The 144179-nt window shown below is 40.0% G+C and overlaps 1 protein-coding gene across 1 annotated transcript; it reads right to left on the bottom strand.

Moving 5' to 3' along the window:
* Positions 1-45253: 45253 nt before the first annotated feature.
* On the bottom strand, positions 45254-141034 carry SH3GL2 (SH3 domain containing GRB2 like 2, endophilin A1). Its single transcript, XM_026073570.1, has 9 exons — positions 140977-141034; positions 64117-64185; positions 61625-61697; positions 56187-56330; positions 54211-54344; positions 52689-52847; positions 51208-51311; positions 47841-47971; positions 45254-45496 (listed from the first exon to the last, which is right to left on the bottom strand). Exons 1-9 carry the CDS (start codon positions 141019-141021, stop codon positions 45297-45299), a joined length of 1059 nt encoding a protein of 352 aa, XP_025929355.1. The 5' UTR covers positions 141022-141034; the 3' UTR covers positions 45254-45296.
* Between the last annotated feature and the right edge of the window lie 3145 nt (positions 141035-144179).

The raw sequence follows: 144179 nt of genomic DNA, 5'->3' as shown, positions 1-144179 counted from the left end.
TTTGAGTGTCTGTTCCCCAGAGTTTTCCATTCCATAATATGAGTTGTGKTTTTTTGGAGTTACAGGTAGGAAATATGTTTGATTTAACAAAATATGCACAGTCTGTGTCTACCTGGCTGAGCAAGAAATCCAGATGATTCTCTATTACTCAGAATGATCACAGTCTGTTTTTAGAGAAATCAAATCAGTATAATATCTAGCATTTCTGAGTGATCTGTGAGTTTTTATTAAATCATCATGCTTCTTTCTGACATGTTGATTTTGTGTAAATAGAGAGGTAGTAGTTTTTGGAAGGGATGTTCTTCTTTTCATCATGTATTCTTCCCTTCTCTACAGAAGATGGACCAGTTTTCCAAAAATGCAGAACTATTTACCTTATTCCCTGTTGGCTCTTTACAGCTGCAATCTGGCTTCATTTGCTTACAGGACAGGAAGGCTTTTTAAGGAGATAACTTAATCTTTTCCCTTTTGCATCCTGCAGAGATCTCAGAGGTTATTTATAAACTGCAAGGTATTCTGCGAACCACTGTCTTTTGACAGAGTTAGTGAAAACCAAAATGTTTTGGTGAGATAAAACATCCAATTTCAGCAACATTTATTATTTTGTTCCAACTTTTCTCTCCCCTAGTATTGAATTCACTTTCATATGTTAGTGTGAGGTATAGGGGAGCAGACCACCCACAATTCCTGAAGTTAAAAGGCTACATAAACAATTCACATTTTTGAAAATTGAGCCTATCAGAGCTACTCATTAGCCCAAATATTCTTCCATGCCAGAACAACCTAACAGATTTTGTTGGAGTTACATCTGATCTGCAGCTGTCTAAAGCAAAGAATCAGGCCCATATCCCTAGCTAGTCTAGCCCATCTGTGTGGAAGGAAAGTTACTGTTCTACAAAAAAATAGCCAGCATAAGATGTCTTCTTTTTAACCTAACATAGTTAGAACCTGCATAGTAAAAACATTTAAATTCACCAGTGGCATTCACAGATAACCAGACTGCTCTTCTTCTTCCAGGTAATGATGGAAGAAYGGCCCATGTATTCATAAGGGCAAAGCAACCTGAAAAGTTTAGACAGTCTCAACTATCYTTTCCTTTGGCACCAAGAAATACTTCACATCTCAATGTTAAAGGGCAACTGCAAAATAAAACAGAAATCCTGTTATCACTCCATGTTCTGTACAAAACAGAAGCAGTAGCCAACAATAATGCACATTGAACCCTGACAGTTTGAAGCAGGACATTATGAAATTCTGCAGGTGCATGTTGGACTTGCTGGAACAATGCTCGGAAAAACCTGAGCTCTCCTTTTTAGAGTAGTCACAGCAACTTCACATTCGTGATCCTGAGATGATTCAGTGAAGAACAAAATGGAGACTGTATATTTGGTTAGGAGCTTTATCCATAAAGCAAATCCATTTCCCTTTCTATTCTATGCACTGATACTCTAGCTTTCTGTTAATTTATTTAATGAAAAAGTAATTGAAGTGTGAAGTATTTTAAAACATCAGATTTTAAAATTGCACCTTGCCTTGCTTGTAGGACAGCTGTTTATTTTGGCTTGCACTCTCCCTCCCTTTACAGCCCAAATGGAGTCTGCTCCACCCTCAAGAGAGTCAGAAAATGCCRGTCAGATGTCATTTGAACAGTGTATCACTGAAGTTGCACCAACTTCTGTACATCATTAACATAAAAGCGGATGGCAAAGCCAGGGACTGCTGGAACAGTGGTAAGACTCAAAAACTGAATAGAAATGTGTTTCAGATAGAAACCAAATAAAAAAATACAACGAATGTGAGAAGGTTAATCCAAAGGCCCTTGAAACCTATTGTCAAGCTGTGAATCAGATACAGATTTCTGAGATAACATTTCAGAAGTCAGAGAAGTTTGGTCCCACTGTTCTGGAGGCAATTGCAGCCTGACTAGAAAGCTAGCAATGCCTTCCTATCTGAGGAGTAAAAAGCCATGTCCAGACATTATGATCCCTAGCTTGTGTTCATTTTTTTGCATATATTTCTGTAAATTTCTTACGATAATTCGTGTCATTTTACCAAAGGCTAAAATTCATTACAAAACCCCAGATAATATTTTTATTTAAGAGTTTCCTTTTCATTTGTTGATAGTCAGGGAGTGAGTATACAGCTCCACGTCACCAGGAATCTTCCTATTTACCTTCTCTCACAAGGTTTTCAAATGGGAGCTCAAAGTGAAAAAAGGTACTTCTTTTAAAAATTAAAAAGTGAACATGTTGGTGCTACAAGATGTCACTGAGGCTAAAAAATCAATAAGAACCAAAGTGGTCTAGATATAAGGAAAAGAACTGTACTTCTAAAAAACTGGGTGCAAAAAGTGTAAGGGGCAGGATATCTGCTTCACCCTCCCACTATCCGATGAGGATGAGGCAGAAACGTGCACTATCTTGGCATGTAGTTGCTTAAAATTTGACGGAGGTCCTGTGTGCGCCCATGGTCTGCCCGACGCTGACCAAAGCAGCCTGAGCCACATGGGCTACCGATATCATCTGGTGTGGCAACTCCTGTATAAATAATTTAAAACCGGAAACCGGAAAGATGAGCTCAGCAGCAGCTTTTCCTTGGCCTCTGCAGATCTGTGATGCTGGGGACTCGCTCCGGGCCCAGAGGAAGCATGCAGCAGACCGGGCTTCCTCCTCCTGCGCTGCGGCAGTCCTGTCGATCACGATAAGATCGCACAGGACCAAGGAAAGGGATGACCCACTTTGGACCTACACACGTCTCTCCCAGAGCAGAGTGGAAGACGCCCATGCACAGCATGGCTGAACTGTGGCATTGACTGCAAGCCGCGCGGCAGCCTGCTGAGCTGCAGCGCTCCGCAGTTCACCGGGAGCTCCCCAGGGATCGATAGCTGCTCCGCGGCCCGAAAGCAGCCTGCTGCTCTCATGCACCCAACAGAGTGAGACTGCTAGACGCTTGTGTGAACGCTGCATGAACCCTTTTTTCTTTTCTTAAACAGCAACAAGAAAAGAAATATTTCTGAAATATATGGTTCCTTCTAAGATTTATGCTTTGCAGACTATATTCTGCGCTAACAATCCTTCCCAGGCACTTCAATTACATGTTATTTTCAATCTTGCCTTTTGCCTTAGAATTTCTTGAGATGTCTTTGATGTTATGCAAATAGCAGCATCAATAGCTGTTACAAAACTGCTCTGCGGGTCATTTTTATTCACCCATATGTAGCAAAGGGGAGAGGAAAAGGCAGAGGGCAGAACARTAGCAACCTGTACCCCAACATAGCTTCTGGCCACTACATGCTATCAGCTAGATTCTTTAATGAATATGAAGGGCTACTAAGGAGGCAGATTTGACTACTGATTTGCTTTCTTGTATTAATGCTTAACTAAATTGTACCTGGTTTTGACAAAATCCTTAAATTTGGGGGGAAACACTTTGTGTCAAAATTCAATGAGAAGTTAAACTTTTTGTTAAAAAAAAAAAATCCAGTATTTATGGTAAATAAACCATGGTTACCTTGGTAAAAATCACAGCTGAGTCTGGACTAAAACCATGCTTCGAAGATCTCTCAGATTTTCGTGGTTTGCCTTCAGGCATACTGGACCTGAACACAGGTGCTATCCCCTGCATCCCGTATATCAAAATATAAATCCAAATCTCCTCCTTCGCAGAAGGTGTGCCTTTAGATCCGCATTTTACAGGTCCTAACCTTCTTCCAGCTTGCAGTGACCAAATGAGAGAAAGACCCAAATATAAAAAGTCTTCACACATCACTAATAAAATAAAATTGCTGCTAGTTTTCTGAASTCTATTTTAAGCATACAAATATCCATCTTACAAAAGCTATTTCTGCCACTGGTTTCAACCAAACACTGTTTTATGAGTCTCAACAAAAATGCCAAGGAACCAGCATGCTAACCAGTAATCCTGTACTGCTCTTTCATTCCCTTCCAGGCCGATGTGCACATGCCTTGTGGGACATCATGGCACCACCAATTCTGTAACTACACATTGTGATATAGCACTTTCCACAAACACAGACATCTGAACACAGATTAAAATAGCTGTTCACAAGAGCGCTGGTCTGATTTCTGCCAACTATTTAGCCTACTGCAAAAAAAGGTATGAAGAGCAATATTTTAAAGAGCACTGAAATGAAGAAACATTCCAGCTTTTACTGAAGTACTTATTTAAGGTTCTGACACTGTAAAAAATTAGGTTCCAAAGTGACAAATCCTGTTTTTGTTACACAAAAATCTTTACCTAATGGTCTGTATGTACATTTTGAATATTGCTTTACAGAGTAATTTAAAACGATCTTAAAACTTGTTCATAAGTCCTCTGCTAATTGGGTCAGACTTTAAAGAAATCCAATAATTATCATTTATTCTCTTCTTCATGTGTAGTATCTGCACAGCTGTCTACTTCTTTATCTTGCCTATCTGGATGATAGAAGCACAGAGAGACTTAGCCCACATCATAGTGCCAATGTCAGTTTCTTAAAAGGTAGTATTAATCAGTTTCACTAGAAATTTGACAAGTATCATCATCCATGGATTCTAGGTGACATTATACTTTTATACTGTAACAGAAGCTGTTGTTAAACATTAAGGAGCATTTACATATAGAAGAAAAACTTTTCACCGAAGATTTTTTAATGGTGGTAAACTGCTTTCTAATTGAATCTATAAAGTAAACCATAGATCCTGTTAGTGTTCAGTTTTACATAATAAATAATAACTTCTGCTGGAGAGAGAAAGTTGTTCCTTCTTTACAGCCTGCACAGACTTTTGTCTCTTGGTTAAGACCAGTTGTTCATAGCACCAATTCCTTTATTGTAGACACTTGCACATTTGGAACAAGATTTGCACCAGGAATCCATGTCAAGAGCATTAGGGTTAACATGAATAATCTGAGATAGGTGATCATTTCAATCTCAGCCATAATTACAAATGAGCTTGTTTGCTTATGGAAAAAATATGTGGACTTCTGGGAAAATGGACAGTTCATGGGCCTTGCACAGAGAAAACRGTAACTCAGGGGGAARAAAGCAAAAAGAAAAAAAAAGAAAAGAAAAAGCCAGATATTCAATAAGTTCCTCCCCAAATCCAGTATCTTGGATGGCACAAACTCTTGGATAGCATGATTACCCTATAAAATTTGACTCATCAACACAAGCTACAAATCTCCACATTTGAATACAGTGATAGGAAATGAAACTAGACACTCATTTGCAAAATGCTATTAGCTTTGTGGATTGAAAATGTTTTATAGAAAATTTACTCAAGAGAAATTAGGCTTATTCACAAAAGCTAACATACACTTAAAGAAGGCTTCACCATAATGGACAATCATCCRGTTTAAGTGAAGTCGCTGTATTATTGGTGAGGGAATGAAAGCAGTTAGCTTGGAGGGTTAATATAAACAGATAAGGAGTCTTTGTGACTCTACTTGTTTGTGCAGCATTCCACACTTTCCTAAGAAAGCCTACAAATATTGCAAAAGGTGCATAACTTCTTCCTGAACAGATCCCTCCGGGGCTAAACCAAAATTAGTATTCAGACTGAGTAAATCAAGAAAGACATGTTTAATTATATTGCCAAGCAATATTAACTTCAAAATATATTAAAAGCCTGCAGCCCATCAGTGTAAATGAAGACAATTTTTAAAGTCTTGATTGTCTTTTTCTCTTTGGACTTCATCAGTTATGCCTAACATACTTGCCAGAAATGATTACATTTTTAGATGTAATGGAACAAAAGGAGTTTTAAATGTTTGGCCTATGTTGGGTATTACAGGTCATATTTACAGACACTCATTTGATTTTCCCAGGAATTTGATTTAGTCATGGAAAGATTTCCTAAGTTGTTTTATCCAACAGTAAAAAACAGCACAGTATAATAGTTATATTTTCAATTTTTTGTCTTTTACTATACAATAGTATCTCTCCAAAAAAGTATATGAMTATTTCAATATTGATATAATCCTAGGCTGTTAAACTACTCTGTGTTATGCACTATTCTGATTTCAGACTTTACTTCTGAAACATCCGGAGACCATATCTGAATCTGTCCAGGATGCTAATACATTAGGAATTTAAAGCTGTGCAAAAGATCTAAAAATTAAATATGGGACAGTTTTTAGAGAATAGTGCCTACTATTATGAAAAAATTTAACGTGAACAGTCTCTTATTGATGGCAGGGATACAGCAGGAACAGAGGGCAAGACGAGCTGGTCTCAGGACAGTGGCCTCTGCAGATCAGTTTTGGTGCACGTTGGCACGCAGCTGTATGGTTGCAGGTACTGCGTCTACCCATGCCTCTGAGGATATCATATCTTCCAGTGTTGTTGAGGTGACATCTGTGATAAATTGTGTTCTTGATTTAAGTCATGTCCTTTATGGTGTAATAAGAAAAATAACTTGACCCAGTATTATAACCCTGCTTTAATAATAACTAAAAAAAGAGCAAGCAATAAGATAAGCATTTGTTAATAGTGGTTTGGCAGTAATCAGACATTGTAAAAATGTATAAAATGTATTAAAATGCATAAAAATGCATGCATGTAGACCAAAACCAAAATAACATTTTAGGCAGTGTTCTTCCATAAGTAGTTTTCAATGCGCTTTGCAGAACAAGTCAGTGTAATGATCCCTGTTTCACAGACTGGGAGAGAAAGGCACATGGAGATGTGGTGGCTTTCTTAAGAGTCATAACCTGTCACAGTTACAGGGTTAGAGCAGATAAACACCACTCAGTGTAACATGGATCCCTGCTGCCTGCAAGGCCAGATCTTGTCTGTTGTAAAGCCTTCGTTCCAGCAAAGCAACAATAGTTTGTATCTGCTTGGATTCTACTTTTAGATCATTGTAACAGTGGTTTTAGAACATATTAAACTAGTTACACCTTTTTTCTGGTCGTTTGTTTTCACCAAGTCAGATCTAATTCCTTAAAAAAAAAAGTATATTTTTAAAAAGTGTGTTTACACATTTTTCCAAAGTTTAAGTACATTTTCTCAGAGAAAGAAATCTTTTAAAATATGTAGTCAACGGGGACTGAAACTACCTTCATCTGAGGCACACCTGAGATTTCAGTACACATGTAAAAGGGAAAGTCAGAACCTAGTCAAAGGGAGATCTGTGCTACGTAATGGTCATTCAGCTACAAATTTAACCTCTCTGTTGCACTGGGGATAAGTAATCCTTAGACATCAGAGTTAAGAGTTAGAATAGTTTTAGGTAGGTGTTAGACTAGATTATACTAGGTTAGACTTTAATGCCTAAATAGTTGACTCTGTTCTGCAGTCATACTGAAAGGTGCCACGCGTCATGGGCAAACTTACAGCCATTTTATGAACTTCACGACAAGAATGCTGTTCTTGTTATAAGAGGTTCTGTAAAGGATTTTATATTATACATTATTTACATATTATATATATGGGATTTACCCTAGCTTAGATGTGATTGTAAATTCATGTATACTAGATCACCTGAATGAAGTAAAATAGGTTTTGGTGTTTGGTTTTTAGTTAACAGCAAATATTTTCATGTCTAGCTTTTGGGCCAAAGAATGTAACTTTCGTAGATTGTAGGTAGCATTTACCTTAATGCCTTGGAACAGAATCAATGTAGAGTTTAAAAAAAAATTTTTTTCTCAGGAGTTTCTCAGGAGAATCTTTTAATAACCACCTCCTTCTCCTGGATTTTAAAGTCCTGGAGTAGTACTCTTTCCCTGCAGTCTATCTTATGAGTGAACATTAAAATATAGATAAGAGTTTCAGGCAAAATGGACTGGCCTTGAGGATCTGATTGAGCTGACAAAATTCTTACCAATTCCAAGAATTTGTTCTGAATTAAACAAGTTTTCAGCTTCAATGGAATCAAAACCTAGTCCAGAAGTATTTATGGACTACTGGCCTGAGGGCAGTCAAAGCCTGATAACCTCTGAATTGCCATTTCACATTCTCTGGCATCTAGTTTGGGAAAGGAGCAGGCTGTTTTCCAAAGAAGGAGAGACAAAAAGAGAGTACAAGTACAGAGCAAAACTAGAGCATGGCTTATATTTTTGAGCAAAACTAGAACAAATCACTGTCACATGTGGTTCATCTATGATAGTTACAGCAGAATGGACATGAAGGACAAACCATCCAGCCCAGGCCTAAGATAGGCTTGTGGCAAATCTTGCATTACTGATGTTTATGTCTGCCTGGTGTAAGATTAAGCAAGGTCTGAAGTTCCTCAGGTATAAATCACCAAATCTCATGGAATAAATGTCTTTCTCTTGTTCATGAAGCATCGATACTTTGATCTCTCAACCATAGCAATCATATTCATCTGAAGTGAAGATTAATTGCTCGCTTGCAAGCTAATTTAGAAAGGGACAAATGATGCTAAACTGAAGTAGCAGAGATCTTTACAGATATTRATCGCTTCGTATACCAAAATATTTGCTTGCTATAAAAAAGTTATATGTTATGAGCCCTAAGAATTCTTTCTATATGTTCAATCTCAGGTTTAACCTTAAATTCTGTGTTGTATATAACCTCTCTAACTAACGCATATCAAATAGGTTCCTAGTATTTATATTTGCATATGTGGTATAAGGAAGTATTGTCTTAATGTGCACTATACATTAATTCTATCAGAATAAATTTAGTTTTCACTTCTGCCTAGTGATTGAAGAACACTCAATAAATATGTCTAAACTGGAGATGAGGCTCCTAGATCCGCATGCGTACCCTGGCCACTTCCCAGCTGCTGCTAAGACCCGGCTTGCCCTGGTTGCCTCTGGGGGAAAAGCTGGCATGGGAGGCAGAGATGGGCCATTTCACTCTTCCATGGACCTGGGGTGCAAGTCTGTGGTGTGCACCAGCCACACAGCATAGGAACAGGGACTGCCAAACTCCTGCATGACCATGCCCTGTAAGTACATGCTTAACAGCGGCAGTGGAAACTGAAAGAACAAAACTGTGCAGAAAACTCTTTTTTAGTCAGGATTTCATATTGCTATTTTTTTTTTAATTTCTGCTTTACAGTTCGTCAAAAATAAGATGATATAACCTGATGTTTGAAAAAAGTAAGTTTGAATACTTCCTTCCTTGAATAAGAAGTGTGAATCTTAGACCCACAACTTTTAGCTTTGACCTGGGACTCATTGATTTCAGTAGGAGTTGAGAGTACATCTTACTAACTGAGGACATTTTCCTGGATCAGGGCCTCGGTGCTTTTAAATTTGTGTTGTACTGTCCCCTGATCCTGAGCCTTCCTGGACTACTCTAACTTACTCTGCCTGCCAAAGGTTTCAAAGAACCTCTTTGGCAATCAGATATTTTCAGGCTACAGAAGAGGTAGGCGCAAACATTTCCACTGAGGCATCCTATAGAGGAATGCATTGAAGAATGCTGGCTTTTCACAAAAGAAAAAAAAAAGGAAGAAAAGAAAGAAAGAAAGAAAGCAAAGAAGAGAAAAGAAAAGATCTCCTGCTGTCATCAGTGGCTTGGAGAGCAGCTTTACAACAGAGAGAGGAGGCAGAAGTGCCCTCCAAGATTATCCTGGCTGGTGTTGCATTCTGTTTCAAAAGCATGTGTTGTACAGCAAGGAGCATCTAAACCCCCCTAGTGAAAAAGCTCCCAACCCTCTATTTAAACATTTGAAGCATGTGGCGTATTTAGGAGCCCTGCAGAGGAGTTGAGGAATGACAAAGGAAAACTTTTAAACTGAAAGCAACTTGCTTTAAGAGCGTATCCTGAGCACTAACTGCAGAATGTACCCACATACCTTGCTTGTATATGCAATTTCAGAGAAATGTTGACAGTGAAAAGTGACCATCTGCCAATAAAAATGACCGTGAAGTGGTTGGCAACCTCAGTTGTAGCCATTTCCCATTTATTTAGCATTATAAACATATCAAAAGATTTCAACTATTTCCTGTGCTTCATGGTATGGCCTCCCACACCCGAACTACTTTACATCATCCTGCTAGAATGTCCTATGGGGAATATCCACTATTCAACAAGGAACAGTTTTATTTAAGCGCAACTGCACGGGCTTTTTTAGGAAGTGTCTTTCTGCATTCATTTTGCATTCAGATGTTCCTTAAAGCTGCTATGTTTCATTTCTTCCCCATTTATAGTCTGATTTTCAAATGTGCAGAAACACCTGCTGCTCTTCTTGCGAGCAGCTTGGCTAGCACAGCCTCTCTGAAAACCAGGTCATTAATTCACCACTGTTTCACTGCTGCTGCTTTGTGAACCTCTCCCATTACTTTGGTACGTAAAGCACAATATTGATTGCTTGGAAGATAGAGTTTACTACAGAGCTATCTTTGTGGTAGCACACAGGCTGAGCTTGGGGTTTGAAGTCAAGCCAGGCTGGGGTTTGAATGTGCCAGGTCCTATACCACATTTAGAGCTGTTTGGAGACTACTTTTAGACTAGCAGCATGCACAGTGTAGGACCTGCTGCATTTATTTAAAATTTACCTCCCCCCTCACAGACTGTCCCTAGTTCATGTGTAATAAATAGTCACAGTCCCCATAGTCCAGCTTGTCTGGGAAGACTAAAAATGAGAGAGTTGTGTAAAATGCCTGCACGTAGCACTTTCCTCTCCTGGAAAAAGAGAAGTGAAGACAAGGATCCAAGGCTGCTTTTCATCCTATAAGACTTATGGTTATTAATGATATTCAATATTTAATTTCTGACAATACTTAGTAAAACAGATTCTCCACACATTAAAAAGCAAATTGGAGCCTTAATCTGCTAGAATCAGAAAACATGGGCAACATGTGCCTTCAAAGTCAGTGTGAATGTTGGAAGCAAAAGCCATCACAAGCAAATAGATGTTAGATTAAACTACCAGGTTTAACAAAATCAGGCATAAGAAATCTAGCAGGGAATACTAAAGTTTAATAAATGAGAAAAATCAGATCAAATATAACCTGGCCATAGATCCAAAATTTCATTCGTGTTCACTCAGGTAGTAAAATAATAGGATCAGAAAGTCTGAGAGGAAATTCCAGCTGGGGCTATCAGGTTTTCACTGCTCGTGTTAATCTTGTATGAAATATTGGGGTTTTTAGCTCTTATTATCTCAGACTAATTCAGAACAGTGACTAATTAATATATCATTGCCCTCCCAATCTGTACTTCTGATAGTATCTCAAATGAAAAAATAGTGGATATGCATTTTGGAGTATTTATTTGGATGCCATTGCTTTGGAAAATGAATGTCCCTTTTCTCCTACTGTAGCTATATAGCATTTTTTTTAGCAGAAGTTTCCTCTCTCAAAATGTAACAGTAATTATGGTTTCTGTTTTCTCAGAATTTCAGAGAATTCTTGCTTTTTCCTGAGCTGCTCATACAGCGAGAACTACAGAAGTATTTAGAAAACAAACTGAAAGGTGATCAAAAGGAGGGCTGGGTATACATAGCCATTCACAACACATCATGGGGATTTTACCCCATTCCTCTGCCTTTTGGAGCCTGGGATGTAAGGAGAATAACAGGTTTTGAGCCCCGCTTCTAAGGTTTGACCCATACAGCTGCACCGGGCGGGCTGTGCTGTGTGTCCCTGCGTTCCCAGCTCGGAGCAGCTGTTCCCACGCGCGCTGCGGGCTGGTGCAGTGTAAAGCGCACAAGGGCCCAGCGATATTCCCTCCACCCTGCAAGGGATTTTAGCTGTTTGTACTGGAGCATTGCTAATCCTCGGGGACGGCAGCTATTGCTGATCTCCTACAGCGTGTGTAGGCATAGAGGGAATATCCTTGTACATTCCTGCTCTGGCACGATTGTGTGGGTTGCAACCCAGCCCAAAGTGATTTTATGTCTCTGCATTTCCCTATTCTTAATAGTACCATACTATCAGCAATATTTTTTTTTTGAGTTGGACAGAATCCACACCACCACCATAGTGGCCACAATAACTGCATTTGTTATTAGGAGGACAAGAGGGGGAGGGAAGGGCGAGAAAGAGAGAGAGGAGACCTGCATGCTTGATGTTGAAGAAAAGCCTGTTTGTGCTTAATACATTGGAGAAATTGTTCAAGAACAGTTCATCCATGTGAAAAATATAACCCCTATACAGCTGCCAAATTCAGTAAGGCCTAGTATGATCAGTTGTGTAAGTGCCAATCCTAAAACTTGAAGCTGCCTGGAGGCAGTTTCAACTTATACACCCAATTTTTTCCAAGGATATAGAACATTTCGGAGAATTGTTACTTGCTTGTTCAAGTCAGCCCCTTTTCATTTTTCTGCTTGTTCCAAACTTAAAAAAAAATAAAAAAGAAGAAAAAAAATAGGAAAGAAGAAAGAAGAAAAAGAGAAAAAGAAAAAATACACAGAGAAAAAAAGAAAAAAGAAAAAAGAAGAGAAAGAAAGAGAAAGAGAAAGAAAGAGAAAGAGAAAGAGAAAGAAAGAAAGAAAGAAGAGAAAGAGAAAGAAAGAGAAAGAGGAAAGGGGATAAGGAAAGGAAAAGAAAAAGGGACAGGAAAAGGAGAAAGGGAAAGAGAAAAGGGGAAGGGAAGGGAAATGGGAAAGGGAAAGGGAAAAGGAAAGGAAAAGGAAAGGGAAAGGAAAAGGAAAAGGAAAGGAAAAGGAAAGGGGAAAGGAAAAGGAAAAGGAAAAGGAAAAGGAAAAGGAAAAGGAAAAGGAAAAGGAAAAGGAAAAGGTGAGGACGTGTTCTTTCTGGCAAGTTCCACAAAATCAACATCTAATTCCAGGAGCTGGGATACTGATGTCACATAATGTAAGGGACACCACAGCACCTTAAAAGTTACAGAAAAACCATGTATTTTTATACATATCTAATCCTTGCTCGCAAGAACCTCAAAGAACAAAATTTCGTACAGACAGGCACCTTCATTTGCGCTGCAGTCTGCTAGCCAGCCCTCCCTTGCGGAGAACGGTCACTCAGGCAGGGGAAGAAACAAGGGAAATGGGTTTCCTTGCAATGTCCTAGATGCAGGAGCAGGTGACACCTCTCCACGTTGGCGGCACGCTGTGCTTTGCAGCTCTGTGCTTGTCTCGTGCTGAAGACCAGAGGTTTGAGGATGAGCAAGGTTATTTTAAAACCTGAGTGGAGCAAAATGAGGAGACAGAAACACACCTGAGCAGAAAAACAAAGCTCCTGTAGGTCTGTCTCCATCTAAGTTGACACATCGCGTCTGTGCCTACCACAACTGCAGAGGAGGCTGGTGATGGCATTGCCCTCCTCGCTCACGCCAGAGTAAAACCTGAAGCCTGTAAAACACTGGGCTGAAATCAGAGATGAAGCTCAGGTTTAGGAGGCTGGGAGGTTCCTGTGCAGCTTGAATGTATGCAATGTGCTTCGTAACAAAGTGTGCTTTTACTATGCTGCCATTTTGGAATGTATATTATAAGGTAAATGGAAAGCACTATGTGCTTACAATTTGTCTTTCTTCCACACGCTCCTGAAAAGCAAAGGTTTTTTCTTCATTCCTCCAGAACAGAAGTGCCAGCAGAACACTTTTTCCTAAAACAAGTAGTTATGTTGAAGTGGCACGGGCATGCAATTATTCGAAATAAGGCTTAAATTCAAGATAAGATGAGATCTCCTGGGATGCAATATCTGTAAGGCACTTATGCCTGTTCCCACTGGTGTCTGTGGCAAGATTTCTCTTAATTTCTGAAGTGCGATGATCCAACACAGACTGAAGGGGGAACAGCCAGAGGATTCAAGCCCATTCAGATCCCAAACCTAGTACTAAAGATACTCTAATTAGCTTACAAAATCGTGTGCTGCCTCTGCCTGCATAATGCACTGAATCACACTTGGCTCTTTCCCTCCAGGGTTTTAGGCAATGCTCCGCCAGGGCCTCCTCAACCAAATCCCTATGGGCATTGTGGTTAGACTTGGGTCACAGTCCAGCAGGTTTGTGCTGGCTCAGCTTTTTATTTCTGACTAAATCACATCAGATTTTACTTACCTGATGACAGCAACTTTCATTCCTGGCTAAAAAGTCCTCCACTGCAATTGGTAGTAAGTCCTGATAATTCCCTAAAGCCTTGCAAAGAAGCTAGCAAGAAGAACAAATAAATTGTGAATTGCTGCTAGGCATGTGAAACTTGGAGGTCTGAAAGTGTTAGGTTAGACGATCTCCCAGGATTCATCATCTTAAACCCACATTTGAGCATATTGCTTATTGGAATGAAGCTGGTGGAAGCAGAGGGAAGAAAGAGAGAGGGAAGAGATATTTAGCTATAGTAAGGGAGAAGGACCATGAAATAAACAAAGAGAGCTTAGTAACTCCTGTGCAGTAGGAATGCTGGTTCCTTGTCTTCACACCCTTAGCTGTGTCAAACTTTTCATTAGAAAATTAAAGATTTAGTTGAATTCAATTCTGTTTGGCAGTATCTGATTCAGAAAAATCACACAGCCTCAGAAGACAAGCTGGGATAAAGGCTGCTATTAGGGTCAGCAGACACCACACACTGGGGGTTAAAGAAAGCATACCACAGTTTGCTTTTTCTTATTCAGGCTTTCATCACATTCAAAAAGTTAAAAAAAAAAAAGAAAAAAACCTTCCTGGAAACCAAGTAGTCACACAGGCCTCTGCTTCATTGGGATTAATGATTCCCATTCAAAACTGCTGTATGCAGAGTAGCAGGGGAGACTATATTCTTTGTTGGCATGAAAGGGTGGGTCTCCTTTGACTTCAGCAGAGTTTTGCTTATTTATGCTAGCAGAGAATTTGGCCCTGAAATTATTAGTTACATTATAAGTATCTCCCTCTGCCAGAGCAGGATTATTCACTCACTCAGTGCATTTTACCATCTCACATTAAACATAGCGTGTTAAACATACCATATTGCAGGGCTTTCCCTGTGCCTCTTGGGATGCTAACTCATTAAGGACTTTTCCTGATTGCTCAGCCCATGCTGATTTCTCTTTATTACCATCTTCCCCAGCACTCCCAGCTCTACTCCATGGTATCACCCAAAGCAATTCTCCATCCTCTCTCTGTGCTTCACTATCATGTTTCAGGAAAAGGAAGGGTCCATTTTTCATAACACTAACGTATGCATATATGATTGTTTTGCAAAATGTTCAACATTTATTATTACAAGAGTTAAAAGTTAATGTAAAAAATAAGCAAAATGTCACCTTTGATCTTCCTCATGTGCTAAAGGGAGTACAAAAATTACTACTGAGCAGATTGCCAGGAAAAGGGATGAGAAGAAGTACAATGTGCTTTAGTCCCTACATGTAGGTGAGTGGAGACTGCCAGATGCACTAGAGGCACTCTTTAAAAGGCAACTGTAAAGAAGGCAAATGAGGAGCCTCTTACTTCTCCTCTGGAGCTGGAAGTGGCTCTGTACTCTCCTTGACACTTTTACTAAATGCCAGAGACTGGGCCTTGCGTGTTGAGACAGATTAGGCTAGCAGGACTCTAAGAAAGGCCAACAACTGTTCAGCCCCCTTGCTTGGCCTTCCCCAAGATTGTAAAGGCAGCCCTGGTTTCCAGCCTAATTTTGCTTTGCTTATGTATTTTGAACAGTAATTTCCCATTCAAGTATCCCCTCAGACTTCAGGAAAGCTACTTATGAAACAGGATTGTATTCTAGCGCCARTAAAGATGGCACACAGCATACCCTGAGCCTTCCTTTTTAAATTATTGATATTAGGAAGCTCAGTAGGATTTTAGTCTGTAGACGGACTTTCAGACCACCCTGCATTGCAGAAGCTTGAAGTCCTGCTCAGCTTTTCATACAGTAACCTGAGAAGCCCTTTTCAGACAAAAATACACGTCTCATGCCCTCTTTTAATAGATCCATGTAAGCAAATATTTATATCCCTTGCAGGGCACTGCAGGCAGTTCCTCGTAACACACTGTGAAGYAGGTTACACTGAGCACAGATCGATGTGTAGGATAAAACCGGGCTCCATAAAGCGAGTAGTCAGAGCACTGTAGTTTTGGCCGCGGAGCCTCCCTGGCCTTTGGCAGCTCAAACGCTGGAGCCCAGGAGCAGTGCTGGTGCCAGACGTTCGTCCGCGCGCTCCTCCTGCGCAACACGGGCCCAGCTGTGCCGACGTCCCTGGGAGCGGGAGGGCACCGCTCCTCCCAGGCGATGCCGGCAGCGGCTCTCCGCGGGGAGGAAGCTCGCTGGTGCCACAACTGCCAGTTCTCTGCCTAGAGGTGCTTCCTGCCGCCGTTCCTGATAGCGACCACCTGCGGCAGGTTTCTGCAGGATGTGAGCATGGTTAGGAAGCAGAGAACTCATTTCTGTCTAGATGCCACAGAACAAGTGTTTCTCAAATACAGCCCCCCCCCAGGCCTGCCCACTGCACAGCCTACAATACAGAGACAGCAGAATATTCACTGTTTTTAGTAAAAAATGCTTATTGTCACGGTGTACTTGTTGCTTAAATTAGGCAAGCCAACAAAGAAATCCAGCTGTGTCTTTGGCATCTCAGCTTACTTTCATCAGAAAACAAGACAAAGCTCCTGGAAGTGTAGTCTGCTATGGTTAAGGTATTCCACTGATCTCATTAGCTTAAACCATGAGGATTTACCCCTCCAGGCTCATTCCCATGAACAGTTCAAGGAAGGTATCATTCAAGTAAAATGACACTTTTCAACTCATTGGAATGATTATTATACGCAGAACAAGCAATAAATCATTCACAAATGGGGAGTGGAGCTGACCTGTTGGAGTTCAGCAATGCCAGAAGGAAGAAAAGAGAGACAATAACTTGATAACAGTGCATGTAAATGCTAAATCTGCCAGTGTATGACAAACTGGGTGGTCTTCACTATCTATATGGTTCTAGTTTTGATAACAACGTAACCTGAACTTTTTTTTTATCCAAATGGCGCCTTTGTGCCAGTAGAAATCTGATGCAATTGCTTTGCTGAGATAAACATTTAAATTGAAATCTCGTCTTTGAAAAATGTTTTTGCTCCATATTTTAAATTGACAATGTTTTGCCTAACTGATTTTGTAAGGCAGTGACAATGACTTGAAGGTTTCCAATCCCTGAGGTGATACACTGGATCACTCCAACCCAAGATAGCAGCTAGTAGTAGAGTGCCACAGTGAATTAGTGCAGAATAGTCTCTGTATAATATCATGCTCATCCTGCTTCTATTACACATACACACAAAAAAAACCCAGCATTAAAATAATGTTAGAGTTTCAGATTCAATCCCCCCATAGTTAGGAAATGATAAAATAAAACTATCTGAGCAACTCTAATTCCCTAGAATAGGTTTAACTTTCTAGTGTTAGAAGATTCTTTAGCCCTAATACAATGCTTTATAAGCCTGAAATAATGACCAAAATACAATTCAATAGCAGCATAATTCTCACTGTCTCAAAAGACATATTTCAGACATAAGATGAAAATAAAAGCATAAGAATATAAAGCCATGTAAGACAAAACCCAAACAGATAGAATGGCCCAAACAAGCAACATCCCCCCACTGAACATCTGGACACTGCAAACTCTGAGTAAGTTACTGCATCAGAATCCAGTTTTTGCAGCTTTCTTCTAATGAGCTGAACCAAAGCCTTGGATCTGACCGTATTTGAATTTTAAAGATGCTTGGATTTGGACCTGAATTTGGAGTTCTGGCCCAGTTATGATGAATGCATTTTAGATATGTCTGAGCCAATAAAATGATCAAGCTTTGTGAAAAACAGAACATTTAAAAATGTATTTTAAGAGATGCTTCACCACAGTAAGAAATTGGGGCAATTAGTTTTAAACTGTTCCTTATTCCACCTTTTAAGTTACAGAGAAGCAGTGTGGCTCATGCACATTAAAGAGTACTGGGCATTTATGAGGCAACTAAATGCTTTTTATCATACTTAGTTTGCATATTGTATTACTTAGCTGGGTAAGCACAAAGGAGAGCCTGTTGAACTGATTAATTATTTCTAGCATGGTTTCTCACATATCAGTCAAAATTCTTCACATTTTTTGTATGTCATTTYGAAATCTTAATGATCTTTGGTATTTACAAGAATATTTTCAGTTGTAAGCTAAAAAGCATTTCTGTTTGAATAGAAATGTAAGTAAAGAACATTTCCTTATTTTCTTGTTTGTTTGCATACAGATTCATTCATTTTGGATCACAGATGGGTGAACTGTGGTTTCTTCGAAGGCCAATGCTTTTAAAGCTAATATATTTAGTTAGAATGGTGACATAAAGTACTACACAAAAAGCACCTGACAGCAGTTGTTCAGAAAATAACTCTTGCAGGCCAGAGGTATACAAAGCACGAGCCCCACTACAATAACCATGAGACTTGTAGCTGCGTGATGTCAAGGGAGACAAACCAAACACCTGTCAAGGAAAACGAATGTTTGAAAGGGTTAAGTTTTTGTCACAAAACAGGACTCAGCATCTGTTGATGCCAGTTGTTGCTGTTTCTCTCCCTCTCCCCTTCCCAGCAGCGTGCAGAAACCTTTGCCTGAGATTCTCCATTCACTGCTTCCGTCTCTTTTTTCAGGGAACAAACCTGATTGATTGATAAAACCCTGGGACCCGCCAAGTATTTTTGGTATCTGGAAGACGCTTGGTGTTCATCTCTGCCTTCAGAGGGAAATTCAGTGTGGAGGATCCGCATAAGGACTAATGATGTTCAACATCTGCTGAAAACATAACCCCCTCTGCAGCACAAAGTTTCCTCCCCGAGAAACTTCTGAGGGGCCCCATCCCACCCCTGCAGGACCAAATCCCACCCACACTGCAGAGATTGACTGCAAAGACTGGTCAGTCGTGGCTAGAAAACCCCATGGACCTGTGTTTTTATAGGCTTCTTCACCAGAAGGCTAAACAGCAGCAAGGTAACAAGAACACCTTTGGCAAGCAAAGTTTTTCTCTTACTGGAGAGTTCAGGGAAGCAGAATTTTGTCTTCTTTAGGATTTATTTTTGTCTCTCCTGCTTATTCAGAGAGACATGCATCAAGCAGCACTGTTAACACTACGCAGTTTAAAGTCATGAACTGCCACTCAAAAATACAAGGCACTCAAAAATCTTTAGGCTTTTACTGTGGGAGATGTCCATCTTATTTGTCCCCAATTATCTGAGTCTTCAGGAAGCATCTGGAAGTCTTAGCTTCTATATGGCCAAGGAACATACTTAAAAGGTTTCTCATTTAACCACTCACATTTAGGCTTTAGAGCTTCTTGAATAAAAAATAAGGTATTTGAAGAAAGATTTACAGTAAACTTTGAAATTTGACAGGTCTGATCAAAAGAGCTGAAACAACACCATGTAATGAACCATGAATATAATCTAACTCTTGTTTTTTCACCTCTGTGGCTCATACTTAGGATTTAATGTCTACTGTCAGAGTAATTAGACAGAGGGCAAGTCTCAAACAGTGATTCAAAATAAGATCCTAAACACTCTGCATCTCCATATTCATACACCCTTCCTCACCCATTTGTGAATTAGATTTAAAAACAGCACTAAGAGGTGCAGTATTAACATAGACTTACGCTTATATTGTCTGAAGTTTTGGTGTGAGCCAAGGTGTGTAAGTGAATTCACAGTTTTGGGACTAAGGAAGAGCAATGAATCAGTAATTTAGTTTCAAAGGGTCCTTCTACATTGGCCCTAGTGTTTTCAGTCAGACAGCAGAAAGAGATTGGAAGATATCCACGCTGCAATGGAGATGGGACATCACTTTGCGCTTTTTGCTCTGAAGCTTTGGTTACATGAGTGAAATCCAGATCCTCAGTAATCATGATTAAAACTAAGAGGATAACAGGCATCTGCACTTGTGGGGACCACCTCTCATTTGCCCATTGAGATAATAAGTTAAACAGATATTACTCATCTATAACTAGCGGTTAAATTGCCCTACAGTTCTACCTAGTTATGGCTTGTGAGAGACACAGGAACAGGAGAGGGGAGGAGAAGGATGGTAAGGGAGACCGTATCTCTTTCACTTCTCATGTCTGCATTTGTTTAATTTACAAGAGGAATAAATGCTATTCAGATGAATCACAGATAACCTTTAAGAAAGCAGCAGGAATGAACGGTTTCAATCCCATCATATTAAAGACTGATATCTCACAAGCCTGGTAATAATATATAGTGCTTCTTATAGCTAAACCAAAGTCCTATGCCTAAGCTATTGTAGCAATCAAATTTAATTGAAACCCATACTGGCAATTTAAGTTGAATGACTGAGGATTTAATGATACTTTTAGATATAACCCTAGAGCCTAGGGTTGCAGCATGTCAGTAAGACAATAATAAGTTTGCTTTAGAAACATAGGATTGGAGAGGGCCAGAGGGGTTGTCAAGCCCAGTTCCTGGAATGAAAAGATGCTCTTTAAAAAAAGGCCCAGCTTAGAGGCCTGTCTACAGGATTTCTATTCTGTATGCCACCACAGAATCCAAAGCACTTCTCAACACTCTAATAAAAAGTTAAGGACAAATGAAAAAACATCCACAGCTGTAAAGCCACACAGGAAGAGAGCAGAAAAGACAGAAGGTCTCACTAATCTTATAGTGCCCTGATCTACCAGGAACCTGCTTATGAAGCTCCCAGTTGATCCTCACAAGCAAATCATGCCCTACACTATGTAAGAGAGGGGGAAAAAATTATAATTTTTCTTCCAATTTGATTTAAAGGAGAGATTACTTGCCTATTCCAAATCTGGTAGCTGGTTAAATCACAAGCATATCAGTTGATTACACCAGTCAGATACCTGATGAAACTTACCATCATTAGGCCATCATCACTCTTTAGTGATATCTGCTTTATTTTCAATGAAGTGATTCAGATTCAGACGCAGAGAAAGATGACAATGCCCAGCAGCCAATCTTTAAGTGCTCTTTGGGGGTGAGGGAGGGAGGAAGAGCAGAAGGGCGGAGGAGAGAGTCTTCTTTCCTTGGCAAGGAAATAAACCTCCATAGCAACCGTCCAGGAACTCAAAGTACAGATTAATATAGCAAAGACAGACTGCAAACAAACAGTAATCCAGCCTCCTTTCAAACTCCTTTTGGAATTCGATGAACTGACATATCCAAAACTTCATTTCTGATCTCCTAGGAATTCTCCTATTTTAAACATACAACCCTGCCCATAAGTTTCTCAAACTCCATATTAAAACAATTTGGTTTTCTTGCCCTTCTATCCTATTTCAAAGAGTATTACAGGATCTCACCTCCTTTGATGGTTACAAATACTGTTATAATAGTATTTCAGTTAGTGTGTTAGCATTCAGTTAGTACGAATTTAGCCATAACTAATATATAACCATTTGAATATGCACTCTTATTATCCTTTAATGTAAAAAGCCTTTCCTCTTCCTTGGATACTCTATTTTACAAATCCTCATAGTAGCCCTTCTGTGCACCTGTTCCTATTCCAACTCATCTTTTTTCAGTGTGGGTGATGACAGCTGTATGAAACATAATATTACTAGCACTTCCTTGACTTTATGAAAAATATCTTATGATAGAATTATAAGAGTTTTTTGCAGCTATATATTGGCTTCTCATAGGCAAACTGACTAGGATACCGAGGTCTCTTTCTTCGTTGACTATCTCCAGTTAGTGAGTTTCCCACTTATATCATATCATTATTACTAGTGTCTAATTCCATGATTATACATTCGCACTATTAAATCCTATTCTATTTCTCTCTCTTTCCAGTCAATAGAATCATTTAACATCTCCCAGTCTTATGTTAGGGGACAAACACCATGAGCACTCATAAAGTTGCTAGATATTTGCCTTAGAAAACATAAAGAATGAGAAAAAAGAACCAAACTGCAATTCCAGACTCAAACTCAAGGTCAGTTCTGATTCAGGCATTTCAGTCAGCTTGACACTAAGGCAGGACCAAGCATGACTCAGAGATGTGGCCCTGGTGTGCGTCCTTCCACCAGGCCGCTGAATGCTTCGGTTAATCAAATCCTCATACTGAACTTGCAGCCCCCCCAAAAGCACTGCTGGGGAACTGTAGGAGCTTGACTAATGGAGAGGCAATCACGTAAAGAACTTACAAAGGTCTCCTGGGCTTTCATGTTCACCCAGTGGTACTTGACAGTGACACTAGACACAGGGTATAAGTCTCACATTGTTCAAAGCTGATACCAAATACTACCAGGTGTTTAGCTCTCCCATGCAGCACTACCCAAGCTGTACATGAAAAACTAAAACCTGGCTTTACGCAGCCCATGAGCCCTCCAGAGCTAAGTGCTTCCAAGTGCTTTTGACCTGCTGAGTGGATAAGGCCAATTTTAAACTTGTTCTGAGATTGAAGGCTCCTTCAAGAGTCATCTTCAGCAACTGGCAACAGTCAGGAGTATAAAAATGTACCAGCCATAGGCTCATGCCAGCTGCTGTGAGAAGGGGAGACCTAAATCACAAGGGTGTTAGATATAGTGGGGCCTTGCAGAAGTTAGTGAGCATCTGCTACTGACCTAGAAGGAGCAAGATGGAGTCCATGATAGGGAAATTCCCAAGCAGACTAATTAACGTCACTTTTCTTCACCATTTCAGCTCATCAGAGTGGAAACATGGGTGACCTAAAGTTTGGTCTGAAACTTTGCAGTGTTTTAAAATGTTGATCTTTGTGTGTACACTTTATGTTGAAAGCACAGAAAGATGGTCAAACACAATTCTTAGAGAACTGCCTTTGAAATAAATATGCAAATCTGGCATCTTTCTGACTATAATCACACTAAGTAAACGGAAATTATTACTTCCTTAATTTCTCCAAAGAGGAAGAGGAGTTAAAGAAGGAGTAGGAATGCACTGATAAAGTTAGACAATACCCTCTGTGCTAATCAACCCCATTTTAGAGGGATCCATTTCAAAGACTTACCTATTTATAATTATACCAATCCACTATGCAACAATTTCTTTTAGGACTGTATTTTGAACATTCTATTAAGAGATAAATTGTTTGCAAGAGCAGTCAGAAAAAACAGCTCTGAAAATCTTTCTATTAAAGAGTTTTTTTCTTACCAGGACCTCTTAACAGAGTATTGTAAGGTTTGTACCAAGCGTCCCACTTGCAGTAGAAAACTTCCTGCCTTAAGTGATCACTTGAAAACATCCCTAAGTTTTCCAATACCATTTTACTTGACCTTTAATTAAAACAACCACTGCTAGGCAACCAGTCTTTGCTGGTCTCTTGGGTAGTCACTTAAGACAGATTTTTTTTTATATTTATATGCAGAATAACTTAGTTGGCCCATCATTTTCTGTATTTCCTTTGCTATTTATTATCTGGCATATTTGGGCTTGGATAAGAATATTTTTGCTGACAGCCATAATCCTGTATTTGTGACATAGCATTTTGTTGCCATAGAAATGAACGTAATGTCACAAATCCAGCATTACAGTAACTTAGACTGCTGGATCAAGTTGGAGAATGCTATAAACTGGAAAAGAGCAAAGTTTTTTAAGCGCAGTGATAGGTGAACAGGGCAAGTGCGCTTGCAGGAAGTGATTGGCAAGATTGTGAGTAGACTTGTTTTCAAAGTTTAAAAAGTTGTAAGTTAACTCTGGTTCTTCCTCCTTCTATAGCCTTGATCTTCTCATGGCAAAAACTCCTACTGATTTTGAAAAGGCAGAATCCAGACCTAACAGAAGACAAGTTCATAACCTAAAATGAAAAAGGATTTGGAAAGGATGCAGACAGTAGGATACCCACTGGCAGCTCTTTATACAAGACCTTTTCTTAGAAAATGATCTGTTTATTTCAGAAGCAGTTAGTTAGACAGTGTATATGTGTTGAAAATGACCCAAATATCTCTCATACATCCATAGTGAGTCAACCGACAAGCTAATATTTAAAGGGCAGAAGCTTGGCAAGAAGCCTTGAAAGCTTTTTAAGTCATTTCTAGATTGAACTGATAGTGAATCCTAAGAAATATTACTTCGCAGTAAATTTTCTATTCCTGGCCTACTAGGAGTTTAAATCAGATGAAGCTAGGCCACCTTTATCAAGACACGGTATAAAAAAGAGGATTGAGGCTGTGATGAATTCTGAAGCATTCTGAGCAGTTGGACACCCATGTTCGGCTCTTGGAGCACCGGATCCAGAAATCCTGCCCTGCTTGAGCAGATGCCCACCAGCAGGCGCGAGGGTGTGCACCTGCACAGACCGGGGACTCGGGGAGACAGCAGACAGCAGAAAGCACAGCGATGTCAGGCGAGGGGAGGAAGTCCAAAATGGGAGCAAGAGCATCTAAAACAACCAGACTAAAGGAGCACTAGAAGTGAAAACACTTACATTTCACTGGGCTTGAAGGAAGAATGCAGACACTAGAGGGACATTATTTGCAGAGGATTGGAGGGGATTTTTTTTTTTTTTTTTTTTTTTTTTTAGGAAGTGGCATTCCAGAGGACTGAGACTGTTAGTTTCTGTCTGGCTTGTCTTAACTTTCCTGCATTTGCATTGCCTCTTCTCACTCCAGAAAGCTTTGCAACTTAAGTTCCTTTCCCAGGGCAATATCTGAATCATAATTCCTGCCTGGCTTTTTTCAAACTGTCCTATACACCTTACAGCCTTCCACAAAGAAGCCATTTTCATGTGGTAACTTCATTCATATTTGTGGAGAAATGGGAAAACACAAAGGAGACAATATTAGTAAATGAGCCCATTCGTTAGGTATGTCACAAAGTGACTATTGCCTGAGAACAGGCATATTTGATGAGGTTTGCTATGGCACTTTGCACTATTAGGTCTCAAAGCACTTTATGTATGAATAAAGTTTCATCAGTGTTTTTATCCTAAAGCTGAAAAGCAGTGATGTGTCAATAGTTGCCTCACAGGCCAAAGGAAAAGGTAGAAAACAAAACCCCCAAAACATCTATTTATCTACTATACAATCTTGCTGAAAGGTAGTTTGAAATCATGAGAAAGGAAAAAAGGGGGGGAGGGAAGAAAAATCCTGACTCTTCGATAAGAAGAGGACTTCAAAAACCTAGGATTTCATTCTGCAATATTTCAAGATGTTTTCGCATAGCAAATGGTTGTCAGCCTAATCAGATACATTCCTAGCCTGCAGTCCTGACACTAAGTAGAACAGCCTGTGGCACTGGTTGTGCTCCTGCCTCTCCCCTTGGCCCCTGCGCTCCTGCAAACTCTTTAAACCCGATAGACGATAGGATGAAGTTGCCAAAAAAGCACCAGTGAAGAATAACTGCAAGCTGAACTATTCCTAGGGGGTTGCAAAACCTTGTGTTGAAGATGAGCAGCATAAAAAAATCTTTGAAGGGCTCCATAATCTGTCATCTACTGAAATACAACAGCCAGGAAGCATTTTCTATTAATTTGTTGAAACATGGAAGGTAAAAGTGTTTTCCACTCTATGCTGGCTGTAGCGAGAACCTAGCGGCATTTTACTTCATGTATTTGTACTTCTACCTAACCAGGAGGAACGATTATAAGCAAACTAAACAGGATTTTGACTAATAAATTCTGGGAGACTCTTTTTCAGATACTTGTAGGAGTGTTTGAAGTACGTAGCTGCATAAACAATTCTTGTTAAAGCTTCTGGAGGTGGAAGAGTTCGATTAGGTGATAGATTCAATCACTAGATACAGGATTTAGGTCCTGATGCAAACTGGAGCACTACTTCAGATTTCAGTTGGAATGATGCCAGTATAAACCGACATAAATACAGCATAAATATTTGACTTAAATAGGGCAAATTAGGTATTAAATTCATGCTTTTTATTATCCAAGGTGAATGAATAAGTGCACATTGTAGTAGATTTTGTGGCTATTACAGCCGGGCCACTGAAAACCATTTTACTCTCAGCACAGCAAACTGGTGCTTAGAATGATGTCAGTAAATGCTGTGGTAACTATCACATAGGCAGCTATGCTTAACGAAGTCGGCAATACTAATGATATTTGATTAACAAGTGCTCCTGAGGTACCCAGACAATACACATTTTGCTCAGGTGCACAGAATGCTTCAAACCAAGCTAGATACAAATCACAGATCTTATACCTCATGAATTTGAAATTAATTGAGACAAGTAGAAAGGTAATATTCAGTATTTTGCACTAGCAAATCCGGAGTCACCTAAGGATCTGTTAGAACCAATAAGAAAAAGAAGACATTGATTTTATTTTAAAAGAAAGTATTATTTGCATGAAGTTGAATTCTGGTTCTAATATGTTTAGAATACAGTGGAAAAATTTAAAAGTCATTTGAAGTGACAGACAATAAAGAAACTTCACATGACCACTGTAATATAGGCTCTAATAGACAGTTTGGTGTCCATTAAACCAGATAGATAAAATATTCTGGACATTATTTTCTTCCTCAGCTCTATCAGTGGCTCAGTACCTGAGATCGTGCTTCAGCCTTTCTGACTCAAATTTACCTTTTCATGAGCCACTTCTGAGACCCTTGGAAGAGAAACGCCGAGTTCAAAGTATTAATGATAAAGCAAACAAAACTCTGTAATAGGTGCTTTCTGAGAACAAACAAAAAATGAAGCAACCTATTGAACACTTTCAAATGCAAACAGCATTTCCCTCTTCATCACCAAGATTCTTCTAAGACAGTTTGACTGGATGGTATGTAAGCCTTTCTCACTGCTCTAAAGGTATTTGTAGGTATCCATTTCTTTCTGCCTTGGCCTGGTGCAGATTGCTCAAAGTTCTTGAAGATCTGGAAGTAAGACAAAGCCTTCCTAGTTTTGCATGAAAATGAGCCCACAGTTCATTTGTGAAAAGATTTCTCCTTGTCATCTATCAGTTTATTTTGTGTATCTCTAGCCCAAAGCCTGTACAAGCCTTATGTGATATACTTTACCCACTTATGCTATCTCAAGAAGCTGTTTGCCATATTTCAAAGGTCACTCAATTATTATTATATATATATATTTTTTTACTGTATAAAGAATTCATTTCTTTCCCTAGTTACATCAAAAAAGAACTAGGACAATGCAGCTTCTTTTGCAAGCTGAAAATATGCAGAGAATCCAGAGGTGTGCTAATAATGCTTGACATTTGGAATGTATTTTTTTAAATAGAAAATTGAAAAGAAAAAGCACTTGTACGCAAGTTAGGCAGAGATTTCAAATGTGATAACATTCCTATTTCACAGTGCAGATCTAACCTGCAGTTACATCCAAATACAGTAGGTGAACATACTGGAGGGCTACTTAGGGCTAAAGCATCCATTAAAAACTTTGAAATCACCTACCATGTATGTAAATTAACTTGCTTTCCATGTACTAAGGAAACCTACAACATTAAATTAATACCAAGTCAGGTAAATTTTCAGTGTAGGGATAATGGGGGTAAAATGCTGGAGGGTTTGATTATATAATGCAAAATGGAATGATTTACGTAGATATCCCTGCTAGAAACCTCATTTTATTCTCTTTTTTAAACATGCGAGTGTGAATCTCCAGCCTCTAAGAATACTAGAAAAGGGCAGGTATGTGAGAGGGGGAACTGGCTGTAAATTCCAGGAAAGGAAAGGACATGTTTAAACCTAAAAGCTTCGAGGAAATATTTAGTCTTTGGGTAAAACTTAATTTTTATTTTCATTATCAGTCAGAACAAAGTTCTTTCAGAATATGAATGTTACATAGTTACTGTTAACTATAGATATAAAAAAATAGAGCTTAAGCATTAACAACATCTCAGTCATTCTCCACAGTTCTCTGCTTGTTCCAAGCACTTGAATAAAGACTGCTGGTTGTAGTGAGTCGGGTCACACTAAACTATTCCAGGCAACTATGTAGTTAAAAACCCATTACATGCCTATTTTCTTGAAACTTATTATTTGAACTGGAATCGTAATTTACAATAATACTTTAAATATTGCCATATTTTCATAGTTCCAAAGTGCATTCTTTCAATATACCATATTTTCTCTGCACTTCAGCACCATTAAAGACTGTTTTTGAAGTGAACTACTATAATAAAAGACTAGGATATTTAGCAGCTTTTTGACAGCATACCAGAGATACAAAATGTGAGTTTTTCAAATCCATTTCAATATTTACCCTTCAGCTGAGACTGCCCTGTTGGTCTGACTTGTTGGCAGTCTGGGACGGTGACCTGTTCAGGATCCCTTTTTGAAGACAGAGGAATTTAGAGAGCAATCTTTGGAAAAGGTATCACTGAAAACATTATTCACACCATTACAGACATGACTCTGTATTAATAAATTATTGGTGTTCCTCATTTAATCAAGACAAAGTCACTACTATGATGCTGCTCTGCCTTCCCCTAAGTCCCCTCTTCTTTGAATGCTTGCAACTTTCTTCCTCTACCATCCATTTTCCTTAGTTTCTTCACTCTCATCTTCTTGCCTTTCAGATTTGCAGGGGCATTAGCCACATAGTTAAACCAGCCACAGAATTTCATCCAATTACTGTTCAGTAACTGACCCATAAGTTGTGCTCTTTTATACTATGCCTTTTGAAAGAGACACAGCTGCTGTGAATCCATCTCTTCCCTTAGTGTTTTGGCCAAAATCCTCTCTCCACTATACTTAAGAGCTCTTCAGTAGACCCTGTATGTTCAATATTCATACCAATTATACCAATACATATAATTTTATACCAAAACTAAGTCATTTCTATTTTCTCATTAAGCTAGAGGAGGAGTGGGTCTTGGCAGGACACTTCCCCAGCCTTCAAACCATTAGCAATTATTTTCCCACATTTCCATTTTTCAGATTCTTTTTAAGTATTGATATTAGATCTGTGTGTAATATTCTCACATCAGTTTCACAGATACTGCATATTAGACTAAAATCACTTCTCTGCATCTACTGATTACTGGTCTCTTTATATATCTTAGCAAGATAGTGGAAACATTATTCAGATGAAGGGTAGCATTTCTTTTGAACTGTTGGAAGCAACTGAAGAGGTGGCAAATTGATAGCAAATTAGTGAATTAAACAATACATCATCTTTTAGACACAAGCATTTACAACCAAGGCTTTATTTTAAACACTCCTCCTCAATGACACTTAATGATGACATTGCAGCTGACACCAAGTCAGCTTCTCACCATGTGTTTTTGTGTAAAAGTTTATGACCTTGCCTTTATGTCCATATTTTACTGTTTGTATCTGTGCTGTCACCTCAGATTATAGTTATTACACTGATTTTTGTGCTCTGTTTATCAGCCTGTAACAGCAGCCGAGGATGAAAACCACGTTTTGAATGGAGCAAAGTCCTCAGTTCTTTTCCTGGGCCAGCAGATCGTTGTCATAATACATAGAGGTGAAGAGTAGAAATATCATATGATGGGGGAAGAAACCTCACAAGTCTTCAGACATTTCTGATAGCCTATGTGGGTATGCAGGAATGGAGTTTTGATTACTTCTTAAAACACAGTCTTAAGCTGTCACTATTAATTCCTATAATTAATTGCCAGATAACTGCACAGAATTATTGGAAAAGGTTTATGGATTTATACAGCCATAACACAAGGGAAATTAATCAGAAAATGTAGCCATTCTCTTTTAATGAAGCAAATTTTACAAAAATAAAAGCACCCGTAGTATCATCTTATCAATATGGTTATCTATGCTGAAGTCTTTTTCAAGACTATCAGAGACGATATTAAATGTACAAAACACAGAAGCTTACACAAAATATTTGGACTGGTAAATCAACACTTTTTTGTTTTGTGAGAAGCTTTAGCTTTCTTGCTCTTAACTGCAAATGATAAAAGAAGAAACTATGAGATATTCACACAAGAAAATATCTTCAGACTTGATATGAAGAGAAGGAAACATCCTGGTGCTTTTCCTCTTCTTGCTCCAACAGGGGAGCATTTGGTCAGAAGTTTCTTGCCTCCCTTATTTCCTTTGCGTCAAGCCAAGCARGGGCCATGGGTGCCATCCCGCTTGATGCCCTCCGCCCATGAATTTCCAATTATCTCAGAGTTTCCCAGCAGATTCCAAGACTGCTGCATCCTGGTCCCTTTCCTGCTGTGCCAAGGTGGGCAGATGCCTCATCTAGTCCCACAAGCTGCTGCCTGTCCTCAGTATGCTACCCCACGGACATGAACTGCATGGGGTCCGCTGTTCCTAAACTTTGCTACTGAAAAACATTTAACTTGTTATTTGTTTTCTCTGTAAGTGCATGTGAGCAGCAGCATCTGAAGGCTGTCATTACAGTCTAGATTGTCATGACAGCCCTTAGTGCTGAAGATCTTTAAAAGCAAGTCTGAAGTGTGGTCTAATAAGTGTAGTTGAGGCTATCTTGAGAAAGGACTGATTCCTAGATGGAGTCTTGAAGTTCCTCCGTCTTTATGAGTCTGTAAATATTAGGATTATTGCTACCCCAGAAGTTCAGAAAATCTCAGCAGTTAAGGGCTAGAATATACCAGGTACAGCTTTCACAAAACAATGCTGAGAATGGTTTTCCCTTTCTGTACTAAGCGCTGTGCAAATAGAGTTAAATCAGGCAATCATTTGCCTAGGCATGGAACCAAAATAGGTGAAAACTGGGAGACACAGCTATCCCATGGCTGTGCACACCTAAGTGCACGTAGGAGTGTGCAAGGTTTACAGCAAGTTTAGGAGGGAGGTGTGATGATAGAAAAAGTGAAAGAAACAAGAAGAACCTTGATAGCAGAGAGTCTGAAATTGGTATTGTCTTTATCAAAATTACCTTCTTACACACAAACTTCTAAACAAGTAGGCAGGTATCCTCCATATAAACTAAAGGTATCCTCTGTAGAAACAAAACAAAACAAAAAAATAAACCTAAAGCAAAGGCTGCTGCTTCCATCTGTAGAACAAAAAACTGGTAGAGAGGCAAAGGCATGGTAGAAGCTGTGCAGTAATTTTGCATATTAAACTTCAATATCTATAGACACCATCCTACATAACACCCAGTACACCCTAATCCTGGCCTAGGCAGGATTTCTGTAGCTAGGTGATTTTTCTCAGTTACAGAGATATTCAAGAGCTGCTGATTTAGTATTGTTTGCCAGCACTTGTTTTTGTCAGAAAAAATGTTATGGAATTTTAATTAGAAATTGTTTCCAGTGACCTTTTTCCTAGAATGGCTGCTCTGAAGAGAATAGCTGGGAAGTATGTGTTTAAATGTTTTGTATATCTTTGTCAAAGCTAGAAATATTCCCACATTATTTCAGCTTTTTGTTTTATATGCTTTCTTTTCTACTAAAACCTGGATAAAATATGGCATACAAAAATGTAAAAGAGAGAGAAAATAGCTGTCTTTTTACTTGAAAGTGTAACACTTAGAAAGCAGAACATTAAACCTTTTCACTTTTCATGTTGGGTTAAAAGCAAGAACTTACCAAAAGAAGGAGTTAAAAATTCTTTTTTCTAATGCTGGTACTTTTATAGAAAATATTTTAACAGTTAGAGGTGGTTGTAGTCCCTCCCAAAAAAACAAGAAAATATTTTGAAGTCAGGTTACTTGTATCTTTTGGTGAAAAAATAGTGGTTATGAGGAGAAGAGGAGCACCAGATAACCAGACACGGTTATGTTCAGTTTATTAAGAAGACTAAAAGAGGGATAGGTTGTGTCGGGTAAAAGCTTTGCACTCACACACACACACACACACACACACACACACACAGAGTTAACATATACATGCTAACTGTACATATGTGTGGTATATATGTATATATATGTCACGTATAGGATATTGGCCCCAAATACCACTCCAGCGAGTCGAGCCTGGAGGAAACGCAATGCTCTCTCCAGCTGCTCTCCACATCGGGCTCTGGCCAGGCACTTGGCACCAATGTCTTGGTAGCTGCACCTTGGGTCCTCTGCATCTAGGTTGTGTCAGATATCCACACTTCAGTGTTTCCCCCCGCAAATCTCTATTGCTGAGGAGTTTTATAGATGGATATCGGCTCAAGTTGCCAGTCAGACCAGACCATGATGATTTCATGCTATGCCTTTCCAGCAGTCTCAGGCGTTGCTCTCCTGTCACTTGTTGATCTATGGCTGGTACCAAGGCTCATCACACTTTGTTCCTGTTTGCATTGTCCTGTTGGCCACAGCTCATTATGTCAATTACTCACTCTTGACCAGGGCAACARTTGTGATGCTCCCGTGAGAGACAAAAAAGATTTTGAGACAAAAAAAAAAAAAAAAAGAATGAAATAGTTGAAAAGTAGTGAAAGATAAAACATTTAATGAAAAGACTATCACAAGATTCAGCCATCACAAGAAAGTCTGTCATCTGTACAGTCTAGAAATTTTGGAAATTCATCACAACACAGAACATTCAAATAATTTAGAGTTGAGACTTCCTAGCTCTTAGAAACCCAGTGATTTGTAATCCTGATGTGCATAACCTCTAGGAAATCCCTGAGGTTTCCAAGAACAGAGCCCTGACTGAAGAAGTGCTGTCACTAATGATGCTTCAAAAGGACCAGGAATAAAGACAGCAAGACTGGTTGTTGGAAGGTGTTTTCCTGAACTTGTCAGCAAAGCCTTTGTACTTTCCACCTTTAAGATCCTTATGAGAAATGTGCTGACACTGTCATGCTTGCAGCATAACTTGTACACCCTTCTTATGCCACTGGTGTCCAGGTGGAAGCAGAAGTACGCATCTGCGGAGCTTTTTCCCCACACCCGTGTTCTTTGCCTACATGTCTATTCTAATTAGGCCTTTTTATTAGCCTCTTTTAATTTCCCTTCATCTCACTATACAGGGTCAAAATGACAGCTAGGTACTGAGAATATCTCAGACATTGATGTGTCTGTGATACTTACCAAAGTGCCCTGACATTCCTTGCCCATCACAGCAAAGCCATAGCAAGCGTGTGACATACAGCTGCCCCTGCCCCACCTCTCTTCCAGGTTTAGGCTCACTGTCTCACTCAGTCCTCAAAATATCTCCTGTCCTTTTTACCCTTCCCCAGTTCAGTAACTTAACACAGTAACAGTGAGCCTTCTCAGAGCCTGGCAATATATGCATTTTAGAAAGCACTGTCACTGTTTTTGGTGTCAGCCCAGATTTCTGGTGGTACCAAACAGGGCACCTATGACAGGGCTCTGCTGTCACTGCTCTTGTCCCCCGACACCATAATGCTTCAGGTTATCCCCTTGTCCCACACACGGTTTCCTCTTGTTTGTGTACGTGAGATGGGTTTTCTAACAAGCTGGTTTTGAGGATGGTTTTAAGACTGCACAGAGTCCTTGTTTCAATATTTTAACAGGACCTTTTTTGCTTAGCTGTTTACTAACATGAATAACTTTTGGAATGTCTTTTGAGAACCTCTCTTTACTCCTGAAAGTGCTTTTCCAGTGTTTATTCTGGTGTTTCTGATGCTTATTGCTAATTAAATTCTGAGACATTGTTAGTTCCTCTAAGCCTACTGAAGCACAGCTAGGCACTGAAACAGCTACTTCAGGTACACTTTGGAAAAGGTTTCTGTTAGTCACTCATGCCTCAAGGGCCCATATGTAAAATGGGTATAATAAATGATTCTGATACAAGAAGGAACTCAATTAATATACATGAAGTATTTGGGGAACTTCGGATGAAAGGTGCTATGAGCTGTCAAAACATTCATATTATAATATCTTCCCTGAAACAGTTTGGCCCAAAATAAGTGCAAATCTCCTTCCAGCTAAAGACTGACAGATATATTTCATGATGAATTGTTTGTGCTTGAACGAACATTTTCAGAAGCTATTCTGTTTTTTTTTTATGTTTCTGAAGGTGAGCATCTGCAATTTTATTATTATACAGGGGGAGGGAGGGAAAGGAGAAAAAGCTACATCCAAGCATGTGTCTGCCTGACTGAAATTATGAAGCTTTGTGCTGGAAGGATCTGTAGCTAGCAGACAGCTAAAAATAACTTTATTCAGGATAGATGGATGATGTGATTGTGTGGGTGCTATTCAACTGCTTTATTAGACTTTTCAACCCCTAGATGGATTTCGTAAACCCATTCAGAAGATCTGCATTTAAAAAAATTCCTATATTACACAAAGATAAAGCATTCAATGTATGAAAGTAGGTAGGATGAGCTCTAACAATTTTCATACTTTTTTTAAATTTATTTAAATGTTCAGGTTTAGGGGGAAATGAGAAAGCGTGTTTTCTGGCCTTTTCACAGTTAACTTTGCACAATAGCCCTATCTGTAGGAACCTCTGCTTTTGTTAACAGTATCCTTTAAAACTTCAAATTTCACAAAGCACGCATACTATTTAAAGCTAACAATATTAAAATAAAGTGCCATAGTGCCCTCTGCTGGCTCACGGTATCCAAACCGAACAATAACAAAATTCAAGTATTTGTAACCAGGCAGGAGTCGTGGGCCAAAATATAGCAGAAGATTGTCAGAAGATTGCATTTGATTTGAAGCATGCTGGACTTGTTAAAAACAGATTTGGGTTCCTCCCACACGCATTGAAGGGTGGTGGCAGCATATGCTGTATACAGCTTGAAAAAATTGACTGGCTTCTCCAGTGGCTGCTGCCTGCACTGTGGAGTAAACCACATCAATATTGCGACAAAGAGGCTGAGAYGTTATGCGGCACCAATTGAAAACATGCTTTGCAGGGTGTGAAAATAGAAACAAAGCATGTCCTATTACATTTTACGAAGCTCCTGGGAGCTTACAAGCTCAGCAGGGATTGTGAAGCTCTGGCTTTAGCAGGAATTTCCTCCTTGCTGGAGGTCCCCCAGGAGCAACGACAAAAGGGGGTTGCTGGCCTGCATTAAGTTTGGGAAAGGGATTGATATTTGCACACCATAAGAAGGGTGCTCTTCACCTCAGACACCAGGCGAGGGGCTTCGTGCATGAAGTGGAAATACTTGTTTAGATGTGGCAGCAGGTGACCATTGACCCTTAGCAAGGGGTGTCCCATACAGGGGGCACAAGGCATTTCAAAACCTGGCTGGGCTTCCAGTTTTGCCTCGTGGAAATCTTTAGAAGTGCATGCACATTACAAGCCAGCTCAGCAGGCTTGTTTTTTCCCATCCCTTCGCGCTGCAATATTGCAGAGGGAGGTCAGCAGAGAGCGGGAACTTACTGGGCCCTTCTCGTGGGGCACAGGGGGCTGGGAGCAATTAGCAGTTCCAGGAAATCCCTTTAGACATAAAGAAATGAAAAATACATAAGCTAATAGGATTATTTCTTACTTGTGCAGACCTAGAAGATGAACAAAAAGAGCTGCTGTTGCCAGTATTTGTACGGTTATCGGTAGGCACTCTAACATGAAGGTGCAGAGGAGCACATCTGCCGGTAACCTCACAGTTTAATGACTGGCTGAAGTCATAGTCTCCAGACATCTAGCTATGAAACTGAAGCACATTAAAATCTCTACTTTCTAAACATCATTCAATATTCACTGAAGGATACCTCCAGCTTAATTCCATTTTCAGACTGAAGGTTAGAGCATTAACGCTTAGCTAATAATGTTCTTAAAATGGGCTGAGCTAACACTTCAGATTCATAAACTTCTGACTTTAGGTAAATGTAAAAGTTTTGGCTTGGCTGGATTAATATAACRGTTGTACAGAGCAAACTGAATAGATTTTTCTTCAAGGCCGCAGTGTCAAGCCTACAGCTTTGGCAGCCCAGTCTAACAGCTTTATGCACATTAATGTATATTCTCAACAGCTCTGTTAAACAGTGAATTACTGTCAACCCAGTTGTACAGTTGGAGAACTAAAACTAAATGCACTGCCCAGTTTCTGGCAACAGATCTGTGACAGCACTGAAGAACAAATCAGTGTGGAGCCCCATCCTGGGACTGTAGTCAGAAGGTCTCCATGCAGCCTGGAAGCTGTGGTGTGGTGGGACCTCGGTGGCAGGGAAAACCTGCGAGACCCTCTGCTAGACTTCCAGGCCAAACAAAGCAGTGATTTCATATTGCTCCACAGTGAAAGCAGAGAGAAGTTCCTGGGAGAAGGAATGTCTCACAAACTCTGAAGTGATCCATAGTGTCCCATACCYCTATAACCTTCCCCTTTTAGCAATTTACACAGCTACTTTAGCGTTGTGCACAGCTGCACATCTACTGCTACTATTCCTTTTTGTAGTGGATGTTGTCAGTTATTTCTCTGTTGCGTGCCAGCCTCTTTATCCTTCAGCTGAGCAGAACTAAAATCCTTCCCCATGCCCCACTCATCACACAGAAACTGAATACAACACTCAGTCAGAAGGTCACTGCAATGTTGAATGAAGCTGATGCACCTGCAGTTTCCTTCAGGCATCATCGCTGATGCGTGCTGAAGTCCTTCATGTGCTCTGTCTCTTTCCCTGATGGTTCAAGTTTGCATTATGGCAACTGTGAGATGGCAGCGAGCTGCTCCTGCCTACTGCATGGGGATTTCTGTCACAGGCCACCTCCTTCTCTCATGTAGAAGTAAAGTATGCTTTCAAGGTTTTCTATTCATGTGTCTGTTTTGTTCCTCATGTCAATCTTTGTTTTAGAACTGAGGGAAGCAGCTCTGATCACATTTCATTTACAGATTAAAATCAGAGAAATTCCACAAACACAAGCCCCATATCTGCTAATGAGAGAAGAAGATAAATAAAAATTCCTTCCTTCTTTATTTATTTATTTTTTCTGAGTACTCTCCTGTTCTCTGGTGGTTTAGCAAGTATTTATTACCCAGCACCATCTGAAGAGGTAGAAGAGAATGACTGTGGCTCTGAAGCATCCCACCAGCAGACTGAACACCCTTTCTGCCACTCCTAAAGTAGGATACCTGGGCTGAAGCTGCAGACGTTTGATGCCTTCTGCATCACTGGAGGAGCTTCTGGGCTTGCTGCTGTTCCCCATCTTCTTGAGGAGCTGCTGCAGGGCCCAGACAGAAGGGAATAAAAAGTGTCCAGCTTGAAATAGTGCTATACTTGTCACTGAGAGTGCTTAAAAATCAAATCACCCAGCAGGCCATGATACAAATTGAGAAAATCTGAAACTGCATACTGGGCTGAGTTCTGCTTGCAGTACTGGCAGAGGATTAGCTAACTGGTCAATAGCAAAGGGTCACAGATGAGTTTTGCCAAGACTTCAGTGCTTACAGATAAGAAATGTAGACACTTGAGGAATCTTACAAACAAAAAATGTAATCAGCACCAGGCTAAGTGGCAACTCATTGGGCACTTTGAGAAACCAAACCTTAGACATCATAGCCACTTTCAGTGGATGTAAAATCCTTGAATCCTAGCCAAGGTATGTGTGGAAATTACCTAATGCAAATAATTTAGTGTAATCACGGAAGGTGTGAACTGTCATTTCCACCATTAGGTGCCTCAGCACCTCGCCAGTGCTTCCTGCTGTCAGCTATCAATCACAATCATCTTAGCTGTTACACAGAGTCATAACTAAACAGTCTCCATCGTGCTATGCAAAGCATCCAAGCTTTGGAAGCAGGCACTACAACAGGCACTAAAGGTCTCTGGACATTTGTGTATTTTGATAAATAGCAGCTACCAGCTAATTTTTACAGCATTGTAACTTCACTAATTTCAGCAGAAACTAAGGATGCTCTACCACTCTGCCAAAAAAACTTTGTGGGATCATCAGCCTTGGAGGTGTTCAAGACTCAGCTGGACACAGCCCTGAGCAGTATGATTTAATCAGACCTCCTTCGAGCAGAGGGTTCGCCTAGACCTTCAGAGGTCTCTCCCAAAACAAGTTTTTCTTTGGCTCAGTGAAAACTTGTTTCACAAACAAGCATGGAGATAGGTGCCAGGCTTCTCAAAATTAAAGAATCCGGCCATTGATAGCCAGACAGTTTAGGAGAACATGGTCAGTTCTATATAAAGACAAATACTACAGAAACACATACAAATAATTATATTGAGAATCCAGACCTTCCTCTGCGGTATCCAGCAATGGCCATTTTAAGGGACAAGGTACTAGACTAAATAATAAATCCATTCTTAGCAGAAAGGAAGGACTTGAGTTATTCAGATGTTAGAAGGCTGAAACCTCAAAAACCAGTATGTTATTTAACAGGATTTGAACATGAAAGATGTAATAATAATTTTTAAAACTTTTTAAAATACACAGTAGATAAAGTTTCCAYTTCTTCTGAGGATTCACTTTAAATGCTGGACTGCATATGGTGCACATTGTCATGGACAATTGTATAAAATGCTATTCAGTTTTGCCCTGCTGTTACAGTTTTTTTGGCTGCATAAAAATATACATTGATAATATGAAGAAAACCATTGTAAAATGTACTTACTGATAGTTTTAAGTTCTGCGGGAAATCAGGATCAGATGCACAGAGTCAAAATATCCAGTTAAGAACAACACAGAACAGACTTTCTACAGACCTAAAAAGCTAGTGTATTAGTTTATGTAATCGACATAGTGTAATGATACGCTCACAGGGAAAGGACTGTCAAATCTCTGTTTCTGCCAGCAAAGCAACAATGTCAAGATCGCAGCCACTGCAGCGAGAACCACCAAGTTTCGTGTTTGTTAGGAGCTTTTCCGCAAGGGGGCAATCAGGGATCCCTTGCTCCCTGCCACATGCATTTCCTCACTCGCGGGGTCTTTATTTCGGCGGGTGGAGGGCTGGTCCTGCTTCCCGGGATGACGGCTGGCCAAGGAGCCGGAGCGGGTCACCGCACAGAGGGACTCCTGGAGCTGGCCCGTGCCGCTCAGCCAGGAGTTTAAAGCCAGAGGAAGACGGCCCGATGCTTGAGAGAGATGGGTTGCCACTGCAGCAGGAACGGCCCCCAAACCGGTCCCCAGCCAGGAGCCAGCGCGCAGGAAAGGGGACCACAGCGCTGCTGCATCCCAGCCCTCCAACGGGCTCCGGCAGAGCTGCACCCGCAGCCTGGGTGGCAATGAGGTGGCCTTGTCCTCTGAGTATGCCTGTGAGCTGCTCAGATGTGTTTTACGCAGCCGGGAAGAGTTACTTGGGGAGCCTGCCACACCACCCAAGGAGAAGCAGGTGGACAGCTTGCATGCTCATGGTCGCAAGGCTTGAGCTGTGATCCTCTGTGAGCCTTTAGCTCACTGTGCTCTTCTCCTGGTGTAAATGGGGGGTGCGTCCTATCACAGAATGGTTGAGCTGGGAAGGGACCTCTGGAGATCATCTGCTCCAATTCCCCTGGCTCAAGCAGGGCCACCTAGAGCATGTTGCCCAGGATTGTGTCCAGATGGGTTTTGAGTATCTCCAAGGAAGAAGACTCCACAGTCTGTCTGGGCAACCTGTGCCAGTGCTTAGTCACTCTCACGGTAAAAAAGTTTTTTCTTATGTTCAGGTGGAATTTCCTGTACTGCAGTTTGTGCCCGTTGCCTCTTGTCCTATCACTGGGCACCACTGAAAAGAGTCTCTTTGCACCCTCCCTTCTGATATTTATACACATTGATAAGATCTGCCCCCCCTCAGTTTTCTCGTCTCCAGGCTGAAGAGTCCCAGCTCTCTCAGTCTCTCCACATATGAGARATGGTCCAGTCCCTTCATCATCTTTGTAGCCCTTTGCTGCACTTGCTCCAGTAGCTCCATGTCTCTTTTGTACTGGGGAGCCCAGAACTGGACACAGTACTCCAGATGTGGCCTCACCAGGGCTGAGTAGAGGGGGAGAATCACCTCCCTTGACCTGCTGGCAACACTCTTCCTGATGCACCCCAAGGATACCATTGGCCTTCTTGGCCACAAGGGCACATTGCTGGCTCACGGTCAACTTGGTGTCCACCAGCACTCCCAGGTCCTTCTCTGCAGGGCTGCTTTTCTCTTTCCCCAGTGTCTTTTCAGATAAAATCTTGACTTGGCATGTGCCCACTGCTCCGCCCCCATTCTTTTTCCTCCATTACCTGTTTTTTCCTTCCCCTAGACGTTTTGCTTTTGTGCATATTTTTATTTTCCTCTTCCTTGGCTTGTACAGCTGGGTTTGTGCTTAGAGGTTGCTTCTCCCTAGCAGACATTGCAGCCATGCACAGCACACCCAAACACAGCAGAGACCACAAGGAAACGCTTCAGCTGGGGCAAGCTCTTCCTGGTCTAGAGGCACACAGATTAGTTGCCCACGTAAGCTTTCCCATGCACCCTGTTTGGCTAGCGGAAGAGGCCAGTGCACTTTGGAAGAGCCAGGGAAGGCAGACCTCTAAATTTAAGTGTCTAGCTTTGGTGTACAGTCCTGGTAGTAGGTATGGCCACTTCCCTATCGCTATTTCTCTTTCTGATCAGCACCTTTTCCATTTKAATAAGATCACTGCATCCTGGCACCAAGTATCAGTTTAGCACATCCAAGCTGGGGTTTCAGGTTAGATGAGGCGCAGGAACTTGTTATTTAAGAGTTTCAAAGATAACCTGCAAGACATATGTAACTGCTAAAGGCAGGCAGAACACCATCCCTGCTTAGAGGGTGCTTTTAAATCTGTGTCTCTTCCCTGGTATAAGCATTTTGTCATAGCATATGTGAAATTAAGCAGAAAAAGCAAAGTCACCAATCTGGCAGCAGCACCCAAGAGGAGATTGGAGCCAAGAGAACCCACGTCAACAGACTTGTCTACTCACCTACATGGGAGAAGTTATACTGTATTAAAATTGAAAAGATTTATAAAGATCTCCACAGCTGCCAGACAGGAGCACTGAAATACTGTCATTCATGTACCTTCAGGTGGGCTCAGATAGCCTTTTCATATAAGAAGTAAGCTAAAAGTCCCTAATGACTGCGTAAGCTATAGCTCCTCAGAAACTGGTCAAACGCATAGGTAACTTTTGTCCTTGGATGCCTGTACTGACCTTTTCAAGTTGTGCACTGCTAACTTCACCTAGCGTTTTTAAACATTTAAATATAAATTGGCTTCTTCCTTCTTTCTTTCACTTATCATCACTCACAAGCCAATGCTAGCGTGCTAGTTTACATATAGATGAGAAATTGATTAATGCCACATTTTCTTGAGATGGCATGATTCAAGAAAAGAAGACTAACACACAGCTTCATGACTAAAACTGGGCTGAGTATGGCTAGCTATAACTTGCAATTTGTTAAGAATAAGGGCAAAAGATGCCTTGACTAAGTTATTCAGTATTAGGCACTAATAGGCACTATTGGTTAACTTAAGTGGATACTCAGTCAGATGCTTACCAACCCAAAGACTTAACTATATCACTTAAGCCCCTCATTTATCCACTTTGTCATCTTGCTATTAAAGATAGATAAAACACATAGAATTTATCCGTGTTTTACAGTTCACAGCAAGAATAAATCACATATAGCTGTTTTTATCGTCTGCAACACTTTAGGTGAATCACTAAGAAAAGATAGCTAAACCCTCTGGAAATTCCATGTCTGCATTTGGACTCCCAGAGTGCTAGGAGTGTAAAGATTAAAATTATATATATATATATATATATATATATATATATATAATTTCAGAACATCTTAGAAAGTTTGAGCTTAAATCAATTTTTTTTTTTTACATGGGCATCCTACTGGTGCATTACAGAAAATTAAGACCGTCTATTTCTATAGAGAAGTTTAATATAAAATTTTTACATGTATTCTGTAACCTTTGTGCACTGTTACATACTGGAATCCCAGTAGTTTAAAATTCTCAGTCTAGCCAGAAGCACTGGCAGCAAGCAGAGAGAACCAAAACATGTTGCATAATGAATACCTGAATCTGAATGAGGCCAAGTGTGTTCATCTGCAATCAAAAGAAGGGACCATTTTCCTGTTTGCTCAGAACCTGAGAACTTAACTCTGATGCAGAACTCCCAGGAGAAGGAGAGCATTTCATGTTTATCCCTGATAACCCCCCTCTTTTAAGTCAAATGAGCCAAACAGTAAATTCACATCATGACACCAGCTGAGAATCATTCCAAGTAGTGTTTAAGCAAACCTCAAGAACAAGGAAATTCAAATACAACTAAAGAAATTATGTTAAATAATACCTCCTTTTGGAAGAGAAGCAATCAGCAGAACTTATGAACAGGTAGAAGACGACAAGAAACAGCATCTTACGTTGTGCCTGCTGTGGGACCTGGGAACATGCCCTAATTTGTTGCTTCAGTTGCCCATCCCAAACACACCCTGCTTTTTTATCCTGGGTAGAAGACCCACCAGCACACTCTCCCCCCACTCCTCACTCTCTGCTCTTTCAAATCCAGCCAGTTTCCTCTGCCTATGCAAGTGGCAAGCCTGGGACATGTCCTGGAGCAAACTATTGCTCAGTTTAAGTGCAGCTATGAAGATTAGAGAGACCTAAAAATGTGAGACTGGACAAGAAGTCTTCCTGGCAGTTTTCAGGTCTTGGCTGTGCAGTAAATGTGGGAAAAGCCTGTGTAATTATCTGGGAGGGGCGGGGGGGGGGGGGGGGGGGGGGGGGGGCTGAGTAGTCTGTATGATCAGTGAGCCAGGAATTAAACACAAAGTCTGAGTGTGACTACCACCTCCTTCCTTACTTTCTGGGGGAAGGAGATATTTTAAAACAGAAAAAAGCTTTATTTAGTGCAGACTGTAATCGCTTCTTTTATTTAAATCCAGCACTGTTCAGGAGACTGTCAGGGCTTTTTGCTGTGTTTTTCAGAGTTTCACTTTACAATAGAAGAGAAAGTGTAAGAAGGTAAAAGCTCCATGTATTCTCAGGGTTTAATGGAAAAATACATTCAGATACATTCTGCAGCTGATAGCTCAGTGCTGGAAGACTTTTAAATTTCCTCTGCAAGGAGCACCATACACTGCCATTCTACAGCCAAATTTGATAATTCAGTACCAGTATCACATTTTTAAAATGTTTCCAAAAGCCAAATACACCTGAGAAAGCAAGACAGCAGAAACTGCAAGTCCGCCAGTGACAACAGGATGTTGCCTCCACCAATAAAATAGCATAYATTCTTCTAGAAGTGAGTAGTTGTATGGCTCCATAGGCAGAGCTTTGAACTACCAGAGATGCAACAACAAGCAGCGCCCTGATTTCTTTCAGCCCCTGGGTCACCACCCTCTCACCCTGTCACTGAAGCCTTGGGTGCAAACATTAGCTGTCAGCCTTGACACCCTCTGAAGCTCTGTCTTGGCCAGAGCAGGTTTTGATCTTACTGCCTAAGGAATAAAGCATTCCTCAGGATTTGCCTGCCTGAGACAGAAAACAGAGGAACACTGAATTGCCAAGAATCAAGCAGATCATTAAGCCCAGGCCCATGTCATCGAATATAAGCAAATAACAGATATTATTTAGACTATGCTGTGCATTCTCTCTGGGTCCTTTCATTGAAAGATACAGCATTTCCCTATTCCTTGTAAAAAACGCCTCTTGGCAGCGCAGGGTAAGGGGACAGCGCTGAGCAACAATTATGCTTTTGCTTTAAATCATATAAAAAGGTTTCCAAGATAATTGCCACATATTTGCATCCCCTCAACAAACATTACAAAAATAGTACTCTCATAAAATAGGAGTGTACCAGATCAGAAATTTGTCTCTGACTTCCAGTGGCATTACTTGTGATTGCCAGGCCCTTTCAACTATAGTTTTTACCTTTAGTGTGTCAGCAATAATTCATCTGTTGAAGTTTCACAGTCATCTAGGTTTGAAATAGATTAACTTCAGTCATGGACTGAAACTTATTTAGAGGCCAAGCCTGGGATTTATGCCAGAACTGTAAGGAGAAGGAAAAGTAATGGGAGTTGTATATGAGACAATCTCTTGTCAGATTCTTTGTCAACTTGCATAGGGATATCTCTTAGATATGTACACAGTAAAGAATATTACAAATGAAACTTTATGAAATAAAAAGTTGTGTCATACGAAACAAAAAAGAAATTTTAAGTTACCATGCCTTTAAGCTTTACTAGCTGGGTTGTGAATTCCAGCATTCTTTGATGAGAAGCACCACATCTACCCAAGATTGCATATGCATACTGGCCATTATGTTAATTTAACATGGTCAGTGTTTGGTTTACTCTGTTTATTGGCATCACACGTATGGCATTTGACTGATAGAAGCAAGTCTGGCTACGATAATATTAAGAAAAAGAATGTATTTTCCACATTTGCAGTTCAGGTTTGAGAATTGTATTTTCTGAAATAAAATTCTTTGTTAGTTGACGTTACCGTAGCTGATTTGAAAGCAACAAAATAATAATTCACATTATTCTAGTTATCCTGTCATCATTATTTATTTGAAATATCAATACTTTCCATGATATAGTTTATACATTAAGCAGTAGGGAATTGTCTTCATTTCACGTCATCCAGTACTGAAGTGGCACATCCRAAGCAGCACATTAAACCTCTGAAAGAGTCTGTACAATTTAGATAAATAGAACTCTGGATAACTAAACTAAGGGAACTTTTACAATTGTTACCAAAAGAACGCTGAGAAGCTGGGCACAGCACTGTACACACAAAATGCAGGAAGGAGGAAAATAAAAGAACTAAACATACAGGAAACGTTTTTGCATATGCAGCCACATGTCTTTAATTGCTCAGCACAAAAAGAAATTTTATTTAGTCCTCATTGAGGGCAGAATATGCACAAATGATGTTCAAAGAACACATGGTAGACAGAAATAAAAGAAGCGAGGGTTGTGTTTGATAGGTTATTTTCTTCCCCAGTGAATGTGTTTACAAAGAAAGAATATCTGGTGTTTTGGTAGCATGACTTTGTGCCAGAAGTTGACGAGAAACAGGTAACATTTATGTCAGTTTTATCCCCTGACCTGCTCTCCTACTGGCCTTTTGTTAATCATGCTCAGAGATCTTGAAGGGGAAATTCATGCGGTTGTAGTCCAAGCTTTTTACAATGGAAATCATCTTCTTATGGTTTACAATTTACCTATAGATGAAAACAGGCCTTTTAATAATAATAAAGAATACAAAAACGAGCAGAGATCAGCAGGACACACAGTACAGTGGTTCACTTTCTGAGAAACCAGAGACCATATGTTTACACCGTCTCTGTGAGACCAGCACAGGCTTCCAAGCTGTTTTGGTCAGAAGACACAACGCCAGTTAGGCAATATTAGACCTGGGTGAACCATATTGTTGGGAAGGGAAAGGTGGAATGGCAAGAACTTTTCCCTCTTTTTACAGAAAACTAAGACTGAAAAGTAATACAGTGGTGATAGGCATTATCTTCCCAATATCGCCATYACTTCCTATTACTTCACCATAAGTTCTGTTTGCCATCATCTTTCCAACTTCACATCAGCAACAGCTCCGGTTACCACCAGGCTGGTGCGGCCACGTGAGCTAACCCATGTTGTGGTGGCTCAGAAGATACCACGCATCACCACTATGTAGTATGACAACACGTAAACCAAAGATGCTCAGCGGGACTCGATGACTCTAACCACTGCAATTTGCACTTGTGAGGTGTAAGAAGCAGCATTTTGAAAGCAGTGGTACAGACACACTATCTGGGTCAGAGAGGTGGTGAATCAGCCATCCTAATTGGGCAAAGGAACTAGAATATCAACATAATTGATGGGGAAGAAACCTGACTGGCCATGAAGCATGCCTTCATACCAATTTTCATCAATCTGGTTAGTGAGGGTAATGATATCACCCTCTTTAAATCCCAGCTCCCCTTCATTTTCTGGTTCAAAGTCATAAAGAGCTCGGCAGCATGGCTGATCCATGTGAACACCTATGGAGAAGAAACACAAACGATATGCTTAAAAATCTCAACAATTACGGTTTCCTTCTTATTGTTATATCTACCACAGATTTTGCTGTTTCTGTTATAATTCAAACTGTTATTACAGTCCTTTGATAAGATCTAAATTTGCACTGCTAAATTGCATTAGAAGATAGTTATCATCTATTCATAGCTTTGAATTTTAATATGTGACTCTGCCTATAAATGTCTGAGAATCCCAAAAGCACCAAGCTACAGTAAAGCCCTCACTTAAAAGCAGGGCTACAATCAACTTGGGATCTCATGTTTATCTGTTTAGTTTACAAAACACATAAAATGAAGAAAAAGCTCTAATGTAGTTCCAGCTGTACTAGCATAGAGATGCTTTGCTTGTGTATCTCATGTCAGTAGTGTAAGGGGCATCTTAATAGTGAAGGTGTAACTGTGTTGCTGTTTGGAAACGTTACCGGTACAGTTGTAGTGTAAATAGGCCTAAATGCTCATAATCTTCTTTTTTCTTAATATGGGGTTTCCAGAGACCTTCCGTCCCCTTTAACACAAAACACTTGGTAATTGCAGGGGCACTAGGACAGACTCTGAACAAGGTTTAAATTGAAAGCTTTCCAGTATAGGCCAATAGGCCAGTAAGGCTAGTCCATGAAAATCTGACAGTAACCATCTGGATGAATAATGAACATTAATGTAAGTCATTATCTAGCAGACTTTCCTAGTTTATATTAAATTAATAAATAATTTATCTCAAAACTTCTCTATAGTCTCAAACCTACCAAAACCAAAATTATTACTGGTTGAGCTATTTTGGGAAGTTGTCAACACAGCAAGTTTTTCAAATACTAGAATTAATTTCTAAAATTCTGTAGTGAATCCTCCTTTTTTTTTAACATATCAGGCACAGTTTGTTCTGCTGGAGGAATCAAAGGAAGAAGAGAGGACACACCTTATATGCCATGGAAACTATTTTGTTAGCATCACCAAACCTTAAAAAGCTTCTTTGGTCTTCTACTTGCTACTAACTGAAGCTCAGTTGACTTAATTATGAAAAGTAAGTCTTAGTAAGCTACGTGCAAATAAGTCGTTATGGCTAGAGAATATCTGAGCTTTGAATGAACCAGCCCCAAACTATAACTAAACAATTTTCAAAGAAGGAGGAGTTTCTCTGGAACCAATGAGCACTTCACAAGAAAAAAACTACTGAAGAAAATGCTAAATCTCAGTCTCTCTGAGGAGGAAAACATGAGCGCTTAAGAGATGTAGGAACATCAGTCCCTATTGACGCTGGTCTATTGACCAGTGTTCATGACACTACAAAAAAGGAGTGAAGAAGAAAATTGCTGGTGGCATAACAGGGAGAGCTTTAACATGCAAGTTATGAGCTATGCTCATGCAGAAGGAATCTGCACTGTATCCTCTTCAGCATGGTGAGGAAGCTGTTCAGCATTTACAAGGCTACGCAAGACAGTTTCCAGTTGCAGGTGGCAAATGCCAAATGGAGATACTGTTGCAATCTACATCTGGGAAAATGTGAAACATGCACATCAGGATGTGATGGAAGGAAGGAAAACCTGATTAAAGATCTAGTGAAACACATTTAATCCTGCAAGGTACAGTGTTCTAGGAATTGTCACTGAGGTCAACTGGAGCACRTGATGACAGGGTCCACAGCAAGGACAGCCCTTACCATAACGTAGGATAAAAGACCATGACTGTGAAAAACAAATGATAAGGCTTTCTTAATATGTGCTGATATGAAACAAACACATCTTTAAGTGTCTAATTATGTATGGTCATATACGTGTTTCACCTTGCTTATACCTCTCTCATTTGGCTTCATTTTTGTTCTTACTCATTTTTACTTTCAGGCTTTTTGTGTTGTAATACCTGGTTTTAAAAGGCAGGATAACATTATTGGGTTTTGGGGGGATGTCAGGGCTCTACATTTTCATGGAAAGCGTTCAGTTGGTCTTTGGGCTTTTTAAATGCCTGTTTTGCCAAGGTTTATATTTCAAGGTGAATTTAGTTTGGCAGCATCTCTTCGAGCTTCTAGAACTGAGCGAATTGCTGACCCAAAGCCAAAGATTTACAGCAGTGGACGATCCATCCATGTTCTCCTCCCTTGGGATCTGAACACTTACAAAGAATGCTGTAATGTGCTTTGTTGCTGGACCAGTGTAATCGATACAGTTAGTTTAAACATTTCTCACCTAGACTGTCCTCACGCTCATTTTCCTCATTGTGGAAAAGCTCACCTCTAAGAGGGAGTGCTGAACTTCTCTATTGTAGCAAAGCTTCAGATAGACTTCTTTTAATTTGGTCGTATTGCCATTACATTTACCTGATGGTTTGGGTGTTGTGGCATGGGATATTCCTCCATTGTGCTGAGTATTGTCGCCAGTAGTAAATTCCAGGCTCATACGGGGTTTGGGCTGGTATTCTCTCCTGGGCTGAGATGATGCCTCTTTTATTCTGCCAAAACATGAAGAAAGCTAAATGTCCAGTGTTACTTTCTGGTCAACGGATGAGATGCACCAAACATCTGTATTTCCAAGACTGAAGTTCATGTCCACCAATCAGACAGACTGAACAAATTTTGGCATTTGGAGTAATTTTTATTTGTAAGGTTAGTTTAAATTACAAAAAAAAAGGGGTGGGGCTTGACTGTGCCATGAGGTTACTCATTTTTCTTTCTCCTTAAGAATTAGCATTTTGGCTGGTTTCTTTTTTGTCTAATAATAATAATGAAGAGCTTCTAATGGAGCAAAACCTGTGATGTGATTTGAGCAAAGCTTGGAGAAGGGCTATACAAACATCTTTACCTCCATTTTTAGCTTGATTGCAACCTGCCATTTTATTGCTATCCCTGACAAGCTTTAACTGAACACTGATTCCAATTGCTGTCATTTTGTGAGCAGACTGTGTGGGAAGGTATTGATTTTCAGTTGCAGACTTAGTTTATTTGGAGCACTTATTTCATAAAAGTGCACAACTCCATTTTTCTTGACTCTTAGACTAAACATACTATGCATCATTCCTCCAAATTTATTTTCCTAATTGTGAAATCTAAAATTTCTAGGAAGAGGTACATTTTCAAATTCCAGGCAAAAATCCAGACAGGGGTGATAGAATCAGAGTAGCTTATATTCAGCAACTTCCAAATACATTTCTATCATCACACTGGGAAGAATACATGAGTAATGACCTCAGTGTTTTAAGGACAGGTTATCTTCTCTAACCTGCTCTAGACTGGCCCCAGACTTGCTGTGGGTAGCACAAAGTACATATTTTGATTTGATCTACTGAAAAGGTCTGCTTCTAACCTAAGTGGTTTTGGTCATGATAACAAGGGTTTCCTCACCATCCAAGATACGATTAGTACTAGTTATTTAAACCTTAGGGATTGTTAGTCTTCTTAATAAACAAAAACATAAACATATTTAAAAAAACAAACAAATGGAGGTAGCAAAAGAAATTTAAATGAAAAGGCCTTGTTGGGTTTCACTCATTTACAGAAGAGTTATTTTTTTCAAAACAGTAATGTTTTGAAGAAAAAAATACTTAACCAGTTCTACTACACGTAATGCTCTTGCAAAGTAAATCCCATTTTTCACAGATTATGAACTTGAAGCAGACAGTTTTAGTGATTTGCTAAAAACTACCCAAAAGCCCAGCATGAGCCTTTTCTAAAGCCCCAGTTCCTGCAATCATGGTATTTTAAAGAAGTTTCAGCTTTTCATTTAATATACAGAACAAAAACTGTATTTCCAGCACTTGCAGTTCCTGAACAGAGTTTTAAAGCTTAATCGAACGGCTCAGAAAGAATAGAAGAATCCAATATACTTGTAAATTTCTCCTGTTTTTTGTGGCCTAACTCACTTTTTTTTAAATTCTTTGGGCAATACTTTACATGGGAGAGCTTTAGGAGTCAGAAGAAACTGGCCATGTCAAACAACAGTATGAACATTTCCATTCACACCTTTTTTAAAAGCATGTGTAAAACCGGCAGCCTGGGCTGTAGAGGTCTCTGAGCATGAACAATATCATATTTTGTCAGTTTAAAAATAAAGATTTATTTACTTTCTGCTCCATATAGCCAAAAAAAATCCAAAGCCCAGGACAATGCATTCTTTGTTGAGAGCATATTACCACCACAAAACAACAGGTTCAAATTCTGCACTCAGTAACAGCTTTAAGTCCTTACTTAACCCCTGGTGTGAACATATCACAATGCCATAATCTGCGTCCAGTGGGGTGGACAAGGGATGATTTAGCCAGCAAACTCTTTACAGCTAGGGATGCACAGTAGCTTTCTGCAATAAATTTACTCCAGCTGATCTATAAAAGTGGACTGATACAAGGTTCTTGAAAAGCTAAAAGTATGGTGACCTGCAATTTACACAAAGTGAAAATATTGGCAATTTAGCAGAAGTTTCAAATGGGCAAAGGATGATCTGAATTGAGTCAAAGTTAATTGTGGACATTACAGAAAGGGAAATCTGTAGCAGAGAGAGACATATTCACTTTATGGCATAACTTCTGGACTAAAATACAATCCACCTACTCCTGAGGTTTTTTTAATGCTTCTGTACAGTGAGTGAATTGCAGTACTCACTTGGGAAGCTCTGACAAACATTCTCTGTTAGGCGTTTAGGCTGTACTGCAAACTTCAGCCAAAAACAGCTTGCTGGACAGCCTACCTGCCAAAACAAGTGTTGATCCCAAGGACAGAGAAGTTTAAAAGTTAAAACTGAATGAGTCTTAAAGCCTGTGTACTTGGAGAAAATAAACACTGAAAGACCCAGCGGCACCAGAAACTAGATCTATACTAATGACATCAGAAAACACTAAAGAAACACATGCGATTAAAATGTTGCCTTTACACTCATTCTACACAATATATGAACATTGACTGCTGATAGGAATTATGGCCAGGTTTTAGGAGAAGTCATCCAGAACTATAAGGAATAACRAAATCTTTCCTTTATGTTATTTTTCTTCAAGAAGGACATGTGTGTGTGGGAGGCTGATAAACTTTTTAAAAACATTATCTTCCTCATTTCAAGAGGATTCAATCTGTTTCATGTTGATGGAAACCACATTTCGTAAGATAAAAAGACACTGCATTAATTCTGAGAGAGCATGCACAGCTACAGAAGAGGGGATGGAAGAGGTAAATTCAGTTAAGCCTTGTATCAAAATTGACCTGATAATAAAGCTGAAAAGAAGAGTATTTAGTCTGTTGGCAAACGGTGGGAGAGTCTAWCTGACCAAGGGAGGTTCCTTGAAGGGTGAAGAGAACACAACAAGATCTTCTTCTTCAATAGCAGTCATTAACAACATCTCTCAAAAAGACTATTTTAGAATTAATGCAGGAATGGTACAGAAAAATAAAGTCTTAAGTCCTACTGATTTACAGTGTTTGCAAGTACATACTTTCAAATAAAAACACATTTAATAGCCTTACTGGGCTGAGACACTTTCCTGAACTCAGTCCTCATTCAGTCGTGCTCAGAAGTATAGGCATATGCATCTCCAAAACAGATGAACCTCTATTTGGTGTTGCTACTTAACAAGGTGGCCCTTGTTTTCATAACCATAAACTTAAAAAGTTCCAAAAGGTAACTTTTTCATGCACTAATCACAAGCGTTCAGCCTCTGCAAAACATAAAAAACAATTCAACAAACTTATAAAAAGAGAGTATTACCTATCTTCCAGCTTAGAAGTAACTCGCTGTAGGATCTGTGCGGCCTGTTTGTGGTACTCCAGCTGGGCTTGTACAAGAGCAGAAAGCTGGCTCACTTGTTCAATCTGAGAACCGACATTAAAACATTGCATTTTAGGTCAGCACTAACAGCTGAGCAATAGCATGTAAAGAACACCATCACACCGACACGCAAAGGCAGCTTTATGTATTTCTCTGAAAAGTTGGTCCATCTTTGTAGTTTGCAAATCGTTACTTATCAATTAGGCTTTCTCTGTTAATTACCATGTCTGGTTATGACCARATCTGAGGTTGTAACTACAGCTCTTCTCAGCTGATCATATTCACAGGCTATTTGCACAAACACCAGCCTACAAACCTACTTCATTCAGAAAATATGGAAGTGAAAATGAGTTTGTAATTAGAGTGTAATATACCTCTTCCTCCATTTGAGGCACACAAAACCATACAGACTATGGTTACRCTTTTATTGTATTGTGGTCAGTGGAGTGGACCAAAACAGGAAGACATAATGCAGTCTTGGATGCAGGATATTTGAAGTGAATGCAGACACCATTCTACTTCATGAGGGAGAATCACCCAAAACTCTTGTGGGGGCAATTCAATTTCCAGCAGTTTTCACAATATGCAATGCCGCAATGACGTAATGTGGGCCTGGACCATCTGGCTATATGGGGCTAGATGTTACTACAAGCATTAAAACTACAAAATTATTCTGCCTGTTTCATTTCAGCACAGCTATATTTCATTTCTAATAYGCAAGTATTTTCAGTTTGATTATGGCCCCCTTACAACCCTGGCAGAAAAATGAGGTATTAAATTAGGTGTAAATTTAGGCTCCAAATAAATCCACTCATTTACTTCAACTGAAACATTTATACTGTAGTTTCCTTTGACCAGATATTTTATAAAACAGTCTTCAGCTGAAAGGATTGCTTTTTCCTCCAATAGAAGTATTTTTTTCTTATTGTTTGATTTTACAGTTTCGACCTTACAAATTGTCAAAAAGATCTAATGGGTTTGGTTTCAATCCTGCAGGCTTACAGTGGGATGCTAAAACCTAAGCTAGTCTGTAGGTTCAACTTAAGCTGCAGAGTCACGTTTGAGCAGTCACATTTACTTTGGCTTTTCTACTCATTATTGCACCTGGTTAGGACAGAGACCTGGGAGTTCTGAAATTCATTTTTGATCTTTACTGATCCTCCCAGCAGCCTACACACTTGAACAAAAGCCTCAGACCAAACCTCAAAACCACAGCTAAGTAAAAATCATGACTTACATTTATAAATTCTAAGCAGGAAGATGTTTTATCTTTGGCTACAAATAACTCTACACAGTTAGGAAGCACATTGCTATGCAGGGTTTAAAAAGGCTTTTAGGTTTTAGATTACTGCCTTCACCACTGCACCAATGTCTTTCTAATTTTAAGGCTCAGCTCAAAGCACAAACAAGGGATTTCTCACATCCATCTCCAGAAGGTTGAACATGCTTGACTCAGCAATCTCTTTTGATTCATCAAATTTCTCCAGAGCTTGGCGAAGTTCTTCATCAGGGAGTTTGCCCTGTCTTTTCTTTTTGTAATCAAAATCCAGACGTCGACCCTCCATTTTCTTTAGGTGATGCTGAAAAGCAGGACAAATGCAAGCACAGAATGAAGACCATTCCCAAACTCTCCTTTCTTTGCCTTAAGACTGCATTATAACTAGGCAGCCCACGTCCATTTACAAATATGTGCTGTCTCTTTGCAGTATATCACCTCTTCCTTGCAGGGGAAAAAACACACAGCAATGAGATGGTTTTACATTTCATCTAAGACACCATTTTGCATTGCCATCTGAATACAGTGACAATGCACCTTCAACATTAAAAAAAGCCACCCTGAATGGATAAGTGCAGTTAACACCTGTATAGAAGATATAAGAGTTTCTAACTTTTTAAATCTGATTTGGAATTATCTGCACACTGTGGTTTTCCCCTAGAATTCTAAGGGAAAACTCCATTAAAAGCACAAGGTAGTATGTTTTTGCCTATGTCAGAGTTTTGATGAACAAGGCAACACCAGAAATCTTTTTTTCATTTTTATCAAACCACTAAAGTATCTCAATWTCTGAAATTATCTTTTTAAGATTTTCTAGTTTATTAACTGACAAAACAATCCTGTCACTTAACCTATTCAGCAGCTGCCATGTCAAACTGGCCAAAAGCTAATGCTACCAGCACTGGCAAAGTGATTTAGGTGCTTACTTTCACTCAGAAGAATCAATTTGTCATCTCTCAAGATCTACATAACTTCAAGCGTCAGCTTCACAAAATATATCAAGCTGCCTAAGGACACCCTTCCTCCACTCATATTTAACCATGGGAAAGCCTTACTGAGCTCAGAAGAACAGTTACTCATGCAGATAAGCATTTCTTGAATTTGCTTTTATCTCCAAAACTGTAAAATTAGTTGTGTCCACAGAAGTATGTATGCACACAACTTTTCTCTATAAATGACGGGTGGTACTTGGATGACTAACTACACATTTCATGCAAGCAAATGGTATTTGTATTCTCAGTTCTTGGGAATGTTTTGGGCACAGTTTTCATACACACAAAAGAGTAATGTCAGTCTAGAGCCAACTATCAAAACCCCCCTGCATGTCATATGTTACAAAATTGAAAGTAAATACCTATTCATCTATTCAGATAGTGAAGAGTTTTCAAATGGCAGAATTAGAACACTGTGTTCATGCCTGCAAAATAATGGGATTTTCAAACTTGACTATGCTACTGTCAAAAAATGTTAGTATTTTGATCTTTCTCCTTCCAAATCATCAATGATAGAGACAGAACTGAAAAGTAAAACTCAAATCAGAAGAGACTAAAATCAGATCATCTATGAATCTGAAAGACATTTTTTAAGCTACACAATCAAAATATGTTTTGGAAATACACACAGTCTATACATTCCATGTTACTAAAACGCCACATTGATGGCAATACCTGTATCTCTCTCAGATCTTTGTCATGGAGATTCTGAAGTGGGTCAATGAAGTTTTGTTTCACTTCCATGTCTAAGGAGTCTTTGACCTCAGAAAGCTCCTTCATAGCTTCTCCCACATCCGCAAGTGCTGGTCCTGAAAGAAAAGATGCCCAGTTTATCTTAAAATTGCATAGTTCCAAATTACCACAGCATGAAGCTGAGTCAAGGAAATTTCAGTTAACATTTCATTTTCAGTGTCAAGGAAGGAAACAGAATATGATGCACCGTGTGAAAGGACAACACATATTTTTCACTTCTGCAGCCCCCAGAGTTTACACATTCTAACACAGCTGAACCTGAGAATCCACACTGCGTGAAAACAGCCTGTCCCCACACCTCACGTCTGCTTATTCCTCGCTCCGGTGAAACAAACCTTCTAGAAAAGAAGTACCTGTATTTACTGCAGTGTTGCCACCACAATACCTGCAGTAGAAGTCCAGGTCTCCCTGTTTGCATTAGTGTGACTGTTTCAAAAGTAAAAATTGTTAACGTTTTCACTAATGATTTTTTTGATGAAAGTGTCAAATTCATACACAGTGTGCAGTCATACTCTTGGAGACAAAACCTCAATAAGAATTAGCTGTCTGTGTTTCTGAGATTCTCTCCAAGCCTCACTCAAGGTGCACAAAAATTATGATTCTGTTTTTCTCCTCAGCATAGAGACAACAGCAGGAAGCTCAAAAATACTTTTCTGGTTTGAGACTTAGAACAGCAGAAGAAACTCTACTTTCAAGGAAAACAAAGGGTCTGAAAACCTAAAAATGTGAAAAAGCACAAGAAACCTTAGCTTTATCTCCCAAGCAGGGAGCAGCATACTGCAAAACTAGAGAGCCTACCAGACCCAGATGAAAGGCAACAGACAGCCACACCAGCTACTATTAGTTAAGAATGTGAAAATAACTGCCATATCTATTCTGCTGTGTGTCAATGTAATCATCAGGGAATATGTAGCAATTTGTACAAACTGAATTTTATTACTAATTCATTTTCAATTTAGAAATAGGTTCAAAATTTAGCAAGTTAGAGGCAAGCAATTAAAAAAAAACAATTCAGCAATCTTCAGTAGAAATCAGCCTATATCTGTCAAGCTAACAAGTCATTTACATAGAACAAACAAGAAAGTACCTTTTCCATTGCAGATGTCCTGATGCTCAAAACAACATTTTATGAAGATTCAAATAGGAAATAGTATTTTCAAGGTCCTATTTGAGTGTCCTGAGTATTGCCCTATAAAAATGGCTGCAGAGATGTCCACACAAATAGGATGCAGAGACAAAAGATCCTGCTCTGAACGCAATCTTTTCTGATTAGAACTCTATTGTTGAAGAACAGAATGAAGAACATCTCTAATTCAGGCAGCTGCAAATTAATTTGGGGCGGAGAGGGCGAGAAGTTACAGATCAGACAAGAGTACTCACTCATGTCTTAAAATGTGGAAGTTGGCCAGAAAAAAGGCCAGAGTGCAAGGAACGAGCATTTTCAATACTGGATTTTAAAAAATCTATTAGCCTTTACTCCATGCCTGCAGTGAAGACAGAAGCATTAATTATAAGGATTCTGAGAACAGACAGGTTTTATTGTACACACACACAGATGATAATACCTCTTCCAAACACACACCTTTTAGCACAACATATCCCCAGTAATATAATCTATGAGAGAGAGCACAAAGCCTATACAGACATGGTTTCAAATGGAAAAAACTTGACTTTCACTCATAGGAAAAAAATCTCTGGTCCAAATCCCCAAAAGATACTGGATCCACATCATGAAAACAGCCCTAGACCAGCCTTAGAGGAGAAGTCTGATGAAGCTGAACTCCGAAATTTCTTGCAGAAGCTCTTCCTTTATAGGATTAAATAATTATATTTAATTATATTAAATTTTAATTACAAATTTTATTTAATTATAATTGAAAGGGAAGCAATCAAGTTACCAAAGTTGCACTCTTCTCCAAGCTCTCGACCAAATTTCAGCATCGCATCTGCCAGCAAGGCTTCAGCCTGAGGATAACCTGGTCCCTTTTCCTGACCTCGAATTTTCGACATAGTGTTGATCATGCTGAGTTTAGCTCTGGAAGCTGAAATAGGCCAGTGACAGAGTTACAAACACACAATAGTTAGAATAAACCAATAGAAATGATCTGTTTCACCTGAAATGTTGAAGTGGAATAAAAAACTACACTACCTAGATTTAAGATCAGTCCCCGATGTTCAGAAATGATTTTTAGAGTGAAGACATGAAATGTTGTTGGTCACTGACTTTTGCAGAAGTTTTCTTGCTGGTAGGTCAGAGAGGAGGCTCTGTCTTGAACTCCAAACTAAAACTTCCCTTGAAATCTTTTGGACAAAAGAAAGCCCAGAAACACTCTCAAGACAGCGTATTTGACATGGGTTAAAACTCAGGAAGAAAAATCTTTAACCCATCTCCATATTCTCAATCTTAAGATTTATGGGTACCAGATAGAAAGCAGACTGAGCCACCTTTGCTCTCAAGGACAAGTCCAGAGTAGACACATTAGTGTAGTGTTCCAGATATTTTAAATGTTTGCAAGATTTTCTACTGTAGAATAGAAAAAAAGCCCTATGTTCCCAAACAGGATGCTAAATGACTTGTAAAGCAATTTTTATTTTTTATGAGGATTTGGGGAAACTCTTAATATGTTTTTTGACTGTACTTTAGCTTATCTTTTATCTCAGATACACAACTGCAGATCAGAAGAAAGCACACATAATTATCCTAACTGATGAAAACAAAGAAGAAACAAAAGAATTAACTTGTTTGATGATGTGTTTACAGCAAATTTTTGCAACTACAGAATGTGAATGGCCTTCAGAGAATGAATTAAGTAATTGCATTTTACTTCAAATTTTGCCAGCTAAATCCTACTGCCAGCAGAGTTGGCTCAGAGTGGGTGCTTCTACCTACACTACTGTGTGTGCTATAGGAAGGCAGCTATGAATGGCTCTACTTTCTTTACTGCAAAAGACTCTACCTTGGTAGTTACTCTGATGAGTTAGCATTTCCATGGACAAAAYATCCGTAACTTACGCTGATGTGTGCAAATGTCATTGGTCAAAACTCAACCTTGCACACATTTCTGGAACAAAGCAAAACATTAGCTGACTGGAGTCAATAGTGTTTTGTTCTTACTTTACTTTTGAAGATCGTACATCATAAGATGGCTTCTGTTGCTGAACATATTTCATTTTGTGGCACACATATGTATGCACAGACATAGACACACAAACAGACACAGGAAAATCAGGAAACTGTCGTAATACATATTTTGCCTGAGAAACAGCTTATGAAAGGGCAACATATTTTTAACATASAGTAATTATGTTTTTGTAAGCTTTCTCACTACCCTTGGGTGTCACCAGATCATGCTTTTCTGCATTTGAATTTGTTGATGCCTTCTGTTCCAGTGTGCTACAAAACTAAAGGGAACAGACTGGCTGACTGTTCAGTATAAGAAACTGCATTTTAATGAAGTGTCTGGCCTTTAAAAATGGCATTGAAAGGGAGCTATTCCTAATACTGCTCAAGGAGAAGCTGTTAGATGTGTTGCTCTCCTAGGCCAAAACCTACTGAATTCAAAACTCACTGAAATCAGCACAAAGACTCCTATTGACACTGACTAGCTTTGGATTATGCGTGACGGGGGCATGACGCAAAGAAAGAAGGCATAGCTAGCCCTTATGTTACCATTTGGGGAATGATCCTGAGATGTGTAAGGAGAGGGAAAGAGAGAGAAGAGCTCAGAGAGTTGAGCAAAAGCAAAAAGTGAGGAAATACAGAAGCACAAAAGAAACCAAGGCACAAATAAAATCAAGGAGACAAGAAATGAAAACAAAGATATGGGAATAGGGGCAGCAAGTTGAAAGTTTCAGGAGTGAAAGCAAAAACATAGGAGAGAATATAAAAAAAGGAAGTGGCTATATTCTGGACGGACAGGAAAAAGTAGAAAGAAAAAGGTACAGGAAAGAATGAAAGATAGAAAGGATAATAATGGAAGGGCAAGAAATAAATGAGAAACAGTATGGTAAGTATGAAAAGTTAATCTAATCGTAAGTATCAAATCTGGTTTCTACAGTCAATTTTATTTCCTGGTGGAAATTTCACGCCCCAAATAATCTTGTTTTAGAAGACATTCAGCAGTGGCCTCATTCCATTCTTCTTGCAAAGCTGATTCCATTAGCTTCCATGGGAGCAGAGGTAAACTTCTGCGGAGTCCTCCTGGAAATCCAACCCCTAGTCACTTGTTACTTTTCTAAATTATGTTTGAACCTGAGTGAGAACAGGCAGAAATGTACAAAACACCACACGAAAGTGATGTGAATGCCTGATTCTTTTCCTAGTTGCATGCCCTCTCCTTTACATTGCCTTTAATGGCGTCACTAACGATTCACCTTAGCATCAAGTGTTAACAGAGTCATAGTGAATCGTAAGAACAGCTGCCACAAGAGAGTTTGAAGCAAACTTCAGCATTGCTCATTTTTTATACTTTCAATCACGTTCATCCTGCATCTCTTTTTCTTTAAATCATGGTTGTGCACACCTGCATGAAAAGTTCTGAGCCTTCACCATGTTCAATTTTAGTTATTCTCACCTGTGGTCCAGGTTTTTTCATGATTGGGAAGTTGTCAAGGCCATCTTTTTCATTTTTACTAACCTCAACCCAACACCTCTTTCAATAAATTCACCTCTCTGTCATTAATATCCTTTTCTTTTCTTTCCAGCATGAGTTCATTAATTGTTTAGTAAAGTTGGACAATACTTCATGCCTCATCTATTGATTCCAAAAATATCATGAAGCCAAATGATCTCTAGCACTGCTATACTCTGCTACCAAAGCATACGGCTGTTGTCAGAGAACATTCTGCGCATCTCGTAATGTGCACTGTTATTCCAAACCTTCTTCTTCCTACCAAAAAGAGATAAGCTTTTAAGGAAAATATTCTTTTAAATGTTTCTGTTAAGGAAAATCTTTTTAATATTAATATTTCTATTTTTTATTTCTATTACTATTTCTATATTTTTATTAGTATTTCTATTTTTTAGAAAATGAGAAAGCAAACAGGAAATACTGGAAACCTGTATTTTTGGTGCCTCAGTTAAAAAGTAATATAGCTGTAGGGAGAATTTTAGAGAAGAATTTCTTTCATTTTTCAAGCAATTCTTATCACTATGGGCACCTTTTTGCAATCTCACAACTTGCCTAAACCAATCTAAGACCAAGCAAGAGCTGAAGGAGGCAATCCTGCTTTCCCCTTACTCTACCTGCTACCTTTGACCATCTGTGGGATGAATAACATGATCTCATTTAATATGACAAAAAAAAATATTCCTCATTCTTACTACCTGTTTAATTTTCTGATCCTTCTCACATGCTCAGCAAGCAGATGAAAGATGTGTAGCTGAGGTATAGGGACTGCTTTTTTCTGCATCAGAGCAAACTTGTATCACTTTCAGGTGACGGAAACCACATCCTGAGCTACTTCCAGAAATTTTGGTCGCTGCTGCTGGTGTGAGCCTCTTTTGTGATTCACAGCAATCATAATAACTCAGATGTGTCAGGAAGGCAGCCAGACCAGCACGAAACAGCCAAAGCTTATTACTCAGTCTGTACTGTTGCACAACAGCAGCTTGATGGTAGTTAACAATTTTATCACTAGCCCCATAATGTTTGTCAAGCCTATTGCTTTTCCTGCAGAGTGCTTGTTGATGATGAGCCATGAAGCTCTGGACCCAAGTCATAAACTGTACTCCATCTGTTGACATAGAAACTGTTTTAGTCATCGTTATTTTCTCTTTAACACTTCTTGAACTTGTAAATATTCTTTCTCCTTTTTTTTCATCCATTGGCAGCAGCATCAAATTATCCTTTTTTCTCTGTGGTCTAACTTACAAATATCACCAGTTAAGCTATATCAGCACCATTCTGTCATCTGTCACATTGGAGATAAATATTTCCCACCAGTTCAAATCTGCTTCCAGCTGAATTCCAGTGAATGTTGACTGTTCCTCCTGAATTTTGACTGTTCTTCCATGTAGCTCTAAGATATTAGTCACAGGGCCTAATTTTATTTTTGCACTCATTTTGCACTTGCTTAACTCCATTGACTTCATCAGTGAAGCTAACATTGATTTATGCTAGTATAAAAACCCTTCCATTCTCAGTTTATTATGGAAACCTTTAAGTTGTTTGATCTAATGGTGCACTTAGTGAGCAGAACAGCTTCCCATCACAATCCTTGTGAGGACCATTCGGCAAGAGGGGCACATGCAGCTCTCCACAAGCCCAACCACAAAACCCTTCTTCTCCTCATGGAAATGAGTCATTTAATTCTATTTTGAAGGATTAATTTAGTCACCTCTGATTAGGTCTAGTCTACCCTGTTCCCCAGTTCACCATCAGCAGCTCTTCTGCAGTAACTCTAGCGAGGGCAGGAAACTGCCAATGGGTGAGGTGAGTGGTGTGGACATTGCCTCCTTCCTGTACACCGGAGAAAGCTGTTTTAAACCTTTTTCCACCTTTCAGCAATCTGCAAAAGGGCTGCCTAACCCTCCTCACTCACAGAGGGTGAAGGCAGGGCCGCAGGTGCAAAGTGAGGTCTTATGCATACTTTCATCAGTGCTTTTCAGGCATTAAGGAGACCCCACTGGTTGGTTTAGTGTCTAATGGCTTATTAATCATACCTTCAAGGTCAGCGCTTCAGTAGTGCAGCTACAATAAATGGGCTGTATCTTTTCCAGGTTTTCATACCATTGCAGTGCCAGTCCTATGTATTTCCAGAAAAACTTACAAGAAAGGTATTTTTCTCCTGCCTATCTCTCAGAATTTTGTCAAAAATAATTGACAAAATAGGAAACGGAAAAAGGGAAAAATAGCATCTGGAACTGCCCTGCTCCACCTGACTAGCAGCCCTGTTTTTATTTTGGTTCATGGCAAGCATCTGTGAATCTCTGCAGGCACAGCCCCTGGCTGCCCTGCTCCCTCGCGGGCAGTGGGACGGGCCCTGCTGCCCCCCGACACACCAGCCCCGGGACCTGCCAGGCTGCTCAGTGCCCTGGCACTCAGCTCCTTGCTGGTAAACACACTATTTCTAAGCACATGGTTTCCCTTTACTTAAAGCAAAGACATACAAAAGGAAAACAGCTCCCCCAAAGCCAGCCTCCATCCCCCTGACTGCCTAACRCCAGAAGCCTGTACTTGTCTCAAGTCTTTTCACTTCACAGTAATCCCACTGGCTTTGCTTTAATCTTAACTGCACCAGTAAGGGTGAGCTCTGTGAGACTGCGCATGGATGAAGAAAAAAAAATGTTTTAACAAAGTGCTGCAAGTGTTGTGAGACTGTGAAATTATATTACCTGGATTGGGCTGAAGATATTCTATTGTCTTGGCCATTATTTCAATAACTGCTCTGCTGGTGACATCCACTTTCTAAAGGAGAGAGAATTAAACAAAAAGAAACATGAAAAGAGATGTTAGAAAAAAGGAAGATTTTTTTTCCTCTCTTCTTTTATTCTTAAAAATTCTTTTAATTCTTATTATTATTTTATTTTTCTGTCCCTAAGAACTGCTGCTGACTAAATCCAGCACCGATACCAGAATGGTGATAATGTAACATGCCTGAAAATCTACTGAAACCATCAGCCCGCTGTTCAATTTGTAGCAGAACCACTCTTAAGTGAGGCCATTATTCAGGCAGCAAAGATAAAAGAACAGAAGTATAGAGTAATCCAGTACAGAGTAACTCAGGTTGCATGGGGAATTTGATACAGTTCATTGTATTGTACTGATTGAGACGTACACCACCTCAAGACATGCCCACAAAAGGGAAAACTTTTGCCTAGAAAAGGTCAGTGAAAACTATCTGAAGTAYTAGTACTCTTTGGTCTCCTATTAACTGGAAAAGCAAAGGGAAAGCAGTTGTCAATCAAAAAAAACCCACCAAACACAAAAGGAGCTGTCTGTTTCCTTCAAGGTCAGTCCTGGTAAAATTGGGATAGGGAAGAATAGGTCTCCCTCAGCATCCAACCTCAAGAAATCTATTACCATGGAGGCACTGACCATTTATTTCCTTGGGCTGAATCAGTAAAGAATTACTTAATATTTAGGAATTTAAAATAAAGGTGACTATTCTGAACTGAAGATCAGTATTTCTTTCAGCTGTAATAAGATCTTTCTTAAGAGGTTTTCTGCATCAGCTTTCTAAGTTACATACAGGGAAGTATGCAACTATTCTGGATTCAACAAACTGCTTACTATCCATAAAACTTTAGAGGAACAGTTTGCAATCACAGTTTATCCAAGAGATTCTGAGCACCATCTGCATCCACAGACTTTGTCGGGAGCTGCAAGATTTATGCATCTTCCAACAGATAATCCAATCCCTCTCAGAATCAGGCCTCAAAGAAAGAAACATTGCTTCTGCAGATCTGGGGTTTCCTGTAACCTCTCCCGCACTCTGCATTCACGAAGACACATTGCATTTCTCTGCCAGGTAGCTCGTGTCCCACAGAGCGAACTCCTTTGCAACAAAAGTGAGCTCCTATTTTCAAAGTGAGCACCTGAGATAAACTGGTTACAGCATGCTGTGCTTGACCTCTTTCCTGTTTTCCACTGCCACTGCCATCTGCCAGGTCTTGMTCTCTGCTTTACACAAAGAAGCAGAAAAGGACTGGCAGCCAAGGGTAAAGAAATAGCTGAACTGCCTGGTGGGGAGCCCAGAAAGGGCTGGAAGGCTGCAGAGGAGAGCGGGGGTGAGGGAGCAGATGGCTGGGGACAGGCAGCAGGGACACGTCCACCGCGGGGGCACAGGGCCAGGTGGGAGCAGGGAGGCAACCCACGAGCCTGCTCCCTTCTCCTCCCTCGTCCCCGGGCGCCATCCCGTGCCGCCCACAAGCCCTGCATGGGACTCTCTCCCGGCTTTGCACTGTCCTATTTTTCATTCTAAATCTTGCATCGTTTTTCTAAATCTTCTTTAGTAACTTCCAGTTTTGATGGTAATTTCTATACTTGCATCCACTTCAAAGGGAAAACAGGGGGAGGGGGAGAAATCAACTCTGCAGTGCTTGCATTGCAGGAAGAAAGGAAGATCCTGATATGCACTTTTCTTTCATTTTCCATCCAAAGTTCTTTCCCATCTCTCTACACAAATACACAGATAAGTAGCATCTGCTTCTCTGCACCAGGGACACATATCAGGTATGTATCCTACAAATCACCTAACAGCAGCTTGTTTTACAAGATTTGCTGGTGACTTTCAAAGTCAAAGCCAGAAAAATAACTGCCACTGCTGACCTTTTCAGCTGGCATATTCACACCATCATGCACAGTGAGCAGACTTTTTTTCCACAAAAACGCTCACTGTTGCCGCTGCCGGCCTCCCTGAGCGTTCAGTGGCGGAAGCTGCCCCTATGTCCCAGTGGGACTTGGCCAGTGGAGGCTGCCGGGGAGGAACCTTGAACCCGTGAACCAATATCCGGGGGCCTTGCTCCTCTTGGCTGACACTCAGGGAGCATCACAGAGGAATCACGGGCACCTTCTGCCACCAAAACGTCCGTCCTYTTAGACAAAGTCTCTGTTTCCAGGGATGCTCTACACTTACCTGAAGCTAATTTGTAGCTGGCATTAGTCTCAACCACTGAAATATTGGCATTTTACAGAGTGCATATATATTATGTATTCCTTGGTCAGAGAATGAAAAGGGACRAGGAACTGAAAGCTCAGTCTGCTGAATAAAAGTTGAGTCTTTCAAAATTACTTGAGTGATTTGGGGAAAAAAGGTTAGAAAATCCTGTCCTAGAAAGGAAAATAAACAGTAACAATGGATGTACATACCCTTATACAGACTTACCCTTTCCATTTCTTTGAAGTCATCATCTAGCTTGGTTCCTTCTGCACCTCCTACTTTCTCACTCACTTTCTGCAGTTATTAAAAAAAAAAAAAGCAGATTCAGCAATAACTGAAAATCTAACTTTCATGGGGAAGTGTTTTTTCTATAAGTTTCAGAACACTCAAACGTGCTATTCTTTATTTCTGAAAAACTTATTTCAAATATACTTTATTTCAGGTTAAACACTAAGAAAATATAGATTAGTGTTTAATTCTCAGAGACCCAAACTTCTGCTGGTGTCAGAAGAGTTACATACTGCCACGTCTTTGCAGGATCACAGCCTTGCTTCTTTGCATAATGAATATCTACACCTCGAACTTACCAAACCATTGATCAACAATAACAAAACTGTCTTCAGCAGACAGAAATATCCGTGGTCAAAAAGGAGGTGCCTTGATGGAATGAACTGGCCAAAGGAGTCAAGAAACTGAGAAGTCCTCATCAGATGTGAAAAATGCCCTTAGCTGCACTGCCCAGAACATTTTAATGCAACACCAAGGATAATAATATCTAAGTACAGAGTAGGAAGACACTCCCAAGCCCTGACTCTAAACCACCCAGAAGGCAACAGACAGCAAACATCCCACAGCTGAAAACCCTCAGATATGTATTTATTCAAGCCAAAACCAGACCTGCATCATTAAAAATTAAGCTTATATATAAAAATGATGCATAGAAAAACCTACATTCACAGCATGCAAGAGCTTGAGGGCCACATGGTTTATATATAAAACACCTAGTAGACAGTTCAAATAAAAACAACAAAAAAGTGAACTTCAGTSTCATGTCTTTGGCAAATTTGCTATTTTTTGCAAAATACTGTTTGAAAGACAATTAGGAAATGGTTCTGTGTTGCCATTTCATTTTTCTGATTCATGCTAGAACACACTGAACTGAGTTTCCCATTACTGTCGGTAAAAGTGACAATAACAGATACAAATGGTGACTGCTATGCAGCACTAGTCAAAAAGGATTTTTAGCAATTGCATTGTTAGTCACAAAGTGTTTTAGCACTGTAACTCCACAAGTCAGTCAGATGCACATGACCCAGTGAATGTAGTAATCTTCCTCGGCACTGGTATTTGTCAGGAAATTTATCAGACACATGACTTTCTGTTTTCTCTTCATTTTCAGCATTTTGTATTGAACATTATTTAATTTTACACACATTTCTAGGTGTCTCTGAATCCTCTTTAGACTGTTTTAGCTGAATGTAACTGCTGATTTCAGTAAAGTCACTCCTGCATTCAACAGGCAGAAATGAAAGAAAAATTGCACTTTTTCCCCTCTTGGTTTCAACCATTGTGTTAAGTTTTTTACAACTTCCTTTTAATATAAAGAGAAGAAAGACATACAGGCAATCACTCCCCTTCTATGAATAACACCTAGACATTTGATTAATTTCAAATTTGTTGACTTCCATAAAACAGCAACTGCAGTACAGCCAGGCCCTTACTAATGCAGACCATTATTGTCTGTACAATGGGAAACGGCTATCACCTCTGTTGTTTTCTGTCAACTTCTCACTAACCAGAATGCTGCATTAATGAAGCAAAGTTTATTCAGGTACACTAATGAGACAGCAATCCTTGGGAACTTCCTGAGAAAACAACGGAAGAACTTTACTTATCCCTTTTTTCTTATACAGAATGGATTTGAAAATCTCTGCAAACACTCCCCTGTCATCACTCTGAATGCAGATGAGTTTGCGTCCATATCACTGAACTTGTGCCTGACAGAGATTAGTGAAGTGCAACAAAAATTCCTAGATTTGAAACTCAGTACTATTACAAATAATTGTGCAATGGACAACAGATGGACTGAATGTCCTAAAAGCTGCTATTTATCTGCAGTTTCTGTGAAATCTGGTAACAAAGGAAGCATAAAAGACAGGTCAGAAGCTTTCTTCAACAATCCATGAATGAATCTTTTGCACATGGACCTCCAACTATGGTTGAGATGGCAAAATATGCACAGGAGCTTTCTACCACAAATTTCAACACCCTGAAAAGGACAAGAAACAAAAATAATACTATTTGAATATTCAAAACAGATTTGAATAATTGAAGTTGAACTCTAAAAATACGAAGTACCCAAAGGTAACCAATGTTCCAGCTCTTTTAGCTGTATCTTCACATTTTTTATCTTTTCAGCTGCTTGGGGTCTCTTCATAGTTGATGAGGATTTACATAGACATGGCTGATCATCCCCAGAGAGCCCCTAAAGATCCCATCTCACATCTACAAATCTTTGCAATTGCTCTTTCCCGTCATATTCATCATTCTTCTTGCTGAGGAATGTAGAAGACTCTTATTTAGTAATGCTGCTCCATAGCCAGCAGGAGCAGTCACTGCTAAGTTAACAAGGCAATGCATCCCTCTCTTTTTTCTCAGCTTGCTTTCCATTTTTAAAAAAAATCCTCACTCTGTCCATATTAGTCTCACATCCAGTTTTATGACTCCCTGCTTTAAGGTATCAAATGAAAAAAACTATGACTCACTGATTTAAGATAACAAATGAAAGAACATCCATGTCCCAGGCAAAAATTTCATTTGTAAAGCTCTTGGTCAAGTACCGCCAAGGGCAACAGAAAGATGAGTCAAAGTAGAAAGATAAACCATGAAGTCTTTAGCTCTCCTCGAACTAGGCGATTCTTCTCTTGGGGTCACCTGCATCACAGGCCTTCAGAGCAGCACCTTCACCACCACCATCCAAGCAAAAACCTGCTTTGCAAAAGTGCTGACAGACCACAGGAAAAGAGCAGCTGAACCACAATCCCCCTTGAAAAGTCACAGGCACTTACTAGTCAGAGCAGAGAAATCAAAGTAAAGATTCAAATTTAAGAAAAAAAAGCCCTCAAGAGTTAAATCCTTCCCTAAGGCAGAAGGGTGAAATCTGCTCAGAGGAGGATATTCAGCAGCCCATTGGAAGGCCAAAATCTAAAGTGGTCCTGTGGGAGCTGTGGGCCTGACAAAGGCATAAGCAGCAAAGCCCACACCTATGTCATCATTGTACTGACAAAATTTAGAGGTATTATTTAACYGCTGTATATCCAGGCTTCCAATCAGCTGTTAAAGTACTTAATTAAGGCTGCTATTCCACAACCCTCTCTCTGAAATTGTCAGATTTGGTTATGACAGGTTATGAAGCTTACATCTGCTTACATCAGCTGAGGATCTGCTCTCATCTGCTCTCAGAAGCAGTCTGAAAAATTCTCAGCAAACAAATATAGCTAGCTAGAAAACAAAAGTCCCCTCTGCCCTATCATATAGATGAAGGTTTCAACATTTTGCATCTTGTTTTAYAGCCAAATGAAAACTGGATCCTTTAAGTTGTTTTTAAAATGGTAATAATGCATCTCCTGCTAGTTCAGTGGGCATACAGGAGAACCAAGACCTAATCTTGGGTCTCCAGCAACAGAAATCGGGGCTGAAATTATTTAGCTATTTTAGATCACACCTTCTCTTATGTTGATTAACTATTTCCTCCTGCCTCCCAAAACCTTCACAATAAAATTACCATATCAATATATTTAATAAAAAATTTTGAACAAACAAGCATTTTCTGGGTGGGGGAAATACGTAATGAAAAGGTTTGTTGCTCACCAAAAATTTGCAGATTTTTTTCTACACCTAATAACAACATGTTCTAAAGTCTCGATCTCATATATTACACAACTGAAAACAAGCACTGTGTGCCTTAGAACAAAGTCCAGTTGCATAAGGATCCTGTTTCCACTCATGCAGAATATTAACTTAGCATCTGCTGGTCACAATGCTTTTAGTGGAGACTACAAAGGTGGTGGGAATCCTACTTTTAGTGGGGAAAAGAAACCCTGCTTTCTTCTGTCAGAAAATTTTAAAAACACAGTCTTTGGTAGAAGCTGACGGGATTTGGAAWAAGAGACAGAATGCCTGGAACGTAGTTTGGTTGATGGAGCAGATCTGAACCAGCAAAACTTGGGTCTTAGTTACGGAGCTTTTTGTTCCATTTTTCATATAGTTGTGCAATCTACCTTTTTGTTATTGCTGATTCATTGGCGATATGTTGTACAGGCCAAAATATGCCTGTGCAGTCACTATGGATACACTGAAAACATCAATTGCCTTACACAGACTACACTGATGATCACTTCCACAGTTTCCTATAAAGCAATCTTCTAATTAATGGTAATACGAATCTGACACTGTCATCTGTCACTGCTCACAAGACATTAATGCAAATCAAATGTGCATTAAGTAGCTACTCCATAGGAATTATGTTCTTCAGTACTATGACACTGAATCTTATTAGACTGCTTTCTGAACAATTCATGGTTCAAACAATTACCTACCAAATCCCCTCCTACTATCAAAAAAAAAAAAAAACAAAAAAAACAAACCACTTGTGCAGTATGATAAGCCTCTACCTGAACTTGAAAATACAGCAAGATCAGCATCAAACTACAGTAGTTATTTAGGTCAGCTGAGTCTTCAGCTCTACTCATTTTGTGAAACAATGGTGAAACAGTATATGTATAGTGCAGCTTTGCTTCTGTTTAAGAGTAGAAAACCAGCTCTGGATGTTTTGCCACCACAGTACATTGGCTTTGGCTATGAGGCAAGTTGAACACTGTCTTTGCAAGGCAGCTACACCAGTGTGACAGTCGCTCTCTGTGGCATTCACAGCCCCAGACAGAGAGTACTGCAACATTTTTACTTACACACAGCACAGTGCAAACTCTAATTTAGTGCCCCTCTCCCTTCTGAATGCCCTTTGTCATTACTACCATCCCAGATCCATTTTGCCATTCAGGGATTTTGGAGGTCAGTCCTTCCACACTGACTCCTACCTGCAGCATAGTCCAATCTACACGGAATAATTTCTGTACCCCTAAAAAGGAAGGCTGTTTACACTGCATTTCTATCAAATTGCCACTCCAACAGTAATGTAAGGAGTGGTAAGAACCAAGCCTTATTAATATGAAGAGCTACAGGGAACAGTAGTGAAGGGAGCTTACAAATCTGTGATGGAGAAAAAGAGAGTCCTCTACAATTCATGCCCATTTCTGCTAAATACAGGTTACCCTGTGATGTCTCACTCCCGATTTCTAGATATCTGTTCCACAGATTTCTATAGTTCTTCCATGCAGCTTTTGCCTTTTTGACTTTTATCTGTCATTGCAGGGTTTCATGTTCTGGAGGCAGGGTGACAGCAGTAAGCATCTTCAGGTTAAGACTTTCAATCAGGCTCCAAAATGCTGTGCTGCTTTGTTAGCATTGCAAACACAAGAAAGACATAGATGGCTTGCAAAAGAGAGTGAGAAATATACATTTTAATGAGAAGAATTCTGCGTACACACGGTGAAGGTTTGCCAACACTGTAGGCTTCTCAGAAAGAGTAAACATTTGAAAAAGAACATTTATATAAAGCACAGTCTCTAGTCAAGACTTTTTTTATTCTCTCTGTCACTTCACATGCCAGAATAAGACAAAACTGCCACTTGCAGGCTAGTTTTTCCATCTGCTTGATGCTGCATGGTTTGGTACTTGAGATATCAGAATTTGTTATCACAGAAAAAGGTGTTGTCTGCTATTCGAATTTACGATCATGGCCTTGGTTCTCTGCAGTCAACTAGGCACAAGTCTTGTGGCAAATCACACTTTCAGCAGTAACAGTAAGCAAGAGAGATTTTCTGGTAACCTCAGATAAATTACAACATGAAATAAAAGAAAAAAACACCTCAAAAGTCTAAGTCAATTAGCTGTATATGGGACTACTTCTCCTCTTGACATTAGAATACAGAAAAAAAGAGACATCTTTTCTAGGTTAGTTTGGTGATAACTCATCTTCAGAAAACCTAACAGGATGTAGGAAATGCCACTGCAGGTTTACAGCACCTCATTCTCTATCACAAAGGAAACTAATATCTGATTTAACTGAGACAGAGTGACCTTGCTCAAGGATTGCTTTTCAGGATCATCTGTCTAGGTGAGGGAAGTTCTGATTTACAAGCCAAAAGATCTGAAATCATTAGTCTTAGAAAGCTTCAAGAAACTCTGCAGGCTGTGACATAACCTCATTGAAACTTTCAATTATCATAATAGATTTCACAAGACAGGAAAGCTCATCGCCCTTTCCCTTTCATTTAATATTCTCTATATTTTATTCTATTTTTTTTTAAGTTGCAAACATACTGTATAAAATATGGACTGTGAATTGGAAATGGCACAGGAATGTGGGACAAGCCACTTCGGCAGGAAGACTTAAACAGGATCCTGAATTAACATACATGTAAGGTTCAGAAAGACAGTGATGTCCAGTTACATTTCGTTAACGAATTTCTCCTCTTCAGCTGTGAGAGCTGGAAGAGCAGCCCGTAATGCCAGCTGGGTGCCATCAGCAGAGCTGTGTAAGATGGGATCCTTCCCTTGCAGCAATGAGGACCACAGTGACTCCATTGCTTATAGCAGAAGCTATAAAGGGTCATGAAGACAGTAAGGAAAAACAAAAGGGAGAGACCAGAGATCCCACAGTCTCCAGGGGACTCCAGCATTTCACTCAAGTGTTTACACCGAGGCTTTGATTATGCCATTGAGGCTTTGTTTTCTCCTTGGCAAAATGAAGAAAAACACTTGCCTACCACATGGGAAAATTGTGAGCATTAATTTGCACCTGCTACTACATGCCACCAGGAGCATATCCAACAGAAGTTTCAGTGATGTAGTTGAGGTAAGCATCTGCCAGACAAGTCATATCATTTCTTCTTCCTCACTGTCATTCAACAGATATATTAAATCAGAAATCTCCCTACCTACTACTTTCTCTGATAGCACTGCAATCACTGGTTTGTTCCACCTCAGCAGCACACCAGCTAGAGCCTGGTAAGTTTACCCAAAGCTGACCTAGGCTATGCTAAAGGTGTTATCACACAGGCTGCCCCGTAAGACCCTCCCACCTTGACCCTGCAGCTGTGGGATGAAGAATGACAGCAATATAGTGCACTGTTCAAGATCAGGAAGTGAACTGAATCTGGGAAGCTCAAGAGAAAAGGGAAGGGTGAGACTGGATCACTAGGAGGACTACAGATGGCTTGCCTCCATTTCTTGTAAAGCATCCTCTAAATATCCTCTAAATATCCAATAGCTTGGCCTTGCTAGTCCTCACAGCTGCTACAAGTAAGGCCCATAGCCCTGTTAAAAGCCCTGCTAACAGCCTGGGGGCAGGCTGGAAAGCCTGGGAAGTTGGCCACAGAAATGACAAATGTGTTTGTAAGGCTTGTGACATGCACAGAAAATAGGACTTGGCAATGCTAAAGGCAAGCCACTGCTAAAGCTTGTAGAGTCATGAAGGAAAATCTTTGTGGAACAGATTCTCACCTCAGTGATGCTGGTGTTAATCTGGAGCAAAGGCAAAATGGCTCAGTGGAGCTCTTTCTTCCCAAGAAGGATAAGAGAGACGAGGATCCCAACCTCTAGCATTGTCACAGTACAAGAAATACCCCTCTGTGAACCTGTCCTGTGTTCCTACTCTCATTATTTAGAATCAGACCCTAATTTGCCTTTTTTCATTTTGAGCTAAACCTCAAGGGGAGGGGCAGGGGGGATGCCTGGATCAGTCATTTCCCTGCTTTGCTTTCAGGCTGCCAGCAAGGACCATGCTGCAGAGTTGTTGCAGCTCCAGCATCACACAAGGAGCCACTCGGATTCAGCACTGGCGCACAGCACGGCAGAAAGCATGCCTGCGTCTCCGCAGGCTGCTGCACTGAGAGCAGTCTCTGCAGAGCCGCTGCTGCAATGCCACTGCATTGCATTGGAGGCTGTCCACCGGTGAGGAAATACAGCAGAGCGAGAGCAGGCAAACTGCAGGTGAGAAAGTGCTGGTGCAGTAGTGCCTTGCACCATATCTCTGTAGGGAAAGTATCTGCATAGAAGCACCCTCCAAGAGAGATGAAGCAAGTACTGCCACAGGGCAGACACAAAACTAAATCCGTACTGCACAACTTCACTCACAGAGGTGTGCTGACAAATGAGATGCTGCAGTGCATCCAGGACAGCCAACAGAACCCAATTCTTGTACATGTGTTTAAACTCATTCAGGAGCTGGGTCCTCTGCTGTGCAAAGTCAATGTTCAGCCAGGAAGCTGGTCACAACCCCAGGACCTTTGCAGCTTAGAGTGGCCTCCAAAACTGGCATAGGAGAGTTGTTGGCAAGAACTGTCAGATTGCTGAGAGCAGTCAGAATACCCTCTGCTTTTCCACTCTGCCTCTGCGTCCCCAGCACACCACCAGTACTAGCAGCAAAGAAACTGGCATAAAAAGGCTGGATATATCAGCTAGAAGATGTGCCAGTCTTCTCTTCTTTTGCAGTAAGGAAGAGGAACAGAGAATCTACTCCCATATGGTATTTCTACTTCTGATGATAATAGTATGATGACACAGTCCCTTTAGTGGACCTGTGGACAATAAATGCACACAAGTCTGTGCAAAGTGATCTGAATCCAGATCCACAATTCCTATGAGTTCTCCACACAGGAGTACCAGGAGTCCCATGCTGCACTGTCGCAGAGAAAGTGGACATCTGTGCTCTGTTTCCTAGCACACAAAACAGTTCAGCAGCAGCCTGAGTGTTTCTTCAGTGGCTCATTTGTCTGGGTGGCAATAAGGAAACTCTGAGGGAAGGGCAAAAGCTATACAAGAATACTATCAATTTTGGGGGGATTCTCACATATCTTGCTTGGATAAGTGAGCAGCACCAGCTTCCTCATGAGAAATTTTTTCAGTTGGCGCGAAATACATCTCCAGCTCCTGATCCATCACTCACTGGTACCATAAATAAATGATGCTATCATATTTTGGAAGGAGAGTATAAAGTATGATATTATATATTCGTTCAAACTTCTATACTTTTCTAAAGTTTCCAAAGCAATTCTGATGAAGTTTTAAGGGGAAGATGCTTCTTATCAAATTCCTGTGCAGGTACAGCCTGGAATTTTAGACTCAAATTCGGTAGCTACGCTTTCAGGCAGGTGAGTTCTGGATCTTTAAACAATTTAGAGAGGTATATGGCAGGCCACAGAGTGAAAAAGAAGCAAAGAGAGCACAGACCATTTAGTCATCCAGTTAAGGTCTTAGTTAAGGAGGTCAAGTACAACATGGTAATGGATCAGGATCCATCTTATTCATCCTATATACATTAACACATGCTTGGTCCATCCRCATAGCTTCTAAGCTCAAGAGAAACAAGGATCAAAACATCATTCTTTCCCCACACTGGTCCACTGGCAAATACTTACTTTCTTAGCTCATTTCAGCAAAAAAATTATAAAAGTTAGTTTTCTACATCAGTGTTTTAAGCTACCAGCTGAGGGGCAGAGCTCACCTTCACTCCTTATGAAGGTGAATATCTAGTCTTGGCTATTGATCCAACTAATTTGCAGGCACTAAACTTCAGCCCTGCAAAACACTAGAGTATTTCACGTGCAGACATAACACAGAGATGCCAGTGCAGATTCTACACCCTGCCAAGATCCCCACATAGGACAGAGTCCAAATGCCCCATCAGCATTATGCAAGCAGTGACACAAAGGTACTGTTGATTGGTAAAGCAGAGTCTAATACATACGACTTTGTTAGGCAAGTCAGCTTGTCCTCATTTTTATAGATTAACACAGCATTGGGGACTTTGTAATTTTCTCTCTCAGTACAGGAATGAATTAAAGTCTAGCAGAAATAAACAGGAGATGCTCAAGCCTAATAAAAGCAAAATAACAGCAGGAGAAATTTACAGCAATTAAATCCCATTTAAGGCATATTTTGTAGCTCTGCATGATATACATCAGTCCACAGGCCTTTTGCTGGCTAAAATTCAGCTGAGTCCTTAACATCTGGAAATGTGAGAACGCTGGGAACATTCAGAAGCTGTTAAAGGCCAAGAGAAGAAAATATGGCTTAAATATGATTTATTGATTAAACAGCCATACCAACTCCTATTGTGAAGTTGTCCTCTCTACATGTTAAAGTGCGTTTGCTGGACTCTGTCAGTGAATTAATTGTTATCTGCCAAAGACATGAAGTCAGAGGGAGTTTGGGAAGGAAAGCACATCTACAGGCTGTTGCTAGTAGTAAGCCACATTTCATTTCTAATGCTCTTATTGCCACAATGTCTAGATGGCTGCAGAGTGTGTAGAGCACGACATGGTGCCAATCCAGAATATTTGTGTATTTTTCTTAATTCTGTTGGCAGTGTTGATAATTTATTAACTACAGAGCAATCAAAATCCCAAGAGCCAACCACCACTTTCAGGCTAATAATAGCACATTTAGAGAATGTTGTTATCTGCCTAAAGCTTTAACTTTTTTACATTAGCACTACATCAATTAAGCTGAATGCCCCTTCTTTAAATTCTTGTCCTCTGCCTCACACTTTCTGGGTAAAAGCAGTATGTGCCAGAGCACCGGTCTGTTTTCAGGGGCAAGGGAACATAACAGTAGGACAGGAACGCTCAGACAACGCCGGATATCTCTGATGTAAAGGTGGCATGCCTTTTCGGACTACTGAGATGTAGGCAGGATGAGGGAGGAGAAAAGACTGGATGAGTTAGGACTGGATGAAACATCTTTATTTTCATAAGAAAGGATGGAGACAACGTGCGCCACCACCCTTTAGTCAGCTGGCGTGCTGCACACGGAAAGACTGCACGGGGCGATGGCCGGGAGGAGACGCAGCCGCCTTTCTGCAGCTGCAGCCCAGCTCAGCAAGGGGGTCTGTCAGTGCCGCTGCTGGGGGCAGGCAACTGCCCTTTCTTACCTAAAATAACCCAGTCACAGCCCTCATGGCATTACTGTTTTAATTTGGAAGTGATCGTTTCTTCCCCTTTCACCACTGCATGTACCAGCTAGCAGCGACAAACCAAGGACATTACAAAAGGAAATAAAAACTGTATAATGAACAGAAGCCTCAAGACTCAGTTCTGACCTGAATATTACTGTAATTCACTAGTTACACCTCTGAAGTCCACACAGTTACACAAACACATTTGAACTAAGCAAAAGCAGAGCTGAGCCTACTGTTCTCTTATACTTACTTGGAAAATCTAAGAGGTACCCAGAACAGAGAAGAATGACCACAAAACTCCTCCGGGAAACAAAAGTAATACTACAGCAATGATCTCACCGAGTGGTTCATAACCACCAGAAAGACAGATCATAACACAACATAGATCAAAACAACAAACTGTGCTTTAGATTTAGCTACCGCATGTGTTTATGGTTCTAGCTGCTACTAGAGAAACTGACACTGCAGGAAGGCTGGCTTGATAAAAAAGAATGAAAACCTGTAATTTACAAAACAGTTTCTTATTAGTAGGAGGGATATAGAGATTTTTGAGATATAATAATGAAATAGGCAGTTCTTGCTAATGTTAACTTGCAACTCATTTGAATGAAAGAATTCAGATGAAAATATAACAAAAAAGAATGATGGTCTTGGTAAAAGGCCATGGGGCCAGCTAAAATAATTGGAATTACTTACACTCCCAAATATCTCAAGATATTTACAGTCTTTTACGGTCAGTCTTTCAGTCTTACACAACAGCTGCATTTCTGAGCCATTGTGGATGAATTACGTACATATCTAGAGTTTCACATGAAAGGAAGAGTGCAAATTCAGTTGCTGCTTTCTGCTCAGTTATATGCTCTGTAACTTTAACATCATGTAAGAATACGCTATTGCAATGAGTAAGTTCAGTTTTACAAAGCTATCAGATTCTGCTCACATCCCCATTATGATGCCTTCATAAACTGGCTGTGTAGACTCACTTACAACCTTTCAAAAGATGCAAAAGTGGAACTACTTGCATTTCTTACTAAATACAAAAATGCAAAAAGTGACAATAAATTCTTTTCTGAATTGCCTCCATGAGAAAATTAATTCATTGCTACCTCTCTCTTTGCCTTCATTGTCTGGGAATGCACCTTTGCAAGTCCATTATGTACAGTGGAAATACGCTAACACTGCACTGACCCACGTGAAAACTAAACAGGCAGGGTAGATCCCCACCTTGCAACTTTTTACATCCAAAGAATAACACAAATGCACATGCTTACAGATGTAGTAGAATACTTTCAGAAATTAAGGAAGTCTGAAAAACACTGAAATACCCATCAGAAACAAAAGGAAGACTTCCTTGTTGCCGAAATGCTGTCCTTCCTCAACCATACTATAGGCATATACTGTCACAAAGACGGACAATCACCTTTTAAACATAGAGTGCACTAAGAAACAGAAACACAGCTACATGAAGGCACTAATATTCACAGCTTAGAGTGCAGAAATATATGCCTGAGAATATACCTACTATCACTAAAGCACGACCTGATTCAGAGGACCTTTTTAGAAAGGGAGCTGCATACAGCTGTCAAGTATGGGTAGACTGCAATCTCTTCAACATGCCTCATCGCAGTTACAGGGACCGCGGCCGTGTTTGCCAGGCCAGGAGACTCAGCCCCAGGACCCACTCCGGCAGACCCTGCCTGCACCTTGCAGCCGACTCACCGACACCTATTTCCTCCGGACGGGGTCCACTCCGTGGTGCATGGCACCTCAGCCGCGCCGCACAGTCCGTGCCACGTGCACTTGTGTATGGTACTGCCAGGCGCTGAGCTGTTTTGTGCCGCGTCCTATCCCAAGGGGTATCCCACTGCATTTCAGCAAAGTATGTCTGTACACTTTACAGAATGGGATGTAAGGGGAATGTAAAATACCACTTTTAAAGTGTGGGGCATTTCTCTTGCATTTGAAATAATCTAATGGAAAATATTTTAAGGACAATCACCTTACATTGCAGGAAAAAAATAACACTTTCTCTTCCTTATTCTTCCCTCCCGTCTTCTCATTTTCCCCATCCAAGCAAATCTTAAAATTCATCTTGAATTTTAGCATATAAATATCCTGCAGTCTGCATGGAATTTTAAAGCATGTATGAGTCTTTATGGCAATCTAATTAAATTTAGTAGATTGATAATCAATACAAAATTTGCCACAAATTATTCTGTGGTGATGTAAAAGCAAAGAAATAATGTAAAATACAGAGCAGGTGAGATTTTCAAGTGTCAAAGTTCAAACATCACAACCGTAAATAAACATACAGCATTAGCCTTTTGATGCAATCAGGTAATTAGCCTAACCACCTCGGTGTGCAGGGTTAGTGTTTGTTGTGCAGGCAACTACTCAACTAAATGTTCATTATATACATGCAGTTATATCTTTGGGGGGAAAAACAAGTTAGGTTCTGAATTCTCTCATAGCCTTCAGATTTGGAGTTTGTAGTAAGAGAAGAAACATACAGATGTAAGAATATTAAATACTTTGTTGCCTTACTCTGCCTTAGAAGTTGCTTAGCAGTGTAACTCAATCTGAGGAAAAACAAAATTCTCAGATATCCTAAATTTTGACTGTCTTTTACACTATCCATTTCTTGCTTTAAAACACTGGGTTTGTATTAGTTTCCAAAGGCAGCGCACAAGCACAAGTCACACCCTGAGGTGATCAGTTTGGAATGTATAAATATGCTTTGCTAGTCTTGAGCTGTCTTAATGCAACTTCCAGTCTAGAGAAGATCCTAGATTAACCAGGACAGAAAGGTCAGTGGCAGGCAGAAACTCCTGGCATCCGTCACAGTACCACTTGCAGGTTTATTGAGACACTGAGGAACACAGCTTTTTCACTGTATCCTGCTTATCATGCTGCCAGGCACGTAAGCAGTATTTACAGTATGTAAAAGAAGTAGTTTATCTTCATAGCCTTTTAGAAAGAAAGCAAAGAAGCCCTGAATTACAGCTGGTAGCACACCCCTATAGTCAAGCTTCAGACATCACCTCTGCTCATGCGTGGTCTCTATTATTTGGCTGGCATCATGACTTTTTTCCACTAAGTATCTCGCTGACTGTGTGTGACCTATGCCAAGTCATTCAACCTACCTGTGATCAGATTTCAGCATATTTATATTCTTCCCTATGTCACATCAGGGTGATGTGACACAAAAGGGTGGATTAATTAGCTAGTGCCCTGGTTTTCACTAGATATCGGAGTTAGAATGTTTGCAAAGCAGAATTTTACTTAAAAGAAAGGTAGTAAAACTTGCTTCTTAGCATACATACAGTAACTTTAAGAGCCGGTGATTTATCACAGAAATCAGTAGCAAATGCCCCACTGATCATATTGACATAGGATTAAGCAAAGCAACAGAAGTGACTGGGTTTCAAATATAACAAATACTGCATTCAGCTTATTAGTAGTCCCATTTTTTAAGTTAGTATTTTCTGTGTCTAGATTCTCCTCATAACTCACAGATCATTAAAATACTTCTTCCCTGAGTCCTTGAGACTTAAGTTAACAATCACAGGTGTTGGCAACACTGTACTAACTGGATTTCAGAAATACTGGCACAAAGGGGAACACAAATGTTAAAGATTTTTAAAGAGAAACTTTTACACAAATTTTGACTTTGTAACAGTTTTGCATCTCATTGGTATTTTACAGTTGTTGTTCAATAAAATACAATGTAGTACTACAGCTGTTAAATATTGACTGTAATCTACTGTTAAAGCCATTACTTCCATTTTGATTGATCAGTAAGAATACATAAAAGCTTTGCCCACTCTAGGGAGTCTTTTGCAAAAAAACCCTCTTCTGTGGCTCAAAGCACACTGGCTCCAGGAGCAGCCCAAACAGCGGCAGTATGCTGCTGGCAGTTTGAACACTGCTGTCCCTAGCCCTGCTCAGAACAGGTTTCCACTACCCAAACCAGGCGACCTACCTCAACCTGGACTACAGTCAGCAGAGGTAGAACTGAACCGATTTAACATTTCTCTACTGATAGACAAGATACAGCAAGGACAACTTAAATTTGTAGCAAGAAGAACTTTTCGAAGGTGGCTGATGGAAGTTAAAACGTAAATATACAACTGTCTAAAACAGTGACATGCTGAACTTATCTCCAGTTCCACAGGTGGAAGGTGGGGAAGAAGGAATGAGTGAAAATATAGATAGTTTTTAACCACAAACTTCCTGAAGATGGCTATGAAAGCATTTTGATCCTCTATATTAAATGCAAATGTGGAAGGTCGGAAATTACTTACACAAGTTCCAATGCACACAAGCATGCCATCTCTTTCCTAGGTGATTCCTCCTCAATACTTAGCTCTATAGGCTAACGATACTGCAGCATCCAAAAAAGACAATTTACTCCTCCTCCTTAACAATACAGCACTATTGTCTCTAGAGCTTCTATACTGCCAGTAACAATCTGGTGTTAGATTTGCAGTATGATTGTTCGTCCTGCATTCACTTTCTAATATAAGTATTACGATACACATGCACACAGACAAAGTTTTAAAATACACAGGGTTTAAAAAGTGTATGGCAAATGTAGACACATAAGTGCTAGCATTTACCTCTTTCACCATTAACTAATGGCAGTGCAAAACCTAGGGTTTTAATGGTAGAAAGATATCTGGAACAGAAGCTAGGGAACGTGTAGAGAGATAAATCATTCTGTTTTTTCAGTATTTTGTTTTTCATATTTCATTTATGTTGAACATGTCACTCACTTCAAAGCTGGGTAGACTGGCGGACAATAAATAATCCTTGCTGTGAATATGCATGAATATGCACTGTGAATACCTTTTTCTCTCTGTCCCAGTTCATTAGCTATTGTGCAAAATAATACCCAGAAGAATAAGCCATTTTTATATCTTCTCCTTAAAGTAAGTGTGCACAAGGTGTGATGAGATCTACAAACCAGTTATGTTCTGCCTTTTAATTATGATCTGCTAAAGTCATCTGCTAGCCACCCTATACCAATATAAACATGAACAAACACTAAACAACAACAGCTATGAAAAAGAGAAGATTCTTGACATAAATTTAGCAGCACCTTTCAAAAGCCACCCACTAGCAACACTATGAAAATAAGCTTGGTACACAGATTCTGACAAATCAGGGCAGATAAACATAATTGCTATGGGTACATTTACTAACGGTGCTCTCTCAAGGCTTACTATCCGCATCTTATTCTTCAAGCCTTAGGTCCTCCATTATTGATACGTGGGTCATGACATGGTGTTTACCCCTTGCACTCTGCCTGTGTTAGGGCTTTCCAAAAAGCCACATGGTAAGGCAAGCTACGGTCTCAGGAGCCCGGAGGAAGACTGCTGCCGTAATGGTGCCTTCCAGCACCAGAGACATGTTCTGTAAGATGACTGGTACTGCCACTAAGCTTCTGTAGGGGGCATTAGGAAAAAAAAATAGGAAAAACAATGCCAACAGAAACTTCTTTCAAGGAAGAATGAAATTTACATGCCAGTAGTATCTTCTTTCTAAGGGAAGACAGGAGCCCCAGATACATGCCATTTCCTGCTCTTCATCAAACTGGAAGATCCATGAGCCTGAAGTGGAGCCTGGCGGTGAAGATGCCAGAAAAATCATTGCCAGCTCACGTGAAGGCCAGAGAGACCTGCTGGCCACCCAACCATCTGCTTTTGTTTCAGACCACCAGGTATCACACCAGAACCTGTCCGCACATCAGTTCTTTCACAAGCCTCCCTGTCTTTCTATTTTTATGGTTTTAGCATCAATACGACAGAAGTCCTTCCCTGAGATAACCTGGCAGTGCACTCCATTCTCATTGCCACCAAGCTCCTTCAGTTAGCAGAAAGGGGAGGAATRAGAAATCTTTGCTGCTGTACACTTTCCATTTCGTTTTCAAGCTTATCYCATCGAAGCACAGCCACTCTGAAGGCTAATGCTACTTTAAATTACTGAGGAAATTGAAGAAAGAATTGAAGAAAGAATTACTGTGCTCAATGCAAAACAGCATGTAATCTGCTCTTGCAACAAACATTGTCTTTAGGAATAGCCAGTAAGTTTGTAATTCCTATTTGCTGTATGACATTCTTTTGTAAGGCTTGTTTTTTTCCAGCTCACTTTTGCTTTAACATACGGAGTTGCTTCTACCAAACAGAGCAAAGTGAACTTTAGAATTGGAAATGAGTGCTTCCTTTTCCTATGCTACATTAATATCAGCATAGAGCTGGTCTAAAATAAGGACATTTTAACAGAATTATCATACACTGATTAGCTTTTTAATATCAATAATAAAATTTATTATTACTAATTTTATTATTATCAGTAATAAGTTTTACAATCCATATAGAAGTTGAAACTGGAAAAACAAACCAAAATTAAAAAAAAAAAGGTTCTGATTTTGCTGTCCTGATATAGGAAAAATTCCCTTTCAAAATTCAGAGAAATTTTTCCTCTCCTGGACTGCAGGATTGGGACCAGCCACACCAATCATACAAGCCAACAGAGCTAGCCGCATACCTTAAAAGAAGGCTGGTAATCTTCTTATGTCACAGTTCTTTCTGGGAGAAGTATTATCTCCTTTTTCCACAACTTTTATCACTCACCTATTTGAGCTGTAAGTCTGCTGGAATCAAGTCTAGACTACTTGAGCACAGTGCACACACAGCATCATGCTGGTTCAGTCTACTGAGATCATGGTCTTGACGCTACCTAGGCACTAGTACTGAGGACATTTACCTTCATTTTGTCAGGCAAAGCATAGTGAAACTTTTCTAGTGACAAGCTGCCATTGGTAACTGATAAAGTCTAAAAACTAGAAAGCTCTCATATTCCTCATTATACATGTGCTTTATCACCTCCCCCAAGCTGCAGACAAAAGCAATAAAGCTGAAAGTATTATGACACTAGGCATCTCATGGAAGACGACCAGGAAATGACTGATTCGGGCTCTGTTTAAACAGCTCAAATGACACCAAATGATGATGGCTTTAAACTCTTTTTTGGGATCTCCTTTATGTAATAGCTTGATGATTCAGATGCCCTTTGTAAAGGCAGTTGGGAATCTAAAAGATCAATAGGTTTAATAACTGCACCAGGATTTTTATGTTGTAGGGCACATTAACAGTAACAAAAGAAATAGTAACTCTGCCAGCATGCTATAGACAAAGATGCTTACAGACGCTTAGGAATTTCTCAAACAGCTTGATAGAAAATATTAATTGGCCAAAAAGACTTTTTTGACAGGAATTTACCAGTTTCCATATGACTTGAGAAAAGCTTTCTCTATCCCAGAATGGAAATTCTGGTCAAAACCTGACTGGTCCAGCGACTCTGCAAGCTCACTCAAGTAAGGGAGATTCAAGCCCTTGTACCACCTGTTTCAGAGAAGAGACTAAAACGTAGATCTCTGACATCTCACATCCTTAGCTGTTCAGTAAAAAAGCTAAGTTAGCCCAATAAATATTTGGAGGTGAGGTAGAGGGAGAAGAAGTAACTCACAGAAAGTGGAGGAACTCCAAAAGAAGAGATTACGATCATCCAGCTCACAGGAGATATCTGAGCCAACAGAACAGGATATATTTAGGCAGGCTGCCCTCAGTTTTTTCCATAAAAATTCCTCTGCTACTTTAGAACTGTCTTCAGCTTCATGAAAGTCAAGCAATCTTCTGAAATCTCAAAAAGGTCTCATAGGGCAAGCAAATCATATTCTTCTTCCTTTGATGAACTTGTACCTACCAGTCACTGTGGAAGGCACCTTGCTCAGAAGGTCTGTAACAAGTTAGTTCACCACCCACATTTCTGTCAGGATATTGACAGAACTGAGAACTATGACAACAGTTGATATGTGCTGGTTATGAGGTATGGTAAGTGGTTAAGAAGACAGCATTACAAATGCAAAAGTGCTAATCCATGCATATACGTAGATCAAAAACACAAAGAGCCTGGTTTGTCCTATTGTTACATAAGTGAGATTTCATTCAGCTGATTTCTGCTTAAAAGGGTACCAGAAAGAGCTACAGTAACTATGTACACAAAAGAAAAACAACCTTTTACACAGCAAAAAAATGAAGAAAAATTCTTTCTGATCTGGAAACTCAATGATGTAACGTTTCTTAATATAATAACTTATTAAAAGCTCACTCATCTGTAAGTAAGTCTTGAAAAGTTAAATGATCAACTCTGCTTTCTCAGGCAAGGCATTCTGCCACTCATTACAGGGTTAGCTTCCGCTTAAAAATAGCAAATATTCCTTTTTTCTGTAGGTAAACACAAGTTATAAACTATGAACTTTGACAGCACTGTAATGAGATGTTTGAACTATTTCATGGTAGCCTGCTGCACCTAATAAAAGGTTTTACTGCATCAACTTTGCCCAATGATAAAATAAGTGCCAATTATTCACAGTGGAATGATGACTTTCCATTACTTTTGTCAATCTTTCCAATGGAGAAAATCCAGATAGGTTTTGCTGCTTTGCGGAGATTTTAGACAAAGTCACCGATGTAATATATAGCATTGCTGTTTATCCCCCAGGTACTACATGTCAAATTTTTTAAGGACTAAGTCAGTGAGTGAAAACTACACTGGTGTCTAGACATCTCACTCTCATGCCTTATTTTCAGTTCTACATGCCTAATTACCTCACGGATGGACATACTTTGAGCAGAGAGAGGCAACAAAATTTGCCACGGAAGCTGACAACGTTGACAAAGTTGCAAAATCTGTGTTTAGTACCAAATACCTTCTGCCTGACACTGCTGAGTCACATGGGTTTGTCTGTACTGCATAATGCAGCTCCACATGAAAGACATTCAGCTACCTCTAGGGAAGCTGATTCATCAGCTACAGCATAGTGCAATGCAACATAGAGCAGATGACCTTGGCTTGTTCAGGGAACCATGGGCTAGCAAAGGTGTGCAGCAGGCCTGGCAGGTCTTGAAGGACAACGACCTCCAAGCACAAGAATGGCCTGTGCTGATATTCAGGAAAACAGGAAGATGTATGAGGGGACCAGCTTGGCTAAACAGGGTACTCACAACTGAGCTTCAGTACGAAAAGATCTATACAGGAGGCAGAAGCAAAGAGATGCTACAAGGAAGAAATATAGAAAGAATACAGGAATATGTCCCTGGGCATGCAGGGACAATGTTAGGAAATCCAAAGCTCAGCTAGAGCTGGAACTGGCAAGGGACACCAAGACCTGTAAGACAAGTTTCTACCATTGCATTAGAAGAATAAACAAGGAAATTGTGGGTCCATTGTTGAATGCAGCACAATTTATTGACAGTGGGTACACAAAAAGCTGAGATACTCAATGCTTTCATTGCCTTGGTCTTCACCAGCAAGATCTCTTTGTGCCTAGGGCCAGGGTTCCAGGAGGAGAGGAGCTACTGGGAGTGGAAGACGACTGATTCAGGGATCTCTTGAAAAATCTCAATTCCTGTGAGTCCATGCAACCAGATGGATCATGGGTGCTGTATGATGTCTTAGCAAGGCTGCTCCCTACCATCCTGGAAGGGCCATGGAGATCGGGGGAGAATCTCTTGATGCCTGGAGAAATGCAAATAATGCACCCATCTTCAGAAAGAGCTGGAAGGTAGATCCAGGGAACTGCAGTACCATTTCAGTCCTTAGGAAAACCATGAGGCAAGTCCCTTCAGAAGCGATGGGCACATGAAGGAGAAGAAGGTGACTGGAAATAGCCAGCACGGATTTACCAAGGCTAAACCAACCTGATTTCCTTCTGTGGTGCAATGAAAAGATCTGTGGATGAGGAAAGAGCAGTGGATGCCAACTACCTTAGTTTTACCAAGGCTCTTGATGTGGTCTCTGGCAGCATCCCTGTATCCAGGCTGGCTACAGTCTGGGTAGATGGACAAGTAGATGAGTGAAAAACTGGCTGGATCATGAGGCTCAGAAGGTTGTGCCTAATGGCTCATACTCTACCTGGAGAGTGGTAACAAGGGGAAGTCCTCCATCGTCTATTCCGGGACCTGCCCTGTTTATCATCTTTATCAGAGAGATACTTAAAGAAGGGGACGGTGGGCACTCGCGAGTCTGCAGATGACACCAAACTGGGGGGAATCACTGAATACGCTGGAGGGCAGCCACTGTTCAGATGGACCTCGTCAAGTGGGAGGAAGSGGCCAACAGAAAGCTGTTGAAATTCAGCCGGGACGAAGGCCCAGCCATGTCTGGGCCAGCAGAGCCTGGCAGCACCGCAGGCCAGGCTGGGGCCAGGGGCAGCTCTGCGGAGTATTTATGAAGTAGGTATGGTGAAGTACTGGTTTTGTACATCCTACCAGACTGGGATGCACTGGATGATCTCTTCCTAAAACAAGAATAGGATGTATTAGCATTAGAAGAAGCTTCAGGGAAATTTAAGAATCTTTTGGTAAAGAAAGCAAACATGAAAGATCAGAATTCTGATTATTAGTGTGAATTTGAAAAACAACAGGGAGAACACCCATCTCACAGATTTTAATTTACAACAGTGTTTCAAGAAATATTGAGAAACAACTGAAAGCTTTAAAAAAATTACCTGTTTCTGGTGATCTGTTTCACACAGGTAGCTGGTTTACTGTGCAAAATAGAAAGCATTTACATTATCTTGCAGCATATGCAAATACACCAGAACTTAAGTCAGAAACTTTTAACTGAAATTTGCATTTAAAATTGATAAGTAATGCATCTGCATCYTTAAATCAATTATTCATTATACCATTATCAGGAAACAGATCAAGCCTTTCTCCTCCAGAAACAAAATTTTGATCAGTGTAATCAACTGGTAAGCTATGAAGGCCATAGCAGTTTGTGGCGATTTGTGGTAAAATACATCAGCACAGATGGACAGACAGTAAATGACACAAGCATGCTGATTGTTGTAGAAAACATACCACAGATTTGTCATTAGACTTCAGTCTGTGTTCCCAGTAAAGAATCCAGTTGAACATTATGTACAGAAACACAGAGTATTAAATCATAAAATGTTTTATACAACATTAGATAGAATTCTTATTGCTGTAGCAATCACTCACAACTTTCCCTTGGTTTATAGTGTCCTTCCATKTAAAACAATAAATTATGCAAACATTTACCTATGCCCTTAGATCACCCACATTTACTACCATGGTTCATTTGTGTATTAAAAAAAAATCGATCATTAAAGAGATGAAGAATAGTATTTTCACTGTGTTAAACTAACTTATAATCACTTTCTGCTATAGGCAACTGTTATATGTCACACTGATTTGAATGTGAGCTCTCTCTTGACAGGCAAGCTGCTGTTGCATGTAAGTAATGCAAAAACAGACTTCAGACTCACAGAATGGTTGAGGTGGGAAGGGACATCTGAAGATCAACCAGTCCAACTCCCTGCTCCAGGAGGGTCACCTAGAGCAGGTTGCTCAGGACCCTGTCCTGAGATCTAACTTACTGTCTTCAGTCTCATTAAGCTGACTTCCACATTAGGCCAATTTCAATAGCAATTTCAGAGGTACAGGGTTCCTAAATTAGCTCAGCTCAGATTAAATATTTAGAGAAGAAAAGCTTTTAAGGCAGCAGGGCATCACTAGGCCATGAAAAGCTACATAATTGTCTTCTCAAAATACATGCACAAAAGGAAATCTGCTGGCTTCAAGGAAGATAATCATCAAGCACTGTTGGTTAATTTAAGGGTTCAGAAGCACAGAAAATCATCTCGAACTGATTTATAAACTGTGAATTTTCTTCTCTTAAAAAAAATCAAAAGAGAATTCTGCAATCCAAAATTACACACATTTTTTGAAAAATAAATACTTCTTTAAAGCAATGCTCCTCAACAGTGATAACCATTGAAAAGACTGGGAGACAGCACAGGTGTCACTATTCAAAGATTGAACATTGTTGTTGTTTTTTAAATAGAACTAAMTATTCTAAGAAATGGCTAATTCAGGCCAAATAAAGCCACTAAGTAGTGTAAACATACTTATTCAGGCCAAGCAACGGATATATGCTTTAAGAACCTACGTAAGTGTCACTGATTTCACATATGGAAAACACTCATTTGTTAGGTCTAAATTAGGATGCACAGAAATAAAACAGTATTCWTCACAAAGAGATTTGTACAGCATCTTTAATAACCATTATTGCACAGAAAACATAGATATATGCTTACTGCAACAACTCAGAAGCAAAATTTGTTTTCCATTTGAAATTCTTGTTTGAGAGGTTTTCATTATAGTTGTACAATTGTAGGCATTATAACAATTTCTCTCACAGAAAAGCAAAACACAACCAAAATAGCTGCACAGCCCACACCCACAACATCCACAACTTAGTTCTCTTTTTTGCAAGCACTTTTGATGGCAGCTAAATTGGAATACACTTAGCATCTAATTTTGCTGTAAGAGCAAATCTCTGTCAAAATCTTCTATCAGTTCATCATTGTGATTATGCTATGGTACTCCACACCACACTAACCATAGTAAATATGTTAGTTATCTTCCTATCCATATGAAATGCATTAAGGAAATGTTCTTTCTATTAAGGTCATAGTACATTGTTTGTTTTGGTTATTGTCTCTGACTCCGTGATTTGTGCTCCGACTTCTGAACAAGTATTTCACACTCGGTAATGATTCTTCCAATTAAGTATGAATTTCAGGTTTCAAGCTCTGAATGCCTAAAGAACGTTATGACAGTATTACAGCAGGCAGTATCAATGAACGAAAAAGTGAGCCAAATATCAGCTGTTAGATTCCCTAAACTATAACGTATCTAAAGAAGGGAATAAGCCATTGTAGCGCAACCATTGCACACTACAGCATTGTCATTTTTCTGTAGATGACACAAAAGTTAAGTGCATACACCCTGTGGGAGAGGTCTAGAGAGAAATTCCAGGTCTACTGGTAACAAGGACCACTGCAGACCTCACAAACCACAAGGCACAGCTGAAAGGGGGCATAAAGAGCAGAAAAGTCTCAGGAATGCAATCGGACAAATACTCACCTTGACTTGCTTTCTCCTCAATGTTTGGACTTTGGGGGCATTCTCTGAGGTACCATACTTCAGTCTTAGGCAAACTATCTAGCCCTCACCTCCCAAATCAGCAGTATTTGTTCCTAGCTTGCCCAATTTATTATTGGGTCAGCCACCACTGTTTCAGTTTTGTTTAGGAGGATGTCAGGTGAGCCAAGTCACAAGTGAGACATCCCGCAATGCTGTGAACAAAAATTACAACCTGCAAGGAGAAAGAAAGAGAAAAGGCCAAATCTCTCTGTGGATAACTTTTGAAGCATCTTCAAATAGTCCCAACCCTGACATAAAATGAATCCCGATTTGGCTTTTGTAGAGTAACTTGCTCATTGGTTACTGTTAAGGTAATTGCTGTCCAAGCCCTTCTTGTCCCAGCTAGGAAGCACAGGCTATTTTCTAAAAAGGTGTCTGTTTAAAATGCAAGATGGCCAGAATTAAGAGTATTTGATATTCAGCTCTGTTCAGGCAGAGAATTTTTAGCTATTGGCAGTTCCCTTCTCTGTCTCCACCGTACCATTACCTACAGAAAACAGTAATTAAATGTTCAATGGCTGTTGAGCCCTATTCTTCACCCCGAGCGTCCTCTGCAGCTTTCGATCCTGTCCAGAGGTTACCCAGTGCTCTTCAAAATTGTTTTTCTTCTCAGCTATTACATGTACTTCTACTTCCCTTCCTCAGAACCCACCATTTCTAGTTCTCTGTACTTCAAATGCTTCTCTCCCACCACTCCTATAGGTCTTCCTCCCTTAAATATCTGCAGAAAAATGAAGAACTATCTGCCAATAATTCTAACCATTGAAATATTTTACTAGTTATATTTCACTGGTTAACAATCCATGTGCAGCTGGAGTGACATTAAAGAAACAGAAACCACAAACACTGAAGCTCAGCAGGAAACAAATGAAGGTTCCCCGCACATAAAATACGCAATTTGCTATTCGGGCGAGAAAAGGATGCACTGGAAGCCTCTGATTGTTTGGCTGCACGTTTTGCTCATATTTACACATTAATCTTGTCATATATAAAGTTGTACAGGCACATGAGATTATGCTTTTTACCAAATCAGAATTCAACAGAGACATAACTTTCATAGAAAAGGAAGAATAAATTGAGATGCAAACATATTAAATGTCTGAAACTTTTATACGTGCAAGAGACAAAAAATATATCTCCACCAGCAACCTTAACTAACTACACTATGTCACTATAATTGTTTGCCTAACACTACTGTAAAGCAACAATAGAAAATCTGAGTGCCTTTCTCTAATCTCTGCTGGTCACCAGTGCTGCATTTTTTTGGGCACCTTAACCTGTTTGTGCCTAAGTTTTTCAGGAAAAGGGGAATACTACTACTCTTCTTTGTAAAGCATCTATATAAATATATATTTTAGTCCACTTCTTCCTTAATCCAGGACTCCTATTTACACTTCAAGATCAGAAATATGTTTTATTGATGTTCAGAATTTTACCTAATAATTTCTTTATGATACCAAAATTTCAGTAGGAATATTCACTGTAAATAAACTCCTTTTTACATTGGGATTTGATACATTTTTTCACCCTTCTTTACTGAAGCACCATCACCAGGACTTTGCATTGCAGCCAGTTCCTTAAAATAACTCTGTGTTGATTAAACTTTAAATCACATAATTAGGGTGTACAGACTGTTACTGCTGTTGTCAATTTACCCAGCTACTATCTAAAGCAGGTATATCCCTTGACTTTGATACTTAAGATATTGATACCGAAGACCTTATTTTCTTTGCGAATACTACCAGTTAAACTCTGCATTGGTTATTTTGCAGATGCATACTGTCAGCATACTGTGCTGTTGTCTGCTGCAACCATTAAAGACATTTTACAAGGTGCTGTGCCTGTCCAAAGACTGGTCTTGCTGAACCATGTCCTAGCTTCATTTTGCAAGGTGCTGTATTTGTACCCAAGAGTCCTAATGCTTCATTTGAAAGATTATGAAATGTATTTTGAAATGAAGGTTAGCTTCACCCACGTCAGCTATAGGAACAGTGGTAGAGCTATGACTCAGTGAATGCTATCTTTGAGCTGGGTCTCATAACCAGGACACAGCTCTCTCCTCATTACTGATTGTGACTTTTTTCTTCTCTTGGACATGCCACAGATCTATTGCAAGCTTATAACACTGCTGATGTCTAATGATGTCTAAACTGAAATGTTTTTTAGAAATTTAAAGAGGTTTATGAAGACCTTTCAGAGTGTAGCTACAAAATGAAAATTAAAAATAGCAGCAGTTTCTTACTGCTTCATTCTGTGACAGACAATATTAAAGACCTTGTGCATGAAAACACTTCTCCCTGGTTTCAGCTTTTACAGTGAGCTGACATGTGTTTACATTACACTTTCACTTCAGCGCTTAGTTTCCAATTCTGCTTAACTCTACAAAAGAAAATGTGCTAAGTTTCAAGTTCACTGTTTGAGATCACCTGTTCATATCATGAAATTAATTATCCAGGGTTAGTAATCTCCGTCCAGGAAAGGACCCAGAATGGCTGAAGTGCATTAGCTTTGCTGGAGACTGCTGTTGCTGGTCACAATCCAGTGCTATCAGTCACATGCCATCGCGAACTGAGAATTCAGCAGGCTCTGATTAATACTCTCAGTGTCCTTGACAGTAGCACAAGTACTGTGATCTGAAAGCCCAAAGGCTTAGGGGTTTTCAGGTCACTGTAACTAACAGCTCAGCTGCCAGACATTATTATGCTTTTCCTACATGGGAGCCCTTAAAAAAAGAGAGAGAGAGAGAGAGAGGAAGAGAAAAGCAGAAAGTCATCTTGAAGGTGCAAGAGGCACAGAGCAACCAGGGAGCTGAASTGGATCAGGAAAGAGCCAGGTCAGAGTCCCAGATGCAAAATGAAACCRAGCATGTACACCTTTGTGCAGGTCAAAGAAGGTCACTGTAACATCCTCTCTCTCTTCAGATGCATTATTACAAAACTGTTAAGCATCATCACCGTCAGTTCTCTAAGCAATATCTCAAGCTAGGTTCAAGGACTATTCTACAGTATTTCTGATATCTATAATCTGATTTTACAAATGTGAAATTGCCAATAAAGTTGCTGATAAAAGTATTTCCAAGAAATACAAGTTAAAATATTACCTCTTCAGCCTTCTGAAAGGAAAGAGACATGTACTAAAAAACAGGAGTAAAAAATGCAGGCAACAGATGAACTGTAAAGGCAGTAAAAACAATATTCAAAGCTGGGAAGAAAAGGTAAGAAGTCCAATGAGCACCAAACTAGTAAGTGGTGAAAATGAAGCAGTGTAGAAATAGAAAACTGAAGAGAAAATCCTAGAAGCAAGAATAAAACAACTTGAATGCTCATATGGAGCTCAAGAAATGCCAATGCAATGAGAGATTTTTCAGCTATGCAAAATCAAAGATGGAAAAGATARCCTGGAAAAAGCAATATAGGCATGGGGCTGTCCAGCTCAAATTCACCAAGACCACAAATGCCATCCCAGATGGTTTGAACATGATGGAGGAGGGTCCCACAGGSAGTGAAAAATGACAGTCAACAGATGGTTTCCAGGTAGGGAGGGAATACAAGCAAAATGTCACATAGATAGAGACAATATGCACAACTACCTTTATTCTGTGGTCTTCATTTCGGCTATGGTCTATGTTTCAGCTAAGCCAGATGGGAGGGAAAAGTTCTAATACTTTTATTTGAAAGAGACTGGACCAAATTCTTCTTAGGGCATCAATTTTATCTCTGTGTATAAACAAAATGTCCATATTCCACATAAACTTCTACAAAGAGCTGAAATAATCTCTGCAACAGGCATCAGAATGCCTCAGGTACTGAAAAAGCATTAGTTTGAATTTGGCTAGCTCAAAGACAGCTCTAGGTTTTACCTGCCTGCTTATATTCCCCAAGCTTTGCAGCACCAAGGACACAACGCAGTGACACCTCCCAGCAGAAGGACACCTTGCCCCATCCCTTTAGGAGGATCTTTGTGATTAACAGTGGTGGCACAGCACTCTCAAAGCTAGGGTAAGGTCTTCCGCAGGGCTGAATCCTCCACAYGCTTTGGACTAGTTTTCATTTTGTGACTCAGTTAAGGTTTCCATATAGGCAACAGCTAAAGTAAAATAATTCTATTACATAGGAACTAGATGAGAAAGGAATGTGTCGCCACAGACCTAGGAGTAAGTATTTTTAATATAAAAAATTCTGAGGGCTCTAGACAGGGATCATGATCCTTTTGTGCTATTACAATGGTCATGTGCAGCAGGGTGTTTGTTGGAACAGTAGCAATCATTTATTTTTTAACTTGGATTTAAAGGAGTAAATATACTTGTTAAGTGATTTATCTTACCCCTAACTGAACTCTTTCCCTCTCTTTGATAACCATCTAAAATAACTTTCGAGTAATTATTTTTCCTCAGTCTCACATGGATTTAAAGCATATTTTTAACTAAGCAGTAGCTAAAGCTACTAAACAAGGATTACATCCCAAACAAAATATTCAATATCCTGAGTGGATTCAACTTCTGCTTCCATTTCAAGTTAATCCTTCTGTGTACTGGCTGGCTGCATAACAGCAACAAAAGATGTGATTCATTATAACACCTTCATTCTTTACTGCAGTACAAATGTTAGAACTAGCAAATGTGAAGAGAAATTAGATAACAAAAATAAAAGCTGTAGTTGCACAGGAAACCAGCTCAAATAAACCATTAGGTAAGACATTCCTCCTTCTTCGCAGCACCCGTTAAGCTCTTCTTCATTCATCAAAATGTTTGCTGTATTTACTTTTATGATGGAAGAGATCTTCTGGCAACAAAGAGAAAGCTGAAGTGTTGCAGTTCCTTGAAGTGGAAGAGCACTTCAACATTTGCAGTCTCACTTTCAGCTGAGTGCTCTGCGATGTTCATAGCAACACATTCTGACTGTTTTTGTTTCACAGACCTCCTAGAAGAAGAGTATTTTCACTCATACTTGTTATTCTTGTGTGCAATGAATGGGGAGTCTGTGTGACAGAAACAGCTATATCTATCATAACCTAGTAACAGACTAAGTTGTGCAAGAGTCCTCAAAAATAATAGTATTTCCCCACAGTTGGTTCAAAACGTAAGGAAGACCTCCTTCAATGAGGCTGGTATAGAGACAGCTAGAAATCAGGATGTCCAGGGAAGAGGAAGGAGGTGAGGTACTAATGTACATAAGACAGTTTTGCGGTATTATTAGTTAGTGGTACTATCAGCGGTATTAGTGGTATTATTAGTTGGAATACTTTTGATCCTTTAGAATTTTCCTTCTAAAACTTTCAAATCTCAGTAACAGGAAGTGTCATATGGTCCCACGATCTCCTTAAAACATCCCCTAGTAAGTTTTCTCTCTGGTCTGTCCCCAAATACTCTTCTCCTTACATCCCATAGTAATTCCAATACTCCTGTAGGCAATAACTTCCTCCAGTTTGCAAGGTGTTCTGGGGTGAGATTTACTTCCCTTTAGTCATCTTGGGTTTTGCACCAAAGATAAATGATCTAATCATTCACCTTCCATGGCCTTAGCAAGTGGGTGATTCAGTGTGTTCCCTACGAGGTTACAGGAGTTCCTCTGCCCATTACTGTTCCTCTGGTCCTTCCCTGATCCTTGCTGGGTTTTCAAATATCAGATCAATCAGYTCATATGAATACATATATTTCCTCCCAAATGAAGAGAGTGGCACATAACTCGTAAGTAAAACTGAAAAAATGCCAACCTAAAGTTACTAGCTCAAACAGCCTCCCCCACATCTTTCTCCATGACATACCTGAAATCTCACAATCAAGTTTATTACTGGACTCAAGTTTCTGGAGTATTTTCAATCCTAGGGTAAGTTAAAAAGAACCTTAGGGTAATGCCAGTGTCCCAGTGCAGCTGGACTGCCAACCCACTAAATAACTGCCAGGCCTCACCTCTCCAGTGGACCTCGCAACACTCCACACCAAACAGCTTTACAAAACCACAGGGCTGCTGGGGTCATGCCTGCTGCATGCAGGACACATCGCACAATATGCCGTGCAGAAAATGGCTGCAAACTCTGGACCACTTTGTAAATCCACAGGTTTTCAGTTCTGGAAATAAACACTGGCTTCAGCACTTAAGCACTGCTGTTCCACTCAACTACACAAATGCAGAAGGGTGATAGGAAAGCGAAGGTCACCGTGACACTGTGATAGGYAAAAAGATGCCTTTGTAACAAAATGATATAGTACCTCCATGCATCACATTTACTTGCACCATCAGAAAATTCACTCACAGTTCTCTCATGGCTTTCTGCATCAATTCTCTACTATCTACTATTCTCTACTATTCTAGGGGCACCGAACTTCATGGATTTTTATATGCATTAAGGTTAAAATTTGTTTGCCCATTTAGATAACTATATATCCAGGTTGGTTTTATTTGCCTAAATCCTATCCTTTAATGGGAATCAATTAGTTGTCTAGTTGCAAGAATAATGCCTATACAATCAAAACACTAATTTGGGACTTTTGATCTGAAATTTTGCTGTTCCCATAAACAAGACCATAAAAACCTACTGAGATGAATGAACAGTGCAGGACTSTTCTCCAAATCCCTGAATACATACAATTGGAATAAAATATCTTAATGGAATAAAAGAAATGTGAAATTAATTGTCCTATGTAATCAGATTGTTGAAATGAAAATTAGCATAGTTCTTTACACTTTCTCTATAATGTTTAGCAATTGCAGGCTTGCATACCAATTAATTAATTCAGGGCCCATTCTACCAACAGGTAGAAACATCAGAAGGTCTACACAGAACAAGAGAATAATATATTCTGAATCGTGCAGTATAAACAAAAAATCAGGAAAAGCTTCTTACCAATACCGATCCATTTGAATAACAAAGAAACATAGAATCTACCAGCAATACTATTAATTATAAAAAGAAAAAGCCAAGTTCATGATTTTGTTTTATGAAACTGGCCCACAGGGAACGTTAACTTAGAAAAATACAGTAATGTCATTCTGTGAGTGTTGAATCAGGACACTGAAATACTTGTACACTGATGGAAGTATACCACACAAATAAATCTATGTCACAACGAGCAAATGAGCCAGAAAATTATATTACAAATTTCAGTTTCTAAACAAGCACAGGCAAAAACCTGGCAGGAGACACTGAACTAAATCCTGACACTGCAGCCACACCAGACCATACAATCCAAAGGATGCTGCCAAGGACACCCATTGTTCTTGGCACTTTGTTCTTTTTTAATCAGAGAGAAATAAGATTCAAATAAACTGTCAAAGGGACTCAAATAAACTGTCACATGGACAGTGTCTCACCTTTATTGGGGGGAGGGGGGAAGGAATCACAAATAAATCTGTAGATATATCCAGGCTAACAACAGTAAAAGCTTGTTTATAAGCTGCTATCTTGCCCTACATTCACAGCAACATTCCTGGAGCTAGAAAACTAGTTAATTCTCTATAGATTGTCAGTTTTGTTCCACCATTTTTCTAAATAGTTTAATGTAGGGAAGAAAAATGCTTTGAGCCAGACCAAGAGCATCATTACTTTTAGCTCCATTTACCCAACTCATCTCAATGCAAGCTAGTGACTTAGAGATCAAAAATTTCTTTACCTCATTACCAGTGTTGAGATACTTTTAGACAGGTCAGTTAATGGTCTTAATAAATCACACAAAAACATATTCATAGATCTTATGCTATCCTAAGCTACATGATTTGGTTCAGTGTCTGTCTACCTGTTGCTTCAGGGAAAGCAGAATCATCCTTTATACTCACCTCTTCTGAAGTAATTTCTTCAAATACCTAAGCATCAGTTCAATTTACAGGACTGATATTCCATTCTTTATTCTATACGTAATTTACAGAATTTCACATTGGTTTTGCAGCATTGTGAGAATTAGAACCATTAAGCTTTCTTAAAGCAGGGAAACCCAAATGCAACTCAAACTTGTTCCTACTGYTATCCACAAAAGAGAAATAACTTTGATTACATTCTAGATGGAAAGTCCTCTGCCTACAGATACCCAGCATGACAACTGATAACATAAAAGCCAAAAACAAGTCTTTTCTGTTTCTTTGTAGTTTAGACTTTCAGTCTTAAATCCTCTTTTCTTTCTATCAAACAGAAGTTTGCTTCAGGAAACTAAGAGTTCTTGTTCTGACCCTACAAAATACTTCTGACTTAGGTAACAGTAATACAGGATTCTCAACCCTGAAGAGGCTTTGTATTTTGCTTTGTTTTTCAGAAGAAGTATTGCTTTTTCATAGCCTCTCTAAGGTAGCACTGAACAAAACACTTTAATCACTTGCGGAGTGCTTCAAGACTGAGAAGCCTACTTGGCAGGAAAGACCTGAGATACTGATTTGATAGTTTTATTATTTCTCAAGTTCATTGCTGCAATTTGTTACTTGCAAGGTTCAGAGTGACCTCCATAAGCTCCAGTTACACAGAATTCAGATCATCAGTTTCTCGTTGGGCCCAGCGGGTCAGCCCCATTTTTCTCTCTCTCCTGTTAAGATTAAATTGTTGTCTTGTAAGATTATCAGTGATGGAGGTACCAGATCTCCCTTATGACTGTGTATGGTTCAAGGATTCATACCTACATCAAGAAAACACCATACCTGAGGGAACTTACAGGTCCCCGCTAAGTCCTGACAGCTCTTCCTCTAGACCTCTGTRCACTGCAGAAACAAACTTAGACCACTGAGGTCAAAATTAATACCCCAGGCCTGAGTCTATGCTGCATGTCCCATGCAGTGCAGCCCTGCACAAGCAGTAATGGAGCTATGGCAAAATTCGTCATTATGTGTCTTCAAGGCAAATACTGTCCAAGGACAGATGCTTCCCACCTTCAAACTCTGTGAGAAAGCAGGCAGAGACAACTAGAAGAGGATTTTCAGTTTTAGTTAACCTTATTTTATCAACAGTTTTCCATTTATTTTTAGATAAAGCACAATTTTAAAAAATCACTTTCACAGGCAATTTTACCTGAACAGTTCAGAATAGATCAGTTGCAACGTACATAGGATTGGTATGTCTGTCTGTATCTCTATACAGATATGTAATGATGAAACTTTTACATTATTATTTTTGCTATCACAATGTTTACTGACTTTAAATAAAGATGTTTACATCTTGGTTAATAAACCATCTGTTTTGCAATCACTGCATGGTTGTGTCATGAGCATTCAATGATGTGAAAGTTGACAAAAAGGTTTCAGATAGAGTTACAAAGTACATGTAAATTCTTCCAGGGATACAAAATAAGTGATTGACAAGCAGCTATAAACCATCAAAAAAGATGACAATTCCATTCTGCATTAAGAACCACAGGACAATTCGCCTTATCATGTTAAAGCCCTTAGGAGAAGAGTACACTGATTTCCAGTCAATAATTATAATTTAACTGTTACTGCTTTTTTTCAGTGTTGTACCCTGACATCAGTTAAAGACCATTTAATGAGCTTCCACACTAAAAAACTTCAAAAAATGTCAGTGCATTGTGTGCAATTCAACAAATTAGCTGAAAAAATAGTTTCTGAAATACTAAGCTGTTCCTTTCACGAATAATTAAACTGCTAGCACCACAAGGCATAAGATCTTAATATACTCTTGCACTTGTACCTTTTGCGTTTTCGCTCTCCAATTACATACAATTTCTCATGACATGAAACAGATTTCTTTTACACTGATGGAGCGTTTCTCTAATAGAATACACTAAATCACAGGCAGGCTTTTTACCTCAGTTGGTCCCCCTCTGCTAGACCCCAGTTTTTGTTTCTGATAGACCCCAATTTCATTGGGCTTACAACAATATGGGCACCAACAGCCCTCAGCCCACGCCAGGGTAAGAACCAGGTTGCCCTCTGGGCTGCCTCTACCTGTTTTTTCCCTGCAAGGGGTAACCTAAAATGCCACCAGCGAACCTCACGCTTTCCCAAATTCTCTTTTCCCCAGCTGGAGGCTCCCAGGGTTTGGCTGAGCTCCGTGGAAGGATTCTCCAGGGCCAGAGATGTGTGCACCTCTAAGGATACTCTAGGGATAACACAAGTTAGCTGTGTATTAACAATGAGGAAATTCCCCACATACCAGAAGTATAGATTGATGAAGGGTGTACAAACAAATTGGCTTATATGAGATGTTCTTCGTCACTCAGATATTTTAACAAAGTATGTAAAACTTGCTACTCACTACAGCAAATGAGGTGTGTGACTCCACCCTAGCACTTGACCTGACTTTGCCTTCAACTCTTCAGTCAATTCACATTTCTTCTTAATGATACTGACAGGTTACACGAAGTCAGCAGGTTTTAAAATCTGAGAGTTCGATTCCCAGCTGAAATCCAGTAAATTCATTTAAGCTATAGCACTTCTGCATCACTTGATATCTGGCACCTGGAGAGCCCCTAAACCCACTTTCTGGTTAAGAATGTTACTATATATGTTGGATTTGTTCCTATTYCTTGCTGAAGCTACTCGTTCCTCTTACCTGCTGAGGATCTGGCCTGAAGAACAATGAGTAAAGGATGGGTAGATGCATTTCTGTATTTCTTATTTTTTAAGTATGAAAGCAAAGGTCAAGTCCTTTCTTCTCTTCCACTATGTGCAATGAGCTTTCCAAATGAACTTCAAATGGATTATCTAGCTGTGAGAAAGGGCCTGTCTACCACAAGCAGCTGCACTACTGTAATATGTCATGTGATTTTAAACCAAACTAGTTAAAATTATTTATATCAAACTGAATCAAACCATGTGTAAACAAGAGCACATTCCAGAAACTTTGTGGTTTTGCTAATATAGTTTTAAAATATTCTTAAAATCAAACAAATTCAAAAATGGTTTGCAGCAAAGGTTGTAAGAATTATGCTTATTTATACCAAAGTACAGCCCCCAAACCCCAGTCCCAGAATTAGATTAGGATATGGTGGCTGCTAGACACATGTAACAAAAACATTATCCATTATTTTTGCTRGGAAGACTTTGAACAGAAGCATTGAAACATCAGATAGACATACATGAAAAGAAAAAGGTTCACATTTTAAGCTGCAAACCTATCACCTTGGGTTATAATTTTGTCAGATGTGCTAGACAAATTTTGGCCCAGCTGCACTCAGGTGGTGGTAAAGATAGCTTCAGTCAGAAGCTCTCTCAAACAAGTAAATCTATTAGTCTGACTTTACAGAAAGGCCTATCAGAACATCTAAATTCAGAGCTAGAGGGCTAAAAAGTCAGCTACACTTCTGAATATGGAAGGTGTAATCTGATGACGCGATATGCTTTTTTAAGACATTTTATCAGTTGCTTTTTAAGCAAGCGATGCTTTGGGCTATTTTGGACCATTCGGTGTCAATGTTTCCTTTCTCGTTCAGTGATTTTAAATTTAGGGGAAAACTCCCCTAAGCACAAAAGATACATAGCACCAGAGGTACCTGAAACAAAGGCTAGCTTTCTTCGCTGGTTTATGACTTTGGGTATCTTATATCTCAATGAATGATATTTTTTACACATTTTCATTTCTGATGAGGATGAGGCAGTTACTTAGCATGTCAAGAGGGCAAAATGTCAATAAGCATCTAGCTCGCATTGATTAGCTTTAATGTGAGCTGACCTTGCAAATGATCCCAGTATTAACAGCAAAGCAGAATCCCAAGGGCTAACTTCTACTGGGACTTATAACTTTGGATGAATGCAAAAGGTACAAAGCAAAACTTATTTTGACCTCTAGTGGTCTGCACAGTCTGTGGTCCCCACAGTCTGCAGCACCCTTGCCAGTTAATGCCAAAAGGAAAAAGAAAAACTCGCTCTTGAAAAAACATGCAATGAAACAAAAAACACCGACCCATGACTTATTACTGAAAAACCTTATGGGAATAAGAAAGAAGAAACTGGTGCATTTCTGAGAATATCTAAATTTTAGTATGTAATTTAAAAATTTTCCCCTCAATTTAGATCAAAAAATATGTCTTTTTAGAAGGAAAAAAAGATACATTTTTTGAACTGTAATATGAACAGATGACTTCCTAAGGTATTTACAACATCAGAGCAAGACTCAAAGTCTCTGCATATGGWCAGTCTGGTATTTTTTGTAGGTTCTAAGTAATTCTTTAAAGAACGATTCTTGTCAGTTTCATTCTAAAATGATGAACACTATTGTTAAAAGCAGACAGTTAAGGGCTAAGCCCATCTTCTTTGTTTCTTAACAAAATCAATATCCACTTAAATTCCTGTGCAGGGTGGGTTTATTGCAATACACTCATTATCTGGCCAAAATGGCCATAGAGAAAATATGCTTCATTTCTTAACACCTATAACCTCCTGGCGAATAGAGAAGCCAACATATCAAAGACTTATATAACTGCATGTACCACCTGTTACTGAAAAACAACACTGCTTACTAAAAAAGAGCATTACATGGTTTCACAGAAGTGTTCATGCAAAAATTGAAAGTAGAGTAATTATGGTAAGTGCTTCACAACTGTTTTCAAGATCTGCATCAGTTCCTTTTTTTTTCCTAAATGTTTTATATCTCAGCTGCATGACAGATCAATAGCTTTTCTACTGTATTTGAAAAAAATCTTGRATAAGGCATGCTAGTGCACGGTGAATGAGCATGTGAAAGCTGAGCACTGACTATACTGCAGTTACTTTAAAATCCCAAAGACTGAAGTAGGCCTTTGATTTTGCTCTTGAACTGTGGCAGATGTGTTGCGACTACTGTGTTTCTTCCATTCAGCAAGACTATATAGYTACAAGTCCATGTCACTCCCTATTTAACTCTGTACATGGTGGAGCTATCACTTCCAATACTACATTTTATCAGGACTACTGACTTTTTGTTGTGTTTTTTCTGAAACAGTTTTGCTAAAGTACTATTAAGAGGTAAAGCCCAAGACAATGCTTTTAAACTTCAGAGATCTGTATTAATTGAAACACGCTCCCCCCTCCATTGATTGATTATGGAATGATAATCATGGGAAGGAGCTGCTGCTGAGCCATTATCTGGGATTACCTTTTGGCATTTGCTTCTCCATCAGCGCCAAGTAGCCACTGCTACTAGTGCAAGGGCATGCAAAGTAAATTCAAGCATTACTCACTAAGAGTATGCAGCACAGAAAGTGAGTGAAGGGCTACTGAAGAAGGAGGACAGCAGAGAAGCTGAATCCCCACAGGAGTACTGAGATAGTAATTCGGACTTCCTGTCTTCAGGCCCATCTTCACTGCAGAGTTAATCTTGGCACTTGTAATATGAGTATTCAGCTTCACCTACCCTTAGTGAGAGTATCTACATTATGCAGCCATATTAGACAGTCTGGCCTGGTGCTACCCGTAAGGTGCTATATGAGGCACCAAGTCCTATCCCACACATCCTACTGCTGCATTAATACTTTAGCGACTCTGTGAAGCTGATAAGAACACACCAACACAAGAAAATGGGGATTCTCGGGATTTAGGAGGCTCTGGTCTACAGTTCCAGTATGAAATATCAAGCATACTATTTGCATAAAAGTGAGCACTATCAATCATACTACTCACATAAATGTGAGCACTCACAGCACTCAAAGCTAAACTCACACCTTCTGGGTGCAGAAGGTAACTCAGATGTGCAGCATTAGCATGCTTTATGGTAAAGCTTTGAGTATGAAAGGAACACAGGTAATTCACATGGTAATTTTGCAATGAAGATCAGTCCTTGTGGTTTGTCATAATCAGTCCATTTGGTCATAACTTCTGAAAAAGGTAAACACTGGCAAAAGTGAGGGGAAAAAAAGAAAGGAATTCAAAGACACCACTTTAAAATTCAGTCTTGCACCCTAATACTTTTCCTCCTGGTGATATGCATCAAAGAAATCTTTGCTCTGGTCAGTTTGTACTCAAGTTATTTCATTTCAGACGTCTCCTTTAGTTCCATGTCTTAAAAGTTGAGGCATGCCATATTTTACCTTCTGCCACATATCTTCAATAAACAAACTATTTTATTTACACAAGTTATCAGCTCAGCATTAATTGCACTACAGTATTTCCTGCTGCAGATGCAGAAATTATAGGGACAGGACAGTAAATTGCCTTATCTAAATTATCACCTGTGTTTCTGTAATAGTCATTATGTATTTTGCTGCCACACCAGTGGGGGATCCTGTAGACATATACCACACACATATCTGACATACCCACATACCTCATTTCACCAGCACATACTCCTAATTCTCAGAAGATTAATAATACTCCTTCAAACTATAATTCTAGAAGATGTCACACTTCTGTAAGATATTAGAAATTTAAAAGCATCACACAACAGATATAAGGAATATGGGTCTTAATTAGTCATGAAAGGTTCTGAAGAGGAGGCGCAACCAGCAAAATAGTACTTTTTTTAGAAACACAGTTAATCAGTAAAATGAAGGTGCCAATTCACACCTGCCATAACTGCTGTAAAGCCGTGTGTGGGTCTGAACTTCGCCCATGAGCCCCACATGTTCATTTTATGTACACTGCTGTGGCATTTTTCATTAGCAATGCCCAAAGATGCAACTTGGATGAACTGTCTCAGCAAGGGACCATTTGGGCCATGGTCAATTTCCTCATTAAAGGGAAAAGTCCCTCTCCGGGGCAAAGCAGGGCAGCAGCGGGGATGCTGCCAGGAACGGGGATGCTGCCAGGCAGGGTCGCCTAGCAACCCGCAGCCCGGGGAGATCCGCCRGCCTCAAAATTTAACTATGGAGGCAGCTTCCAGGGGGCTGACTGCTGCTCCGCTCCGTTTCCACACCGTCAGCCATCTGAAATACGTATTAAAACGGTTCCCAGCAATCCGTGAAGCCATCTGCACCTGGGGGACTGCGCCTTGCGGCTGCAGGGGGACACGCTGAATCAGCCCTCATCCCCGCGCAGGGTGCGATAGCCAGCGTCTGCTTTGTGCACCAAACGCCAGGGAACGAGGTCAGCACCGTGCAATGTGCACAAGCGCATCCCGGCAGGAGAAAAGAGTAAGTGAAGGGAGAGGGGAAAAAACAAATAGGTTTGCAATGTCCCCTTGCTTCTGCTGTTCCTCCTCACAGCAAGAGAGTGAGGGCTTTAAAACAGTAGGTTGACAGAGAAGGGGTGATGTGCGTATAAAGCCTTTCTCTCCTGATTTTGACAGTAATAAATCTGTTCATACCTATAGTTATTACATGCCAAACTCCATTCAACCTGAGCAGTACATGTTACAGTGAAATCAAGTGTCATTGCCTGATCAGGATTGCATTTTCACACAGAATTATAATACACTACATACATACACACACATACAGGGAGCATGACTTATGGATAGGCCACCTTTGTACATACACAGGATGTTAAAGTATCATGCTGCAATTTCCTTTTACCCACATCTCAGGCTTTCCTACTCTACGGATTTCAAAATCCTTTTTATTCTTGAGGCATTCATGTTTCTAAGCCTTCTGTTTTTCAAACCAACTCAACTTTCCTGAGCAAACTGACTCCTGCAAAAAAACTTTATCAGTACCTCTTGCTGCCCTCTTATTTCCATATGAAAACCCATTAAACAAGTAAAGCAATTCAAATTTTCAGCATAAAATAGAAAGCTAAAATAGTACTGGTATGCGCCTCGCTATAACAAATTTGGAGAGTTCATATCCCAGTCTGTAAGCTGGAGAAACAAAAAAAGCCAGTCATAGTAAGTGCCTTTCAAAAAAATACTGTATTTTTACAGACAGCAATAACCCAAGGTAGCACTGTAACCTGGCAAGGTCTTACGGCACAGTTATAAAATATGGGGTCATATCTTTTTGTAAAAGCAGGCTGAACATCAGTCTCCTGAAACCAGTCTCCCATTGTGTGGAGATCCCAGTAGGTGTCCCATGGGAAGCAGGACTTGCTGTGGCCCAGAGACGGAGAGACCAGCGATGCGAGGAAGAGGAGGGTCGTGGTGTTGCTCCCTTTGCCTCTGCACTGAGCTTGTGCCGCAGCACCAACGGGAGCCACAGTGCTGCAAGATGCAGATGAGACTGGGGACTGAAACTGTATGTTCATTAAAGTGTCATGAAACAAGAACAATAACACTGATGATATTCTGGTGATCACACACTTTCTTCAGCGTCAGCAGACACCACATTTTTCATTCCCTAACCCAAATATTTATTGGGATACATTATGGAACAATTTGATTTAGTTCATTGCCAACTGCGTGTCCTTGACAATTAATTTACAATGAACACTTTGATTAGCTGGGTTGAAAAATGATATATCAAGTGGCAGCTCATCAGATCAGCAGGCCTGTCTGAGACATGGACCTGTATGTGCTACAATAAAATAGTGTTTTGGTTTACAATTCCCCTGTCATGATTTAGCTCCCAAGGATGTCTCACTCAGTCTGAAAAACAAGTATGTTATATCTGAGGTCATCCCTTCCTCCCTGATGGATTAGTGACCGAATATGAAATTATCTGCTCCTTAGTTATTTCTCCTTAATACATAACTGTGGCTGCATACAGAAACATGTCATCCACTGTAGTAGCAGCAGTAATGGAATCCAGTGCTGGAATTTCAAATAAATTCACCTACAAAACAATGCACAATGCAGTTCACTCCTTCTCTATTTTATAACCATCAGAAAAYGCAACATAATAAAAATGCAATATTTAACCTTGACATACACATAAACAAAGCCGTGCATACGGCATGATAGCAGATGCTCTTTCTGTACCTGTTTACCTGCATTTTAAGGACAGAGTGAACTACACTTTTTAAATCTCCCATACAAATGTTCCAAGTTTCTTTTATTACGGAGTAACACTATCAAGAGATGCTGTACTAGAGGAATAATGAGCATCTTTAAGGACACACAGCCTTAGAGCAGACGGTGAAAAAAGACACCTACCAGTCCRCAATATTTTTCACAAGATGTATATTTTAATTTTTCCTTGAAATAAAATAGATGCAAACTTTTTCCTCATAAAGATAGTTGCAAAGAAATAAAACATTGTTCAAGGTTCCTTGTCCATGTAACATCAACTGTGCAGCGCATTCTCTTGCAAAAGTCCATGTACTGAAGTTACATAAAAGACTATTTTGGAATATTCGGTCTTTAAAAAAATCAAGTAAAAATAAGTTAATTGTTGCTGTGAAGTGCTGATATGGTTAGCTGGTAACTTACTCTCACTGAGTCATATGAAGAAACTTAGACACAGTCTTTAATTACATAGTACTGTGTCTCCATCATAAAGTAACTCCTATGATCATGATCTTTTGTTGCCATATTTGATTGGCACAAAGTAATCTCTTAAGGGGGGAAATCATTAACTTTCCACAGACTGCTTTCTTAATGAGTTCTTAGTGCAATCAATTAGTTTATTTCAAATTTACTGTTACAATGGAGGATCATAAAGAGAAAATAAAAGAAAAGAGCCAGAGGTCCTTCTGGTACTTGTTGAATGATTATTTTTAGAAAGTTTTAGAATATGAAACTGTCTCTTAAGAAGCCATCAGTATTATAAAGTATGATCAGAGTTGAATATGATTCATTGCTTCCATTTGTTATGGATGATATGTGAATAATTAAATACAAGGTCAAGTACTCACAGACTTTTAAACAAGATAGGGAGACACTTGGATGTCAAGCACTATTCACTGCTCTGGKTCAGTCACTGACTTGTAGTTTTACAAAGTACATTTCATTCTGGCAAGACACTTATGAGGATTATATTCACCAAGTGATTAAGAGAAATAAATGTGAAAAGTAATTCGGCTTTTAATTAGCAGCTTGATGTTCTTAACACAAGCTGTTTGCTTACACACATGGTCTGTTTATCTGGAAGGGGAGCAAGCACATCTGAATAGTTTACAGCAGATTTTAACTAATGCAGATGTAAGTAGCTGTGCGATAATCACACCTCCGCTTTTATCCTTATGTCTCTGTCCCATTCCTTTGCAAATAGGTTCTATCATACCTACAACAATCTTCAAACAAAACTTCTGCTAGAGTGATCCTGCCTGGTGTTAAGTTTGTATAGCTTAACTGAAAAAATGATAAATGTGCAGGAGTCCATTTAGTTAGGAAATGTGATTGTGACAACAGGAATACTATTAAAAATACTATAGGAAAAATATTAAAATGGACAAGCTCAACTTTGTAACAAAACCAAGAATTGTGGTCTTTCCCTTTCTCCTATTCACGTGCTAGCAACCTGTATATCATGACTTGTTCTGCTTTTTAGCTCTACAGATGAGGCTGTAAGGATACCGAGATGTTTAAGGAAGTTCTTCTTTGCCTGCACATCAATAGCAATGACCTATTTTCATCAGGCAAACTGTGCTTATTAAGGTTTATTCTTCCTACGTGCATATAAATGGATCTGAATAACGCTGTGTCTGAAATCCTGAAGGAGTTCTTCAGGATCTAGACCAGCCCCCATTGAAATCAATAACAAAACAGCCCTTGATTTCATTAATACAAGATGCACATGCCACACAAATTATATTTACAAGAGAGAGCTGTCTCACAATTTGACCTAGGTAAGTTATCCCATCCCACACTCCCTCAGTTTCCTTACCTATGCAACAGAAGCATGGATCTTTCAGATGCTACAATGGGAGGCACCGTAAATGTAAAGTGTTATCGTTGGATGAATGAGGATTGTTCAAGCAAATTTCCCAGTCTTTTATGAGGCCCTTCTCTTTCCACATGCTTTCCCCTTTCTGAAAACAGCTTATATAAAAATCCTTATATGTAGTTTCTAGAACTTAGCATCCACAAATATTCATGGAAGCAGTGGAAATTACAGGCAACTTTGGGGATGAAAGGCAAAATCTGGGTGAAGCTAGACTCAACAGACACTATGCTGCAGACCGTCCTTTAAGAAAAAGGCAAACAGCTGTTGACTTCTGTTTTGTGGGGCCTAGCTCCACTGGGGTGATAAAGAGCATAGGATCGGGTATGTAAAGTTTTTCCTTGACTGTATCTGAGAAACAGACAGGATATCTTTTTGGTCACAATATCAGGATATGTTATTTCACATTTTGTAAAACGCTTTCCCTCCCAGCCCCACCAGTCTCCTTCTACACTGCAGCAGATGTCTCCAAAATCTATTTGAWCTGACTGCTCTAAACTCACAGGGCTTGTTGCAACCAGTTGGCCCAGAACATAGTAGCCATTTACCCTGTCAGCAAGCCAAAACATTAGACTTTTTTTTTCTTTTTTTAACTGCAGTTGGTGTTAAAAGTGTGTTTTGTTCCTACAGATGCTAGCAGGTTCTGGTGTCCTGTGGAATAGCTTTCATGATGTTTTGCTGAAAAGGAAAATGTACCAACCTCATCTGGAGACAATTTACTCTGCAGTTCCACTAACGCACATGTGCATGACAGTGAGCTTGTTTTCAGGCTGGCTTGTTTTTCTTCACATTTTTCACCTTCCATTTACAGCCAGAAATCTGTTCCATTAGCAGATTTCCAAGCTCTCAGAGAATGCTTAACGGAAAGGGGTAGAGAAAAATACTTTCAGTAACTACACTTCGCTATGACTTCAGTAAGCTTTTTGTTATAACACTAACATTTAAGACTTTTTGAAGAATCTTGGTTAGCAYTAAATAGCACCTGGGTATACTGCAAATGACACAGCAGTAAAATGGTCTAAGCAAAGGTGTTACCAAGGTTGACTCCCTGCCCTTCCCCTGCTCCTTGGACAGAGATCTTCCAAATCCCATATGATCAAACCAGGTAGAGGATCAATACACCTTAGAGCCATGTTCCTATTCACCCTAAGAATCCAATGTCCATTTGTTAGATCTGTTTCTGGAATATGGTGTAATATTCCCAAACAGGCTAAAGTTGAATGACCAGAGCATTTGTATGAAAAACAGGAGTTGGGGGATTTAATCTTGGGAGCCTCAAGAAGAAATCTCCCATTTTCTGGAGTTTTTATTAGGTCTGGACTACTGCTTATAGGAGAAGTGGCACAATGAATGCACTACAAAAAAGAGACGACCACGCCTACACTAAGTGTGGGACTAAATCTTCTTACTGCACAGAAGGCATAAAGCATTGACCTCCTTAGGTAAGGCAGACAGATGAACATCAAGCTTCTTAATCCCAGTTCTTCTGAGGTATAAGCAAGGTGCTGAGCTGCTAAATTACATAAAGACTAAGATTCAGCTGGTTATCTGTAGAAACAGAACTAAAGCCACTGAGAGATTTTAAAAGCCAGTAAAAGTTTGGGGGTTGCATTCTGGGCTAGGCAGAAGCTGAACAGGGTTTTTAAGGATTTCAAATATGGAATTCAGAGATAGATTTCAGCTAAATCTTATTCCAGCAACCTAAATCTGCTTTCAGATCCAGCTGTAAGGTCCAATATTACCATTTGTGCTGGAGGAGAGATTCTACTCGATTTATAGTTCTCCAGTTAAGCTTGAAGCTTGACATTTGTAAGTAGAAAATCATTGCATTTAATATGCCAAAAGAGACAAAGAAGTCAAAAAAGGCATTTCTGGCCAGCTTCCAAAGCAGAACTACACTTGTGTATGCTCTCGTCCTGTAACTGAAGATTGTGAAAGAATGAAACTGCAAGGTAAACATCTCATAACACTGAAATGCAGCACCTTCACAAAACTTTGTTAGTCCTAGGAAGTCCAATTATACAGACACTTTCAAAATCTTCCCCTAGATTCAGAGACTAGTACACCTACGCAGGGGTGTAAACTTGCTTATTAGTTAGAGATTTGCCTTCTCGGATGTGCCCCAAATAAAAAAATCCCAAACAGACAGCAGTTTCATTCCTGGTTTTGATTGCTGTCACAGCCTGAACGCAAAACTCTTCAGTCAAAGAAATTAAGACAGGCCCACAGAATTACTTACAGTCAATTGACAGGGAACTGTGGCTGCCAGCCCCCTTTGAAGGAGTAAAAGTTGCAAGATTCTGTCCAGAAGAAGCAATGAGTTACTGTCCAAAACCAGTGCAGACTTCATCCAAGGAGACCCACGAAGAATTAGAGGGGAAATCAGCCTGGTGGCTGAGATGCACGTTTTCTGTTCTCATTCCTTAGTATCACAACACAATGCCTTTTCAGTACCGTTGTACGTATCTACCTTTTCGGGTCATATTGGATTACATTATAAATGGCTGTGTAACAACCTGTGTACATGACTGTATAACTGTGCAATTTCTCTGAAACCCGAAATTATAGTCAAACTTGATTCTTAAGCAGATGGGGTGCTCCTTGTACACTGTTCACAGGCACACTTTATACCATCAGAAAAAGGATCACAAGCAATAAACAGCTACCCCTTGAAACAACAAACACAACACTTTAAGAAGTTTCATTGCTAAGAAGCCATGATAATGTATCTTTAAGTAAGAAAATCAGACTGAAGTAAATGTATTGTATAATAAGCAAATGAATGCCATATTTACCAATGACTAGGTGAGACTTATTTTAGGTAACACAAAGGTAAGCATAATCAGAATGAATCATTAAGAACACATGACTGCAGATCTATTACGAGCTTAGCTAACAGCTGTTGGCTGCTTAATTTAGAAGCTAACAAGAAAACTTGAGAATTTGTAAGAGACAATGATCTATTGTGATTTTTGACTTTTTATTAAATTTACATTGCATTCACTCAAATACTGCAGTCAGCCTAGCAACAACCTCCATTTTACTTTATGTACCAGTTAATTTTATTTACATTTATATTTTCATTGATAAAATTCTGTAAAAGTTTAAAAGTCTTAGAAATGCACTTTGTCTTAGTTCACAAAAATTTAGCCATTACATGACACATGATGGATTCTCTGGTGGAACCTAAAGCACGGTAGCCCCTTTATCTTTCTCCCCTCCTTCCCCTTATGATATCAGATGATAGAATAGCAAGAGATTTTTTATTCTAGAGCACAGAGATCTGTTCTGGAATACCTATAACGTTTTAAATTCACTCCTCCATCTCCTTAACTCAAATAAACTTTTAGTGAAGTCTTTAGGGGCTACAAAGTCAGGATTTCAGAGAAGCCTAGACAGAATAGTATCAGAAGATGATGGTAGGATAAAAATGTATCTGCTAACTTCACACAACAGCAATAAAAATACATACTTTTGCCTGGCTTTTTAACTGTGATTTTTGTTTGAACAAAAAGCCTATGGAAGAGAGTGTTCCTTCATACAATCTCTTTTAAAAAATCATCAAATCTTCTAGAAATTCTGTACAAAAAAAAGAGGCTCTTCTGCAGTTCACAGGAGATATGGGGAAGCTTGGACTGGCTACACTTAATAAGTAATTACTTAACTAACACACTGCATACACTCTGGTAGTTTCACAGCATCACCACATGCAGTAAATAATTTCATTAGCATTTCATATGGTTATGTATTTCTCAGTAGAAAGTGGGAACAGACTTGTTTTGCAGGCACAGTAGAAAGTATCAAAATAACAGTAAAAGCACGGAAATTGAGGAAAAAGATCAATGATTTGTTTTGCTCTTGGATATACAAGTCAGCAGCAAGCCATTAATAGATTCTCTATTATCTATTCTAAGTATTAAATGAAAAGCTTGCTCATTACCTGGGTTGCCTTGTTATGTAGAGTGCGTAAAGCAACAGAGATATGTAGCTTGTATGAAATATGGTATTTAAGTACATTTCAAGCCACTGGAATTTGGGCACTCAGAACAACCTTGTATTCAAAAATAACACTACATTATTTCAAAATATCCATGCTCCAACAACAGGTATTTCAAAGGAGTGGAATACAGTCCATGTAAGTATGAAAATATTGAGGAAACAACATATTTTGTGACTTTTGATGGTTAATTCAAAATTATCATGGAATAAAATGGGATAGCAAGTCTTTTACTTAGTCTGTATTTCCTCTTTATCCAAAAAGATTTACTGTGTCAAGGGCAGAAATACTAAGATGGTAGTCATTGAAAGATGAGCGAATGACGTGCTATTTTAATAGCTATTATGCAGTAGGAAAGCACAGCTGAYAGAAACAAGTCAGCAGCAAGAAAGTAAAATACAGGTAAATTACTGTATCACAAAAGCAGTGTCTCCACTACTCCAGCAGTTAATTTTTTCCCCAAACCCTGTCTCCCACCCAAATACAGCACCCACAGTTTTGCTCAGTTATTTGTCAGGCAAAGCCTTACAGAAGCCACTGATACATTTCTTGTGTAAGGACTGAAGAAAGGCATCAAGATTTACAACACAAAGAGATTTCAAACATTTCATTAGTACTTAAAGTCAAAGGACTACCTTAAGAAGTATCACTTATGTACTAAGCTTTCAAGGCATCTTCTTCATCTCTCTTGCATTCAACAGAGCTAGTAGACTTGCCCAATGAAGCTAGTTTTATTGTTTGATAATTACCTCTTCAGCAAATTGTTCTTAATACTTACAACTGAAAAGTCAAAGCACGTTCTCCTTACCCATGCTTGACCCTTTGCTAGGTTGAAAAATATGACTCAGAAATGGTGTTACGGTCCCCTTAAGAACTATAACCTAGAGCCCAGCCTTCTCTAGAAGTCAGGCTATTTAGGTCATGTAACCTAGAGCATACCAGACCATCCCCCTTTTTGCATCTTTTTAATCCAGGTTGACAGCTCAGCCCATAAATGGGCCAAGTCACGAGGAACACATCTCCCAAGCAGAGGATACCATTTCCTAATCATACTTTTCTGGATTTAAGATAGAAGTCAAAATTTTACATAAACAGCTGATAATTTTTGTGAAAGTGAAATTAACTTGAAAATGTAATTTTTATTAAAAACTAAAAACAAACAATAAAAGAGCGACACTGAAAACATTTTAACCCAGCCTGTTTACTCACATGTATCACCTCTGCTGAAGGTGTGCTGACTGAAGTTCATCACTGTATCATTCAAGTTATGCTGCAATTACAACAGCAAAATTCTGAAACATATCAGATGCAAATGTTTTAACTAGACAACATCCACATAACAAACTCCATGATCACTCTGTATTCTAATGAAGTAAAGACTGCCAACTATTGCCACAGTAGAAACCAAAGGATTGTATTAGTGTCAAGTGACAACCCTGTAAGGGTCAAACTCCTCCTCCAGTTATGGCTTTCACTGAGGTCAAAATCCTCTCTGGGTCAAAGACAATGCAAAGCGAAAACATACTCTTAGGGCCTTTAGTCATACGCAAGCTGTAAATTACATTGGAGAACAGAAAGTCAAGGAGCTTTTTGTTCAAAAGTCATCACTAGCTGACACAGAATTGACAAAGAATCCATGTAGTTTCCATCATGAAACAAAATCTTAAAATGAAGTCTACAAAGCAGACTGACAAGTCAGTATAATCCTTATAAATACTTTCAAGAAATTAACATATAAAGGCTTTGGAAGACTATGAAAACCATTCAAATACATTGTATTAATTTAAAAAAAAGTTTTAATTTACATATATCCATTTTGGTAAGTGGAGGAATGTTTTAGATATAGACACTGTAGATTTCTCAGATACATTAAAAAAACAAAAATAATGTTAATATATTCCTTTTTAATCTAAGGAATGTGTGAAATTATTCAAAAGTTGTGAACTGTTCTGTTCCCCAGAATCTGTTTTAACTTAAAACCAATTCACAGAAATCCTTCAGAATGCACGCTACTGGTGGCATCTTGCAATACTGATACCTTGTTAACACTGAGAACCAACGATGCAGGGTTTAAGATGACAGTTCTCCAGGGATTTTGCTAACTGAACCTCCCAAGATTTCAAAAGAGGTTAATTTTTTTCAGAAATTAGCACCAATTTTGGATGATTAGCTTCACATACACTTTGCTGAAGGTCCAAAAATAATGACCATTATTTCTGCTGATTTCCATCAGCTTCACCAAGAGTCATCAATGTTTATTTCCTCAAAAAAATGTGACTAAGAATCTATAAAGACCAGACATCTAAGGACAAGGTCTCAAGATAATGACATAATCATATGACAAAACTGGAATGCAGTTGAATCAACCTTAAATATTTGGCCCAGAGCATCAGACCGCAAATGAATTTATCCAGTACTCTTGGGCATGTATCAGAGTTTTACAATGTCCTATTCATTGAAATGGATAATCTCCAAGAAGCTTCTGCCGAACACATGCTTATTCCAGAAGCTGCAGCAGTTAAGTAACAGGCTAARACAGCTGGGTTCAATTTAGGTTGCAGATTACTCACTCACTCAAAAAGACAACCACTGCTAGCCTGGTGAAAGCCAGCACTGCTACCATTACTTAATTCAGCTGCCATGTCCAGCTTCTTCTCTGTCTAGGACATTAGGGAAACACTTCTAAAAGCCTACTTAAAAAACAAACAAACAAAAAAACAGCACACAGATCTTAATTCTAAACAGTAACAATTCTCTCAAAAATAACTACCCTCATTAACATGCCAGGTTAGTATAAATTAAAGAGATTAGTCACAGTAACATTTGAAATTTTTAATTTTTTTTGAGAACACTTTGTGCACAATCCTCTCCTATATTTTTACTATGTAATTAATTTTCTATTTCCTTTTCAAAATCTTTGTACATGGGAGAATGACTTTTGGGAGGGACAGTTACAGATAACACTAAAAACGTTTTTTCTTGCATCACTTATATATGTGTTATAGGAAATAACAGACTGATGCAAGCATGAGCGTATCATCTGAATCTATGTATAATTTTTTCTTCCAACCATCTAGACTTCCATTTGCATCTATTTCTTGTCAAAATTCTCAGTTGGTTGTACATGAACTTGCATAAGCAAGGACTCTAACAGATTCTCTGCCACATTTTCCATGGGATATTCAGAAAAACCTCTGTTCAAAATACATGACCCAGGATTTGATTTGGTTCTATAGAGGCTCAAAATCAAAATCTTTGTCTAGCTTTCAGTAATCAATCACTCATTTCTGATTTTAGTATGTTGATGAATCTTTATCAAAAATTTTTCATCTCCCATGAGAAAATTAAGATGGCATTGCCCTGGAAAGGTAATGTTTTTAACAGCATCTGCATAACTAAAGTCATCAACTGTTAAATTTTTCAAAACAAGGCATTCTCTTTTATTTATCTATACAGAAGCAGGCAAATTCATGATGATATAAATAAGCAGTTAAAGTCACACCAGAAAAGCAGAGAGGCAAGCCTTCAAAGATAAGTAACCCCACATCCATTTAATTATTCTGTTCACTCAGTGCACATTAGCATTACGGTCATCAAAAGTTTCTCAGTCACAATATGATGAAAAAAAATCTACTAAATGTGAGAACTTTTGAGATTTTTTTTCATCATCTTTAAACAGTTACAGAAGGGCCACAGCTCTGTCCTTGTTTATAAACGCAATGGAAATAACCCCAGGGGAAGTAAAGCTTGCTGTCCATGACTACCGATAACAGCTCTGTTACACTGCTATACCCTCATATTCACAGTATTCACACCAGAAGTATAATCCATCTCTGAAGCATCACTTTCTAGTAGATGAGGAACCAGAAGAGAAGACTCAGGTGAGTAGGAAGAGCACACATTTTAAGGGGACATTGTCAAGGCGGATATATTTAGTCCCAAATAGCTTGTAATTTCCTTGTTTTGTACTGTCAGTGCAGTAGTGCTTCATCATAGTGTGCAGTATGTAAGAAAAGTATACTTTAAAAAAACTGTATTTTGCAAGTAGGCCTATATAAGCCCATTTATAGCAAGTTGGAGAAAAAAAATAAGAAAACAGGTTTCATATACAAGCTTTTCACATGAAAAATGCCTTTAAACATCATAGAAGYTACAAAAAAAGCCCTCAGTAAGCACCTTTCAATTCCTGTTTCTCTCATTCTTTTAATTAAGTGCAAGTTTTGCAGGCAGTATTAGAAAATTTTAAACATAAATACCACAGCTGCCTTAGAAAACTGTTTCATAAAGGAAATGGGACATATGAACTAGAAAAGAGACACAAAATTCATAAACACCTGCAGCACTAACAGTTTTGAGTTCATTATTACTAAAAGGACTTCTAAACATCCAACAGCAGAGCCCATAAAGCCCAGTGAAAAGAAAATAAAATCCTTTCACAATTAAATTTTAATGATGACCTTCAAGTTACACACCTAAGAATTCAAAAGCGTGTTCATTACTGGATTAGATCAGCTTTTGGTAACAATTATGTTTTTAAATAAATTTTAATTATAGGAGAGATTATTAATATTTAATATTTAAGCAAACAAAGCCGGAGGCATTCCAGGCAAAACCCAGGCCTCACCAAGGTAAGTGAAAGTTCAGAAAATGGCAAAATATCGGCAACAACCCCTTCACAACATCATCCTGGCAACCAAGTTCAAGACAGCGGAAACTTTTCACATGTGTAGCAGCGTAAATTAAAATAATAATTCATTCAATCGATCCCAGGGCTGCGTGTCTCCTGACACTGCAATCACGGTGCTATGTAAGCGCTGTAATACTCTTAAATCAAGCGGAGAAGGCCAGGCCGGGGGGGTAACGCACGGTTAGGCGCCCCCTCCCCGCTCGGTGCGGCCCGTGATCGGCCCCAACAGGCGGGAGGCGCGGCCCGGTCCCGCCATAACGGCGGCCGCCGCCCCCCCTCGCCGCCGCCACCGCCGCCGCCGCCATCTCGCACCTCCCCCGCCGCCATCTCGCACCGCCCAACCGCCCCTCACCCACCGGCGCCCGCGGGGCCGCTGCAGGGGGAAACGGCACACGCCGTTTCAGGCGTCAAAGGCATCTTACGCCAGGGTGGTTTGTTTTGTTTTGTTTTTAATTCTCCTAACGACTGCTGAAACTAAAGGTATTGCTCATACTATGCGATTAATCACCCCCCCCCCCAAAAAAAAAAAAAAAAAGACGGCTGCAAACAGCCGACGCTGTTCTTCAAAGAGGAAGTTTAAAGGGCTCGAGGCTCAACGCAGCTTCGTCCAGGCCCAGCACGAGAGAGCATGTTAATTAGTACGGCTGACACAGCTGCAACGGCGTATTTGACAACTGGGAGACTAAGATGACGACAAACCCTCTGCCGCGAAAACACTCTCTAAAGGCAGCTCATCAGGTATGGAACCGCTTGGATCTCTTCAAAAAATAGTAGAGGACTTTTTCAGCTGTCATTCCCCACAGTTTGTCTCTGTTTGAAGCAACTACCCACAAAATGATTACAACCTTTTCCAAGGGCGCAGACAGACTGATTCAGCTGTGATCCACTAATGATGGTCCCTTTTTTTCAGAAGATTTTTAATTTCGAGATGTAGTGTTTGACTGTGAAGTTCATTTGCTTACAGCCAGAAGTGCAACAGGAGGCAAAGTAATATTGCAGAGATGTCCTTTATCCCTGATGAACCCTTGTGGGAGCCAGTCTTTTTGGCCAAACTGATTGCAAGTTTCCAAGTGCTTCTGCATCCAAACTACCAATAGTGAGAAACTGAAGGAATAGGAAACATAAGAAATTGCAACTGTGTCCTCTGTACCCCAAAAATGACACATCTGAACAGGGAAGTGGCTGAATAAGCATTATATTCTTTTGCACAAGCATGAGGTGGAAATGGAAAATAATACTGAACAAATCCATTTACACTGGTGATGTTACCGTCCCTTTTGCACAGTCTCAATTCATGTTAGTATGCAAAGTGCTACCCACTCTTTTCATCAGTACAGAGAATACACCATAAATTAGGATACATTTTTTACTGTAATTAAATGCCAGTTCAATGTTTTTTGTCCCTAAGCTATTTGCAGGCTGCAGTGGACATTCAGATCCCCCCAGTCTGTGCCTATTTTACTGGGCTTCCAAGTTACTGTAGAGACAGGCCATGCAATGAGATTGCTGGGCAAGCTGGTAATGAAATACAAATTCCTTCATTTCTAACCATCACACATTCAGTCTAACTAAGACTGATCTCACTGTCACTGAAGTCAATTGCAGATTTCCCACTGCCTCCAATTACAGCAGGAATCCAGCTCTGGATGACAGTAACAAAGTCATTTCCATTTCCTAGCCACTGCCACGTGCAAGAAATCAAYTGATGATCCCATATTACTTTGTTCCACGCACAGACTGAAATGACAACTGACATATTGCTGACATCCTGGGCACAGAGGTTAGGGACTGAGGACTCAAAATCATTCAGAATTACAGCCCAGATGAAAGTCTGAATTATCCTAAAATACCATGCATAGTTGTACTGAGTCAAGTAAGCGCCTTCCTAGGGGCCATCTACAAAAACCTGCACCAATACCTTGCACGAGGTAAATGAATATGGGGTGTGAACCTTCGACAAGTAAGAAATTCTCACTGGTATCTCCTATCACTTCAAGCGATCAGTAGTTTAAAATCCATTTCAGCAGCAAACGAACAGCTGGTCAGGAATATTTTATAAGCCCTAAAGATAAGTTATCTTTATTGGAGAGGATTTCGCAGTATCTGCCACTGAGAACACACAATTTGCCATAAATACCACAGCGGACTTCCAGCAAAGAAATCCTGGGATATCCCTCCAACACATCACTGTTCCTAGCTCATATATCAGCTAGCTGCCATATGCATTAGAGATACTTCTGTCTTTATACACCATGAAACTGGACATATGAATAGAGCCAAATTTGTATTCCACCAGCTTACTGCAACACAATTATGCCAAGATGCCCTTCTCAAAAAGTCTGAACATCTTTTGTTCTGTTAGCATTTGGTGTTAATTCCCTGCAGGTTAGTATTTTTTCCAATACCTCTTCACAGCCAGTATCAGGAGAGCTACAAAGAAAGGATATAACAAAGAAGCACAAGCAAAGATTTCCTTCAGATTCCCTTCCGTAGTGCATATATAAAATAATAATGCTGAATGGAAAAGAGATCTAAACTAAACAGTGTTCTGATGGGAAAAAAAGGGTAAGAGTAGACTACAGACAAGTTTTCCCATAGAGGGCTTTTTCTTAAACTGAAATAAAACAAAAGCAAGACCCGAGATCAGAGACAGCTCCCTTTCAGGAGAGGCCACATAGGAGCAATATGCTCTGGGACACCACCACATAGAGCATTCTGTGCTGGAAGCCACAGATCTGATTGAAAGTGCTCCCAGACAAAACCGGCGTCATTGTTTCAATGTCACTGATCTCTGCAAAATAAGCAGGGAGGAACGAAGCGTGGTAGACTTCATTTTCAAGCCTAGAAGAAATGCGACGTTGTTCATCCCATAGGCAGGCACCGTTAACACACTAATGTTAATTTAAGTTCAGTGCTGGCTTTTCTTTTCAGCTGACCATCTTCTTATGTGAATCTTGAATTGCCAAAGCTCAAAATAAATGCATTTATGTAGTCTTATCCATAAAGCCAACCAATGTACTTATTTTTTATTGACTTGTTTGAAAACTTTCTTGACAAATGGAGCCACCTATTATTTTTTTGCAGTTTTGAACTGTGATAAGCCAGAACTTGCTGAACCCTTAGTCCACCTATGATTAATCATCTTAAGATAGTAAATTCTCTGAAGCATGTGTAGCCTGGTTTGGGTATTTTGCACATGACCAAAATATCAAATGGATGTTTCTACATATTGTTAAATTACAAAACTATCATTTTATTGACACTGTTGAATTTCCAAAATACTCTGCAAGTTGTCTTCCTTTCTGCCTTAATCAAACATACTGTTCCCACAAAATAAGCTTATCAGTATGAAAGATTCAAGATAATTGTTTTTTAAGATTCCCTATGCAGGCCTCCACACAGTTTGGGAAAAAAAGGCAGAGAAAAGATAAGCTTAAAATCCTTGAACAATGAAATATCCCTTCTACAGTTTAAAACTGTTTAATAAACTAAGTCGAATGTGTTTGCTGCAGACTAAAGGTGCACAATACAAAAGTTACTGTGGCTTTGCTGCTCTTTGGCACTTTGATAAAAACATTGAATGTATCAAAGCCTAAAACATGTTAGAACTAGTCATCCTCATCTGGCAAAGACTCTCTCATCCACTCAAAACAAGACCAGTTGTTGTAGGTATCATTTGGACAGTACAAAACATTTGTGTATTACCATACATAACTTATTTCTGAATTAAGTGATTTTCACCAATTTCATGAAACTATTTTTGAGAATGTGAAGGTGATTATTTTGTTGTGTCAGCATTTCCCTCAAGGACTGCATCACCATGCAGAAGCATGCATCACCATTTTGCTGCTTCAAAACAATTCTAAAAAAGTCTATTTTTTTTTACCCAAATGTTTGTTTTGAACACCTGTGTTTCTCCCTCTTTGGAAGACTTAGATCTTCAGATTGAAAGGAAACTTAAATTTTCAGACAGATCTGTTTTCTGTCCCTATGAAAAAGACATTATTTTAGGTAAAGGACTTACTCAAGGTCCTTTATGTAGGAAAATTAAATCCCGAGTTCTCTTATTTGCACAGCTAGTGAGCTTTCACAGGAGGTCCCAAGAAAAAGGGTAATAGATTTGGTTTAAAATTCCAGTAAGGCTGCTTTTACCAGTTCCCCCACTACTCCTCACTGTTGCACTCTTCTCCAACCTACTTACTTACCCTGATCACAATACCTTGCAGAGCAATGTTTCACCAAGGCCTACTGGGGGACTCTCCAACAGGGCCAAGGAACCCCAGTAACCCTGCTGCCACTTGCATCCCTTAAGCTGGCAGCCTGAGACAACTGAATCAAAATTGTCTCTGCTGACTAAGGCAGCATCAGGGCTTCAGGGAAGGGGTCAGAGGATGTCCCCCCACTGCCAACACGAAAGGAAGGATGTGATTTGTTTTCAGGTAAGCTCCCTAACTCTTACAGTGCTACACCACACTTACCCATACATAGGCTGTGGTTTGTGCTGTCACGGATGTGTTTCTTGCTTTCAGAGCCCTTAATTTCTAAACCACCTCTTCACTGTAAATAAGGATACTTAAGAAAGAACAGCAGATGTTCACTGAAACACTGTCTTCAATGCCTGCAAATGCAAACCTAAACTTCTGCTCCCCCATCCAATGCTTTACGTGCAAGTACAGCTTTTCCACCTACATCCTTTACATCCCAAGGATTAATGTTGAAGTCTATCAACACTTGATGAATATGTGAAAATTTGTAGTTCTCAAAAGCTTTCTCTGTTCAATAGCTGCTATTAAAGCATTATTCCTGTTGTACTATGTCCCTGACTGTTGCCAGAAGTGAGGTGTATTGCATGATTACCTATCAGCAAGAACCATCTCCACAGGACAAATCAGCTAGTGCCTTTACCAGAGACAAGATTTAACACAGAATTTGGAATTTATCAGTGAGAATCAGGGAGGAAAAGCAGTAAGAGAGGAGGGCATTGTAAGGTACAAAGCTACATATATTTATATATATTTGATTTATTCATACATTACCATGCAAGTATCAGTTTTGGCTTTAAATACATCACAAACCAAACCAGGCCCTAACTGGTGTTCTCTTATTGTTTTATTAGTGAGAGAAGATGCCATAACTCTCTCAGACTTGCTTCTCACTTAAGAACTACAGACACATGTTCCCACAACCACTTCAGTAGTTGGTGTAGTCACTGGATATATTTTCCATGTACTCTCCAAACTGGTATGTGGGTGTTTGTGTTTGTTTTTGTTGAGTATACTTCATCCACATATCAGGAGTACCTCAAAGAAGAAATACTATTTATTTGAGAATTCAAGTTGAAAGAAAATCACTGTGCAGAACCTGAAGTAGAAAAACAACCTATCTTCTTTCCCAAAATAAGCAGACAAAAAATGCTGTAATAAATTACAACAAAGTAATATTAAACAATAGGATTTTAAGAGCTTACGAATTTCCGTATGRTTCTTGTAGTTGGAATGAAGTAACCTACAGAAAATATCTATATAAACATGTGGAAATCCTACCTTTCCCAATTTAAAAAGCATATACATATATATGTAAAAAGAAATTATACATGTATACATACACACACAACCCTTCTTTATCACAAGTTCCTGTTTATTTCTGATGTATCAAAATTTCTCTTCTAGCCTTAAATCAAAACTCTGAGCCTAGACAAAAAGTTTAAAAGCATGACTGAATTTTTCAGGAACCACGAAATGTGCATCCCCCTCACAATGCCCAGGCCCTGCATTCTCTAGGCACCTGGGATCTGAGTTGATCTCTAAGGCACAAGTAGTCACTGTACCCCTGTGCAGCCTTTTGCAGCCTGGTCTCTCCCCCAAGCTAGACATAATTCATTAGTGCTTCAGGCTCTTTAGCTGGTATGAATTTGCAGTGCATGAGCATCCTCCCTACCCTCCTCTGCCACTGTAGGCAGATCTGGACCACACACTTCCCCTGCCACAACTATCTAACCAAGGACAGGGAACTGACTTGACCATGACCCACACACCTGCGCAAAGAGAAACTGCACAGAAGTGGCAAAGCTATTTTCCTTCTATAGTTTGTCTTTCTTCTATAGGCTTCATAGTGGCTTTAATGGCTTTATAGATTGTCAGGATGGTACTGTTAATACACCAATCGCATTATTTTGCCAGCATCATATACTAATTTTTCCATATTGGTACAGTGATGCTGGTTTAGATAGCGCCTTTCTTTCCCACTGCCACAGAACCAGCCCCTGGAGCCTGGGTGTCAGACATGCAGGCTCATTTTGTGAAACTTACCTGGAGCTTGCTCCCCCTGCCCAGTGCAGCAAATGTTTGCAATCCTGCTGTGTTTCTGGCTTTTATTATAAAACTATTCAAGTGGCGCCACAATTACAACCAGCATAGACAAGTGATTTCTGTAGTTTATACACAGGGAATCAATGCACAAGGGAGTACCGAAGGAGGAGAAAGGAGATTTAAAGCACACTTTATAGGGCACTTGAGAATTTTCTTGACGATCTTAACAATAGGTCAAGGATGTTTCTGGCTCTTCTGGTATAAATACTAAAAACATATTATGCAATGGAGAGGATGTGTGGTACCTGCTAAAAACTCCACTACCCATCATTCTCCCCTACCCCCCAAATCATTTCAGGATGAATCCTATCCCAGCAACAACAATGGAAAGAAACGATCATACACTATCCCTGCTCTATGGGAAAATTAAATTTGTTAATTTTGAAAGTTCTGAGCTTTCATTGTTTTGAAAACTTGCAGTTTTATTTAGTATTTTCCTAAAAGCTCCAGATCCTGGAAGCAAAAGACTATCTGAAAACATCTGCTTCACAGACTCAAAGCAAGCATTTGAGAAGCAAGCAATTGTTGGGACGGTTTGGAAACATGAACCCAAAGGTTCAAATCATGAGCAATGCAAAAGAAGTCCAAAAGTATTCTTTAAAAACTCATACTTTTAACCCAATCTCACAGTATTATAATGGTCCACCTCATGATTTTTAAATGCTCACAACTGACTACGCTATGTGTCAAAAATAGTACTGCTTGTCTCATTGAATAGCCATAATTTACAACTTGCATATGTAACATAAGAAATGAATCACCACTTCAGAAGCTACTTTCAACCTTTAGTTTGTAACAGGATAAAATGCTCTGCTAAGGTCTGCTCCAAAAAGCTTGCCAATGTCTTTTCTGTTGGTTTCCACATTTTGCCCTTTGTGTGTTTGTTTTTGCAGTGCACATACATAAATGGAATGACCACTTTTCCACAAAATTAGTTAATACTGCATCACATCTCTGACACTTCATGCTTATCAGATAGTAGTTTGTCTTTTTCCTACACCTACCACTTTATTTTAAGTCTGCCCAAAGAGGTACTGCAGATTCYTAGAGCTGAGATGTGTGTATCTAAAGATCTCCTATGCTGCCACATGAAAAATTGGACACGTACACAAAAGCACGTATCTCTTTGAATATAATGTGCTCATCCTCATGGCTGGGAGTTCTTGATGCATAATCTCATACAGAGCTGTGAGCCAGGGATATATTGCAGTAATTTCACTGCTCGTTCCACAAGGACAAGTAAAACAGAGGAACTTCAAATGAAAGAGGCTTGCATGTCCACAGGGAGACTCTAATTGGATTCCAGAATTTTAAACCTGTCTCCAAATGCAGAGAAGCAGAGAGTGAGTCATGGGCATCTCCACAGAGCACGCAGAGGTGAAATTAGCTGTGAAGATGAGGGGTATGTGGGCATAAGAACTGGTTTAAAAACAAACACTTTTGTAGTGCAAAAAAACAAGYGGAAGTAATGTATCTGTATGGCTCCTAAGAGCCTCATAGCTCCTAAGAGAGGATGAGGACCCAGAACAGAGCAGCTGTAGTACAGTAATTGCCACATACAGCATCACCCTAAAAGTAGCAAACTGCCAAGGCATCTGAAAATAGGTAAYGCTGGGTTAGTCTCACTGGCACAGCTGCTTTGCATGATGTCACTCAAACCACCCAGCCATAAGACCACGGAAACCAGGCTAGCGGTGTACAAAAGAAGTGTCTAGGCACCGCTTTGCATGCTCAGGGTGGCAGAGACACAGAGAGATGACAGCGTGTATACACTGGGCGCCACTGGGATATACCTATCCTTAAGGTTATTTGCAGCATGATGTATAGAAGTCTGAGGGCAAACCAAGCTTTGTGTCCTTACCCAGAAACACACCATCCTGGACATCTGCTCTGTGCAGATCACTTGAACACTCCCCCTCTAAATATAACACAGGTTTTTGGACTTCAGGTGCTCCAATGCCTGGTCAATTCAAGATTGCTTTAAATGTGCTCAATGATGCCATTAAGTCTTTGGTCCAGAAAATTGCAAGAGTTCAAAAAACCACAAGTAAACAGAAGAAATGTAGCTCTTATGAAGACTAGTTACATAGGCYCAGATTAGCATCCTTTCTGCAGCATGACAGCAAAATAAGTAAAGCACAGAGCTGGCATTTGATTAAAAAAAGATTTAAAGCAAAAAAAAAACAAAAAAMCCCACACCTTTCCAGTTTACATGAATGCACTCCATAACAGAAAGGGCCTGAGGACATCCACATGCTCCTACTGAGCATGACTGCAGAGATAATGACTCTTTAGAATCAGACAGACATATAATAAGAGATTTACAGTAAGACAGTGTAATTCCTGCAGTTATTCCTATGCACTGTGTTACATTCTTCTTACAGGGATACAAATGTCCCACAATATAAAGAAAAGACGTCAGAGCACAGTAAATGGTTTCTTCAACCCATTTATCAATATGTTCACACATCAACGCATGCTGAACTCTGGGAGTCAGCATCACCAACAATAAATACAGGTTAAACCAACCACAACATATCTAGTTGTTCTAGGAAAAGTATAACTATGAGTATATCTTACTGGTGTGCCTGTACCATCCTATTGTCATGCTCTGGAGCAAGCAGGAAAGCCACATCATTAAAACTTAATTCTCTCTAAGGACCACAGAAGTGAAAGAAAACTGACCAAGAACAACAGCATGGCTCTAACATTATTCAGGAAAGTGCGAGGAAGCTTTAATCCTTTTGGTGCAGTATAGCACAATGCACTTTTTTTTTTTTTTAACTTCTTCAAAAGAGTTGAGCACTGATGGAGTATTACAAAAGACAGAAGAAAAATTAACTACAGTTTTTTGCTCCCAAATTTAGCCTTTTCTGTTCTCATAATTATCTGCAGCGTGCCATTTATACCTTACCTGCATTAGAGGATTTTCTGACATTAATAATCATTTCATCTTCATCACAATTCTGTAAAACAATTCACGATCAGAAAAGAAAAGGCTCCCAGAAAAATACATGGCCAAAACAGACAACACTAAGTCTGTTCAGCTGCCCTCTCACCAGCAGGCTTTTCAAATCTTCCAGAATTCATAGTTTCAGTTCAGAGATCTGGAACAGAAACTAGGATGTAGGTATAACAGTTAAAACTGTACAGATTAGCACTGCTTCACCAATGCACCAGCATTTGTCGCATTTGAACCACTATGGCCAGCAGAGACATAGAAGAAAAATGCTAAAGCCTTCCCCAGTTTCACTTCCCTAAGTGACCAAAGCCCTTCTGACAGTGCAAGTCAAGATAGGCTCAAAAGGTTATACATCAAGGAATGTTTTCTTCCTTTTACTCCAGAAAATACTGTATGCTACAGCCTGACAACCTGGAGTTTCTCCATGTCCCACAGCTGACAGACAAACCTAGAGGTGCTCTGAGGCAYCTCCCACTCTCATACCCAGAATTCACTTTTGCCTACTAGCTGATACATTATGTAGCTTTTACATGGATGCAATAGAAGACGTCCTGAAGTGTTCTCTTTTTGTGAACCTGACAGTCACATCCACACATCTCAGGACCAAGTTTGCTACTCCAATATGTCTAGCAAATTGAGGAAGTCCACAAACAAAAGGGAGAGCATCCCTGTGGAAAAGCCTTTAACCTCCACCTCTGGAACAACTCTAAGATGAAATCAGAGGTGCAACAATCTATTTAAACAGAGAATTATTTTCAGAACATATGTTAAAAGAAATACAAATTCTCTCATGGATTAGAACCTTCCTTGGGAGAAGCAGCGTTTATCACAATTCAGCCTTCTGTGACATCCCTGGGAAAGTGCAGCCAGACAGCCTCAATTTTAAAAAGATGGTGAATTAAGATCAACTTGTTCTCAGTGCAGAGAATTTTACCTCTCCAAATAATTTCTCTTCATCTAAATCCTCATCTCTATGAAAAGATTAAATAGAAGGACTTAAAAAAGATGTCTCTTTATCCTACCATACACAGCTGATTAGCTGCATTGCAAATGAGGGATGAAAACCTAGTTAAAATTAATGCAGGYGTCATACTCTTGGCACACAGGGACAGTAACTTTCTGGCAGTCCTCTCTACTCTTCAGAGGGATGCAGAGTCCAGGGACTTCTGCAGGGACTTCCTGAACCTAAGGTGCTCCTGCCTCTACACAGAAACTTGCCTATCCAATGTAGATAAAATCAGTGAGGTCTTCCAGCCCCACTGAATACTGTATCAAAGGCAAATCTTGCCTGACATCCTGTGGCGAAATAATAGGCTTATCTTTGGCTGAAATACAGTATTTTTAAAACAACGTTATTTCCAGTCACTGACAAGAGACAGGTAYGACAATACCCGGGCTCACTAGCATTGCGCACTCCAGCAAGTCAGGAATTACATAGCAACCCCTTGCAGCAAGACCAACATTAAGGCATAACCATACTCCACTCTACTCAGAGGGCAAATGTTCCAGTTGCGTGAGATCAATGGCTCCTTTCAAACAAAGACATACACAACAGCAATAAAAATCAGTGTAGATGGGCATTTGCCCTCAAGGACCACACTTATAATAGCCATCCTTCTTGGCATACCCAGAGATCAAGAATTCACAGAAAACCTCCTCACTACCTTGCAGCTATTTTTTCAGTGCCAGATCTCTGGCATATTAATGAGACAAGAGTGATGCAAAACAGGGAGAACAATTCACGGCAAAGCTAGCTCTGCCACTGGGGCTCCCTTAGCTATTAGGGATAGCTATTACCCAGCCTGATCTGGTGCACAGAAAAAGAGTGGTTCAGGATTCAGGCTTGCCTGATCCAAACCCTGCAGATGTGAACAACCAGTGCTGTGAGTTGGCACCCAGGACATGGTATCTGCTGAAGGCAATACTCCTCAGTGTTAACACAGCAGCATTGCTCTGAGCACCAGAGATCAGTGGGACACACTGCCTTTCAGTAGTCAACAGCCTCTGAGTATTTCATGGCTCTGTAACAGTCCACGCATAAGCGTGTGCCTCAAAAGTTCTTTAAAATGCAATCAAGACAGAGAAATCTGATCTGCTTAATCTGTTCACTTTTATACTATGCCTTAAAAAACAGCAGTCTTTGCCCTTAAATTCTTGATATTTCTTTTGCCTGTGGATGATGTTATTTTTCTTCTTTTATCTACTCTCATCCTTCCTTACAAAGGAAGTTAGTAGTAGCCAAGCAATTTATTAGATTGAAAACTCAGTCAACCCATCAGCTGAACAGTCTTTCATGGCTGTGTGAAGACTACTTATCATGTATGAAGAGACATGCTTATCAACTACCAATTACCTTTTCCAGATTAAGGGTTCTTCTACATTAGCATTTTAGGGCAGATCAGGAGTGCTCTTTTTAAATAAATTACCCTCACCCCAGTTTGATTTACTTTGCAGAGCAGTCTTGGAGCATGTGAACTGGATTCCTTTTGAATGAAACTAAAGCAAAATGAGATGAGGTTCCAAAACCTCATCTAAAGCGCTTCAACCATTAACAGGCATGCAGTCCACAGGACCAGACTACAGCTAATCTAAAATAGAACTTTTACTTTTTAGTAATCCAAAATAGAACTTTTAAACCATTAACCTCTGAAGGGGAACCCTGGGTTCTCCACACCGACTGTTTTGCCCTACAGACCCATGCCTATTGCACTGTGTGGCTTTCCAACCTAGGCACAGCCTCGGAAATTTGGGTCAGCTGGCACATTGTTCAATATGAAGGAAAGCAGGAGGGAGGAGTACAGCCATCCCCCAGTCAAAGACTTGGCATGTATTTGAAACTGGAACAGCTCTCAAAGGAGGTAAGTTGTAAGGAAACAAAATGGCTCAGAGGAATTATTGCCAGGTCTTTGCAATGGCTGTCATCTGTCTCCCGATATTTGTTGTTTTTCCTTCTAAACTCTAAGTCTCAATCATATGATTATAAGAAAACATTAGCTTTTACCCTAAAAGAACTGAAAATTTAAACCCTGTGGTCAAGAGAATTCAGAAAAGAAGAAAAAAGGAGACAGCATTATTAATTTTTAAAACATCTTCACTCTGTAATGTTTTCTTAATGTTTGTGATTATATGCTGCAGAAGCACATGATTCAAAAAGGTCTGTTAAAATGACTTCTAAACACTAAAATAACTAAGCAAAACATCCCTAATAAGCACAATTCACTCAGCAGAATATTTCTTGCTGCTGAGCAAAGGTATATAGCACATGCATTAGTCAAAGTCCCGTCAATCAGGTCATCTCCACTGTCCAAATACAACAAACCTGCACAAGAGACAAAATTCTGGCAAAAACTTTGAAAGATTTGATTGTGCATGGGTTTGCTTTCATGCACTTAGATATTACGTTAAGATAACTTCCTGCTTTTGTGTACCGATTTACTTAGCTATTAAACATTGCAATTAAGAATTAAGAGCCATGCTATACAGTTTTATAATTTAGGGCACTTGTTAAAGACAGCATCCTTCACACTGAATATTAAATAAGGTATAAGAACAAACTCCAACCTTTCCAGCCTATGAATCAAACATATTATTTCTGTAGAGTCAAGAGGACTCAAAGAATTAATTGCTTCTCTTCGAGTCCTAGCTCACTGATAACATTCAGATGGTGCAGAGGGCAGGGAAAGCAGGTGTACAGACCCTGCCAGAAATGCCTCAGATGTGCAAGGGGTGCTGCAATTAGAAGCAAAAGTCACTCTCTCCTCCCTCCTGGTCTCTTTGTAGCACAGACACCTCATGTGGGAAGGAAAATGGTTGCAGACAAGTGCATTGCAGGGAAGTTTTCCCTGTTAGCACAGGACTTGGGCTCGTTTATCAGGGAGGTAGGTTAACTTATGATAGGACAGCATTAAGTTCCTATCCCTTTCCCTTGGGGCTTCCCACAGCTGAGCATGGGGCAGCCCAAAATGTCTCTTACTTCCTTCCCCAATGTACACAAGGTAACCTCCAAGGGGAGCCCAAGCAAGTGAAAGTGGGACAACACCACTGCAAAGCACTCTTAGCTCATCTGGGAATAGTAACAGCACAAGGCGGYATTATCTCATTCATGCTTATTCACACCACTAGGTTTGAACAATCCATATTTTAAATTCATAACCACAAAACCACAGTCACTCCTGAGGGCAATTGTTTGGAGACTCTAGGCCAGAAAATGGATGCCCCAAGCTATTGCTTATCTCTAACAGAGGTTCAGCCACAGCATGTTGCCCTACCATGGATGTCTGGATGACTTTGCAGTAGAGGTCAAAAAAATGTAATAAAGGAGCCACAGTTTTCTGCAGAAACTTCAGTGTATCACTAATAATCTTCCCAAAATGTATCAGTGAAGGCAAAGCCTGGTCCTACCCTTCCTTCTCGCTGGCCATTTGCAATCTGCTCTTTCACGTGCTCTCAAAAGCCCTAGGACCCAAGAAGGATTTGCTTCTTACTCAGCCATGGCACAGGGTTGTTTCTTATAGTCCTGATCTAGCCTTCATTCTTTAACAAAAATCCCATTTGATATGTGTGGCTTCTCTCCCAGCTGCTTAATTTACCTTCCCAAATTTAATTTTACTGCAAGAAAATGAAAAAAGCAATTAAAGGAAAAACTATTCTCAATAACAAAATTTTATAAAGGTCTGAAGAAGTTTCGGGAGGAAATCAGGAAAAAAAGTCTACAGCAGTGAATCTGCTTAAGTTTGTGTAAATGAAGACGTTCCCCTTGACACAAGTGTAGTAAATCTGCAAATACAAATGAGAAAAATATGGAAATAGAACAGTCTGTTACATTGCAGCTTCATTAATATTTCAAGTCTCTCTTGCTCCAGTGCTCTGTGCAAGAAGAGAAGGAAAAAGCCCTTCACAAAATAAAAGCGAACAAGGTACAGCAGCACCATCTCAGTCTGTCTCTAGAGAATGTTCCAAATCTGCTTGGGAAGACTGTCTGCTTTTCATAAAAGTTGCTACAGATCCTATATAGTTGATTTTAATGTACTATATGGGAAGTGGTCTTGCTCTCAAGGATGAGAGGAGTAAATCAGTGAATCAGCTACATGAGCCCATAATTACAGCAACAGGAGTGAGAGTAAGGCTAGGCCTTYGGACCACACTGAACTCTCTCTACTATACTCTAGCAGATATTTTCAGAGTTGAAGATCATCCACATTCTTTCTTTTCTTTTTTTTTTTTTTTTCTTAGGAACTTACTTCATTGAAATGGATTCTGCAGTAGCACCAGTGGCCCCCACTCAGAAACTTGACATAAACATGCTTGGGTGGTTTCTAAACTAGCACATCCACAATGTGCATCAAGAAACACAAGAGCCAAAACCCTAGCCCCTAGAGTTGAGGCTTTGTGGAGCTTAGGGCCACAACCACTCATATGTCCAGTGATTAATGGGGGTATGGGGAAGGAGGCTATATGACTTAATCATTTATGCTAGGCACTGAACAGCACACAACAGAAGAATAGCTACTTTTCTAAAGACCTACTAAAACCTTTATTTTAGAGTCTGCACCAGAACTTTCTCAGATTCAAGTAACACAGTCTTCCCACTATGTCTGGAATACAAAGAAGCAAGAAGAACTGGGGAAAAATTGTCTTCAGCCATGCAAAGCCATGCAGCTGCATAGCTGGTAAATTAGATACAGAAGTGTTTTGCCTTTGCAACTTAGCCAGGTACTTTCAGGTGCTGAGCCCAAGATACATGTAATGGCATTTCAGATAGCCCTGGGAATACACTAACAGGGGAGTTCAGCTTCTGCCTAGAATAATTTTGTACTTCACCATTAATTACTTGAATGAGTCGAACATTTCAAGTAGGTACTTGCTGATCAGAAAAACTAACAATCTTCATCAGTCAGCACTCAGGAAAATTTTCACATGCAAAACTTAGAGGTTCTRTCAGCCTGCTGAGGACAGCAAATTCTCCCCAGCAGAAGGAGCAAGCACCTAAGTCAGGCAGAGCTTATTTTCCAGTGATTATCAAACAGCTTTTGTTAAAAGACTGTCCCCAAACCAGTGAAAGAAACTCCCTTCCCTTCTCTTTATTAGTTCTCCCTGTGAGACAGGAAATCTGACAGATGGGGTCACCTTCTTAGAAACAATGCAGGCTTTTCAGTCCGCAGTCACACTTGATGTCATACGCATTCCTGGAAACCTTTAATTCCATGCAGATCTCTTAAATCCACTGCCTTCACTCCCTAAATCATGCATGTTTTGGAGATACTAGCTGTCTCCTGTCCCATGCTAGAACAACACACAGCATCACAGTGTTCAGATCAGGAACTGCGGATCCTGGATATAATACACTAAGGTGGAAGGAAATGGCAAGTACTGGCCTCCTTCACTAATGCCTGCAGTCAGAGCTATCCATACACACCTGAGAACAGAGCTGAGCCCAGCTCAATATTCTGAGCTTCTTGTTGTAGACTCCTCCACTTGTTCATCCCTGTTTCAGGTAACTTCCTCCCATGCATCAGCCTAGGGCTTTACAGTTACATTAAAACTAGAAGACTCTGAGGAAAACATGAAAAGTTCTACAGCCTATTTGTAGCATAAGAGTTTTTCGGGCCATCGAAATGCAGTCATTCTGAAACATGTCAATCCAGATGTTTAAGGAGGGATTTGACATTCGTGAAAAATCACAGGTCCCAAATCACCCTGAATTAGTTTATTTCTAATTAAGACATTGCAAAACAACAACAAAAAAGTTATGTACCTTTTGATATCAGGTATTTGTTGTTCTTGTTTTAATAACAGAAACCCATTCCTACTACGCAAAGCCAAACTTTTGCTGTCACATGCCCTTTTTGTAGCTCTTTACATATACAAGACAAACCGGACAAAGCAGATGAAGGAAAAGACGTTTTTCTGCATAAAACAGTTAAAGATCTACTTATTTATTCCAGAACTATCTTGCCTCTACTTTCAGCTGTTTAGTCTTCCTCTCTTCCAGAAATTCGCATTTATCCTATCTAGCTAAGAGAGGCCAGGTGCATGGCATATTAAAGAGACAATATGCCTACTGCCTGCAGCAGTCATATCCACTTCTGCCAACAATAGATCTACCTCATATACAGTAAGATGTTTTTCAGCACTTTTGTGGAATGGGAAGATTTCCCTGCAGCTTCAGAATATGATCATGTTTTAAAAACAAATTTAGAACATCAATAGAGGCTGTGCAAGATCCAGCCATCCTTCCTCAGAGACAAACTTCCATTTGTTAATATTAATGGAAGGTTCCTTGAGTGATGAAGCCTTATCAATAAAGCATGTACATATGTGGTTACCTCTGTATGTCAAGACACATTTTGACCTCCAAACATTTTGATTCCTAAAAAAATATTTGCAAGTTTTTGAACCTTCCACATGCCTCAGCTCTGTTTTAAGAGAGATTATTTCCTTTCGTTACAACAGAAAGGAAGATCAAATCCCATTTGCTTCTGGCCAAAGCAGGAAATGGAATGGAAATAACTAACAGAAAGCTCAGGACCTGCTCATGCATAAAAAAACCTCCATTCTCTTCACCTGGATCACGACTCAACCTTAACTAACTCCACTTGCATGCCAAGGATAGCATTCCTAAACAAACACAAATTCAGCTGGGGAATTAGTTGAGAGAAGTATACCAACTGCTCATCCCTAATGCCCTGACCACTCATATGCAAATACTCTCACTCAGATGAAAGGTGAGGCTTARTTTGTTTTCCTCAGATCCCTTTCCAAACAGTATCAGTTAAGTAGGAAAGCTCCTTTTATACTGGCAGAAGAAAATCCATCCATCCTAGAGTCATACTTGTAAAATTGCAGCACTTTAAATTCAGTCCTTAGCTTATGATGGCATAGCTTTCCAATATAGACAGGCTCTAAGTGATTCATCTAGAAAGACAAATACTATTTTTGACATTCATGTCTTATGAATTATTAACTGGTTTTCTGCATCTAGATAGATTTTGCATGAAAAGGAATTTTTGGCAGCTACCTTGAGGGCTGAAAGTTGTACAGACTGAAAAAGAACTCAGGAAAATTACCTAGAAATATTAATGGACATATTGGCTGGTGCTCTATAAAAGAGTAAGTCCTGTTAATCTATGGAAAGTCATAAAAGTAGGTACCAAGAAGAGTTTTCAGGAGAGTTTTCTTTCTAGGAAAAAGAATTTCTCTCTTTTGGAACATGTTTTGTCATCACATGATTTTGTTGTGGTAGTGCTTCTCCTCACAGAAGCAGCAGAGAAATGATGTTCAATGCTTGCATATATTTTAAACTGGAAAATAAGTGAAGTGGGTCGTCAATGCTACTGCACAACAGTAAGTGAATCTGTTAATAAAAAGTGAAAACACTACTGAAATGAGCAATATTTCAAAATGTTTAGCTAAATTATTTTCACATTTAAAGAGCTTTAGCAGCCAGTAAGAAGAACTTAGGCAATCCAAATTAAACTGGATGTATGTGTACGAACATTTGTGTGTGTGTATGTGTCAAAAAAATCAAACTGACACACAGAAAAAGATGAAAGAGGCAGAGGAGGGTGTAAACATTTTAGCACTGTGTGGTGTAAACAGCTTTTCTGCCAGGAGAGTAGGGGAAAAAAAGGGAATAAAGCAAACAATTTATTCTATTTTAAAACATCTGCTTACAAAGGATTCAGCATAATATGCCAATTTGAGAGAGCGATTACAAATCCAAGGGAGCTATGACCAAAACACAGCCCAGTGGAAATCACATCAATACAATGCCAGCTGTTTTGTGGACAATGCATTCAGCTCRTGATGCCTGTCCATATACACCCAGTAAAAGTGGACTCACTTCACCAGCCACCCTGGAGTGACATGCCCATCAGCTGGGCCGGTGGTACCATTTCTCACTCTTTCAGGAGGCCCCTGACATCAGCTCAATTCACCCTTAACAGGCCAGCACTAGCCAGGCTAGGCAACTGCTGTCTGCAACACCTCCCCTTGGGTCAAGTAACACTCTTCCTGGGCAGCAGGGACAGAAGGCAAGCACAAACCTCCACCCCTCTGTGTGATGGCAGCAAAGCAAGGTACAACAGCCAGGCCCACTTAAGTCCATGTAAAGGGATTTTTTCTTTCTCTCTGTGAAAATTATACAGTCATATGCCATTCCATAGCATCTCCATCAGGGGCGTGTCAGCATCATCACTACGACATCAACTATGGCTCAGTGGGACAAATCCATGAACCACCTTATCTAGGATTGCCACAGTGGTTGCCATTTTTAGCCAGATTAAAGTTATGAGGAACATTAAGTGGCCCTTGTTATTTTTTATTTTCTCCCATGCTGCATGTGCTTACTTTCACTCATGGGAATGTAAACATATGAGGATACTTTTAATAGGTTTGAGGGCATTTTGGTGTCATTTTGAAGACTGATTTGTTATGGGCACCAGTGATCCATAAGATCTGGAGTTGAGCAAGATCCTGACGGAGAGCTATGTCAGCATCATATACAAATCAGAGCTATATCACAAAGCTAAAGACACACACCTTCACCAATGCCTGTTTTTCCAACATGTTCATAAACCCCCACAGCATCTTTAGGTAATTTATGCCAGTGTTTAACCCTGCAGGTTTTGCCCAAACTTTGGGGGACACCTGGTCTGTGTATCCCCAAGCCTTACCTGTCAGGAAAGATCTTTCTACATGATTCATTCAAGCAGAAAATTGTTACGGTTCCATTGCTGGTCGATAGAGGATGAAGTTTCCATAAACGGAATGCTTGTGAAAAATGGTAGTATAATAAATGTGAACTTAACTCATTTTTCCCCCTTTCTTCAGGAAAAAGGAGTTATTTTTATTCCTGTCACTTTTGTGAAATCGTCTGACATCTGCTACAACCTCAGGTTTAAAAAAAACTTGGAATAGAAACAGTAGCTTTAAGTACAGAATTAGATAAGCAGTGGAAGGCTAGGTAATTCTGCTGTGGCAAAGATCATGGTAAAAATACTGAGCTTTAGCACCATTTTCTTTCCCCTGTGTATCTCCATATATATATTTAAGGGAGGATCAGCACCATCATTGTCGAACAGGGGCTGGTAAGAGGGAAGAAAATGGGGGCCTGGAGTCACAGCAGTTGCCAGAGGGAAGCACAGAGTAGGAACTTCATCTAGGACTTCGGAGGAAAGGTTCAGTTGCCTCTGGGGGTCCTACAGACCTTCGCTGAGACAAGGGCCAGGGCTCCCCGATCAGCACGTTTTCTGCTGAGCACTGGCCATGCATGCTGTCTCTTCATCTCTCCTCACAGAGCTGCAACAGCTCCCAATAGCCTGCAATATGGGTTTTCTGTGCTTTCCCTCCTGGTGGGCTTTTCAAGCCAAAGGCTACACCACCAGGTCATGACTGTCCGTGTTCGAGCTCCTCCAGCCTCCTTCCCCCATAAGGAAAGAGGAAGACCACCCAGCACCTCTGTCACATTTGCACTCCAGAGCAAGGTAAAGCTACTGAATCTTCTGCCCAGTAACCTCTGCAGAGTCCGCTTCTGTTAAACCTGTTTATGCTGCTTCAGCATTTTTTGTGAAATACCATTAGCATGCTAGGCCCAAGGGCACATTTAAATCTTAAATACACTGTTGTGCATGAATGACCAAGAGCAGATTTTCTTGCTGTGTAATACTTCCAGTGGAGATGACAGTTGAGATATAAAATAAGATTCTGATGCAGGTTGTGTTTTGAGCGTAACATTCTTTATTTTTTGTCTCCACAGATAATTGGGAGAAAAACTAGAGATGGGTGTCACCCAGTGCTCCAGCTTTGTAGATAGGGGTGGTAACTGCATATATCAGGTGAAAAGACTCTGCAGTGATGGATGCTTGAGAAATGCTCTTAAAAAAACATTATCTTTTTTGCACACAAAGCAGCAGTTCCTACAATTTGATTTGGAGGCAGGGTTAGAAACTGGAGCAGACTGTTAAAGCCATCAACAACTCAGAAGGGTTACACAATATCCAAGTAAAGGGCAATTTAGATTAAGGTCAAATCTTCACCCTTTCAATTATATAATATCAATAAAAGAACATGTGGGAATGATGCCAAATGTGAATACTGTATCTGACAACCAAGCTAAAGTGCACAAAGAGAAGGAACTTCCCTACCTGCAGTGGAAATAATCCCCTTCATAGATAAAAGAAATATCTTTTCCAAAAATAGTCTTTATTCCTGGATCAAAGGACACTCACCTCTCCTGACTGCAAAATGTACCACTGTGCACTGAGAGGGAAGAAAAAAAAAAAAACACAACAACAAAAACAACCAACATCACAAACACACACACACACCCTTGGCGGTACCACCCCTCCAAGATATGTTTTTAAACAACTAGTTTGGGCACTATCCTCAGCTGGCTCCACTCTGCCATCCCTGAAGAGCCACAACACCTTGCAAACAGCTCTTTTTCCACTTTCCCCCATCTGCTCAGCAGCTTCCACCCTCACAGGAGGAGGGGGATCATCCAGTCCAACGTAAGCAACACAAAGCACAGCAGCCACCCTAGGAAAAATATGGCATTGGACAAATTCCCAAACTAACTCACCTACCTTGTGGCAATACATGTGTACCAACTACTGTTTGGGGGATGAGGGCAAAAGAAAATAAAGAAAGAAACAGGCAGAACTGGTGTGAGCTCCAGTTCCAGTCGGAGTCAGTGGACAGAGATAGGTGCTTTCACCAGAGAAGCGAGCAGGCCCATTAGGTTTTTGTTCTTGTTTCCCAGTACAGTAGGGAGGCAGCATGAGGCTCCTAAGACCACAGTCAGGACAGCCAGGCTTTAGTTATAGCTTCACAGTTTGACTCAGGGATCAGATTTAATGCAGTTGTTAAGAGTAAGTATTTAAATGAAACTGAACTACTGGTCTAGGTTGCTAAGCATGCACAGGTCTCACTTAAAGTTAGTGGGACAGCTAGGAACATATTCTATAATATGGGATGGATACAGATTTGGAAAATACTGGTACCACTATATCACTAGCCACATTCTTCATCAGTAAGAAGAGAATAATAATAATTGGTTAACTTTATTTTGAGAATTCAGCAAGTGTAGAAAACATGTATAAAGGAGTATTCCTTTACCCTCCTGTAAAAAGTGTAAAGAATGTAAAAAGGAATTTTATGTTCTTCTACAAATGTGTAGTGAGAACACCTGCAGAAGATCTGGCGAGGAGTCAGTGACTGGCAGAGTATGTGGTAGCAGGCCCAGCATGTGAGACTACTCACTGACCAAATTCCCATCAAGGCCAGGCAGGCGTATTTCATTTTGTCCACAACCTCTAGCTGCTTCCCRGGCAGTAACTACTCAAGGTTAGCACAGCTGAGGTAAGGAAACAGTTCTAGTAGATTTAAGGGGCCCTTAGGAGCAAGGAGTTGAGTCCCACCTGGGCATCTGACCCATGTGTCGAACTCGTACCTCCAGCAGCCTCCCATCAGCAACCCCTCATGAACCTTGAGTGTCTCTCTACACTGGTATCCAACCCTTTCTTGCCTGCCTTGTGGTCACAAAGGGCAACTTAAGAAATACTTGGCTAGATGAATGACAGTCTAGAAAAGCACTTGAACAAGAGATGAACTTCAGCCATACTTAAATTCTCACTGATTTCAATGAAATTGCTCACACTTGGGGGCTTTTCGGGATCCTGCTAATCTGCAGACACTCTTTGATGATACTTTCAAAACACTACATATGAAAATGCCCATTGTTTTCAACCTCTGCCTCATCACTAATGCACTCTTCTTGCAAATGAACCTATGTAGACAGAAAGACTTGAACCAGCGCAGAATACCTTTGAAGCCTTGAGGATTTTGAGCTACCTGGGCAATAGCATAGCACAACTGGAGCCTTATTTGTTTCTTATTAAAGACTAAGGTCATTCTTTTAATCTCTTACTGCGTACTTTACAGGTTGCCTTGCAAAAGAGGAAAGCACTCTACTTTCCATCTAAAAGGCTGGGCACGTAACAAGCTCCTGACAACACACTGGAAGTCTTCTTTAGCCGTTTCTTCCAGTAACAATCCTGTGTTTTCCATAAAAATACATATGCAGTTGACTCCTACCTTGGTTAAGACCAGTTAAATTAAATCCTGTTGTATCATAAAAGCAAAATACAAAGGTAGAAAATAAATTGAATTCTAGGCTTTGAGTCAAATCATTCCATTCACACTGCTATTTAAATGTCAGTCACTGGTTCCCTAGGGAATCCCAGCCATGGCTATTCCCAAGGTTTTTGTTCACTTCTTTCCCTATAGAATCACTGCTTTGTGAAAGCTTAGTTTTGACCCTGCCTCACAAATGCCATATTATGCAATGAATGTAGCCACATGGAAACAAAGCTCATGCTATTTCAAAACAACTCTTTCCAAATGCCAATTTCCAAATTGGACTGTCAAATCCGTACCACTCAAAGCCATTCAAGTGTTCTTAAAACTACACACAAACCTGCAGAAATAGTTCCCAACTTCCCCTGACTTCTATAAACTCCAAAGTACTTCTTCTGAACTTGATGGTGCTGCACCAAGGTAAAGCCATTAGTGTTTTTTCTGAATGGCAACGGGTGAATGCTCCACTCTAGAAGAAGCAAAGTTTCCTCCTGCTTTTCAATGCCTTATTGCTATCGCTGCTGGTACAAGGAATTGACAGGCTTGAACTTCCTGTTCTGCAACAACTTTTAGTTAAAAAGAGAACGGCAGCACTTAATACTGCCAGAAATCTTTATTTTTTAACTGGAATTGTAGTTTGTAATAATATTACATACTGATAATCATRAAGTCTGCATGTATAAGGCATACTAATGTTACAAGAATAATAGCATTAACAATAGAAATTAAACCAAGGTCTGCAGAAGGCTAAACTGGGCTAAAAGACACAGCAACCTCAGAAATAACTTGAAATTGTTCCCAGTATAATTCCTGGCTATGTTATGACAGACCAGTTGGAGTTCTAATGTGAATAAGAACCAAGGGAACAACTCAGAATTTTTAAAACTTTGAATCAGTTGTTTGGTCTTATCCAAAAAGCTTCACTTACTGGCACTATCAATCCACATTCCACCTAGGGATTAATCCCCAGTCATGAAGATCACTCCCTAGAGTACGGTCAGCAGGACTGAGCCCTTGATTCCTCACTCATACTGAAAGCAAGCCAATGAGCAGGCCAGTCTTGCAACCCTACTTGTAAGTCATTTTCATACATGAATGTGTCTTCATGGCCTGCACACAAATAACCTGTGAAAGTCAAGGCTGGGCCCAAAAATCCTATGTCATCTGATGCTGGGCTGCTAAGTTTGGCCTCAGAACCTTATAGTTTTGGTTCCAATCAGTTAAACTCTCCCTCCTTCCAAAGGACAGTACTGCTGCCAGGATGAATCCTGGTAGTCAGTGCGAGATGTCATCTAAAGGATAGACCAGTACACACACATCTTTTACACTATGCTCTCTCCAGAAAAGACTGGAGGCATACTTATTCTCCTTTATCATAAATTATTGAGTAGCTGATATTAAAAAGTGAACTTCAGTTTGCCTGCTTCTTAAACATGGCTGACACAGGCACTGCAATTCTTATTTTAGGTACCAGAACTCAATGCAGCAATGATGATTCCTTGGCTTCTAACAGCACTAGAGAGCACAGGGAGAAATAATGAACAAAGTAGCAGCAGCTGGATGCTGCAGTATGGACCCAGGTGCCCTAACTGCACCTTACAGCACATGTCATGAGCATGGCAGGTTTCTGTGAAGGGCATTTAACCAACGATGTGGCACAGGGTGAAATGAAAGGTGAGGCACAATGTCATCGGATGCATGCAAGCGCCCACACAGGACCTGACATATCCCCTTGCGCTCATGGTCATAAGGGCTGTTGGTGTAACTACATGGCAGGGAGAACTGTGATTTCTGCTCATCCTTGTATTAGGGATTTTTCTTTCAGGCACATTCTTGCCCCAGTCCAACAGTAGAAGAGATGGATGAGAAAGCGAGAAGTACAGATATTGAAGTGTAACCTACAGCCCATTTACGATGACCTAGACTGTTACCTGAGGAAGCTTACAGTAAAGACTAATAGGAAATAACTGGTATTTTTGTACTAATTTTGCAAACACACTCTGGGCTCAGTCTCAAATCTCTGAATCCGAAGGAATTCCCCCGACTTCTGTGAAACCATTTTAGACTTATCCCCAAAGCACATTGAGTCAGAGTCCGATTCAGAAATTGCACCTTTATGAACTATCACATATAGGATTTTGTTTTATGAAACACATCACAGAGCCTGGTGAAACCTCCACCCTGACCCTCCTGCAATAACAAACAGTGCCTAAAGCAACATGAACAAACATCATTAGTCAGATTTTGGCTGTACTTGGGGGGTGGGGGGGAGGGAGGGGGGTTGTCACATTTACTGCTGATTTACAAAGCCAGTCTAAGCCCTCAGTACGGAAGGGCCAAGGCCCAAGTGGGGTATCTGCCCAGCAGCCACCCACTGCTGCAAGGTTCCCTCACACCAGCGCAGCCCCTGGGGCTCCCACACCTCTGCATAAGGGAGCAAGGGGGAGAGTCTGGGGGGGGGGGAAGCTGCGGATCTGCACACCCTCACACCATGCACACTCATGTACCACACGCACCCATGCACCCCCATGCATGCTTGTGCACTCATACACCATGCATACCCATGCATCCTGCACCCCCATGCCTGGCCATGCACACCTGTGCACACTCATGCACACCCATGCATACTCATGTGCACCCACACATCTCCATGCATACCTGTGCACACCCATGCATACCCACATTCTGCACACCCACACACTCCCAAGCACATCCATGCACCCTGCACACCCACATACCCACACACACCCATGCATACCCATACAATGTCCATGCACCCCACAGCCCCTGCACAGCCATGCACATCCACACACCATGCACACTCACGCATACCCACGCACACCCGTGCTCACCCACACACTGTCCACACACCCTGCACAGCCACACACCATGCACTCACATATACCCCCACACACCCACGCTCACCCATGCATACCCACGCGCTGTCCACGCACCCTGCACACCCACGCTCACCCATGCATACCCACGTACTGTCCACGCACCCTGCACAGCCACGCACATCCATGCACCACGCACACTCATGCATACCCACACATACCCGTGCTCACGCACCCCCAAGCCTATCCACGCATGCTGCCCAGCCAGGCATCACGCACCCGCAGCCAACCGCGCACCCCACGCACCCGCGTGGCGGGCGCGCGCGCTACGGGGTACCTGGGTCGCCTTGTGGAACTGCTTCTTCAGCCCGGCCACCGACATGGCGAGGGCGGCGCGCTGCGGCCGGGCCGGGCCGAGCCCAGCCCAGCCCAGCCGAGCCCAGCCGCGGTGCGGTGCGGTGCGGTGCGGTGCGGTGCGCGAAGCCCTCGCGCGCCGCCGCAGCTGCCCGCTACCGCCGCGCGCCCGCAGAGCCTCTCTGGCAGCGGTCGCGGTGCGGGGCGCCGTGACGTCAGGGCCGGCCGCGCGCCCTTTTAAAGGGCGAGCTCCGCCCCCCCCGCCCGCCCCGCGCCCCTCCCCCAGCGCGGGGCTGACGCCGCCGCGTTGCGGGGGCCGGGGCGGCCGTTGGGGCGGCGACCCGCGGGGCGGCCGGGCCGCTTGGCGTCCCGCAGCTCGCGTGTCCTTTCTGCCCCTTCGCAGTGTCCCCGTGACGTGCCGCGACCCGAATCTGTAGCCTGCCCGCTCCGACCTGCTGCTGCGGGCACTAGCCTGGAGCTAAAACTGCCCATCCGCATAAAACAAGTGTCGAAAGCGTTGGTCTTTTCTCCCAGAAACTGGGGAGAAAAACCAACCAAGAGTATCCCTCTGCTCATCGCAGAGTGGGGGAAAAAGCCGTATAAAAAGCCTTGCTGCGGGCACCGCCTTCTGGCCTAGTCCCAGGTCCACACAGGGCGGAAGAAGCACCTTCATTCACCTTGTTGATGTCGTTTTAAGGGTTGAAAAGTGAGACCCATCTGGAGTTTCCAGGTCAGGACGGGGAGTTTCTAGTGCAGGCCATGGTGCGTGTAACGGAAAACTCACGTTGTGCTTAGTCTTGGGGAAGGGCTCTATAGCCTGCAAGTGAGAGGGAGGAGATAGACCTATGAAAACTAGAAATGCTGTAATTTCATTTGTTCATGTAAAATGAACATATGGAATGGACAGTGTTTTTCTTCTGTTACCTGATAACTGAAATAAAATGGTTAAATTTCAAGATCTGGAGGTTGCCAGTGGTATTGCAGAGGAGTACTTTCCTCTTTGATAAAGATTTTGTATGATAAATGAGTAAGAGACTAAATAAGAGACAGTGTGAGCCTATAAAAGGTCCACCACATGCAGTATTTAGGTGATAAACTGGCAATACGGAGCCTCATTTTCAAAGGTTTTATGTCCCTGCAGCTCACACTGAATGTGTTTTGGAATTACTAGTCCGCTGCCCATCTAAAAAACAGCCCAAACAGTAGCTGCATGCCCTGACGCGCTTTATGGTAGTGGTTGTGCACACATGGATTCTCACAGCCCAATCTAACACTTCTAATTGTGCTCACACCCTCTTTTTTTAGAGCATCTGTATTCCTGTGAGCTGAATATTATAGCAAGATTTATGTATGTCAGCGTCAATGGAGTTACAACTGCTTTGACTAAATTAAATTGTGGCACCTGTCAGCCACAGAAAAAGAACTTATTTTATATCTGCTCTTCAGTCCAGTATATCATTCACTTGTGACTTCTTTTCTTGGAGCAATCTACATGAATAATGCTTGGAATCTGCTTCAAGGAGATTATTTGTGTTTTTAATAAACCATTGTAAACAATAACAAATGATGTTTGTTTATAATGTACGCTCTCACATTTTGTAAAATATGTATATTTTTGGACTATACATATACCACACACACATAAATTTAATAGGCTAAGCACTTCATTTTATTTCTTAGGCCAAATAAAAATTCTAACAATAAATAAAGAACAAAGAGCATGTCATTGTTGCATATCCAAGCAATAACAAAATGCACTAAGTACCTTTGTAGTTGCAATCCCAGTCCTCCTTCATGTATATACATTACAATTTCTAGCTGTTAATCACTCTTGTTCTTATATAACATAAGGTTCATTCTGTAAGTTTAGAACTGCATGCTACTTCTAGCAAAGTTTATTAGTATATATATATAWAATACATAATATATAATAATTTATATGATATATTTGTATGTATTATCATTATCTGATGATTTTAACATAAAAAAATCTTTATTAACTTAAACCTGTTGTGCAAGTACAGTGGGAAGTAACATATAGGAGATATCCCATATGTGTCAGAAATAATTGCTACTTTGATTCATGAAGAGTTGTAATATGGTCTTGTAAATACTGATAGTTTGATAATGATTGTACAAGAGGCACTTTTATTAATCTGCATGATAATATCCTTCCAAAGAATTTAGAATACCAGGATTCTTCTCTATTCCACCAGTTGCCCAATCATGAACTAACAAACTATTCCTTAACTACTTTCTTCATTTTTTAAAAGAAATCGAAAAAGCAAACAAGCAAAAAACAGCCTTACCCCTCCCCCTAAAATCCCCTACTGGATCCTCAATGCAACAATTAATTCAGAGTAGTTTGTATATTAAGATCCTGATTCAAGATGTCTGTTTTTCAGAAACATTAGCAAATGAACATAATCAGAGTTATTAGGATAGAACACTTCTGAAAACTATACCTTGACTTAGACTGCATTTAGACTGCATTGCTCAGTAAAATGTGGTGGAAGAGTCCTTTGTGGCTATCTAGATCATAATACAAATTCTTTATATTATTGTAACAATTTGCACCCTGGTACAGTGTTAATCTAAAGTTTGATAGCAGAACAAGTCTTCCACTAATTTTATGCRCCATTTAAACCTGGCTGTAAACAATATTTTCTTTTACACAGAGTCTAGGACTTATTCCTGTTCAGTTTGCACCTCAATTTCCATCTGATGCTTCTGTTACTTCATCTAAGCAAAGACAAAGTAAACATGCCTATTTGTTTTCTCGAAATCTTCATTTCATTCTCTTACAGTGATGTTTCAATCATATTTTCTGGCCATTCTTAGATTAATTCTCAAGTTTTCCCTCATATTTTACTCAAAGGAACTTATATCCATTTAGCACAGAGGGAGTCAAGGGGCAACACAGCTAGATCATCCATTGGGATTTGAGTTTTGATCTAATTTCCATTGTCTAGAGATGAAGAGGCATAGCAGAGCTCTAGAAGACCTCAGCATTTACAGATAAAAGGTTTGTTAAGGTCTTATAGATAGGTATAGAAATGTAGGGACTTTACAGCAGTAAAGTGAGATTGAGTAGCCCCAAACTGTTGTAATTCCTTTCATAAATGAGATGATTTAAAAATGTAACTCTACTGTGCATGACAGAGCTCTAAAGCCAGTAAGAACTGA

Source organism: Apteryx rowi, unplaced genomic scaffold, assembly GCF_003343035.1.
Source record: "Apteryx rowi isolate R43461 unplaced genomic scaffold, aptRow1 scaffold_37, whole genome shotgun sequence".
Taxonomy (NCBI): Eukaryota; Metazoa; Chordata; class Aves; order Apterygiformes; family Apterygidae; genus Apteryx; species Apteryx rowi.
The sequence above is the reverse complement of the archived record's forward strand: the minus strand, read 5'-3'. Positions and strand labels throughout refer to the sequence as shown.

Excerpts from the sequence above, each read along its gene's own strand:
- SH3GL2 (XM_026073570.1), bottom strand. The coding sequence starts at position 141,021 with ATGTCGGTGGCCGGGCTGAAGAAGCAGTTCCACAAGGCGACCCAG. Across the intron at positions 54,345-56,186 it reads TGGAGAAGAGTGCAACTTTG|GACCAGCACTTGCGGATGTG; the intron begins GTAACTTGATTG and ends CTTTTCTTTCAG. Across the intron at positions 52,848-54,210 it reads AAGATCTGAGAGAGATACAG|CATCACCTAAAGAAAATGGA; the intron begins GTATTGCCATCA and ends CCTGCTTTTCAG.